We start from the raw sequence: 144179 nt of genomic DNA, 5'->3' as shown, positions 1-144179 counted from the left end.
GATCATGTAGGAGTAGTGTAGAATTTTAATTCAAGTTATTTATTTTTCCAAGTCTTTTATTTGCTTTATTTCCCTTTTGTTATTATCAAGTTCTTCAATCTAAATTGTTATTCAAAGTTTTTCAATCTTGTTTCTCATTCTCTACAACTTCTTCTTCATTTCATGTTTTCAATCAAGGGCGGAACCAGGATATAATATCAGGGGGGGCTAGTTTGAAGTTCACTTCTATGATTTTTTTTCATAAGAGAACCAATCAAATCAAACCATTCCATCCACTCCTTGTGTGAGTTGTGTCAAACGAAACTACGCGAATATCTATTTGAGATCATAATTGACTAACATTGTAAAAAAAAGAGTCATTATTTTCAATATAATACTCAAAATGGACAAAAGAGTGAGTGTCGTCACTACAAATATCATCAATATCGAAGGACTTAAAAGCACCACTTGGATCCAAAGCTGAGCTAAGAGAAAGAAGCTCCATTGCTTCATCCAGGAATATATTCTTTAACTCCAGTAACTGGTAATCTATTACAGCATTAAAAATATCGAAGTGGTAATGATGCTCAACTGTAATGTAATCTTTCTACTGACAAGAAAGACATGTACCCGCCATGTAACGAGCACCCATATCAAGCATAAGAATGTCATATCTTTCGCAAAATGAAATCACATCTCTAAGGAAAGTGTCCCAACTTGATTTTCTTAGTTCTTGAAGAAGTGCTTTTGTACTCGAGACTAAACTGATAGCATTTAAGATGTCTTGAGACTTTTCTTGCAAAGCTTGGAACAATAAATTAGTGATTCCCATTATCTTGTGCAATAAATGCAAGAGAAAGACAAATTCAAAGTTTCTCATTGCAATTAAAGCACCTTTAGCTTCCCCACGCATAGAGTTACTTGACCCATTCTCCATGACATTTTCAAAAACTGTACAAGTTGCACCAAACAACTCTATCAAGCTACTAACCGATTCAAAATGAGAACCCCATCGAGTATCTCCAGCTCATTGCAAGGTGGACACTTGATTAGCTCCTCTTCCACTAATGATTTCACCATTAGCTACCAACTTATCAATCTCAATTTGTCGAGCCTCCTGTAACTCAACTTTACGCTTTGGCGAAACATGAAGATTAACTATAGAAGCCAACTTTGAGAAAAATAACCAAACATCTGACACATCTTTAGAAGCCGCAACTAAGACAAGTTGTAGACGATGTGCAAAGCAATGCACATAGTATGCATATGGACACTCCTTAAGAAACAATGCTTGCAATCCATTCCATTGACCACGCATATTGCTAGCACCATCATACCCCTGACCTCTCATATTTGTAACAAGCAAATTGTGATGAGCAAGAACATTGGATATAACTTCTTTCAAAGTCAATGCACAAGTGTTTTTCACGCCGACAATGCCCGAAAACCTCTCTCTAACAAAACCACCACTATCAACAAATCTTATGACAATCGCCATTTGTTCTTTGTTTGAACTATCTTGTGCTTCATCGACAAGGATACAAAATTTTGCATCACCAACTTCTTCACGAATCCTCTTTCTCACTTTTTCAGCATATATATTCAAAAGTTCCTTTTGAATTTTAGGTGAGGTATATTTGGCATTTCTCCGAGCCCCACCTATTAATTCTGCAACTTTTTCATTCAACATCGCCACAAACTTCAACACTTCCTTGAAATTCCCACTATTATTTGATTCGGTTGACTCGTCATGACCTCTAAAAGAAATCCCTCGTAGCGCAAGCAATTGAATACATTGAACAATAGCTTTGACTAGCAAACGATTATTAGCAAGTTCTTCTTAACATTGTGTTTTAAACATATTATCAATGTGTCGAGAAGAATTCATAAAATTCTCACAAGACAAGGTGGCTGACCTATGTGGTGAACATGGACCTCCTTCATGTTGCAAGAAAGCACATTTCTTTCCATCATTAACCTTCTTCCAGTTTGGAAAACCTTCAATAGAAAATTATGGACGTTTCGGCGAATTTGTTTCAAAAATGAAACAAGAAAAACAATAAGCTTTATCCTTCCTTATTGAGTACTCTAACCAAGGAAATTGTGAGAACCAATTATACTTGACCAGACGACCTTGCTTTCCAAACTTAGTGCTTAGATATTGTTTTTCCTGTAAACGAGGTTGTGTAGGCCTCTTGGAGAGATAATATATTCTAACCACTTCTTGTTGATCAACCGGGTATTCATAAATTGGAACACGTAAATCCGGATCTTGTTCAAATGAAGAAGTCACATCAACTTCTTGAAGCACAACACTTTGGACTTGAGGGGAATGCTCAACTTCATTGATCACGGCTGGTTAGACTTGAAGAGAAGGTTCACTTGCTTCTATCACAACCCTTTGGACTTTAGAAGGACGTTGCTCACTACCATCAACTCTTGAAGTATCAAGATTAGGCATAAGAGTTTCATCACTTTCCGATGTAGCAGCTTTACGCTTAAAAAACGATAATAGAGTTTTTGTTTTCTTTGGCGCTTGGTGTTGCGACATGGTAACCTAAGATAGTAGATCATTATTAATAAAGTGGTTCTATACATTAATACATACACTTCAAAGAAAAGGGATTGACTTACATAAAATCATTTGTTTTTTTCAATTTATTTTTCGAGTTCGAGTTCTAATGTAATAAACAAACACGAAATCATACAAGTATAAATAACTAGATGCTTGGTGTAATGGTGACATGGTGTAGACGTGTAGTAGACAGTAGTGTTATGATGTTGTAAAGTTATCCACAGCCCCACAAATCAATTTTTTTTCTATTCAACAAAGTCATAAGAATATAAATTTAACCCCTACTAATAATAAAACTCGTAATTGAACTAACCTCTAAGCTATTTCGACAATTCTGCAATTCGACAATCAATGAATCAAATGATCAATAGTGTGGAGTTGGTGTGCGAAATTCAACAATTCTGCAATTCGACAATCAGAAAGTTAGTGCGCGCGAGGACGCGAGCTCAATGCCTCAATGGCTCAATGAGAGAGAGGGAAGAAACAAGAAGGGAGCGACCGAGCGAGGGTTTTGATTTTTGAAGTCCAAACTCCGAATTCTGCTTTTGTTTCCGACTTTCCGTAAGTCTAACTTCTCATTTTTTTTTTTTTCTTAGCTTTCAATTTTTACTTAATAAGTTAATATACTAGGGGGCCTCGGGGGGGCTATAACCCCTGTTAGCCCTCACGTTGGTCCGCCCATGTTTTTAATCTTGTTTTCATTTACATGTTTTCAAATCCAAACATTAAGTAAAGTAGAGTGACAGTACAAACAAAGAAACCATCTTTCGCTCTTCATCAAAAACTCTCCATTCTCAAAACACAACTCTCCATGGTGAATCTCTACTTCCCATCAAAATCTAAATAGTCACTTATCAGCCATCATGATGATACCAAAAAAAAAAGAAAAGTACAAAATTTTCCATTTCAGGTGGTGCACTAAACCGAACTAACCTTATGTTCATATGGCATAGATGTTTTCACGGTTTTCATTAACATTCATTGACATTATAATTATAGGTCCTTTTTTTCATTTTTTCATCAACGACGTTAATTTTTATGTTCAGGAACACTCTTTACAAACAAAAACAAAAAAATGTTCATGTACAAGTTTTCATATATGGTTTAAGTTATTGCGAAGTAAAAAAATCACCTTCCTTTTCTATTCCAGCGGTAAAAATCAAGAATCTAATAACTTGTAAGTGCATTGAAAAAGGCTAGACACTAGACAACATGTTCTTGATTCGATTAAATAATGGAGTTGAATACTTATTCCATGAATGACAAAGGTGGGAGATTGTTTGGTGGGGTTGTCGGTTATAGATCGAAAAATTGAGAATTGAGATTCTTCTGTGGATCATATGGTACAAAGATTAAAGCTAAGTTCAGTAGTTGTTAATTAATCAGAAAATCAAATGTCTCAACAAAACCTTCTTTTCTTCTTATTTGATATATGAATATCAATCAAACAACCTAGCTTTCTTTCTAATCCTAATGATAATAATAACCTATTTTTAAAGCGCTAGGTACTGATAATAGTAAAAACAATATTTTACTCCTACTAATGCTAATGAGACTAATAAAAGTAAACTAAATTATTCTTACTATTAAATCAAAGTTTCTACTCTCAATATGGTTTTGCAATATAACTAGAGTAAAGATTTTGTTTCCACTCTTAATTGCTTATATCTTAAATAAATTCCGCATGGCAAACAATGAAAACAGTGCGAGAGTAATAAATTGAAATAGAGTTAATGGTGAAAATTGAATTGAATCTATACTAATTTCAACTAAAATAATTAAATCTAATTGATGAATATGGAAGATAAAATAGAGGGAGTTGAATCCACTTTAATGATTTCCTAATTATGCTAGCATAGAGTTTGTTGCAAAACCCTAATCTTTATGTTTTCACACAAGGTTCAAACATAAAGGTTAGGCCTTTAATGATCCCTAATTATTTATGGTATCTCTAGTTATATAATAATTAGCATGAGAGGAAGTTTAAACCCATTCTCATGGCGGATTACCTATCCTCTAGCCTAGGTTAATTCCACTTATGTCTAAGTAGAGAAAACTAGGCTTGAAGCTCTATAGCAACTACTCTATACTAACATATATCAAGTCCTCATCAAAGCTTCAATCAAACCCCTGTAATAGAGGTTTAACTATGAATCATTAAACTATCATATAATAAAAAAAAATAAGAATAAGACTTAATGTAAAGAATAACTTGTATTAAAATAAGAACTTGAAGTGTTTTAATGGAGGTTTTTTACTAAGAACATAAACCCTAAAACTATATTAAACTATGGAGGAAAAGATGAGTTTGTTTTTCCTTAAACTTCTTTATAAAGCAAAGGTTTATGTCACACCCCAAATTTCTAGAAAATTAAAATATGGAATTATCCAAGATATAATTATCTCAATCTTCACCCTATTCCATCTTCTGAAAACCCAGGATGAAACAAAACCCTAATAACCCATTGCCAAACACGATATAGAAAAATGAGATCAAATTAAAACCGAAAGAACAACTCTTCATTCACAAATAAAAAAATTACTAACAAACTTTATTACATCTGTTTCAAGTCAAAACTTTCCACTTCAGAAAACTTAAACCAGTATGGCTCCAAAAGCGAATCCAAATCAAACGTCGTCATCCACTGCATTTTACCATCTATGTTTCCAAGAACACACCCACGTTGCAAAAGAAAGCAAACATGGGTCAGCAAATTGAATTTACTATTATGAGTAAGACTAACATAAAATATTTAGTACTACATTCAATTTTCTAATAAATAAATAAAATATTACCAACCATTTCAACTTGGAAGACAAGATAGTTTCGTTTTCCAAAACAGCGTATAGTTTCTTCCCAAGTAAGATTTCAATTCTAATATCTAGTAAGTTGATTTAATTAAAATCTTACCTATAACCTCTTACGTGTTAGGATAGGACAACGTCTCTGCATAAGATGTTAATAAGTCCTACCCTCATATAAAACAAAGTTAGGTTTCCCAAACATAAATATTTAAAGCATACATCTACTTCACTCTCACAACAACCATGAGAATACACAATCTGGCATAATATATCACAAATATTGACATTCATGTCACACCACCATATCCATCATATCATGCTAACCACATTCATATTCCTTCATAAGAAATTATATACATCATATCATAATATACAACCAATCATATCCAACAACTCACTCATACATAAAGCCAATATTTTACTTAAAAACTATTCGTCTACTTATGAGAACGAGAAAATATATCACAACTAGGGAGTACATTCATCCCTCGTGGATATCAACTCACACAAACCACGTATACATATCCTTATAAGAAATCATGTACATCATAGTACATAAATATTCATATACAATAACTCACTCATATGTAAAATCAATATTTTGTTTTTCTTATTAATTATCTCATTGGCTCATTTATTAATAGACACTACCTAACCTTTAATCCTTACTCCACGATTTGCACTTCACACATTTGCCAAATCACACATACCCGTGTGTCTCTTTCACACCGAGTACCACTACAAGATATATGTCCCAAGTGGGGATATCGCCTCCAGGAACATATTTCCATCTTGTAAACTCGTAACTTGTGGGTCACAACCATATCTGGGCTTTCAATACACATAAACAAAGCCTCTTTTAGGCATAAAAGTATAACAGGTCATTCATGTACATTCAAGGAATACCCATCATAACACTAACAGGTCATTCATGGCACATTCAATGAATATCTTGGGTCATTCCCGCCACATTCAAGGAATACCCATCACAACACTAACAGGTCATTCATGGCACATTCAATGAATACCTTGGGTAATTCCTACCACATTCAAGGAATACCCATCCAAACACTAACAGGTTATTCATGGCACATTCAAAGAATACCTTGGGTCATTCCCGCCACATTCAATGAATATCCATCATAACACTAGCAGGTCATTTATGGTACATTTAATAAATACCTTGGATCATTCCCGCCACATTCAAGGAATACCCATCATAACACTAACAGGTCATTCATGGCACATTCAATGAATACCTTGAGTTATTCCCGCCACATTTAATGAATACCCAGACCTATATTCTACCTGTACACTCAAAGAATATAGCCAATCCATAAAGCGAATGCCTTAGTTCCTCTCTAAGGCAGCTTTTCACATGACATCATTAGTCATAAACATTTCATTTATTTTCTTTTCATCAAAGAGGCGTGGAGAGATCTAAAGATGTGGGCGACACATTAAATTTTCACTAGACTTTTTGCAACACTTTTTAACACCCAAGAGTTATCATTTATTATAATATTTTCATTATAAAATATACATCTTTGCAATCACACTGTAGAATCATTAATAAATATTTCAAACATAATAGTCATTCAACTCGCCTTATTATCGAATATATAAGCCATATATATCAAAATTCTCAATTATGAGTAAAGCATTAATTAAATGTCTCGTGAATTAAAATACACTCCCAATCGAGGAGCGACACTCTGAAAGAGCACAATCAAGTTCCACATACCGTTTATCACAAAAACTAATATATAATATAGTGGCTGCACTTTTGATCAAACTGCCTACGTATCCAAATCTTTCAAGATTGGAATCAAGCTTTCGTAGTTCTTATTAGCCACATAGTCAAAGGCAAAGAACAATAAGAAATCATGTCATAAGATTGCACTCTTCATTTCCCTTTTAATCCTCAATTATATATACTAAACTCAAACTTTATTGTACCATATCACGTGTTAACATTTAGGGTTTGTGCAACAATTGTACAAATGTGAAATTAAGCAATCAAGACACCTATATGCCTAAGTACAATCATTTGTCTCATTACAAAAGGAAAAGCTAACTAGAGCTCACCAAAAAGAAAACATGGTAGGTTATCTAGCTAACTTGTCAAAGCAATAACTTTTCCTACATTCATCCAAATGATACATCACTTGATTATTTGAAAACTAGAATAGGTATACTTACTTTTTCATGTAGAACTAAAAGTCCCAACCTTAGCCCATCTAGAAGAAAACTTAGGTCAAAAACGGTAAAAATTCTAATCTTCAGCAAACTAGAATTCTGATGCACTATCTTCCAAAGACCATAACTCTTTCAACAGGTGTCCAAACGTGACAAGGCTTTTTTGCGTTGAAAAGAAGACTCTCATAACTTACTCTTTTATGTTTTACGAAAATTATAACTCTCACTCTAACAATATTAAAACTGGACTTGAACACATTGCTCAGAAACTGATTTCTGATGCACTATTTTTTATCAACCAAACTTCTAGACATTATATCTACCTCCACAAAACTTGGAATATGATGAGGCCAATTGAGTTAGAAAGAAGACTCATAAAACGCACATTTTCATGTTTTACAAAAACTCTAACTCTCCCCCCTAACATTATGCAATTTATGATCAAACCCTATGCAAAAAGCTATTTTCTGACAAATAGAATTTCTTACTCATAGAATTGTTGAGGTCATATCTTTTCTGTCACTCATCCAAATTAAGTGAGGTTCACTTAATCGGATAAAAGACTCTCTAAGGTTTCATTAGGTTTTGGTTTCGTACAAATCTACAAAGTATAGTGTCCTATATATTTCCTACAATGCAACATGTCCAGAATATGTACACAAACAGTCATCATATATTGAAGTCAGTTTACATAATTTTAAATATGAATATGAACTCAGGTCAAAGTATGAGGTTATATCTCTATAAGTCTAGATTCTAATGGTTTTGGAATCAACACAAAATAGTAAATAATTTATTTTATAAGATTTTATTACTGCAGACTACTCAGTTTCAGTCCCAGTTTCTGCGTCGGACTTCAACTTCAATTTCAGTATGTAAAACGACAAGATATGAAATTTTACAAAACACGAAAGTTGTAGATATGCGTGTCTAAAGTAAACAGGCATTGGATTCATACCAAAAAAATCAAAAATGAATTTTCTATTCTTAAATTACCAAGAATAGTTCTTAAATTTTGAAAATTAAAACCCTATAACATGAATTTAATGACTTCACATCATTCAAAACAGTTTTAGGCCTATATAATACTACCAATCAATCAATAAACACATGGTTTACTCACTACAATATACAAATACTCCTTAACATGACAACACCTATATATCAAAGCTAAACTTTTAGTGCCAGTAACTCAGTATACCGAAAGTCTTTGATTAAACAAATAATTTCGATCTCAAAGTTCCATTATAGAGAATTAAATACACAACTAATCTAAACCATAGTAATAAATCAATTATATAAAAATAAGGTTTAGACTACTCACTTTTTGTTAACCGAACCGATAGATTACGAAAGCAAAAGAATCTAAAAAATGAAAGTCGACTGTTAGCGCTTTAAGTGATTGTCTTCTTCATCCGCCCTTTTCCTTTTGACTCTCCAACACTCTCAAGCAATATGCTCTTTTTTTGTTTCTCTCTCTTTTTCTTTTGCACGTCTTTTTTTTTTTTTTTTTTTTTTTTTTTTTTTATTTTTTTTTTTTTAATTTTTTTTTTGTATTTCCCCAAATACAAGGAAAGAGGTTCAGTGATTATAACCCCTACCCTTTTCTCTCCTCATGCTTTTCTCTTTCTATCTTTATCTCATCATTTTTTTAAAGCCCACTAGCCCACTTTGTAAATAATAGGCCCATGTCCAAATAAAGATAATAAAACAAAATAAAATACATGTTATAAATATTTTTTTATTTATTTGAAAAATAGGGTTGTTATAGTTTAGGTTGCAATTTCGTGCATGGCTTTGGAGCTGTATTTTGGGCCACGAAATCAAGCCCAAAACCTAAATACTTAAGTCCAAAAGGGTTCTCTCTGCCATAATTTACTGAACACTATTTTAGTCAACTTTTACTACTCCGGTTGGATTAAGGCCTAAACCATTAGAAAGCTCTTTCTGAGTCGGTCGTTTTGACATATAATAGGCTCAATTTTGAAGTATGAGTCCAAAGATACGGCTTGCTAAAGTTCTATTCTTTTTCCGCCCAAGTTGACTTTGACTTCCCAGCTTTGACTAGGCTTTAATATGTTTTTTCTCCTTGAAACTTAGGTTTTAACCATAGAACTTCTCTAGCAAGTAATCTGACTCATTTCTCTTGCAAAAGTGATGTATTTTTTCACATATTTGACTCAAAAATCTTAAATACACAAAAATACGTAAACAATACTAAACTCTTATTATTATAAACATAATTAGCCTAAATGGGATACTATTAAGGGATTTAAATTACAGTTTTAGACGCTTATAAGGTATTAAGGGTGGGTAACAGGTCGGGTCGAGATAGACATTTAAAGCCATTCAGATATTAAGGTTGGGCTAACCCAGCCCTAAAGTCAGTATAAGGTTGGGTCATAAGTCTAAATCTCAAGCCCTTACCCTATATTAAGCTCTCTTTAAGGGCTTTAGGGCCGGGCCTATATATTTTCTTCTTTTTACTACATCAGTTTTAAAACTCATTTATATTACAAAGATATGCAAACTCATATTATCGAGGATTGCTAGCGTCCTGCCCCATTAAAGGGGTAGGACCATCCTACTATCCTACCTCTATTAAAATAGGAAAAAATTACTTGTTCACCTATACTAGAGGTTCCAGTTCTTTTATTGAGAAAATAGTGAGTTAACTCACTTTTCTTCCCCATTCAAAAAACACCTAACCAACAACCCATTGTTCATCCATCAGAATCTGGTCAAGCATATTATTTATATTATGTTTTTAATCTTATTTGTTTAACCAAAAAATTGAATGTCCACTTCCACCATATAATATAACTAATTTGAGATTGATTTCTCTTTGAGAACAATATCAATTAAAGATACCCACCAATTTCATATGTAAATCATCTACAAAAAAAAAGTCAACCTTTAAATTTCATAATCAAACAAGTGAGTGACATTGGTTGTAGCAAGTGGTAGAGAAGAAAAACCAAAAGAAAAATAGGAGTAAAGAAAAATGTACAAAGGAAGAAGTGAAAGAAAAAGATGAGAAGGGTAAGAGGTGGCAGTAGCGGGCGACGATGGTGAGAGGTTGCGGTGGTGCTTGACTGAAGATGTGGTTGGAGACTCAAAATCTACTTGAGTTAAATTAGTTTTGAGTGAGTTAGAAGGTTAGCTCTGTTCATAACACTACCAAGTAACTAGTCAATTTTATTTGTATTTTATTAAGTAGAATGGTCCTACCCGTTTAAAGGGTAGGACGCTAGCAATCCTCTAAAGTTCTACCACTTTGAAATTAGAAAAATAACCAATCTAGAAATAATCCCTAATAAGTCCAACAATTTAAAATGCACATCCACAATCTAATGAACTGATCTTGAAGTACATAGAGACTCATACTTGTATTTCAAAATTACACTTAAAATGCATAATAAATAATTTGGAAGGAGCTTTCACTGACATCAATATGTTCTTTCTTGTACTCAAACCTCACCAAAATTACATTTAACATTGAAAAACATAAAGACAAATAAGAATTTGGAATGAGCTTTCACATACTGATGTCAACCTATTTTTCATTAGGTTAGTGCCTAGTGCTAATTATTCTTCTTGGCGGCTAGGTTAAATGGGGAGTTGTGAGATAGAAACAATTAGGTTTACAAGTTTTTATGATATAAGACAGTTATTAGAAGTACCTATACGATAAGTGATAAATTACAAAGGATAATGTTATTTTAATTAGAAATATTTAACAAGGAGTTGGACATTTATGGTATATGCATTTATAGTGAAACTATAACTAGGGCTTGGTTAGGGCCGGGCTAATAAGGGCTGAATTAGGGTCGGGCCTATGTTTCAGAATCTTAGCCCTGGCCCTGCCTTAGAAGGCATTAGGGACAAGCCGACCCTACCCTAAACTCTGTGAGGGCTTTATAGGGCTTAGGGTCAGATTGGTCAAGGATGGGTTAGGGTCGTTAGGGCCAAATTTCCACCCCTATTAGGTATTGTCCTTTAACCAGTCTATAATTACTTTACTATCTTAATTTGGAGTTATTTTCAGTTCTTATTTTGTAATGGAGTTAATTGTGATATTTATATTATATAACTATTAAAGATCATAATCACTCATGGGCAATTCAATCTTGTACCTACCCCAACTCAAAAGTATGTGCACAACTATATAAACCGAGGAATGGTTGTCGGTAATGCACTTTGTGATAAAACATAAAATTGAATAATTTACCTACGAAATGAACGATGAAACTCAAAACGTAAGTAAACTAAAACTATTTACGTGTCTATATTTATCAAAGTCTTCTACTCTCAATTCTATCGAAATAGAGTGGAGTAACAAATTCGTTCCACTCCTAGTTCTTTAGCATGTGATGTTTTCTAGTTAACTAATCGGTCTTAAGTCTAATGAGAGCTTTACTTTAAAGGTGTTATACTACGATACAATATGAAATTGCTTACGTTGAATTTAAACTACTTAATGCTATGGAAATATGATTGTTTTGAATCTAGATAAAGGATTAGAGGGGAATTGAATCCACCTCGAATCCAACTTAATAACCTAGCATAGATTCTTGTATCTTGATTCTTACGTTCTACTTCGGCAAGAATTTCGAAGTTCTAATCCCTAGTGTTCATGGCATTTCTACCAAATACTAACTAGCATGTGAGGTCGTCCACCCATTCTCATGGCTTAATCACGACCTTCTAGAGTGGAATAGATTCTACAATGCTTCTACACTATACCACTAAGTTTTCATCAAAGCTTCATCAACCCCTCTAATGGAGGTTTTAGCCTTGAATAATTCCGCAATCATTTCCATATGAATCTAAACTAAACATAATATCAAGATTCAAAATTTACTAATCTAAATTAAACAATAATTAAATTATAATTAACAACTAAGAAATGGTAACCAACAATAATTAAAACTAGATCTAATAGATTGAAATAACAAAAATCAAAATGACAAGAATAATAACTATTTTATTTATCTAATGAATGATATTCAATAATTCAAGAAATTAATCTAAAACAAGAAATGAAATTCTAAAACTAAGTTCTAAAAACTCATTAATGGAGGCTAACTAATCTAAATCTAATCTAGGTCTAACTATTTACCATTAACAATGAGTTAAGCTTTGGTTTTTATATGTTCAGATCCAAAAATCGTGCATGGGCTTGGAGCTATATTTTGGGCCAGAGAATCAGGCCCAAAACCCAATTCTTTCAGTCCAAAAAGGCCTCTTCAGCTGCAGTTGGCTTTAACAGACTTTTCATCCACTTCTGCTCCTCTTATTGGATCAAGGCTTAGACCATTGGAAAGCTCTTTCCGATCTGGTCGTTTTGACATAAGGTAGGCCCCATTCGAGGTGGTCGAGTCTAAAAGATACGGTGTTGGGAAGTTCTCACGACTTTTGTGTCTTTGTTTTCGCCCGCGTTGACTTTGACTTTTCAGCTTTGATCGGGCTTTAGAAAGGCTTTGTCTTCTTGAATCTTGGCCTTTAATCACGGAACTCCTTAGTAACCGACCTTTGCTCCTTTATCTCGCTAAAGTGGCACATTTCTACACATAATGGACTTTGAAGCCCGGAATGCATAAAAACACGAATCGGTGTTAACTCTTAATTATTACTCACATAATTGGTCTAAAAGTATGACTATTATTGGGGTTAAAACTACAGTTTGGGGGCTCTTATCAAAACCACCCGAAATAGCATTTTGCTTGTCCTCAAGCAAAGATGAGAAATTAGAATAAGTGACCAAAAATGGAGTTCTATCTACTCGTTTCGCTGAGTGCGATTGCATTGACCATATACAACAAGGCCTTAAACCACTAGGAATTTCCTAGTGGACGAGTTATATCCTCATGAGAGTTTTCCAGTGAAGGTACTCACAAACTTCATCTATACTACAACGACTAAGAAATAAAACTATTGTTTCCTTATTCATGCTCTAAATTAACTATACCTCTCACTAGCAATGCATATAGAGTAATCAAGTCGAAACCTAAGTTAATATATGCATAATAATAAATCCTCTACAATAAACATATATACAATGAGTAATACTATGAAATGCAATAGCAGGTCCGTTTTTGAAACTCGGAATAACGTCCTTAAGTAGGTTCTCACAATAATAGTCAAGATACAACACTCGATTTTTCCACTCAAGTTTCTTTACTCTAGTCTTGTGATGGGCACACTTTACCTTACAATCTCAATGACACACAAGGAAGCCGGAGTCGATCAAACACATCTGCCACTTACTATCACACTAACCTATTCCTAATTGAGCTAGAGGTCTTTATTAGGTGTTTCGGGGATTAGGAGATGGTTTAAGAAGGAAGAAAATGGATATTCAAAAAGGACAAGTCTGAGATAAAAGAGTCTTCATATTATGTAACTAGAGAAAACCTTGTTATTTACTTTTGCTTCTACACTTTGTTTCCATCCTTAGCCATATTTTTTTTTTCTTTGGCTTTTGACTCCTTTTATTCTATTTTTTGGAGTTTTTATTTTATTTTATTTCTATTTTTCTTTTCTTTGGATGGAAACTTCTTTTCTTTATTTTATGAAGCAACTAACTAATTTTTGTTTACTCAGGTTTTTCTCTTGTTCTTTCTTCCTCATTCTATTATCAGACTTATTCTAAATTGGGTAGGTTGATTTTTTTTTTATTATTTTTTTTTGTTTTTGTAACAAGGTAAAGGATTTTTGGTTTATGAAAGGCTAAAGAAAGGCTCAGAGGGGCGACTAGCGGAAAATAATTCATAGATTTGAATTTTTGGCTATATCGATCCAAAGAGGGCCTAAATTCTCGCTTAGGATATGACATAGTGATCAAGTAAGTGGACGTGTGATTTCTCTATCCGGATTTTACTTCTCCCTTGTGTCATTTCTCAAATGTTTCGCTCATATAAGGCTTTAGGCTATATTCTCACAGGATTTGTAGAATAAGTACTCTAGCCTAGATTTGAGAAACTTATCGCTAACAATCATAGATACTCATGTAATATATTTATAGATAGATGCAAAGATTATTACCTACATATTAACCTAAGTTTCTAAAAATTATTCTAATGCAAAAGCTACGGAGACTTCTAGATTATTAAGAGCATAGAGAAGGAAAATAATACCAATATTCCTAAGTGTATATACTAACTTATTTATTTATATTTTTGAATTTTTTAAATTTTGACTAGAAAACAAATGCATATTATACCTATCTATATCCTAACAGATGTCTTAATTACACGTGTTTCTATGCCCCAAAATAAGAATCATGCTTTGTCCTCAAAGCATTTAAATAAAGAGGGTAGGAAAAATATCATTAAAGCGCGTGAAATTCAGGAATATCTGCAAAATAAGGTTAGAACGTACTAATATAGGAAATAAAAAACTGACGCAACTCTATAAGAGTTCCACCCATTATGGGGTTAACAAGAATCAAATTGCTTGGGACATAAGCGGACACTAAATGGAATTAAAACTTACCTTATCTCCGGACATGCATATTATCTACCCAATAGCACCATCGTCTTGTATTTCAATGGGCATGACAAGTCTAAGAACAAATACTAGCAAGAACCATAAGCGGTTCCCAAAGCCTTCGTGTGTGATCAAGAATGGAAAACTAACACCCCCCCCAAACAAATTTTTGAAAACAGGTTTGTAAAAATTTGTTTTAAAACGGGTCTTTTAAAGTCGATTCCCAAGACTTGCTAGATTACTATTTTTATAGCTTTAAACTTTTTACTTTTTATGAATTAGGTTTAATATAAAGTAAAACAATAAGCGATAAAGACATAATTCACACCATAGAGAAACATGACTCAAAACCAAGAAAACATGCAAGAGTGGAAAACGCGTGAATTATGTGAACCGTGGACTTAGGATCCGTACTTACAACCACACACTCCATAGGGAGGGCCGGTTACTGAATGGTGCATTCACCAATATATGAAAATGAAAGGAATTGCACCAAACACAAAAATTGAGTCGGATTTATAGTCGATACCCGAGACTTATCTAAACATATGTATGAATATGCAGTTTATCATATATCAACAACCGAAATAGTTGTGGATCGTTCCATAAATAAATATCATAGAAAACATATCCAAACACAATCAAGCACCAAGATTTCCTCTGACGCAGCCTACCTGGAATGAAATGAAGTCGGATAGACCTATAACATAACCGAGCATGCACCTTATGTTTCATCTTTGAACGAGAGGGTGTCCTAGTGAATAAGTGTGGAAAAGAGAATGGTTGTGGAAGATATGGTAGATTGGGATAAGTTTTAGAGGGAAAGCATGGAAAAAATGAGGATGTGGGTTTAGCACAAAACTCATTCATGGTGTAGTTAGGGACCTGCCTCAAGTCTGAAAATGAAGGTGTCAAGTGGTTTATCCTTGGGAAGTATTTGTTTACTAGGTGGATTTAAAAAATCATGAAACACGGGGAGAAACTAAAGGATCGAAAGTGCAAACTCGAGGTTCCTTTGAAAAGGTGGAGGGTGGGGAATATTGGTGATGGAAGGTGAATGATTCTCAGCTAGAGCTCTCAAGTCCATATCATCAAAAATCTTGATATATGCAAGACATTCCTTAATAGGTGGGTCAAAAGGATCTTTGGGATAGAGATTGAAAAATTCATCTTCCATCATAGCATCAAGGGATGAATGGTTGTTGGCAAAGGGGACTCGAAGTGGTAAAGAAGCGGTGCAAAAAGAGTTTGCAGGAATTCTTTTCGATTTCGCCTACTACCGTGGAGTCATTGTTAAAGTCGGAATTTCCGAAGGAAAGGAATTTGTTAATCTGTTTCTCCGGAAACATGTTTTTGAAGTAATCTTGAGCTAAGCTCTTTATCATGCTAACCTCGCCATTTGTAGATGAATCGGGATACTATGTCCTCGTTTTGAAAACATTTACCTCAACAGAAAGATGGCCAAAGGATAAGGACATCGAACCATCGCGGCAGTTTATGAGCGCGTTGGTAGTAGCCAAGAAAGGACGCCCTAAAATGATAGGTACAGAGTCGTTAGTGACTTCTGTGTCGAGGATAACGAAATCGGCTGGGTAGTAAAAATTTTGAACTTTAACCAGCACGTTTTCAACCACACCCTTAGGATACTTAATAGACCGATCAGCTAATTGCAATGTCATTTTAGTAGGTTGCATCTCCTCTAGACCTATTTGATTATACAAATAAAACGGGAGTAAGTTAACACTTGCCCCCAGGTCTAGTAGCGCGGTCGTCGTGTGAGAATCTCCTAAGGTGCAGACTGAAGTGGGGGACGACCAGGGTCCTTGTACTTAACAATTCCATTATTTTCGGATAAAGTTGGGAACTATTCAGTTAGAAAGGCATCTTTAGGTATGTTGGTCTTACGCCTAGTAGTGCACAACTCCTTAAGAAACTTAGCGTGGTTAGGTAGCTTTTTTATAGCTTTGAGAAAAGGAAGGTTTATCGTTAGATTTTTGAAAACGTTCCTAATCTCCTCAAAGTTAGTATCCTTGGTTAGCATGGCTAATTTCTGAGGGAACGGTGATTTCGCTCTATATTTAGCGTATGGCTCGACTTGATGTGTAACCTTGGCTTTCTATTTCTTAGGTTGTGGTTTAACTGGTACCTCTACAGTGGTAGGTTCTTCAGTTTCTATTTTGGTATCTAGTTCGATATCCGGTGTAGGGAGTACTGATGGGGTAACTATAAGCATAGTTACTTTGTTATCAACCACTCTTCCAGAACGGAGAGTGGTGATGGCATTTAGCTCACCTACGGTTGTAGTTTCCATACTAGTATTACCGTTTACCTCAAAGGCTGTGTTTGCTGTTCTAGGGTTGGGTATCGCTTGGCCGGAAAACGCCTTTTGGTTGGGCTTTCTCTTGGGCTAACTGTTGGTTTAAATTATTAACGGATTGTAGAATGTGTTGGTTAGATTGAGCCATGGTTTGGAAAAGTTGTTGGCTCACTTGTATGAAGGTGTCAAGACAATCCGGTTGTGTGGGTGTAGTAGTCACGGGTGGTGTGACTGGAACTATCTCGCGTTGATTATTTATGGGCGGATTGTGATAGTTATTATTTACCGGAACGATACCTCTATTAGCATTATAATTATTATAACTACATTGACCTTGTATTTGACCTTGTCGAGGTTGCGCTTGGTTGTTATAATTATTATAATTACCCTAATCCTGTCCTTGTTGTGGTGGAGCTTGGTTATAACTGCGGCCTGGCCTAACATATTGATTATTGTACCTGTAGGTGTGACTTGGTTGTTATTTCTCCAACCGAAGTTGGGATTTTGTCTCCAAGGGAGTTAGGTTCACTATTAATGGAACAAGAATGTTCATAGGCTATAGGGACGATTGGAGTCGGGATGCTCGGGACTCCAATAAAACTACATGGATTTGAATTTACATTCATGACGGGGATAGGCTTTTGTTGTACGTGAAATGGCGCTACCTTTTTGTGAGGGATTCAATTAGAGTTTTAAGCTCGGGGATCTGATTTAACCTCAAACATACTATTAGCCTTAACTGTTGAAGAAGAACTAGCGGAGCGGGAGTAATCGTCACTACCCCCAAAATTATTATTAGGCTTAGTCGATCTTCCAAAATTTTATATGCCTCGAGGCTCCTATACTTAGGAAACTACCCCATTCATTATGTCTAGGACTTCTTTATGGTGGTGTAGAAGTCCTTTGAAAAGGCAACTAACTAACGTGTCTTTTGCTAGGTGATGGTGTGGACACTCTATAAGGAGATCGGTGAAACGATTCCAAGCCTCTGAAAATGATTCATGAGGATTATGTCGAAAGAAGTGAATCTTGGAAAACATTTCATCCGTCTTTAGGGATGGGTAAAAATGTTCCATAAACAGCTGAACAAGTTTGGCCCACGAGTCCACAGAATTAGGTGCTTGGGTAGTTAACCAAGACGCCGCCTTATCAGCTAAGGTGAAAGGGAATACCCTCAATTTAATTTGTTCCGCACCAACCGTAGGATGGTGGAATGTTGTAAGGACTTGTTCAATCCTACGCATGTGATGATAAGGTTGAACAAATTAAATATATTTGGGGGGATGCGGAAATCCCCCACTGGGTCTGCTAGAATGATGCAAGATTTAAGGCTATCGCTCAAGGCTTTATAAAAGTCAGAGAGAGGAGTCTCTCTTTCTTCATCCATAATATCAGGTGGTGTGTGTGAAATAGTAGCTAGAGGTGTAGTGGGTGGGAAACTAGCTAGACTTGTTTGTTGACGTTGCCGTGTAATTATGTTAGTTGTTTTTCTTCGACCAGACCTTAATCTCATGCAAGACTAAGTTGAACTTAACTAAACATGCAACACTCCAAACAATTCTGATATACTAGTAGAAACCTCTAACTGGAGATGCGAGGTGTGGAAGAAAGGAATACCTGATTGTGTCCTTGCTTCGCTTATGAATAGCGTCTTGTTTACGCGTGTTCAGTGTATATAACAAGTTAAAACACTGAAAAACTTGAAAAATCAAAATTCGAAACAAATCTATGGAAATCCGGCAAATTTCAGCTTAGTAGTGGGGGTGCGCCTTTGAAGCGATGGTCGCTCCGTGTTCCAGTAACTTAGCGCGGGTCGCGCTCGGTATGGGCGCGGTCGCGCTCCTTGTAATTTTTCGCGGAACTTTTCAATGCTGAAATGAACAACCACAGTATGAATCAAACAAGGGTGGGTGGGTGAAATGGGACTTAAGAATGACTAATTATACTATGAAAACAATGCTAAAGTGAAACTAAGATGGCAGTAGCGCCATTTGATAAAACATAAAATTGAATAATTTACCTACGAAATGAACGATGAAACTTAAAACGTAAGTAAACTAAAACTATTTACGTGTCTATATTTATCAAAGTCTTCTACTCTCAATTCTATCGAAATAGAGTGGAGTAACAAATTCGTTCCACTCCTAGTTCTTTAGCATGTGATGTTTTCTAGTTAACTAATCGGTCTTAAGTCTAATGAGAGCTTTACAAAGGGTGTTATACTACGATACAATATGAAATTGATTACGTTGAATTTAAACTACGAATGCTATGGAAATATGATTGTTTTTGAATCTAGATAAAGGATTAGAGGGGAATTGAATCCACCTCGAATCCAACTTAATAACCTAGCATAGATTCTTGTATCTTGATTCTTACGTTCTTACGGCAAGAATTTCGAGTTCTAATCCCTAGTGTTCATGGCATTTCTACCAAATACTAACTAGCATGTGAGGTCGTCCACCCATTCTCTTGGCGGATCACGACCTTCAAGAGTGGAATAGATTCTACAATGCTTCTACACTATACCACTAAGTTTTCATCAAAGCTTCATCAACCCCTCTAATGGAGGTTTTAGCCTTGAATAATTCCGCAATCATTTCCATATGAATCTAAACTAAACATAATATCAAGATTCGAAATTTACTAATCTAAATTAAACAATAATTAAATTCTAATTAACAACTAAGAAATGGTAACCAACAATAATTAAAACTAGATCTAATAGATTGAAATAACAAAAATCGAAATAACAAGAATAATAACTATTTTATTTATCTAATGAATGATATTCAATGATTCAAGAAATTAATCTAAAACAAGAAATGAAATTCTAAAACTAAGTTCTAAAAACTCATTAATGGAGGCTAACTAATCTAAATCTAATCTAGGTCTAACTATCTACCATTAACAAAGAGTTAAGCTTTGGTTTTTATATGTTCAGATCCAAAAATCGTGCATGGGCTTGGAGCCATGTTTTGGGCCAGAGAATCAGGCCCAAAACCCAATTCTTTCAGTCCAAAAAGGCCTCTTCAGCTGCAGTTGGCTTCAACAGACTTTTCGTCCACTTTTGCTCCTCTGATTGGATCAAGGCTTAGACCATTGGAAAGCTCTTTCCGAGCTGGTCATTTTGACATAAGGTAGGCCCCATTCCGAGGTCTGAGTCCAAAGATACGGTCTTCGGAAGTTCTCACGACTTTTGTGTCAAGTTTACTCGCCCGGTTGACTTTTAACTTTTCAGCTTTGACCGGGCTTTAGAAAGGCTTTGTCTTTTTGAATCTTGGCCTTTAATCACGGAACTCCTTAGTAACCGACCTTTGCTCCTTTATCTCGCTAAAGTGGCACATTTCTGCACATAATGGACTTTGAAGCCTGAAATGCATAAAAACACGTAATCAGTGTTAACTCTTAATTATTACTCACATAATTGGTCTAAAAGTATGACTGTTACAGGGTTAAAACTACAGTTTTGGGCTCTTATCACTTTGTAAGTTGCATATTGTACTAGAGCACAAAAATGTTATACGACGTACCTTACTAAGTAAGATACCTAGTGTATGTTAATCAGCTCCCAAATGTGCGTTTTATTATCCTTACATTACTGCATTACAACCCTTCTTACGCATAATGAAAAGACAACTCATAGTTTTTATATATTGCCTTTTCAAGGTATAGAGCAATTCAGACAACTTATCGTAAAAACTGCATCTTAGCGCCAAAAGGAGCCTTATTTACGCTTATTATGAATACTCAAAGCTGCTATAAAAAAGTGCAGGAAAAGTCAAATTCAAAGGTCAAGGACTTAAAACCAAAGAACTGAAAGTCAAGTCCTTAACTCAGAAAACCAGAGATGGATGACCTTGATACAAAAGAAGACTTGATCTAAACCTAGCTTAATCAAGAAGATATGAAAAAGCAAAAAAGAAAAGCAAAAAGCAACCATGGTGAGGTGTCTTGATTGTAGAAAGAGTGGGCAAATTAGACTTTTGTAAAATAGAGGTATTGAAGGTTTTAGATTGTAGTGAGTATACTTCAAAAAGTTAGATTAAGACTTGAGGTTCATCCTAAATTGTTTAGAGTTTGAGTAAGGGAGATGTGAAGAAGATAGGTAGACTCTTGTAGGATTAGAATATATAGTTCTAAGCTAATGAAAACTTGAAAGCTTTGATTGTTGTATTGAAATGAATTGAAAATATGAAGGGGAAGATTGATTAAAACATTGAAATAAAAGCAAGCAAACAAGATTAAAGATTGAAACAAATAACAAGTAAACAAGATTGAAGATTAAAACAAAGAACAAGTAAACAAATTTGATTGAAATAAAATAAAACAACAAGAAAGTAAAAACATAAATTGAAAAACAAGACAAGAAATTAAACAAACCAAATGGTTTGGATCCTAAGATAATAGATGGTTTCTCTCTCCCTTACTTTTAGCTTATATACCCTTACTTTTGCCTTTTACAGATTGGCCCTTCTCCATTACAAACTAGACACCTCACTTTCACTTTTGCTTTTGCTTTTTGGTTTCTTCATGACCAAGGTAGGTTTAGGGAGAAATTCTTCATAATTTGAGGTAAGGGCCTCCAACTCTGGTATTCTGAATTGAGGGCTTTGGCTGTTGACTTTGAGCGATTGACTTTAACTTTTTTAGCACTTTTCCACAGCAGCTACTAGTCTTCATAATAGGCGTGATTAAGGCTCATTTTGTTGCTAAGATGCAGCTTTTATGATAAGTGGTCTGAAATACTTCTTAACCTAAAAAAATGTAGTAAAAGCTATGAGTTGTCTTTTTGTTAAGCATAAAAAGGATTGTAATACTGTAATATATAGGTAATAAAACATATATTTGAGAGCTAATCACCACCCCTAAATAGCATCTTGCTTGTCCTCAAGCAAGGAAAAAAAATAAGAGCACAAATGAGTGATTTATTATCAGTTATACTAATCTCGTTTCGCAAAGTGCAATTACATTGACCATATGCAACAAGGCCTTAAACCACTAAGAATTCCCTAGTGGAAAAACTTTAAGCCTTGTGAGAGTTTTCGAGTAAAGGTACTCACAAACTTCTTCTATTTAGTACAAAAGGTCTTATTTCATTATTTATTCTCAAAAGTTCATACATCTCATTAGCGGGGAATAAGGACAAGCTCCTTTGAACTTAGAATAACATATATACAGTAATTTAATCATCTAAAGATAAATGCACAAAACATGAGCAATGAAATATAAAAGTAGAGTCATTTCCGAGGCTTTCGAGAGCTTCCTTAAGGTGGGTTCTCACAGGGGTGTGTTGCAATCACAACTCTCTGATAGATTCACTCAAGGTTCGATCCCTCAAGTGCAATGGGCACTTATATTCCTTGCATACTCAAATGATGTCCAAAGAAATTGGGGTCGATTGATCACGCTTGCCACTTACTATTATACCATCCTATTCCTAATCGAGCTAGATGTCTTTTATTAGGAGTTACGGAGCTAGGGTAAAGGTTTACAAAGAAAAAATAATGGAAAAACAAAATCTGACAAGTTGAAAAATTGGGTCTTCAAGATACTTGTAACAAGAGAAGAACCTCATTTTGTTCTTTTGCTTCCAAATTGTGATACATTCTTTTAGCCTTTTGGCTTTGTGACTCCATATAATTTTGAATTTTGGGAATTCTAGCTTTTCTTTTGATTCTTTTTGTTTCTGATATCGTCTCCTTTTGATTTTGAACTTTTGGGAGATTCAATTTTTTGACTCCTTTGAATTTTTTGGAGTTTTGGTTTTGGATGGGTCTTTCTTTTCTTTTCTTTTTGAAGAAAATCATTGATCTATTTTTGTACAAGGTCTTCTCTTCTCTTTTTCCGATATCTATCCAGTTCTCAACTCATCAACTAGGTAAGCTTTTTATTTTGTGTTGTAACGGGTTAGGAATTATTGGTGAAGAATAAAAAAGCTTTTAGAAAGGGTGAAGGCTCAAAAGGGGTAACTAGAGGAAAACTATATTTTTGGGGTTTTAATGTTTATTTGGCTATATCGATCCAAAAAATGCATAAATTCCCTCATATGATATGGTGTAATGATCAAGCAAGTGGACGTGTGGTCTTTCTATCCGAACATCCTTTGTGTCATCACTCAATAATCATTCAGATGAGGCTTTTGGCTAGATTTTCATAGGATATGGAACTTAATTATTCTAACCTTGGCTTTGGAAACTCATTGCTATATACAAACAAATGCTGATACATGTCATTCATGAAAAGATGTAGAAACTATTGTACATATATTAGTCTAAGTACGATGAACAAGTCCTTACTCTATTGCTATAATGAGACTTCTAAACTTTTTATTCATCATAGAAAAAGGAAACAACACTTTTTAATGCTAAACAGAAAAATATTTTTGGTCCTTTTCAAAAAAAATTTAGAAAGGAAGAAATATACTATTATATATACTATATAGAAAATGCCTAGTTTTTGTAAAATGTTACTATACCATATGGAACTATGCTTGTCTTCAAAGTATGATGAGATAAGGAAAGAGATTATCATAGAAACATGAGCAAAAATAGCGATACACCTGTACTCTGTTCTTCATGATGAAAATATGCCACCCCTAAATAAGTGTGGGGCGTGGGTTGTTTGATATAGAATGAGAAATACATGGTTTATTATACTAGGGATATTTATTCTACTATAAAATCTTTTTGGGTTTTTTTATTTTTGAAAACATGCATGAAAGAAAAAATGGAATTTTTTTGGCATGATGTATCTGTTTTACATTCTACTCCTAAACCATATTCCACAAGAAAAAGCAAAATAAAACAATCAGATAATATTAAACATAAAATTAAACTTATACTACGTCATACACGTTAAAAAGAAATAGATCCAACTATACGAACACTAGGAATCCTAGTCAGAATCCGTGCGTGACTCGTCTCGACGTCTAGAAGATCCTTCTCCTTGCTGACGTCACGACCTGGCATGTTTATCACTACGCGGAAGTGCGTCTCTGATGCTCTGCAGTGTTCTAGTGACACTGTGCTGATAATGTCGCTGCTCCTGCTGGAAGGATCGTTGCTCCTCTCTGAGGGTATGCTGTTCCGCTCGGATAGTCTACTATTCCGTTATGATGTTCTACTGAGTTTCCCTGAGCTGGTGGAGATATGAGTGCAGAATCCTCTGGCCTCCATGGAGTAAGTGAATTCCGTCCATGGGTTGAGTGAACTGTCGAGTGGCATCTTCAACGAAGTAATCCACCTTCTCGGTCGGGCGTGCTTGCTTAGCAGCTCTAGCAGCAGGTGGAAGCCATGACTTCTGGATGCAGTGGGCATAGATAGGACATGTGGTAGCGTCCTTGATCTCCACTATGGTGTCTATGGCTTGGAACCCCAAGTGCTGCATGATCTTGGTGACCAGCACTGGTAGAGGGGCAGTTGACTTCTTTGGTTTGCAGAGTTGCTCGAAGATAATGGAGACGATGCAGAAGCTATTCTTCTGCTCTTGAAGATCCATAAAATATGAAGCATCGCCTTACCTATATCCGAATGCTTGGCCGAGCCTAGCAGGTCATATGTTGTCCACTGAGATAGTGCTAGCTGGTTCCTTCGTAGCGAACTCATACAAGCCTTCGGATATAGCTAGCTCCCTTGAGAAGTGTCTCTATCATCACCACGTCGATGGTCTTTCCATCTGGGGACTGTTTCGTCTGAACATAAGCCTCTAGAGGAATCCCCATAACTCCACTCACCACCTCCTTGGTGAGCTCCAGCGAGCGGCCATCCTTAACAATCGTAATGCGGTCATCCTCCCTTCTAAACATGCAGGTATAAAATGAAAGAGTAAGAGAGGGAGAATAAACCACATCTTCCAATAAAACCAAGGGTTCCCATCCTCTTCTTCTAATCTCAGCCTTGAAGTGCACTTCAAACAGATCGGAATAGAAGAGGTTTTGAAAATTTTGCCCCGTCACGATTTTAAAAACTCGAGCCATTTAGAATAAGGATTTTAAAAATTAGGGTTTTTAGTTTGAATGAGGGTTGAAATGGGGAAGACTGTGAAAAAATTGTATGGTGGTATGTTAGGGTGAGGTCGCGACTGCTAGTGGAGTAGGGGCGGGCGTAAGTTAGCTTGTGGTGGCTAGGGTTTGGAAATTTTTGGGGACGAAGAAAGGAAGTGGGTGATCGCGTGGGCTTAAGGGTTTGATGGCATGTGCCTCACATGAGCCCCTTATAAGAATTTGAAATTTTGGCCCAAGCCTAAATGAATTTAGGAAATTCTGATCTTGTCCTCAGTACCTTGCCAACTTCAAGAGCCGATCCGCGCTTAATTACTCATCCGATCTTGACTCGTAAGGTATCAAAATGACCAACATAAAAAATGCAACGTAACGGTATAGGATACACTCATATCCAATGGTTGATGGAAAATATATGATGGAAAAAACATTTCAGGAACTGTAGGGAAATATATACAGATAACCAAAAGAAAATTTTATTTAATTTTTTTGGGTCTTGAATAAGTTTGACTGAAATTTTAAAAAGGTGGGTCGTTTTAAGTCAGATCCCCAAGACTTGAATTTTTTTGAAAACTTGAGTCAATCCCAACTAGATAGCTGGATTACTCTCTTAGACTGAGCATAATGCACTGGGGGATAGCACATGTAGACTTTGTAAACAGAATTATTATGAGGTTGAAGACCGGGGCAAGTTGGTGTTTGACAATTCGAGCACCAGCCTTCTCTCATAGCTCGTCTCTTATGTGCGTATGAACTCTTACCTAAACCAAGAATAATTTTCGGTAGATGTGTCCATATCTTAAGCTGCAGTTCTCTAGGAAGTGCTTGCACACGATCATTGAAACTGATCCATCTAGTCTTGCTAGGTGGATGATTTTTGTTTGCTACAGAAGACATTTTTGAAAAGTTTTTCAGAAATGAGAGAGATTTAGAAGGGAAAAAGATTAAAACAAGAGGGGAAAGATTTTTAATAAAGGAAATTTTTGAAATTTTTGGAAACTTTTGAATCTTTTAACGTCAGATTCTCGAGACAAAATAGAGAGGTAGAGGCAAAAAGATAGAATTAAACAGAGAATAGTATCACTTTTGATTACTCTATTTGTTTAATTCTTGTTTGGAGACGCTTTTTTTTTTAGTTGGTTTTCTCATTCAAAATATATCTCTATCCATATAGAGGTTTTGCCAAGAAGATATACGTTAATCTGGTATCATTTTGGTTACTCCGGCCGTATAATTTTCAATTTTATATCTTCTAGTTTTGAAAGCGATGGAGAGATGTTTTAAGAAACTCATACTCAAAAGTTGTGATTCTAGATGTTACTACTTTAAAACAAATCATAACAGATAATCTTAGGCAATTTTCGTGTCGGCTTTATGGCGAACCCAATCTAGACAGACAGAGCTTCAGCTACGTGAGTTGGGGGATTTATTGTGCATGACGTGGAATGTCTTGACCCGGGCGAATAGCTCGGTGATATAGGCGACCCTTAGTAAGCAAAGCTGATCTCAAAATGCCCCTAGATTGCGTTGTTCTAGGGGTTGGTCTATGTAAAATCCAATGCCCATTTTGAAAAATCACTTAACTATTGATGTATCAAGAATCTATCATTAACAGCTCAAAGAAAACAAACATTTTTGAAAAAAAAAAGTGTAAAATAAATAAAAGAAAAATTATATACTCTCTCCACATATTCACACTTACTCCAACAACAAGTAAAAAATCTTTTACAAAGAATATGCGAGATATACTATGGACTAAGGCTCTGACACTTACAACCACACCCTCCAAGTGGAGAGGTCCGATTACCTTATTGATGTATCCCCTTAAAGCAAAAGATGGAATAGAATGGGAAAGGAATACATCGGAGCAAGAGGAGTCAATCCTCATAGATGGGATGATTAAGAAAGAGTATTTAGTGCTCCAGCTTCGTTCACGTCACTTATTGCTTCAAAGGCTGTGTTTGTTGGTTTAGGATTAGGAATAGCTTGACCTGGGAGCACACCTTTCTTGGTTTTATCTTGGGCTAACAAGTTCAGAGATTGTTGCATGGATGCTAGGATTTGGGTTTGTTGTTGCATAACAAATAACATTATTTCAATGGGCTTATCTGTTTGGACACTAGTTGATGGTGTAATGGGAACTAGGTCTCTTTGGTTGTTGATAGGTGGGTTTTGATAGTTCTGGTTAAACTAGGATGGAACCAATGCTCTGTTCTGATTGTTATAGGTACCTTGTCCTTTTCCTTGTCTGAAGGTATTTGTTGGTATATTGAAACCTGGTGGTATTTGGTTTTGTGGAATGTTGGGCCATGCGAAGTTTGGATGTTGTATCCATGGTGCATTTGGTACATTGAAAGCACATACTTCTTCTGGCTGAAGTGATGACAGGTTTGTGATCAAGGGACAGGTGGCATCTATATGATTTAAGCTTAGACATAAATTGCATGGTAAGGTGTTTACGTTCATAACAGGATGAGGGTTTTGGTCTTCTTGTTTGGTTGTGAGGGCATCTATCTTTCTTGTGAGGGTTTCTATTAGGGTTTTGATTTCTGGATCTGATTTCACCTAAAAAATACCACTAGCCTTAGATGTACTAGGTTGGGCTATTCTAGAATTGTTTAAGTCGCCCCAATGGGTACTCTTTTTAGTTTTGTTTTCAAGAACGGTTAAGGCTTCAGTTGCACCTCTATCCAAAAAATTACCATTACTCATGATGTCGAGGGTTACTTTGTGTTCTGGGGAGAAGGCCTTTGAAGAACATTAAACAAGAGTGGATTTTTCTAGTTTATGGTGAGGACATGAATGGAGTAGGTCAGAGAATCTATCTCATGCTTTGGAAAATGTCTCACTTGGACTCTGTCTGAAGAACTGTATTTTGCATCTTATCTCTTCTATTTTCTTCTGCGGAAATTACTTCTTCATGAAGGAGAACACAACCTTTTCCCATGTATCGAAAGAGTCGGCCTTCTGTGAAAGAAGCCAAGTGTAACTCTTGCCAGCTAGAGTGAAAGGAAACACTCGTAGCTTAACTTGATTGTCGGTGACGCCTAGATGATGAACGGTATTACATACTTCATGTATCTGGCAAAGATGCTCGTATGGTAACTCGTGTTCCAACCCGTGGATCGGAATATGGGTAGAATATTGAACACATTTGGTGGAATCCTAAAATCTCTCGTAAGCGGTGTGAGTCGCATACAAGATGGAGGCCCATCTTGCAACGGTGTGTAGAAGTTGGAGAGAGGCTTTTCAGCTTGCACTACTTCGTCAGCCATCTTAAGAGATGGAGGACTAGAAATAGGAGGTTGTTTAGGGCGACGAGCTCTCCTACGTGAGTAAATTTTATTCTTGCTAATACTAGAAGTGCCTGAATGCAGTATCATACACTTTTAGCAATACCCCAAAACTATCCTAACATGCACAAATGGTGCAATGTATGCTCAAGCAATCGAAATTCGTTTTTGCAGGTATGGAGTTTTGGAAAGTTTGCATTTGGTCTATATTTTACTATGCCTTGTTCAGAGGAACAATTGGGCACGAGACTAGTATGGCTCTACTACACGTCTCAGAAGAGTAGGTAGTTACTTCACCAAGTGGTGTGCTACAAAGAATATCACTCATGATGAATATGGGGGAAAGGAGTGAGGAAGGTAGTTGGTCCACCAAAATATGGTGATTACTCTAAATCCTTGTGGCTATATTTTTGTCCTTTTCTAGTGGAGCTTGACTACTTTGGGCTCTAGTTGATTGATTTTAATTAATTTTTTGGTCTAGGGCTTTCAAGAATCAAGCAACGTCCAATTTGCCTACATTGGGTAATAACTTCCCAATGGTTGTTATGGCTCTGGTTCAGCCTTATGCGCGAATGTAAATTACAATGCGGAAATTAAATTTCAAACAGTCATGTAAGCATACTTGAACACACAAGTATCCTCTTACTTGGGCTTCGAGGAAGTTTAGAATTTACCTCTCAAGTCGTGCTTACACGCTGCTTGAAGAGAAGGCGACATCGGTTGGCGCGTGATCTGAGAATAAGGCCCAACCTTTCGAGCTTTACTTTGTTTTAAGTTACAATAAAAGCCCACTTAAAAAGCCCACAAGTTGGGTTTCTAACAATTTATACAACTTTGCCTACAAGGGCTCAAACTTAAAACTAAACTAAGATTTATACTAATCTAGTTAACTAGTTTTAAATTAATCACCTAGATTAACTTAAAGTCAAATGGACTTAGAGTGTTGATTACCAAGTTGATCCAAAGTATGTAAGCTATGATCCACAACTTGCCTCACACACTTGAACTTTCCAAGGTAATTAAAACTCTAATCCCTTGGTAAGTATAAAACTTAAACCATGTTTAACTCATATTCATCAGAAGAAATCAATCAAAAACCAATTTTTTTCTTTTTTTTCATTTTTCATGTTATTACTAACTATTACAAACAAGTTCCACTGTTTTCTCCTACTCTATTACAAAATCCAGGCTCGGAGTACAACTGTTCATCACAAAATCAACATGAGGTGCCTGGACTGCAACAAAATTGAACACCTTTCACTTGAGGTGCCTGGGCAGTCGCCCCTGCCACGTCCACGCGGTCGCCCGCCGGCGCCAGTGAACGGTCGTAGGTTTTTTTGTGACTTCAACTCATTTCCAGCTTCATTGTCCCACAACCTGATTTGTAAAAAAGTATCTCAGTATAGAGAAACAATAAAATAAAATGACAAAAAATTGAAAAAAAATAGAAATGGAGAGATGAGAATGATGCTCCCTTCTTAGATTCTCAACCAATCACTCTCACTCCTTCAATCCATGAGGGCAGTGCCATTTGAAGGTTTTAGATTGGAGTTAGTATACTTCAAAAAGTTAGATTAAGATTTGAGGTTCATCCTAAATTGTTTAGAGTTTGAGTAAAGGAGATGTGAAGAAGAAGAAAGGTATACTCTTGTAGGATTAGAATGGTTCTAAGCAAGTGAAAACTTGAAAGCTTTGATTGTTGTATTGAAATGAATTGAAAACATGAAGGGGAAGATTGATTAAAATATTGAAATAAAAGCCAGCAAACAAAATTGAAGATTGAAACAAAGAACAAGTAAACAAGATTGAAGATTAAAACAAAGAACAAGTAAACAAGATTGAAGATTAAAACAAAGAACAAGTAAACAAATTTGATTAAAATAAAATAAAACAACAAGAAAGTAAAAATATGAATTGAAAAATAAGACAAGAAATTAAACAAACCAAATGGTTTGGATCCTAAGACAATGGATGGTTTCTCTCTCCCTTGCTTTTAGCTTATATACCCCTACTTTTGCCTTTTACAGATTGGCCCTTCTCCATTACAAACTAGACACCTCACACTTTCACTTTTGCTTTTGCTTTTTGGTTTCTTCATGACCAAGGTTGGTTTAGGAAGAAAGTCTTCATAATTTAAGATAAGGGCCTCCATCTCTGGTCTTCTAAATTGAGGGCTTTAACCGGTTGACTTTGACTTTTTTAGCACTTTTCCACAACAGCTACTGGTCTTCATAATAAGCGTGATTAAGGCTCCTTTTGGTGCTAAGATGCAGCTTTTATGATAAGTGATCTAAAATACTCCTTAACCTGAGAAAGGCAATAAAAGTTATGAGTTGTCTTTTCGTTAAACGTAAAAGGGACTATAATGCAGCAATATACAGGTAATAAAATGCACATTTGGGAGCTGATCAGGTATAAGAACCAAAAAGTAGGAGGAGAGAAAACACCTAGACTTATTCTAGTGTCATGTAGGAGTAGTGTAGGATTTATTTTTCAAGTCATTTTACATTCAAGTTGTTTTACTTTTTGTTCTTCAATTCAATCCTTTTATTTCAAGTTTATGTTTCAATCAAAGTTATTTCTTTCAAGTTTATGTTTTTATCATTCAGTCAACAAGTTCATTTCAAGTTTTCTTTCATCAATCAATGTGTTTCCTTTGAGTTTTCTTTCAATAAAAGTTGTTAACAAAAACAAGTTCTAAAAGCTAAGAGTACTACTTTTTCTCCTTCACAACTTCCATTCAATCCAAGTTCTAAACAATTTATGGTGAACCTCAATCAAATAATCTTTGAAATACTTACTCATACTACTTCAAATGGCACTACCGTCATGGATTGAAGGAACATGGATTCTTGGTTGAGCATCTAAGGAGGGAAGCACCATTCTATCCCTTTCATTTCTTTTCTTTTTTAATTTTCGTTGATATATGATAACAGTTATTTTACGTATTCTAACTATCTATGCGTAAACACAAATAATCAATTTACGTAAAATACGTGTTTATATCAATATTCCTACTCTCAATAATGAAGTAATATAAGAGAGTCAGGATTCGTTCCACTCTTAAACCTTCAAGACTTAAATAGAATTCAACTACTCGACACAAGGAACAATGGTGAGAGTAATAGGTGATGTGAAATTTCTAATATCATTATACTATCATTTCTATATGAAATTGAATACAACATAATCTAAAGATTTTAACTTTATGAAATTTAACTAAACAATAATCCAACCCAACATCAATAACTACGAAATGACTAACAACCAAGAAATGAAATTCGATCTAAGCAATAGATAAATGACAAAATTGAATTTGATCAATAATAAACTACTTAATTTATCTAATGAAGCAATAATAATATTTTAATACTTTAAATTAAAACAAGGGAAATGAAAACTAATTAAAATGGAGATTTAATTCTAGATCTAAAACCCTAAACTCCATTAACATTAGCTTCCTAACCTAACTTATTTTCTAACCTTACTATCTACATTTAACAAAGAGCTAAGCTTTTTTCTTTATACTTTCAGATCCAAAAATCGTGCATGGGCTTGGAGCCATGTTTTGGGCCAGAGAATCAGGCCCAAAACCCAATTCTTTCAGTCCAAAAAGGCCTCTTCAGCTACAGTTGACTTCGACAGATTTTTTGTCCACTTGTGCTCCTCTGATTAGGCCAAGGCTTGGACCATTGGAAAGCTCTTTCCGAGCCGGTCGTTTTGACGTAAGGTAGGCCCAATTCCGAGGTCTGAGTCCAAAGATATGGTCTTCGGAAGTTCTGTTGACTTTTGTGCATTTGTTTACGCCCGCGTGGACTTTGACTTTTCATCTTTTGACCGGGCTTTACAGAGGCTTTGTCTTCTTGAAAATTGGCCTTTAATCACAGAACTCCTTAGCAACCGACCTTTGCTCCTTTATCTCGCTAAAGTGGCACATTTCTCGCACATAATGGACTTTGAAGCCCGAAATGCATAAAACACGTGAATCAAGATTAACTCTTACTTATTATTCACATAATTGGTCTAAAAAAGTACGATTGTTAAGGGGTTAAAACTACAGTTTTGGGCTCTTATCAAACCACCCCAAACAACATTTTGCTTGTCCTCAAGCAAATATGAGAAATTAGAATAAGTGACAAAAATGGAGTTCTAACTACTCGTTTTCATCGAGTCGCGATTGCATTGACCATATGCAACAAGGCCTTAAACCACTAGGAATTCCCTAGTGGACGAAGTTATAGCCTCGTGAGAGTTTTTCGAGTGAAGGTACTCACAAACTTCATCTATACTACAACGACTAAGAAATAAAACTATTGTTTCCTCATTCATGTCTCAACTATCTATACATCTCACTAGCAATTGAATAAGAATAACCAAGTCAAAACCTAAACTAATATATGCATAATAATCAATCATCTATGATACAAATATATATACTATGAGTAATACTATGAAATGCCTAGCAGGTTCGTTTGAAAACTTCGAATAGCATCCTTAAGTAGGTCCTCACATAAATGTCAAGACAAAAACCACTCTGATTTTTCCGCTCAAGTTTCGCTACTCCAGTGTGTAGTGGGCACACTTTACCTTACAATCTCAATGACAAACAAGGAAAGCGAGTCGATCAAACACATCTGCCACTTTACTATCACACTAACCTATTCTTAATTAAGCTAGAGGTCTTTATTAGGTGTTGCGGGGATTAGGAGATGGTTTAAAAAGGAAGGAAATGGATATTCAAAAGGACAAGTCTGAGATAATAGAGTCTTCATATTATGTAACTTAGAGAAAACCTTGTTATTTTCTTTTGTTTCTATACTTTGTTTCCATCCTTAGCCATATTTTTCTTTTTCTTTTCTTTGGCTTTTGACTCCCTTTTATTCTATTTTTGGAGTTTTTATTTATTTCTATTTTTTTTTTCTTTTCCATGGATGAAAACTTCTTTTCTTTTTTCTTAAGCAACCAACTAATTTTTGTTTACACAGGTTTTTCTCTTCTTCTTTCTTCACTCATTCTATTCTCAGACTTATTCTAGATTGGGTAAGTTGAATTTTTTATTTTGTTTTGTTTTTGTAACAGGGTAAAGGAATTGTGGTTTATGGAAGGCTAAAGAAAGGCTCGAGGGGACTAATTAGGAAAATAATTCATAGGTTTGAATTTCTGGCTATATCGATCCAAAGAGGGCCTAAATTCTCGCTTAGGATATGGCATAGTGATCAAGTAAGTCGACGTGTGATTTCTCTATCCGGATTTTACTTCTCCCTTGTGTCATTTCTCAAATGTTTAAGCTTCATATAAGGCTTTTAGGCTATATTCTCACAGGATTTGTAGAATAAGTACTCTAGCCTAGATTTGAGAAACTTATCGCTAACAATCATAGATACTCATGTAATATATTTATAGATAGATGCAAAGATTATTACCTACATATTAACCTAAGTTTCTAACAATTATTCGATACAAAAGCTACATTGAGACTTCTAGATTGTTAAGAGCATAGAGAAAGAAAACAATACCAATATTCCTAAGTGTATAGCATAAACTTATTTATTTATATTTTTGAAATTTTTAACCTGAAAACAAATGCATATTATATATATCTATATCCTAACAGATGCCTTAATTACACGTGTTTCTATGCCCCCCAACAAGAAGCATACTTTGTCCTCAAAGCATTTAAATAAAGAGGGTAGAAAAATACCATGGAAACGCGTGAAATTCTGGAACATCTGCAAAACAAGGTTAGAACATACTAATATAGGAAATAAAAAAACTAACGCAACTCTATAAGAGTTCCACCCATTATGGGGTTAACAGAATTAAATTGCTTGGGACATAAGCAGACACTAACTGAAACTAAAAACTTACCTCCACTCCAGCGTTTACTCGTCATCCTCCTCTTCTATAAAGAAGTAAGGTTCCTTCGCATCCTACCATGCCATTATAATTTGTCAAGCTTGCCGCCATTTATCATCTACGGATGCTAACCTGTTAAGCGCCACTTGGTCGGATGGGGTGTAAAGTGCAACCTGATGAGGTTGTATCCTCCACCCTTGCCAAGTCATTGCACGGAAAGATCGGATAATACAATTGGTGGGTCTCACAATTTCGAACCCAACCCAATCCATGAAACGGGCACAAAAATAGGGAAGAAACATAGCATAATACGACAAACTAAAACAGGCATAAGAAGATACTTATGCCTCATGCTGTGGGCTCGTGCTAAACTACACATCAAGGTTCTGGGAAGGTCATGGCACATACGTCCCATGGCTAAAGCAAGGAAGACGCTGCAAGTGGCATCATTCATAGAAGAAAAAAAATGTCATTCCCCTAAAATGTTTAGCATGATCCAAAACATAACAGTTCCTATGTTCATGGACAGGCTACCAAGGGCGACGTTATATTCGCCTTGGTCCTCGATACGGAAAATGCCTGCCCCATAAGCCTCATGCAAAAAGTCATAAGTGTAGACATGCATATTATCTACCCAATAGCATCATGGGTCTTGTATTTCAGCGGGCATGGCAAGTCCAAGAACAAATGCTAGCAAGAACCATAAACGGTTCCAAACTACGTGTGTGATCACCTCAAAACCAAGCACCATAAGTAGTGCTTTGAAACAAATCTTCGAAAGACTGTTCCGGTATTATTGTAGGAGATGTCATCTCAAAACTACGCTCTGGAACAGCTGCAAATCACCCGGGAACAACCCGCAGAAAACTGGAATTTTCCGTGTTCACAGAAAGCAGGGCGCGGGTGCGCTCCAATTGGGCGCGGGTCGCGCTCTGATGATTTTGGAATTCCAATGTTTGAACGCGAGTCGCGCTCACCTTGGGTGCGAGTGCGCTCTGTACAAAAATTCTGACAAATGTGTAAGGCGCGAGTGCGCTCCTCTGGGGCACAAGTGCGCTCCGAGGTGCTGATTTGTGAAAATGGTGAAGAACAACGGGAAACGTGGGAGTGAAAGGTGAGAGATGGAAGTTAGGTGTAGTGTGGGTTGTGAGTGTAGAATGAATGAAGTTTTTATAGGTTTTGAATTGTTAAAACGAATCGGTAGGTTGCCAAAAAGCTTTAAGGCAATTTCCGGAAACAATAAAATTTCCGAACCCGAAAAACGTAAAACAACTCATATTCTTGATTCTATAACAACCCTAATATCTTTTTATCTTTGGATTTAGACTAGTAACTTCTAAACTTTCTTAGATTTCATCCTACCACCACATCTAATCATAGGTATGCCAATTACGACAATATTCTCAACCTTCACTCCAAAACAAACTCTAAAATGGAGGATCTTCTACAAATCATGATAAAATAAATAATACCACCCCCAAACAATTCGGGAATATGGGATTAACAATAAAATCCATGCACAATTTGAAAAGAACAACATTATATTAAAATTGAATTTCAAATAACATTTAACTACCAAATTGAAAGTTAACTACGGAATTTAACAACGTAACATCTTATCTACTAAAAATAATAAAAAACAACATCAAAACAACAAACAATGAGAAATCTAGCTACTCTTAAAGGGAGCGAGGTGGGGGATAAGAATAGGAAGTTTAGTGATTAAGCATGGAAAAACCAAACACCCCACCCCCAAACAAATTTTTGAAAACAGGTTTGTAAAAATTTGTTTTAAAACGTGGGTCTTTTAAAGTCAGATTCCCTAGACTTAAAGTGATATATATGTATTTACATGCAGTTTCCCATATATCAATAATCTAAACAATTGTGGATCTTTCCATAAATAGTTAACATGGAATGCACCACCAAACAGAATCAAGCTCCAAAACTTTTCTCTGACGCTAACTTAGTCGAATAAGAAGGTGTCCAAGTGAATGATCGTGAGTAAATGAATGGTTTTGGAAAATACTTGGAATGTGGATAAGTGTTAGAAGAAAAGGGTGGGAAGAATGATTGGATTTTATGAGGGATTAACTCAGGTGGATGGTGGTAGGGTGGTGCTCTAGGTAGTGCTTGAGAAGGTGGATCATCACAGCTCTTAGAAACTCGTCCGAATTCCTCATCTAGGTTGTTCGTGATCCATATAATTATGGTATTCATCTCCATCTTTGAGGAATTCATCTATCTCGTCTATTATGAGGTTTAGTCCATCTCTTCTATGGTCAGAAGGTAGGGTTGAAAATTCTTTCTCTAGTTCAGTTATGTTCAAAGAGTCAAAATTGTGATCTTTGTCTTCTTCCATAAGAGGGATATGTACTAGTTTAGGGACGACATCGTCGGAAGCACTAATATGATATACAAAACTCTCAATAGACTTAATTTCACCTTCTACAGGAAAATTTAGTTGTTCATGCGGTGTTTTATCCCTATACCTAATATGAGGGGGGACATATTTGTTAACTGTTGCTTTATCTTTTATCACTTTCCAACTAGGTTTCCATATTGGAACCTCTACAGGTGTAGGGTCTTCAATTTCTATGACAGTATTTGGTATGGTATCATTTATAGTTTGCGAGTGATCTTTAGGCATAGTCACTTGGTTATCAACTACTCTCTCTGAACGAAGGGTAGTGACTGCCTGTAGGTCCCCTTGGTTTATATTACCATTACACTGAATACTTTTTATTTTGAAGGCGGTGTTTGTTAACTTAGGATTAGGTAATCGCTTGACTTGGAAACGCCCGGTTTGGTTATTATTTTGGTTAGAAGACATGTCAATAACCTTTTGGCACAAAGACCGCATCATTTGCATCGTTTGTTTCATCATATTAGAGTTTTGATCATCTTTGATCTTTCATCAAGTTGGAGTTTTGTTGCATAATTTGATTTTGTTTCTCCAACAAGGTCACTACTACTTTGTCCGTAGATGGTTGTATTGGAATTAAAGCTTGTTGGCGTTCATATCTTGATGTTGATAGTTCGGGTTCCGGGTACTAAACCTCTATTCCGGTCACCTAAGTTCCCTTGTCCTTGATGTTGAGTTAACTGGTTAAAGTGTGATGGTTGTGGTGGTGTTTGTGCATGCATAGACAAAGAGGACAATAGAAGTCGGAATGCTCAAGACTACAAATGCACATTACAACGAAAGTAGAGTTAATGTTCATGACCGAGTGGGTTGTTGTTGAACAGAGATGGCATCTACCTTTTTAGTGAGGGCATCGATAAGAGTTTTAAGCTCGGGATCATGTTTAACCTTAAGAGAAGAAGGAGAGGAGCGGGAGGAATTGCTTCCTCCCCAATTGTTGTTCTTCTTAGATTGATCTTCTAAGAATTTATAAGCCTCTAAGGTTCCTTTACTAAGAAAACTACCCCCAGTCATGATATCTAGAACCTCCTTATGATAATGTGAAAGCCCCTTGAAGAAAGCACGAACAAGCGTATCTTTCGCAAGATTATGATGCGGGCATTCAATGAGAAGATCGATGAAACGATTCCGGGCCCTCGAAAAGGATTCATGAGGATTATAGTGGAAGAAATGAATCTGTGAAGCATTTCATCCGTCTTCGATGGTGGGTAAAAACTGTTCCATGAACAATTGAACAAGTTGAGCCCATGAGTCCACAGAGTTTGGCGTTTGGGTAGTTAACCAAGACGCCGCCTTGTCGGCTAGGGTGAAAGGAAACACCCTTAGTTTAATTTGTTCGCACCAACCGTAGGATGATGGAATGTTGTTATGACTTGTTCAATCCTACGCGATAAAGCCGATAAGGTTTTTCATGGTCTAAACCATGAAAACGGGTAACAAATTAAAATATTTGGGGATTCGAAATCCCCACTAGGTCCCAAGCAAGAATGATGCACCGACTTAGGGCCATCGTTTAGGGCTTTATAAAAATCAGAGAGAGGAGTCTCTTGTTCTTTAGCCATTGATGCAAGTGTAGTGTGTGAAATTCTAGATAGGCGTGTTGTATTTATTTCTACGAAAAACAAACCTGATTATACTAGAATTAAAACTCCTCTGACAGAAGAGGCGAGGAGTGGAAGAAGGAGTACCTGAATGCCTCCTTGCTACGCGTTTGAATAGCGTCTTGTATACTCGATCTCAGTGTATTTAACAAGTTAGAAACACTGACTAACTTGAAGAAATAAAAATTTGTATTTACCTATAAAAATTGGGCTGTTCACGCTGAATTTTCCTTCGAGGGCGCCGGTGCCCTCTGTTTTGTTGAATGTCCAGTGTTTTGGGCGCGGTCGCGCTCGGTTTGGGCGCGGGTCGCGCTCCAGGGTTTTCAAGTTTTAGGCCTTTTATCTTACTCCAAAAAATTTGAAATTTTTACAGTAATTTTCTAAGATGTCTATCAAGTAGCCTGTAAAATTTCAGATCAATCGGAGCTATGAAAGTCCCTCTACTACCCTGCAAAGTTTACAAAACAGTTTTCGGACACAATACAAACAACCGAATGGTTAACCCATCAAAGCAAAGCCAAAAATTTCCAAATTTTTACTGGGGACTCCTGACAGATCCTTCTTGTTCCTGTAAAAAATTTATAGCAATTGGAGTTCTACAACCTCTCCTTATTGGCTGGTGTTCCAGATAATAAGTGTTTGCAAAACCGCAGAAACACACTGGAAACACTCTACTATTTAGGAGGTCAAAACAAATCAAAAACTCATCAAATTTTTACTACAAACTCCTGACTTAGGATAGATACTCCTGTAAAAATTATAGAATTTTTAGAACTCCCTAAGTAACCTTACTCGTCTGTTTTTCAAGAACATACGGTGTGAAAACGGAAATGCAGCACTGTAAAGATCGTATTTTTTTCACAAGGTAAACCAACTTTCAAAAATCTGAAAATATTCCAGTAAATCAACAACACATTAAATAGTATGTATGAAAATTTTCAGAATTTTCGAAAATTTAGAAATACCTTCACCGCAGTGTTTTTCTCTGTGAATCCAGCCCCTATGAAGCGAAACAAGCGGTTCGAAAATTCAAGAAATAAGAATGAAAAATTAAAAGGGTGGGTGGGTAGAGAATGGGGTATTGCCCCTTGGATTCAAGCAATTGAATTCTTGTCATGAACGAGATTAAGATGGCAGCGGCGCCATTTGATAACAATGATTTTACGCATTCTAACTATCTATGCGTAAACACAAATAATCAATTTACGTAAATACGTGTTTATATCAATATTCCTACTCTCAATAACGAAGTAATATAAGAGAGTCAGGATTCGTTCCACTCTTAAACCTTCAAGACTTAAATAGAATTCAACTACTCGACACAAGGAACAATGGTGAGAGTAATGGGTGATGTGAAATTTCTAATATCATTATACTATCATTTCTATATGAAATTGAATACAACATAATCTAAAGATTCTAACTTTATGAAATTTAACTAAACAATAATCCAACCCAACATCAATAACTACGAAATGACTAACAACCAAGAAATGAAATTAGATCTAAGCAATAGATAAATGACAAAATCGAATTTGATCAATAATAAACTACTTAATTTATCTAATGAAGCAATAACAATATTTTAATACTTTAAATTAAAACAAGGGAAATGAAAACTAATTAAAATGGAGATTTAATTCTAGATCTAAAAATTATTCTAACCCTAAACTCCATTAACATTAGCTTCCTAACCTAACTATCTACATTTAACAAAGAGCTAAACTTTTGTTTTTATACTTTCAGATCCAAAAATCGTGCATGGGCTTGGAGCCATGTTTTGGGCCAGAGAATCAGGCCCAAAACCCAATTCTTTCAGTCCAAAAAGGCCTCTTCAGCTACAGTTGACTTCCACAGACTTTTTGTCCACTTTTGCTCCTCTGATTGGGCCAAGGCTTGGACCATTGGAAAGCTCTTTTCGAGCCGGTCGTTTTGACGTAAAGTAGGTCCAATTCCGAGGTCTGAGTCCAAAGATATGGTCTTCGGAAGTTCTATTGACTTTGTGCACTGTTTCTGCCCGCGTGAACTTTGACTTTTCATCTTTTGACCGGGCTTTACAGAGGCTTTGTCTTCTTGAAAATTGGCCTTTAATCACAGAACTCCTTAGCAACCGACCTTCGCGGCTCCTTTATCTCGCTAAAAGTGGCACATTTACGCACATAATGGACTTTGAAGCCCGAAATGCATAAAACAATGAATCGATTAACTCTTACTTATTATTCACATAATTGGTCTAAAAGTACGATTGTTAAGGGGTTAAAACTACAGTTTTGAGCTCTTATCAATATATTTCATTATTTTTCAATACTGATCTGTTTTATTTCAATACTGATCTGTTTTCAATACTGGTCGAGGTTCAACTGCTGGAAAGGAGCTGAAGCTACTGTCGGAAGACGAACCGACTTGGTCGAAATAGACCAGGCGACCGCTCATGCGACCACACGTGCACCGGTGTGCAACTGCCCAGCCACCTTAGGACAATCGCCTTTCGTTTTTTCACAGTTCGTTCTTTTTTTATGCATGGTTGTAACTAGAGACCCAGATTTTGTAATAGAGTAGTATAAATCAGTGGACTTTGTTGTAATAGATAGAGATAAAAAGAAAATAAAAATAAAAAAAATGAAGCAGCTAAGAGAATGGTGGCTTTGAGGTGGGAGAAGCAGCTAAGAGAGCAGCGACATGGAAGATGGAGAAGCATGAGGAAGCTTGCAGGGCTAACCAGTATTGTTTCATTCCGTTTAGTTTCGACACTTTCAGTTTCTTGGAACAACAATATGTTGAGCTCCTCAAGCGTCTTCAGAAAGTTATGGACAGTAACGTTATGACAGCTGGTTCTAACGAGTTTGTTTTTAGAAGGATAAGATTTGTTATTCAGAAAGGACTTGCGGTGCAACTTGTTGCACGCTTGTCCTTATTATGTATAAAATTCGTTATCATTATGAATAAAATTTCCACTTAAAAATTTAAAAAAAAAATGAAAAATAATAAAAAAAAAAATAGTTTTTTGCTGGTTATGTGGATTAGCATGAGTGGAGCACTTGGCTGAAGTTGTGAAACTTGCCAAGAGTTAGAGTTTTCATTGTCTTGGGAAGTTCAAGTGTGCGAGGTGAGACGTGAATCATACGCTCGTGCACTTTGAATCAACATGATAATCAACACTCTAATTACGATTAACTCTAGTTAATCTATAGGTAATCTAGCTAATCTAGTTAATCTATTAGTCTTAGTGTTAGTGTTAGTTTACTTTTATGTTTTGGGCCCTTGAAGGCAAAGTTGTTTAATTATTAAAAACCCAGATTGTGGGCTTTTTAAGTAGACCTTTTTTTGTAACCTAAAACAGGAAACGCTCGAATGGTTAAACCTGATTCTCAGATCATGCACCGACCAATGTCGCCTTCTCCTCAAACAATGTGTAAGCAGGGCTTGAGAGGTAAATTCTAAACCTCCTCGAAGCCCATGTAAGAGGATACCTTATGTGTTCAAGCATGCGTACGTGATTGTTTGAATTTTAATTTCCGCACTAAAATTTCAATTCACACATAAGGTTGAACCCGAGCCACATAACAACCATTGGGAAGTCATTCCCCAATGTAGATAAATCAGACGTTGTTTGATTCTTTAAGCACTAAACCAAATAAACAAATTAAAATCAATCAACTAGAGCCTAAAGTAGTCACACTCCTCTAGAATAGGACAAAAATATAGCCATGAGGATTTAGAGTAATTAGTTACCAGATTCCGATGGATCAACTACCTTCTTCACTCCCCTCCCCCAGATTCACCGTGAGTGAGATTCTTGGTAGCACACCACTTGGTGAAGTGATTGCTTACTCTTATGAGCCGTGTAGTAGATCCATCCTAGTCTCACACCAAATAGTTCCTTTGAATAGGGCATAGTAAATTATAGACCCAGCAAAGATTTTCAAAACTCCAAACTTGCAAAAATGAATTTTGCCTGCTTAAGCATACACTGCATCGTTTGCGCATGTTAGGATAGTTTTGTGATCTTGCTAAAAGTGCATGATACTGCATTCAGGCACTACAACGTTTAGCGAGAATAAAACTCACTCACGTAGGAGAGCACGCGTAATAGACAATCTCCAATTTCTCGTCCTCCACCTGCTAAGATGGTTGACGAAGTCATGCAAGCTGAAGAGCTTCTCTATAACTTCCACACACCATTGCAAAATAGACCTCCATCTTGTATACGACTCACACCACTCATAAGCGATTTTCGCATTCCACCACACGTGTTCAATCTTCTACCCATATTCCATGGGTTTGAACACAAGTTACCGTACGAATATCTACGCCGGATACATAAATATGGAATACTTTCCACCATCCGAGCGTCACCGACGTTCAAGTAAAACTACGAGTGTTTCCTTTCACTCTAGTTGGTAAGAGTCACGCTTGGTTCTTTCTCAGAATCCCTATTCTTTCGATACATGGGAAAAAGGTTGTGTTCTTCTTCATAAAGAAGTACTTTCCACCGAAGAAAATAGAAGAGATAAGAAATAAGATACTGTTCTTCAGACAGAGTCCGAGTGAGACATTTTCCGAAGCATGAAATAGATTCTCTGACCTACTTCATTCATGTTCTCACCATAAACTAGAAAAATCCATTCTTGTCTAATGTTTCTTCAAAGGTCTTCTCCAAGAACACAAAGTAACCCTCGACATCATGAGTAATGGTAATTTTTTGGATGGAGGTGCAACCGAAGCTTTAACCTTTCTTGAAAACCAAGCTAAAAAGAGTACCCATTGGGGCGATATAAACAATTCCATAACAGCCCAACCTAGTACATCTAACGCTAGTAGTATTTTTAAGGTGAAATCTGATCTAAAAATCAAAACTTTAATCGAAACCCTCACAAGAAAGATAGATGCCCTCACAACCAAACAAAAAGATCAAACTCCTCATCCTGTCATTAACATAAATATCTCACCATACAATTTCTATTTAAGCTTAAATCATATAGATGCCACCTGTCCCTTGATCACAAACCTGTCATCACTTCAACCAAAAGAAGTATGCTCTTTTAATATACCAAATGCACCATAGAGACAACATCCAAACTTCACATGGACTAATAATCCACAAACCCAACCACCTCCAAGTTTCAATAAACCACCAAATACATTCAACAATGACAAGGTACCTATAACAATCGGAACAGAGCATTAGTTCTATCCCATTTTAATCAGAACTACTAAAACCCACATATCAACAACCAAAAAGACCTAGTTCCAGTTACACTATCAACTAGTGTCCAAACAGACAAGCCTACCGAGATAATGCTATCTATCATACAACAATAAACTTAAATCCTAGCATCCATGCAACAATCTTTGAACTTGTTAGCCCAAGGCAAAACCCAAAAAGGTGTGTTCCTAGGACAAGTTATCCCAAACCCTAAACCAACAAACACAGCCTTTGAAGCAACAAGTGATGTGAACGTAATTGGAGCGCTAAAAATTCTTTCGTGATCATCCTATCTATGAGGATTAAATCCTCTTTTCCCCAATGTATTCCTTCCCCATTCCATTCAACCTTTTTATTTAAAGGGAATACATCAATAAGGTAACCGGACCCTCCATTTTTGTGACTACACCATAATGCGCTACTACACCATAACGGGCTATTTTTAACGCTAATTTTAAGCTTTTGCAAATAGGGCGTCGGTAAAGTGTTGGAAATATTTGCAACGGTTTTTGCCGTTGCAAACCAAATTTTCAACGGTTATTAACCGTTGCAAAGTGAAAATTACTAACGGTTAAAAGCGTTGCAAAGCAAATTTTCCAACGGTTATTAACCGTTGCAGAGTGACAATTACTAACGGTTAAAAAGCGTTGCGTAATTTGATTTGTAACGATTATTGATTGATGCTTTAATATTTATTTTTTGCTTTGCAACGGTTTACAACCGTTACTAATATGTTGATATGATAAAAAAATTATTTTAATTTTTTTTCCTGCCTTTAACCTCGCACCTCCTCGATTTCATATAGAAGCAAATAAAATTACAAATGCTTTTTCATACCATTTGACAAATAAATAAACACAAGCAAACGCTTGAAAAAAAATATTATATTCATTTAACCATATATATAATTTCAAAAGAGTTTTGAGGGTTACAAATTCAAATTTAATAAGGGTTACAAATTTCTATAACGATTTTCCAAGCAATCCCGAATCTTCAAAATGCAATAAGAAGCATTGAAGCATTAGTGACAATGGCTTCACTCAATATAAATCCTAGTGCGGCTCCACAAAGCCAATCTAATTCCAAAAAAATCACAAAACAAATAATGAACTCAGAAAAACAATCATATTAATTAAATTCATGCAATAAATTAAATACTTGACACCCCAAGATAAAGCATTTGTTGTCTACTCCCATATCTCAACGACAGAAACAATGATTACATAAAATCGGTGCATAAAAAAAATACCTTATAGTAACTTGACGAGTTGAAAATTGAGAAAATAGATAGTGGAGTTTAAATTTTTACCTTGATGAGGAGCTTGAGGTAAGTATGACTCATCAGATTGGGAAGCAATTATTTTGGCCTTCTTCCAAAAGCGCTCCCACATGTCGGTAATATCAGTTGATCCAATAGATGTGTTCTGATGGAGACCAGCAATCCTTCTCTAGAAAAAGGAAATTCATCTTAGATAATGTTTGTGACTTGTGAGAAAAAGAAAAAAAAAAGTTGTTAGTACCTTAATTAGTTCGGCAATCATGATGTACTAGCGCGCATTTAAAGTCCTGTAAATTACATTAGTAAAACTCCTCACTCGATCACCACTAACAGGTAAGAGTATAATAGTCATATTAGACAGAGGTAGAGTTTCCTAAGAGTCTCATGGACAATCCTAGTGAATCCTTAAACAAACAACATAAACGAAGGGACGAGAGGAGCCTCGAGTGACACTAACCGCTAGGTCTAGGAAATCAGCCAAGTGCCAACATAGCCGACTCTAATCGAAGCACTAATTAAGGTGGTGAATTGAACGCGTCTTGAGAGGATTGGAGCTTCTCGATAAGAAAGTTACTTCCAACGATCGATCAATGAAAATACTTAAAGGGCTTAATGCGGTGCACATAAAACACATACACGTCGCATTACATACGGCATTAAGCCGGGCAATCGCGATTCATAGGAACTCGTTATTAATTAGAGTAGAACTCACATTCTAGGAGATCTTTTTCTAGTGGATTATGACCTGATTGGCTTAGTTATAAGATAGAGTACGTAAAAGACCACAAAGAAGTATGTTTACCACCTAAATTCTATATCTTGGCGGTAGTAGTTTTTTCACCGATAGGCATTTATGGTTCTCGGTAGTTTCTATCATGCTACTAACACCACTAGTGCAAGAGAATAGGCATTTACAAAATCAAAAGTTATATATAGTTATATATTCAAGAAAGGTGGTTGGCCTATCTTTTTGGGATCTTTGTGATTCTATGAAACTAGTTATATATTCAAGAATGATAAACAACAAAAACTTCGAAAGTGCACAAAACCGAAAAATAAAACAGATTAAGATACTAGCAGTTCTAATGAGTGGCAATACTCATATATTCTACCTTCTTGTAATTATGTCATCAATCTTCAGGATCATCCTCACGACTCAAGGTTGCCAATGTGATAGCTACCGGTGCTCACAAGGGGTGAACCACATTTTCCTCCAAGATATTTGTAATCCGCCCTTTCCTCACATTGATCCCCGATTGATCTCACCCCTGTGCATGTCGGTTCCGAGCTCTGTCCACGATAGCTATTGGGTTCAAACCCTGCATTCTCAGCAAGAGTATATGGAATAACTTCAAGAGCCTCCGCCAAATGACCGCGACACAATAACTTTCCATCCCATGCAAGACCTTAGCCAAGCACCAAGTCGCCTCGACATTTCGATTTCAGTAAGCACCACCACCAAAGAATTAGAAACTTCTTGGTCACCAAACATCGGATCACACACAAAGCATCATGTAGACTCCTCAAACCTCATCCGAACCAACCGATTCGACCCATTTAACAAGCATCGTCGTTGTCCTTCCCATATCCTTAATACCGGTAATCTTCACAATCTTCCCCATCACCAAGAGAAACCTCTTCCACACAATCAAGACACGACCCATCTTCTCCTCGCGAAAATGTTCAATATTCGCAATAGGCAAGCAATTCAGAGTCTTGGTAATAAACTCAATAGCATCCCTCTCCACATCCTTAACCACCAAAATCTTAGCCTTAGAAAGATAATGCAAAGATAGATCCAGAATCGCGATCCCTCAAAATACTCTTCCGAATCAACAAAACATTACACCCGTCGCCTTTAATCTTCTTAATCATCCCCAAAATATAATTCCTCTCCTCCATCAAAATCCTATCCATTTGTGTATAATCCGAAACCACAATACTGATTTCAATATCGGTCTTGGGTGGCGAAATCTGAAAATCGAATCACAAAGAATCTTAGCATTCTCAACACGAAGTCGGCCCACCAAGCAGAATGACTAACCTTCTTATCAAAACCAACCCTTTAACCAACTCAGATCGTCAACAAAGTCCCACCAAGTTTCTTAACAATCTTAACATCTCTCAAATCAACTAAATCAACTTTCACATTATCCACCACGATAAAACAAAGATCAACAAACTAACGAGCAAGTAAAGTTGAATCTCGACTAACAACTTTACTATTCAAACTAGTACTAGCACTCTTAACTAACGAATCGCGATCCGATAGCTCAACCGGTATGACCATAGCAGTTAAAATATCAACAGTTGAGGTTGAGGTTAGACTTACATTGGGAAGTTGAGGTTAGATTCAAATGATAAACAAAATAAATGGTCACATTCTCCTTTTATGTTGGGCTGCAATTCACTTTTTTGCTATTTTGGCAGATCGAATTTTTTGGGAACCAAGTTTGTGATATATGATAGCCAGCCTCCTCATGCTGGAGCCACGGTAGCCAAAAGTCGCTCTAATAGGCTGGTGGGTTTGAAACAAGTCTCTCCTAGAGTACCTGCTGGTAACTATCCAAGAGCTCGACATGCATATGAGTTAAACGCGTCTTAGGTTCAGAGTGAGAATTTGTGCAAGTAGATGTATATGGATTCACATGAGAGCTTACTCGTGGTCTATAAATGTGTTAAGTCCTGTATGACTGTTGTTAATATATGTAATTTCCTTTATGCTTATGTCTTGAATAACAACTAATCCCAATAGTTTAATTATTATGTGGAGCAAGTAGGGGCCCTAGAAGAATGCAGTGTACCATGAATGCGATCCCCCGCCTCGCAATTGAAGCAGAAGGAATGGCTCCCACACAGACGGAATTTCTACCCAACAACCTGGATTCATTACCATCAATCCCATTTTTCAGATCTAAATCAACTCGTGTAGATCCTAGCTAACTTTTTCTTGTATATCGAGACATAACTAACTTTTTTGAGTCTAACTATGGCCGTATAATTGGGTAACACTTGTTCATTTTCGTAATCAGGTAAGAGTATGAACAATTATGCCGATTTTTAAGAGCTAAAACATAAAATGAAGATGGAGCTCGTGTACTCTTTGACGGTCATAATGAGTATGTTACTATCTAAGTCTTCTTTGCAAATTGGAAGAAAGTGAATTGAACTTTACAAATCAACATCACCGACTTAATATTGGTATAGCCGGGTCCCGGAAGCATTGTTGAAAAGGGGTATGCAAAACTCATTAGTACACAAAAATTAATAATGCACCAACTAATTGTACCTTTCCACCCTTTAAAAGCTCAACAAAGGAGAACAACACGATCTTTGCTTATGGTGCTTCGATATCCGACTTATATAAAAGCAAAGTTTCACTTGTATCAATAAACCCCGGGAACAAAATGGAATATACATTTGGGTTAGTCCGAGAGCATTGAATTTGAATAATGATCTCTACTTAATCAGAACTGCCTCTTCTAAGTGTAATACTAACTACGATCTAAGTTTCGGGATATACCTCCAATGCCAGACATCCCAGAAGAAGTCCAAGGGCTTCTAGAATACCAATTAGCACAAAAGAAGATTTGGGAAGGGATAGCATTTCCTTCGTCCACGAGTCCAAAGACAATATCTTGCGAACAAGATGGAAAAGTATATACCAACATACCGCATATAAGAAGTAAAACATTAGTGAAAGGGCGGTGCAACATTTATCTTAACCAACATTCCAATTCCCACCTTGATACAAATACACTTTGTACAATCTAGTCACGCCTATGAAACCAAATACACTCAAACTTAATTTTCACAACCAAAGAAAAATACCCAAGTCCCAAAATACACTCAAACTTAATTTTCACAATCTGTCATCATACGGCCCCGTTTTGATCGATGCCAAAATCTTAGCAACCATAGCTTTCTTCAAGATCCATCGCCATAATAACCAACAAGATTCTTGGCACATTTCTCAAATTTGAAATTCTAGAAGTAGAAATCAAACCCCCAAAAGTGCAATCAAAGCAACAAAGATCATAGATGAATTCAGCCCTAACCCTCTTCAACTCAAAACTATTTTTACCCTAAAAACATAATAGGAAGATGGGCACTACCGATGGGGTTAGATTTTTCTGTTACTATTTAGGAGAGAAATCGAGAATTTGAGAGAGGGAATGAAGTGCAAATGACTCTGACAAGTGAGTGAGAGCTTGAACAATAAAATGAACAAATAAACTAACGAAAAGGTCTTACCTTGAGAACTGAAAAGTTAGGAAGAAAAGGACGGAGCTTGAGCAAATTTGAACAAATCCACTATTTTTCAAGATCTGAAAAAGTGCAAGTAAAGCAAGGATAAGGTGCGGTCGAACTTTCATCTCTTTCAATCCATACCGATGAGCATAATCATACCACGACTTCCTCCAAAATTAACCATAAAACAGTTTATTGAATGGCCAACATAGAGTAAAACCAAGAAACCCCATTTCTCATATACTAAACCCCTAACCCTAGGTTTAGAAATTATAAAATAGAACTAAAAAGGGGTGGTAAAATTGCATATTGTGGCTTCCAAACCCCGCTCTCTTTCTCCATTTCATCGCGTGCTCTATAATCTATATGGTGGTTCCGGTACACAAGTGTGTTTTCTTTTCAAGAATGGTCTAATGGAACTGTAGAATGAAGGCTTCTCTTTGTTGAAAAGGAAATAAATATAAGAAACCCTAACCTAACCCGGTCGTGGAGAGAGAAAGAGAGAGTTTTTATATTTTGACATACCGGCGACGATTCTTTTTGTTTCTCTATTTTTGAAATTTCGAAGTTGTTTTGGTTTTTTGGATTTGTAACACTTCTCCAACGCTTTTTAAGCGTTAGCAATTAATTCCGGAAATTCACTCAAATAAACCAACGCTTTACAACATTGCCAACGCTTATTTAGCGTTGGCAATTTACTAACGGTAAATAAGCGTTGCAAAGCAAAAAAGGTGCGTGTTGCAAATATCCTATTATGGTGTAGTGGCGGTTGTAAGTACCAGAGCCTTAGTCCACGTATACCTTGCATATACTTTGTAAAACATTTTTTACTCGTCGTTTGAGTAACTGTGAACCTATGGAGCGAGTATACAATTTTTCTTTTCTTTATTTTACATTTCTTTTTCAAAACAATTGTTTTCTCTATTCTATTAATGCTAGGTTCTCGATACATCAGTAGTTATATGATTTTTTCCAAAAACAAAATGGGTTGGGCAATGGATTTTACATAGACCAACCTCTAGAATAACGCAATCTAGGGGCAATTTGAGATCAGTTTTGTTTATTAAGGGTCGCCTATATCACCGCGTTATTAGTACGGGTCAGGACATTCCATGTTTTGTACAGTAAATCCTCCAACTCGCGTAGCTGAAACTCTATCTGTCTAGAATGGATTCCCCTCATAACCGACACGAAAGTTGCCTAAGATTACCTGTTATGGTTTGTTTTAAAAAATTAGCGTTTAGAATCACGGCTTTTGAGTACGAGTATCTTAAAACATCTCTACATAGTTTTCAAAACTAGAAGATATAAAAATGAAAATTATTCGCCCCAGAGTAACCCAAATGATACCAGATTCATGTATAATTTTATCTTCTTTACAAAACCTCTATATGGTTAGAGATATCTTTTGATTGAGAAAACCAACTAAAAAGCCAAAAGCCAAAAGCAAAAAACAACCATGGTGAGATGTCTTGATTGTAGAGGGAGAGGGCAAATCAGACTTTTGTAAAAGTAGGGGTATAATAACGAAAAAGTATGAGAGAATATACCTAGACTTATTCTAGTGTCATGTAGGAATAGTGTAGGATTTATTTTTCAATTCATTTTACATTCAAGTTGTTTTACTTTTTGTTCATCAATTCAATCCTTTTATTTCAAGTTTATGTTTCAATCAAAGTTATTTCTTTCAAGTTTATGTTTCTATCATTCAATTAACAAGTCCATTTCAAGTTTTCTTTCATCAATCAATGTGTTTCTTTTGAGTTTTCTTTCAATACAAGTTTTGTCAACAAAAACAAGTTCTAAAAGCTAAGAGTACTATATTTTCTCCTTCACAACTCTCATTCAATCCAAGTTCTAAACAATTTATGGGGAACCTCAATCAAATAATCTTTGAAATACTTACTCATACTACTTCATATGTGTAAATCATCTATTCTATAAATGAAAATTGTAACAAATACTTACCGAAAGATCACCTGCATTTGTACGTACAAGGCCGCCTCCACATACAAATGTTGTTTAAAATTTAATTGAGATACATACTATCATGTATAAGATATTATTGGATTAATACACTTAGCTTGAAACCGACATAAGTGGAGATGATTGAAATTTTTGCATATGCGTACGGCGGATTAGCAGTTACTAAATCAAACATTTTTTCAAACTTTTGTTTACCGTACTATAGCAGAGCCAAAAATATCCACCTGTTAATTATATCGACATGGAAAGTATTGTGCCAATTTAGTAGATACTGTGATATATTACATCTTTTTGTACTATCTAGGCTCAGCTCGTCTACTTTTGTTCTATTTAGTATTAACGGAACTACGTTACAACCCACATACAAGAATACAACTTTAACTCTTTGAAGTTCCTTCAATAAGACTACTCAAACCATATCCATAGTCATAACCAAGAAGAAGAGGTGTTTCGTTAACACTTTGATTACGAGATTTATATTTTAGATATTAAACATTTAAAAGAACATTACAAAAGCAAGAGAATAGCTTAGTAAAGTCATTTTAATTATTTCCTATCAATAGAAGGGGATAAAGTTGATAATGATTCTTCAACGGAACATCAAAGTTATAATTTCAAACAAATCAATTTTTTCAACTTTATTTATAAAGCTAACTCTCATTATAAGGATCAACCTTTTATCCAACAATTAATGTATACTTAGAGTGTTAAATAAGCATTGGTCTGCTTAGAAGTTACCTTATTTGTTCGTTGATGATGGTTAAAAAATGGGTATCTCGATCTAGTCTAGGTTATACATAGTTCTCACCATCTCAATACTAGTGGTGCTTGATTTTAATCCATATAATTTAATACCATTATGATTATGAAGTGTTCTTGCCAGTTGTCACACGTACATTGATGGGGAACAAGGTTTAGAGTTAGAAGAAAAGATACGGAAATCCTTGATAAAATAATAAAACGAAAGAGATTGAAGAGTTTAGATGAATAAGAAATTAAGATCGAAGAAGATGAAGAAATAATTGGAGAATGATAATATTAGGTTTGAGTTAATTTGGATAATTTGATTGCTGATTAATAATTGGATTGTTCTCAAAAGATTGACTTTCTACAGTGATCCAGTCCCAGGAGGAGGAGGTGGCGAAGGCTGAACAACGACTATTCTAGCGAATTATGGTTTTTTTAGCAGAGGCTCTGTCTCCACTGAACCTCCAAACCCATAGCATGTAATCATATAAAAAGTCTCGTTCCGCAAACGGATCTGAACCTAGGCGTTCTCTTCCTATTCTCTAATCCAATTTCTCTCTTCCATCTACATCTGCAGTACCCAGATCCCCCTCATCTGCATTTCTATTCCCATCTACCTAATTCTAAACAAACTACATTGGCCTCCTTATATAGATTAGCCAAACTTGATAACCAAGAAACCTAGACTTGTAAACTTAATAAAACTTAGTATAGGAAACTACTAAATCAACTTACTAATACTACTAAAGGAAATATTCTAAAAGTGGACCTTCTCATCCTACATCATTATCCCTTTTTTTCAAACAACTCGACCTCGGGTTGATAATAGGAAAAACTAATCCTGCTTGCTCAAAAACATATTCACTATGATTTTTCCAATGTTTATTTCTGCTTCTTGGATGACATTTTCTTAGTATTTTGCTTAACATAAACACATGTCCAAAAGAAGCTTGAAACACAATTGAACTTTCAACAATGACGACACTTCATATGATATTTTTATTGCTTCTTCCAATAATATGTAACCATTGGTAAAGATAACATTGTAAAAGGATCTTCATAAGTTGGAAAGACAAAAGTTGGTGTGCACTCCCCTTCTCTAGAGAACACTATCTACTGAAAAATCTCACATTTTTGTCCAGGACGTAGACTTTGAAAGTTAGGATCTTCATATATAATGTGTGGAGGATTCTTTGTAACCTATAATGAAGAACCAACATATGAAACAACATCTTCTTCTTTCATAGTTTCAACTTCTTGGAGAGTATATGTGGGTGTTGGTGGAGGTGGGGTTGGAAGAAAATCTTTCGGTGTGGATTTAGGGTCGATGATCTCATGGTTTGCAGAAGTGCTAGGGTTTGCATAAGTGGTAGTGGAGGTCACGGTAGCGGTTTTAGGATATGTGAAAGAAATGGTGCTAGGGTTTGTATTAGGGAATGCTTGCTTCTTTGAACATATTCATGAATCTCATCTCAAACACCTCAAACTTTAATCTAACTTTGCATCAAAAGAATCAATTTTATGAGTTTGAGTTTCTACTACCTGTTTTAGATCATCAAACTCTTTCCTAGTAACGAAATATTGATTGTTTGAAGCCATTGATGAAGATCTTTGATTTTCAAAAATCTATAAAGAAAGAACATGCTGGACGAAAATATGAATAACGAGGAATAACGAACTTTCTCTACAAAACTCAAAACGTTTCACTTTTTTTTTTGTTAGAAACTAGATTTTAGTAGCTTTCCAATGGTATATGACACGACGACTAACTCCAAGTATCTTGTTCGATCTGGGTGAATTTTTTAAGATGACATTTTTTCTTGTTTGTGTTTGGTGTTTTGCAAAAGCATTTTTTTTAATGGTGAATGGTGGATCGATTTCTAAATAAGATATATAGAAATTGAGGCTCTTGATACCAATTAATGGGGAACAAGGGTTTAGATTTAGAAGAAAGGATACGGAAATCCTTAATAGAAGAATCGAACGAATGAGATTGAAGAGTTTAGACAAATAAGAAATTAAGATAAAATTAAGAATATGAAGAAATAATTGGAGAAAGATAATATTAGGTTTGAGATCATTTTGATAATTTGATTCATTAATAATTGGATAATACTTAACAAACTATATTGCCTCCTTATATAGATTAGCCAAACTTGATAACCAAGAAACCGAGACTTCTAAACCTAATAAAACCTTGTATAGGAAACTACTAAATCAACTTACTAATACTACTAAAGGAAATATCCTAAAAATGGACCTTCTCATCCTACATCATACATTTACTTCCACAGTTCCACTCTTTCGATTTAATTAATTTTTCATCAAACTGGTCAAAACATACATCCATCAAAGCAATGTCTGAACTTGGATGTTGTACTTGGATTTGATGTTAGATGTTGTCTTTGCCCATACATAAACTATACATATACAATTAGTCATACACACATTCACTACAACATAAATGGCATTTCCCATCACTTAAAAAGTGATGTCAAAAGTATAAGACATCACTTTTGAGAGTGATGTGAATGGTGGCGACGTGAAAAGTCATGGTTTTCCACATCACTTTTTAAACGATGTCGACAAGTGATGTTACTTCACATCACTTTTTAATTGATGTCCACAAGTGATGTTATAATTTTGCATCACTTTTTAATCGATGTCCACAAGTGATTTTATAACGTTTAATATCACTTTTTAAGTGAAATCAATAAGGCCAATTAACATCACTTAGGAAGTGACGTGTCATTCAGATTCCAAATTACTTGTAAAGTGATGTGAAATAACTCTATAAATCACTTTAAAAGTGATGTCCCATTTATAAAAATAATAATAAAATAAAAAAACAAAATTGCCAATATCATCCCAATATAATACCATTTTTCTAGTTATTTATCATCAAATAAAGATGAAATGTATCTTAAAATCACATTCATCACACAAATATCATCTTCAATTACAAATATTACACTATATACAAAAAATTGTAACGAGCCAACATATACCAACAAAATCTAATCTGCAGTACCGAAATGAGCCAAAGAGAACCACAATCACCCAATTCAACCAAGAACCTATCACAGCCTGGCTTGATGCAATCAATTTAATCCAAGAACCTATCACGGCCTGGTTTGATGCAATCAATTTAATCCAAGAACCTATCACAGCCTAACAAATCACTATGTTTTCTTTTTTTTTTTTTGCAGTGTGAACGCAGCCTATTTGTGTTTTCTCATACACTAAAGCACTTGTGACATGGATTCTAGTTGGCGCCATCCTATAAAATAAAAATTTCAAGTCGATTATATGCTAAATGAGTGATAATACCATATATCATATAAGTAGAGAAGCTCCGTTCCCATCTACCTAGGGGAAAAAAATGAAAACTCATGGCACCAAATTAATGCACTCCTTTAAGAAAATCCTCTATTCACAAGTCTTCCATCATTCAAGTTTTCCAATCCAAAAGTAGAAAAGAAACAAAATAAAGGAATCTCTCTAACTCCTTTTAGACTATATTCTGCAATTAATTTTTGAGTGGACAATTCAATTGGGATTACAGAATATCATTGATCAGATTGTACCAACTAATTCAAACTAGGTCGTAGTCTGAAAAATGTGAAAGATTAGATGTTTATTATTATTGAATTTGTTTGGTTCTTCAAGTACTGGAGCACAAGGTGGCAAAGAGATTCTATATTGGCGACACCATCTTATGCAGTCATAATGATGCTGGAAGACCTTCAGGGGCAAGTACATTTCATTTTGCTAAAATGTCTTCCGTCATCACACTATTAATTATTGGCACGGAAGATATAAGGAGTAGCTTATTCACCTTGAGGATGATGAGATTGAATAGTATCTCGGCTGCAACCGAGGAGCTATAGCAGCAAACAAAACTCCAAGAGGAGGCTTTGCTGATGGAAACTCAGCCATGACCTCAAGGAGACTTCTCTGACTTGCAACTATCCACTATGCATATTCATCTTGCACAAAGAACGGTAAGTTAGCTTCAATGTGTAAAAAGTAAACTATCTTACCAATTGGTTGTCAAGTTTCAAAATGCAAACCTTCCCAGTAGGAGATGCAAGATTTTTTAATCGATCAGCTTCACTTGGATTGGATGCATGGGCAGCTAGAGCTAAGCGAGCAGGCTGAACAAAAAATGATTGTTATTACAAGTAAAGAATCTCTACAATAAAACTTTCAGGAACAAATATGAAAAAGGTAGCTTGAAAATGAAAATTGAAAGAAAAATAACCTTTTTAGGAGAATTTAAAATATCAGCATATCGGATCAGTGTCGTTCTCAAAGTGCAAGGAGATGGGAAGGGAGGAGCCAAGGAGCTTCCAGCATGTGCTGTTTTATCTTCATTACCAACATGGATTGAAAAGTAAGTATCTGGCGAGTAGCCTAGCAACCTTTCTGCCTCCTCCACATACTCAATACTATTTTCAGCATAAACACCAACATGGTCTTCTGTTTCATACCTAAGAATATAGGGCGGAAACATTATCCAATTCAGCACCCTTAATCGAAAACATAAAATACAACAAAGTAACTGATAAAAGGGATGCAGTTACAGGGCAGCACATTCACATCTAAGAGATTTATTTGTTGGTGAGGCCAAGCTGAGCATCACAAAGGACGGAAAGCTCACACGCCTTCTTCGACAGACCACCTCAGCAAAGACACAAGGACAAAGAATGAGATCAAACAAAATCTACCATAGATAAACATGAATGGGGACAGAAGATGTGTTCAAAAGCAAGGTGCCTCCATACAGACTAATATGATCCAAGAAAGAGAAAGTAATGTGCAGACCTTGATAACATTGACAATGATCTCTTATTCAGTTGCCTGTTCAACAAATGCTGGGGCTTCACGATGGATTGGCAGAAAGTGATCAGTTTCTATTTAGTAGAAAACAAATAAATGACAAAACATGAATTAATTAAACTAGAACACCTTCCATATAATTGAAAAGAAAACAGTCATCAAATTGCTTACTAATGTCTCCTCTGTGATCAATAGGTTCCCCCTTAACATTTATGTTTCGTCCACGTGTCGCCCTTCCAACGGGGACCTAGAAGTCATTGACAAGATTAAATATGAAAAGGCGGAATACCACAATCAGAAAAAATAAGGAAATTGTTTTAAAAAGATGTGCAATCTTAATGCGACATTCCATACTCGCCAAACACAACCAAACAACACACTCCATTGCCATATGGACAAATGAACAAAGATAGCTCAATCATACAAAAGAGAAATATACTTCCGATTTAATTGTTTTAGACAAATAAGAAGAGTAAAGGGAGGACAGATGACACTCACACAAAATATATTCCGTTTGGATAGGCTCACAATATACTATATTAGAAATACTAAGATATCTATTCCATGTGAAATAAACTCGGACCAATCTAAGATATATCAAATATCATTATGAATCACTAGCTAGACATAAAATAAATTATTAGGAATACCCAAGAAGAAATTTTTGGGCACCTTTCAGTCCTTCCCAGAATACCAGATTCAAAATACAGTTCAAGCACATAAAGAGAAACACATATAACAAAACAAAAGTCCACAACTGAGAGCCTCTAGCATGAAAAGCTTTTTCAGGCTTTTAAACTACACATTACCCATTTCATTAGCCAAAAACCTTCCAACCAATCAATGTATTATGATCCAAATAAAAGGTGTAATAAAAAAAATCATATAGTTATTATTACGCACAACAATTAAAAAAGAACTAAGAACATTTGTTACTTTTGTCGTCACCATTGCAACGAGCGAACCTAACAAAATATCCTCATTGTCCTCCAAACTCTATAAAGCGTATACTTAGTCACTGGTCAAATATATTTCAAACATTGAAAAGTATAATAACAAATTTACAGTGAACTCATTAGAAGTTGACATGATCTCAACAGATAATAAATAAATAGTTATAAGGGTTAAACAACAACAAACAACTATCTAACATGAAATAGCCCACTCTATTTTGATTGACCAAACCCCATTTTCAAAGAAGTAAAAACCCTAATTATTAGTTACCTTGGCTAAAGCAAGTTTTCTTCCACAGATCAAACAATTTCGTGTTGAAATATTGAATAAAGGTTTACACTTTTCGGTACCACAACAAGTAACCTTCAAAATCCCTAGGAGATCGAGCAAAAAAAATCTTATTATTTGCGAATTGAGCAAGATGGAGAAGAGGAAGAAATGGTTGGAAGAAGAAACGAGGAGGAAGATGAACACTTACATTGACAACAACATCAGTAGCGGCGGCAGCAACGATAATGAACACCAATTTTCCTCTTTGTTTACTCTTCTTTCATTTTGCGCAAAATGAAAACAATCCCGTTGAACATTTCGTCGGTTTTTTGTTTTCTTTTAATTAGTCCCAATTTTGCTATTTACTTCTTTTAACATTGGTAACACTTGTATAACCGTTAGTTAATATCTGATAGAGGTCACAAAATAATTCGGGTTATTTACTAACGGAACTCTAATTGTCATTAATTTACTAACGGCTGAGTATGCGTTACAAACGAAAAATTCCAATTGTTAGAAAATTCTTATTGTGGTGTAGGGTTGGATTGAAATAGAAGACTGAAGAGGATAACCAGTTTTCTCGGTTTGTTTTTGGTTGGGCTATTTTTGGTGCAAGAAAAGAGTCTAGAGGTTTTTTATTTTTTGTTTAAGGGTGGCTAGTCTAGAAAACCAAGCACGCGCCCTGTTTCATTTCTATTTAACATTTTAACCTTAACCTAATTTTTTCTACAAGTTTTTTTCTAACTAATTAACTTGATTAAGAGGAGCTATATTAATAATAACATGTCTGGAAGTCACATTATAAGTGATTTCGAAAACTTGGCAAAGTCACTTTTAAAATGATATTGAATACATAGATATTACATCACTTTATAAGTGACACAGCGAGTGACAACACTTTTAAAGTGATGTTGAATACATGGATATTACATCACTTTATAAGTGACACAATGAGTGACATAAAAAAGTGTTACTACATCACTATCACGACATCACTTATTAAAATGATGTTGTGCAACTCTACTATATCAGCTTTTGAAATAAGTGATGTTAAAACAAAATTGTGATAATTATTATATTATATGCTAAGAAAAGTGATGTCATAGCTTTCATATGACATCACTTTACTGAAAGTGACGTAAAATTAGTGATGTCATATGTCATATTTATTGTAGTTATATTGTTTGTTGTACATATATGAAAACTTCTCCTATAAATTTTAACTAAAACAGATCAATGAATTGGGAGATCTTTCCACCACTACGATCCTCGGATAAGAACGCAAATTCTGAATAAAACAACATTGCAATACCAAGAAATGGAAGTAAAGTTTTGACTGGATTTTCCTTCTTTTGTACCTTGTCAAGCTGGACAATTCCCAAATTTGAAACAAGCACAACCATATAAATCCAATCAAATAACTCTTAAAATTTTGTATATTTCTGTGAGGCAACAATGTGTGAAACGAAAATCAACTTGACTGGTGGCCACTAATGCTGACCAGGCTGTTCTCGTTTGGTCCTAAAAAGATCATCAAACCGCGTTGAAACTTCAAAGGAACCCACTTTCCCTCATTTTAAAGTAAAGTTGATCGGAATACACTCAATATTATTCGCTTATTTTAATGTCAATCCTTGAAGAATATTTTAAAGATGTTTTGTGAAGTGGTCCACAAGTTTGTGTCTCTAAACCAAGTATAGAAACCATCAAATATATAAATCAATGTGATCTGCTTCAGAAAACCAAGCAAATTCTAAAAAGATTCTTTTTGCAGAAAGATGCATTTTGTTTGACACTGTTACTCTAATATCGTTAAAAACATCTACGTACTTCACTGCTTGACTCCAGTTTGTCTACTGATTATCTTATATATATATATAGTTTTTTTTTCGATAATGGGTTATCTTAGACAGTTGTCCCAAATATATAAGAAGTGATTTCGTTAGAGAAACACTTTTGAACTTGTTGATATTGTATATTGCTTCCAAGTCTCCTGTCCCATTCTAGTTAGGTAGATCTGGTATGCTATAATAGTTGTATTCGATCAATTTGTTACGAAAAGTTTTGAAGTACTTCACTGTTTTGTTTTCCCATGTATTCCTGTCATACACATATGTCGTCCTAGCTACCACTTAACTTTGTTGTGAAATATTTTTCCGCAACCCCAGTTCGTAGCAGCTGATCGCGTTGGTAGATGACTAGATGGGCACCAAGTATTTCGAGCTGGAAAATAACATGAAGAAATATGCTGCTTATGAAAAAAGATATGGCACCAAAAGAGAGGGAATGTGACCTTGTACTGTGGGGTTAATTTCTGACCTCGCACAACTGCACAACACATCCAGACATGTGAGCATTGGGTCTTCGAGGCTTTTATCGAACTGATCGAACATTATTACAGTCATGATCACTCACCCACGCAAGACGCAACCAAGGAATATAATGCATGCGCCATGGTTCCACATATAAGGACCCTGCAGACATAATGATACGATGGGAACAGTGTGATAACAGAACTGTGCAGTGTATATTCTAACTCTGATCGAACATTCCATTCAATCAAGAGTTCAGGACTAATTATTTGATGGGTCCGCCACTTGAATTTGTCACGTATATAGATCAACCAGTGTGAAAGTTTTGGCCGATTGACGCTGACACACTCGAATAAGCGGGTTGCTAGCTACCATTATTTTTTTGGAATTCATAAGAAACTTTCATTGAAATTCGACACTGGTGATGCTTTTCCCATCATTATTACTTTTTGATTCATAAAATTTTTGGCTTTCTTCCAAAATTTGTTTCAATACATCATACGTGAATATTACACATATAGACAAAACACGCACCATAACTTGTAATTATGTACAGTAATTGTGATTGGTTTGCGCGAAACGACACGCTAATTTTATTTTCTTTAATATTCAGTCTGGTGGAAAGTGTCGTTTGTGGTGTTTTCAGAGCATATCTCCAATGCTGGGCGACTTTGTTGAACAATTAAACGCCTAGCTTATTGCTGAAATTAAAAAAGCTTCCCAACGTAAGGTGACTCCGGCCTCAACGTACCCGCGAAAGCCCCCTAGTTGAAAGCCACAGTCGTAATTTCTTGTACCGGATGTTTACGTAGCTAATGTGGCTTATAATTTACCACATCTTCAAAGCTTCTGTTTAACACTTTATCCAGTTGGCTTCATCCAAATATAAATTTTAATTAATTTGATTACTTGAAATTTTATTTTCATTACTTCAATCAATTCCTAAATCTGGCTATGCCGATATCATTAATCAGTTTCAAACTATTTCACTTGCAATCTTACTTTTTAAAATCATTCCATAAGCTGTATTTTGGCAGATTGTTTATCTATCATTTAATTTCTAGCTGACAAAAGAAATCTCAAAGAAGCAGCCCTGCACTTTCGTTGAAGGAGGTAATATTACTAGCTGCAATGGCCTAACTTCATCTGATGATGTGTCTTTTCACTGTACGTGGTTTATTGAGATGCTTTTGTTGCTGAACTTGTAGCCCATATTTTCTTTTGAAGGCCGCCAGTACTAGGTTAATGATTCTATCACTTATTCACTCTAGCACCCTTTTTACTTGGAAATTCCTTTACACGATATAAAAGATATAATTATATTAAGAAGACAAGACTTATTTGGAAAAACCCATATCACTACAAAGGAAGTGTACACACACATATATATAGGGGTGAACTCATTTCTGTAGCTAGAGGGAATAAAAGTATTCTTCTCTTAGAACGAAACAAAGATCTCAGTTATAGAACCGAACTAGTCGACGTACAAAAGGAGGAGGCATCATGATGGATTTTGTGACGTTCATGACACATTATCGTTATTCCCTCGAAATCTGTATACAAACATCCGACATTTTGTTGCCTCCTGGTTGTTGACGTAGTCATATATTCCATCTCTATATATATATTCTATTCGAGTGCGAATTTGTTGCGCACGGTCAATCAGGTGTTTGTTAACCCTCCAATTTATTGTCCACGAGTCCAAGTCAAAAGCAGAGAAAGATAACCCACGTGTCCGATTAAAAAAGTGAAAGTGAGGCAATAGAAAATTCAAGAGATAATTATCTTTTTGACCTTCTCTCTTTTATTCATTTTTTTTAACAAAAAAAAATTGAAAAAATAAGTCACGTCCTGGTATTGGCACCCATAAAATAGGACTAGCAACCCTTTCGAATAATATATCATTCCAAAAGAGTGTTAAATCATATAATAGATGATATATGTCATATATCATCTAAAATAGAGGCTAATAGATGATATATGTCATATAGCATCTAAAAGAGGTGCTAGTCCATGAGAGGCAGAGCAGAAAGAAATTTTTTTATGAGAGAACGAAAAAAAATGAAGAAGAGAGAAAAGGTTAGAAGGGTAATTATCTCTTGAATTTTCTATTACCTAACTTTCAATTTTTTTAATCCGTGGGTTAACTTTCTCTATTTTTGACTTTGACACGTGGAGTAATAAATCGGAGGGTTAACAAACCCTGATTTACACGTGGAGCAATAAATTGGAGGGTTAACAAACACCCCGATTGACTGTGTGCAACAAATTCGCACTCTTAACAAACACCCTGATTGACTGTGTGCAACAAATTCGCACTCTATTCTACTCACTCTGAAGTCTGAACCTTATGCAGAATATATACATTTTGCCATTTTGGTGCTTTTTTGACCTGTTGACGATGTGTCAATGTCTGTCTTTATTGGATCGCAAGAATAAAGAACATAATAAAGGTACAATCTGGGCCTGGAGCGGAGCCCGTGGACTATTTAAGGCCCAAAACTTACACTATTCTCACGTGCAACACCACACGTCGATAAGAAGTATAAAATGCCACGAGGTAGTTGAAGAATTGTTCATTTATTTTTATTTTTTTCGAATTCGAGAGCATGTCGAATTCGAGAGTGACAATTACACAACGAGAACAATGGATGGTGGAATCAAAAGTCTCGGAAATTTACCAACTGTTTTCATCTTTCCCTCATCACGCCCAAACCTTAATGTAATTCATTTGATTTATTTTCATTTTCTTTTGTTAGTGATTATTATTATTATAAGGTTTGTAATAGTTTGTTTATTGTACAGGTTGGATGTTCAAAGGGATGAACACATGGAGTATTTGAATAAAGGTCTGAAACAATTAGGACCTAGCTTCTGTGTCTTAGATGCCAAGTATGTTGTCTCTTTTTCTTTATTACTAATTAATAATCAGTTTAATCATATTAGGAATCTTATTACAGTGTGAGTTAGTGGTAGGCTTTAGATCGAGAAGAAGCCCCTGGAAATAATAGGCCAACTCGTTCGTACTTATAGGTGCTTAAACTGTGATGAAAAACATATTGATCTTATGCTTCCCAGCTGTGCAGTTAAATCGCTATTCGGTCTGCTCGGTGGAGGAGCGAGTAGGTCTAGTCAGTCTCGGGCAATTTTTCATAACACTATATTCTTTTATAAATACATGTTAAATGTAATTAACATTGAAATACTAACATAATATAGCCAATTAATAACTATTACCCTTATCAGCTAATTGCACATTATTTATGTGTACTTGTTGGATTGATCATTTGATAATGAGCTACTAATCACTTGTTTTTTCTTATTTGCACAGCACTTGAAAGAATGTGTTGTCAAAACTAGTGTTGTAAACTCATAATGCTATTGAATCGAAAAGATTATTTATCATTGTAATTTCTTCAAAGATCTATTCATTTACTTCATTCAAATTCTCAAAATTTCGGAATGCTGTTGTGATATTGGTCAAAATTTCATAAAAAGACTGAAATTAGTTGAAATTTCAATGAAAGTGGTATAATTTTTGGAAATATGGACCTGACCCAGGTTTGACTATGTTGGGCTGGGCTGGGCTGGGTGGGGTTGGTCCATATAACCCTCGTAAAAAAGAAAAAAAAAATGGGGTCTGAATTCCAAACCGAACCATAAAGGAGAAGAAGGGAATGGAGACTGAATGGGAATCAGAAAGAAATAGAAATTGAAGGGGAATTAGAAGTAGAATAAGAAGGAGAAGAAGTAGAAGAAGAAAGAGAAATTTCTGACTTGGCTGGCAAGTTTTTATGATTTTCAGAGTTTTTCTCTTCTTTCTTCTCTTTGTTTATTTCTTCTTTACTCAAGTTTCACGGCATGTTACTATTTTTTATCTTTTTTTTTACTACCTGTTAGTGAAATCCACTAGCCCGATTTCCACACGACTAATCGCCCGATCCCGATCCCTAATTAATCAGTAACTCGGCCGATTACTCAGCGATTTTTGGACCCCGATTAGTCATGGGGAGTAATATGTTGGTCGGATCGGCTAGGTACCGAGTAGAGAGTACTCATTGATTACTCAGTGAGTACTTGGCGATTTAATAGCACAGCTTCCCAGCCCCTTAAGACGGTGGCGCGACCAAACCGACTGACTCCAAATGTGAAGGCACCCATTCAAAGGGTGCAATCCTGAGATTGACACATCGCCTTGATATTACCAAATGCGCGTCTCATGTACCTTTGCAACTCATTGTTAACTTTCTCCTCTTCCCACATAAAACTTTGAATGTTCTGAAAATATGTAATGAATAGGTATTTTTCTCAGTATAAAGATAGTGGTATATGAAGTTCTAAGATAAGAATAAAGGAGAGAGGTCAAGATCACAAATCTTTAGTACTATAAAGTACCTGAACCCATTCAAAATAGCTCACTGTCCTCACCAGCATTTGACAAATCTACAGCAGAAAAAAATGGAAGTTAGGAAGTGTACAATAACATATGGATTTGTGTGTTTGCATTGGATTTGACCAATCTGAAAATATTTGCCTGTGGGTGCGGGGCTATTGGAACTGCCCCTTTATTTCTTCACACAGTAAAAGTATCGACCTACAAATAAAATATTTAACAAATGGGTGACAATCAACCTTCAATGGAATCAGCAAGTATCACACCAATTTTTGTCGTTGCACGGTCTTAATATCATCAAATTGGGGTCATTCACTTTCACCTTCACCGCCCCAATTCACCCTTTCACCATGATTGCATAGGAAGAAAATTATGCATAAAGCTAAATAATTTCATAACTGAAATAATGGTTTAATAAGGGGAGCTTTAAGAACAAAAGATAGCAAAATGTTATACCTGAAATGCTGGTTTTGGTTTGAAGGGAGTTCCCGATTAAAGAGCACAGTGGAGACAAAAAACAGAAAATGGTAGAACGTCTAATTGGAAAGCACCGATTAGATGCACATTAGATTGGAAGCTTAGATGCACATTAGATTAGAAGCTTAAATTCAAACTCAATAGACTGGAATAACTATTTGTATGAAGAAGGAAGAGACCGAAATAGTTATAACTGAAATCAATAAACTAAAGCAAATAAAAAACTAAAGGAATCGAACCGAAATTCAGCCCACTTGAAGAATCTAATCAAAATCAAACCAACATATACAACAATTGGAATTTAAACAGAAATAGAAAAAATAAAAAAATAATCGAATTGGTACAGTCGAAAATTTTCCGCTAATCATTGTAAGGAGAATGGAGTATATTTTTTCCATTCATTGTAAATAGAATGAAATAAAATTTTCCAGTCGGTCGAATTTAAGGAAAACATACTCAAAATAAATAGTCGACCAAAGAAAAACTTACTGAATCCGTTCAAAGAAATGGAGAAAAAGAGGAAACAATTATATTGACCAATTATCAATTATTTGTACATGGATGGGGGCATTGGCAACCTGAAACAATTGTAAAGTACCATTTGTCATGGCTACTCAAGTTTTTTTCTAGCAAGAAGGTTGCATTACAAATCATATAAACACCGACGTAAACTTAGTGAAACTCACCTCTAATTTTACAATATTTTTGTATGAATATATACTTTCTTAAGAAAACCAATAAGAAAGACATTTTATGGAATCAAAACTTAGACCAGTTGAAGAATCTAACCAAGGTTAAAATCAAAATTAAAATAATGCAACCTATTAACAATGATTCTTCAATCTATTAAAATCTAGGTGTGGGGCCAACTAGAATGCCATGATTATTGCTTATTGCAAACTGGGGTCTTCTCTCCAAGTCCTAAATCTGTATCACTTGATGCTATGTGGAGGAAGTGGGGCCAAAACCAAATAGTACAACGTTTATTAAAATAATGGCAACCTATTTAAACCAAAATGGAGAAAAAAAAAATGAAAATTAAGGAATTGGGTAGATACTTCGCGTGTTCAATGATGTTTAATGGGAGGCAAATATCACCCAGAGAGAAGATGGGTATGAAACCTTGACAGGAATGATGTTGCGGTAGGCGAAATTAGAATTGAAACACAACCGAGCAAGAAGGGTGGGAGTGATTAAAAGTTAAAACTTAAAAGGGAATTGGATGAGCCGCTACATTTGCTTTGTGGAGAGTTAATTTTTCCAAAAAATAAAAAAAAAAGTCGCGTTACGGTGGATCAAACCGGCGACTTGTTGAGCGTGAAAGTCTAAAAATCAAGTGGGAGCCGTTTCCGTCAGTGTCCCAATTCTAACAATTAAAATCAACGCACAACAGCCGTCAGATTTTCCTCAAATAGATCTCGACCATCCTTTGTTTGCTATTTTGTCCTGTAGTGTGAAAAAAAAACCCTATCTTATTATATAGATAGTCATGTGTCTATTATACTGTATGTATCTATGTCACGTTGATACAACTAATGAAAAAAAAAATACTTACTATTCTTTAGTTACACATTTAATTCTTGGGCTCTTAGGCCTGACAAATAATTATCTATGAAAGTGGCATATTGTATTACCGTGGAGTTGATATAGTATATTCTTAGTCTTTTAGGATATAGAAGAAACCTTAGTTTGAAATCATATGCATTATGTGGCTGTTTTAAGAATATGACTAGCATGTAGGCCCATGCATACGCACCGGTTCTTTTGAAATTTGCTCAAGAATATACAAATTTCTTGACAATTGTTTGAATTAGGAAAAAAAGATCCCGTTTTAATTGAAACCCCATTTTAATTTTCTAACAATCATTAAAATTGAGCTTTAAAAACCCGTTTTGAATTAGGGAAAAGACCATTTTAATAAGAGAAAAATTCCCATTTTAATTAGAAAAAATACTGTTTTAATAGGGAGAGGAATTCCAATTTTAATAGGAGATGATGTGGAATCTTAATAGAACTCGAAAAATACATTTTGTGGGAGCTAAAGAGAGTCCCGTTTTAGGTTTTTAAAAGGAGAAGTGTTTCCCGTTTTAAGTTAGATTATTAAGTTGATGACGTGGAATTTTAAGAGCTAGAAAAATACCCCTTGTGGGAGCTTTAATATTAATATATTGAAGTGTCTATGTTACTTAGGTTAGGTATGTATGAACTATTTTTTTGTTTTTGGTTATTGATTTTGCTTGGAGATTATTGATGTTGAACAGTTGCTGATTTTCTTCTCTTTTGCTTACGAACCCACCTGGGTCTAGTCGCCCCTGGCTTTGTTATTGGATCCTTCACTCAATGGCTTTGTTGGGAGAGTCTGTTGATTGTGATCTGGAGAATGGTGCTGTTGACTTTCTAAGTTGTTGTCAGGTATGAATTTTCCTTTATCTCCTTTCTGGAATTAAAACCTTATAAGCAAATTTTTTTGAAAAATTATGAATGCAGATGGAGTTTGCATTCCATCTGTTACTTTTATGTGGAGACAGATTTGAGGAAAGATCGGCTTCCATTTAGTTCCTTGTTCGGGGTCTCCTTTCCTTTCTAGCTTAGATCTTTCCAAAAACAAGCTTTAATTAAAAAAGTTTTAGATATTCCTTATCACTATTATTATAATTATTATTACTAATAATATTATTTTGAGTATATCTCGCTCTTAAAATCTCTTTGGAAAAACATATTTTCTGAAAAATAGGGTCCAAACTTCCCCTACATTGTTTTCATATTGTTTTCTTGCTTTTTTTATGTCTCTTGTTGGATCTGATGATGTTGCATTCTTAATTCACTTAACGACCTCTTAGTGTTAGCAAAATATATTACTTTCAGAAAAGGATCTTGTAACAGTCAATTGAGATTGGGTTTTCTTAGTTATCCAAGAGAGGGTTATACGTAACAAGTCAGGAGGCTGTTCTCCTGTTCTGTAAGTGGAGGTGTAGCTCGATAGAAAGAAACGAAAAGAAAGGATTTTACGATATCTAAGTTATACATAGACGAGAATCCTAGGAGTATATCGAAATTAGTTTGGGCCCTAAAGTTAAGTCTTAACTAGTCAACTCCTCCCATTTAAGCACAATTGTCTCAAAAATGGAACATGATGAACATTGAAAGTACTTTTTAAAGGAAGACAGGCCCTTAATTTTATGATGGATGCTGTTAATCTTCCATGATCTCCCTGTAGCAACTTAACCCTTTTTCCATCATGACTAAAGGGGAAGCAAACTCAAAATTAGGTTCACACTAAGAGAGGAGGTACCAGTATCCCACATGGTGAACACATACTTGAATATGCTGTGAGATACCAGGCTCTTTAGAAAAGGGAAAAAGCCACCTAAATGCTAAAAGAAAGGGGAAAGGTGAAGAACGAATATTATTAGGATAAACTGAAGTCCACAGAGAAGTGGAAGAGAGGGGGTTGTCATTAGTGACTATAGAACAGTCACGTTGGCCTAGAATAAAGATAAAGGAAGGAAAATTGTATGAGTCAACGAATGTCTAGCTTGGTTATCCAATTGAGTTCCCTTGGAGTCACAAATTGGAAAACTACTCAGCAAAGGAACTTTCAGTTTGGAGAGAAGGCCTTAATGATATTCCTTGTTTGTAATGAGCTTGTCCCCGAACTTTTTTCATATATCCTAGGTTACATCAGGGGCGTGTTCCACAACAGGTTGCTCGAGAGGGGCAATAGGAAAGAAAAGAAACATTCGATATCTCCCACCTAATTATAATGTCTAGGACATCCATGGGGACTGCTACATGATCCAATGTGGAACACAGTATAGAATATTGTGGAGACTTCTTCCTGAAACTTAGAGATACTGTCCTACCTTGGTACGCTGGCCTTTAATTCAAATGGAATTAAAATTTATTTGCATTTAGATGTGGATGCATTTATATTAGTTTCTTGGTAGGCTTAAACGAAGAAGTGGGTTGTAGGTGTGAGATTTATTCATCATTGTGGCACCTTCACATTTATTTCCTTGGGTTTTCTTTTTTCCCATCTCTACACACAAAAAGGGAAAGAAATTAGATTGGTTTTTGCATCGTGCTGACAAAATCACAAATCAAATGGATGTAGATGAAGATTGACCATAGATGTTGTGTATAGCAGGAAAGTGAAAATCCCAATCTTTTTTAAGGAATTCCTCTACTGTCATAAAAGGTGAAAAGTATGGTAGTAACTATTTCTTGTTGCAAATAATGTTAAGATTTGAATATACCACAATCTCAAACCTGAAAGGAGGGTTTTTCAGTACACAAAAACCAGATCATTAGAAGAGGAGAAAGATGTTGTAATACTCTTTGTCAGGAAGGGTAGAGCATGAGACAATCTCCAAGAGAAATGAAAGTGAGAAGCAACATGTTCCCCATGGGAAAGGAATGTGGTAGAATTTGCTCTTAGAATTCTATTTTATTGGAGAGAGATGGTACCTTGAAAAGTATATTTGACAGTGCCAACATTGCTCAGACGTCACCTAGTGTAGGCTTTTGTGGAATTGATCCTTCCCTCCTTTGTTTTGCTCAAAAGTTCTGTATGAATTTGGTATTTGTTCATCAGGTGAATTACAGTGGATGCTGTACGAACAGGCGAAGTATGAATGGTCCTTTCTTTGATCCTCAAATTAACATAGAAATTGGAATTCGCTAAAAGATGTGGGCCAACATATGATTCTCTACAGAACATCCCGATAGAATTCATCAATTGAGGACTTGACACTTGAAATCTAAGCAAAAAGTATATTAATAAATTACAAACTACTGGCTCCTCATTCCTTGACAAATGTGTTCGATCTCCAGTATTGTATTGACTGCCATTTTTTTTTGTTTTTTTTTTGTTTATAGATATATGCAGCCCCGCTCTTAAATGGGCTGGTACGAAAACGAACTTAGAGAAAAATAATGGATCTCACATAATTCACTCAAAAATCATAGATAGTGGGACCACACTCTCTCTCTCCTATTAACACACTTTCCCTTTATTTCTCTTATTGCTCTTTTTTGTCTATTTTCTTAGCAGGGAAGTCTACAGAAGAATTATTCAATTATTCTGTTACAATTTTTGAGTCAAATTGTGTATGATGATTAAATGGGTAATGGGTGAAATCGTTGGCCATAAAGGGAAGCTTTACTTCTGGATATCTAGCAACCCCAAGAAGTGAATTCAATGACAGTCACTCATTAATGGCCGGATTATGCTTTAGCTTCGAAATATTTTTCTCTCTAACTAGCCAATTGTTATATTACTCGCTCAATGTTCATTGTCTCTTCGTTTATCTCTAATTCAAATCAAACTGCAACTAAGAATTCGATTGGTTACAACAAATAACTTGACCTCAACAAGTTGTCACTGCTTTCAAAAGTGGCAAAGAACAACACAACCCAGATTTGTTGTACTCGAAAAAAACTCCAGTTGATCAATTAAATGACCCCAAATCAGCAAGGGGTGGGGAGGGGGAAGGCGTTGTTTTGTAAAAAATCAAAATGAAACGGCCCTAAAATAGAATATATGCTCATCAATTTGATTACAGCACGATGACACGATCCCAAGGGCTTCGATTGTCTTCTTCGTCTGTATCACAAAGAGTTTAATCTTCAGTTGCCCTCTTTCCTGGTTGAAAAGCAAATGAAAGAGAGTGAGTGAGAGTGATATGAGAGGAGAGAGAAAAATAAGAGAGTTTATTCTCGTGAGTCTATTCCATTTTTTCTAAGTCCGTTTATGTAGCAGCCCGTTTAAGAGCCTGGCTATATATATATGTGAGATTGTTTCCTTCCTTTTTGTTGTTGCTAATGTACTTTCACTAAAATCACACAGGATTCACATGGTGGATATGGCGGTGGGCCTGGACAGGCAAGTACCTAATCTACTTGTATACTACATGATGACACCTCTCTCTCTCTCTCTGCTGTCGTCGTCGTTGTAGGCTATTATATTAGGAACTTGTTGTCTCTTCTCCTTTTGTATATTACCTTTTATCAAATCAGTTAATTATGTAATCTATATTTTTTTCTTTGTTCACATGATGAGAATCTTTCTTAAGTTGATTCCCATCGTCATAGGCCTTTTATAATGTTTAATTGATTACCGTTTCCCACTCATATCTATTGGTTATGACTGTCTCTTACTTTGTTATTTGTTTAAGTACCTTGGATATACACACGAGTAGGTTCTCTTTACCATACTTTTTATACCATAGTTTATACCACACTCCCTATAAGATGAGTTAAGTGCTAATAATTTGTGGATATGATCTACTATTACTAACCATTGATAACATCTCAACAAAAATTCGTCTCATTTAGAAATCTCTAACCTAGTTAAAAATTGTTCTCAATTTTGATTTTTTTTAAACGGCTCAGATTTTTCGATTTTGCAATCATCTTTTGACATAGTTAAACATTATCAAATGAGTTGAAATTTTGTAGAGGTGATTTTCATGGTTAGTTGAACACATCTACAAAAAATTAGGGTATAATTCACGCTGTACGTAAAGTTGTGGGGCATGGTATAAAAAGTGTGGCAAACGGAACCTGCTCGTATATATATATATATATATATATATATAGTGTTTTTCCATTGTAACTTTATAAGCTGTTGGGTTCTATGTGTTCTCTATATCTATTTTAATGTGTGTCTTTCTTCTGTTTCTATTCTTATCCGTGATGCATTTTGTCTTTAGATGCCTCATTTGGCAACAACTTATGCTGCAGTCAATTCACTTCTTACCTTGGGTGGCGAGAGGGCTTTGTCATCAATTAATAGGTGGTCAGTTTATATCCGGTTGAGTTTTAAAAATTAGTTTTACGCACTTCATTTAGCATATGATGATGCTCTATATTTCAGAGAAAAGCTGCATAAGTTCTTACTTCATATGAAGGATCAATCAGGGGGTTTCAGGTATGATATTTGTTCTCCACTTCATGATAGGTGTCGTTCTTCACTCCTTCCAAACACCTCCTACAGGAGTTTTGCTTTATGTTGCAACAAATTTGCTGTATCTAGTAGTTTTTTAAACAAGGAATTAAAAGCACGCTTAGCTTGGGATTAATCTGTAATTTGATGAGAGCTGAGATAATTGGAGAAGGGGATCAATTTCATCTTTTTCATTTCAACTGTTGTATGTAAATTTGTTTCACATAATGAACCTAATTTCTTGTGCCAGCTCCGAATTTGGATCCCAATAGGAGACCTATCTCTTCAAGCTTATTATGGTTTGTGAAATTACTGAAATACACAAGAAAGATTCATAAATAAAAGTGTCAAATCAAAGGACCTAAGCCTTCATCAAGGTATCCTGCTAGGGTGCACATAGAACATTGATGTTGTATACAACATATTTACTATTGAGCAAAGTCTGTGTTTGTTGGATTTATAAACTTTACGTTATTTTTTCTGCGTCTAATGCAAAATCAGTTAACATTTATTGGTGATGAGAAACAAAGCAATAAAATGAGTTAACTTATTCCCTTACAGAAAATCATTCACAGTACAAATACACCAGCTCTCTCTCTCCACCACACACACCACCCCTCAAATTCTCTTACAACTCTTATTTGGTCTATGTCCTTTGAATCTGCGATATTCTTTTTTCCTACCTCATGTAAAGGTGGTGTGCAACTGAAAACTTGTACATTTTTTCAGTCAATTGTATGCTAGAACACAAGTGTTTACCTGTTTTTTCTTTTGTTTTTCCTTTAGGATGCACAATGCAGGTGAAATGGATGTTCGGGCTTGCTACACAGCCATTTCTGTGAGTCGCTAAGCCTCTTATTTGCTATGGACATTCTTTTCTTAGTGGAATTTAAGATATTGCTCATTAGCTACCTACTAGTCGACTTTTGTTTTTGAAGATTAGACAAGATACAGCAGAAGTGTTGAACAGAAGGTTGGTAGAGATTTATTTAGTTATCAAAATCTCAAAAAAGGAAAAGATAAAAGCTTATGAGGGAACCATTGCGAAGTTAATATGTTAAGACCAAAATGTGGAACTTTAAGGGTGTTTAGATTGGTGGTAATCTATTGATCAAGTGAGCGGAGCGAATGATCTGGCCAGAAGGGGGGTTATGCGGACAAAAACTAAGTTGGTTGGTTTCTGTCTGTCTGTCCTCACCTATCTCTCTCTCCCTCTCAACCAAACCCTAACTCTCTCTCTTCCCACCCACAAATTCATCTCTCCCTCTCTTCTCCACCCTCCGCTCACGCCCCCACTGCTTAGCAGTTATCTAGTATTACTTTGATATAAAGCTAAACATATGCTAAAGCCATTCTCTTTAATGCTAACAGTTCGATAGAAAGCTAATTATGTGGCTGAAGCTATACTCTTTCGTACTCACCCTCATTTCCCACACTTTATGATTAACTTATTTGTTTCATCAGTAGAAATCCTTGATAGTGTCTTTCTAACCAATCTGGCAATCCCTTATTTTATAATTAATTTACTTGTTTCGTTAATAGAAATACTTAAAAGTGTATTGCCAACTAAATATAAAATTGAAGTCCGCAACCCCCGAGATCTCGTTCTTTTAGGACTTTAAGCTCATATAGTGCCACTGTCATCAAACATTTGTTGGCCCTTGGAGTTGATGTTGATTAAATTGTTTCTTTTTCATTTTTTTTGTCACAGTTAAAAGTTAATTATATTGATTTCACCAACAAAGTAGCTACATCAGTATGCAAATGAAGTCACTAACAACATGAATTTGGGCCTGTTTCTAACACCCAAAGCAGAAATTACAAAATAAAAACAATAGTAAAGAAACAGAAAATCTACCCTGTGAATCTACTAAACCAGCTGACACTAGCTGCCGTTCTCCTCTGGTCAAGGCCTTTCCATGTCATCTTCGTCCTCCCATTCCTCCTTTGAACAGCTGAACCTTAAATGGTTGTCTTCCTGCCGTTCCTTCAAGCTCTTTTGCTCGATACCACTGCTTCTAATGGCTCCTGCATCTCCCTTCTTCTCTGTGGCCACCACCACCTCCTGTACATATTCCAGTCATCACCAGTTCCTCCTCTTCCCAGTCATCAACGCCATCAGAATCCACTCACCTCCCCCACCGCTCTTAAGGCTTTTTACTTAATGTTCAATTGTTGCTTGATTGCTAATGAGTTAATCGACTCTATGATGAAGACGGGGGGTGGTGATATGCTTCTCAAGATAGAGTCCAGGAAAGCTTTTGATCATTGATCGGGATTTGGTAGTGTATGGAGGCGATGGATTAGAGTTAGCACTTCGATGGCTCGCTTTGCAACTGTAATCAATGGGGTGCCACATGGTTTCTTGCGAAGTGCTAGGGGATCTCTCACCTTTCTTGTTTATTTTGGTCACCAAAGTCTTTAGTAGGATGACTACCTCCTTAATTGATGAATGTGTACTTGATAGTTTTAAAGCTTTAAATCTGGAAGGGGCGATTTCTATTTAACACTTTCAATTTGTTATGATACCATCTTTCTCATGAGCGCAATGGTGGAACAAGCTTGCCTTCAAGAATCTTATACTTTGTTTGATTTGATTTTAGACCTCAAAATTAACTTGTCCAAGTCTAAGATCTTTGTTGTGGGTGTGGTAAACAACTTGGGGGAGATTGCTAGTGTGTTGGGATGTGGCCTTGATTCTTTTCCTACTACTTCCATGGGTTTGCCCTTACGAGCCAAAAGCAAATCGGGATGTATTTGGAGCAAGCTAATAAAACAAGTTGCAGCTTGTTTGATGGGTTTGAAAGCCAAGTGTTTACCTATATGGAGAGGGTTGACTGTAATTAAATCTACTCTTTCCAGCATTCCAAATTGTTATCTCTCACCAGTCTACAATAGTTTAAAGTTGGAGTAATTCTTTTGGGGGTGGTGAAACATCTAGAAAAGTTGTTTTGACGATTCGTATGGGTTAATGAGGGCTATAAGTTGAAAATCCGCTTTGTTAGGTGGGATATCACGCGCTTTCCGAAAGAAGAAGGCGGTTTAGGTTAGAAATATGTGTTACTCATATATCTGCCTTTGTTCGGTAAGCGGCTTTTGAGGTGTGGAGAAGTAGAGGATCATTTTTGGTGGAAGGTGGTGGTGGCGGAAAAGTATGGAGAGGGAGTGAGGAAGTGGTTGATTGAAGAACCTAGAAACCCCCTTTGCATCACTCTTTGGAAGATGGGAGACTTTTGGTAAAGGGGTTTCTTATGTTCCCATTAGTGACGAATCCATATCCTTTGGGGAAGACATATAGGTAGGGGAAACCTCACTTAAAGAACAATTTGGTCTCATTTATTTGCATATAACAAAAATGCACTCATTTTTTACTACCTGGAGGTGCAAATGGCGTGGATTGGAATGTGCAACTCAATAATTGGAAGGTGAGAAGATATGAAGGCATTATACAAGCAATTTATCAAGTGGCTAGTAGCTTTGCGAGGTTGATAAAAGACATTGTTGGGGGGTGATAAAGATGCTTTTATGGTGAAATAAGTCTTTGGCCAAAGAATACGCTCCAAGGGTGTTAGAAGAAAATGAGAGGATTACTAACTTTCCTTATGAGTGTATTTCGAAGAACGCTATCTCATTTAGAGTTGTTTTCTTTTGTTGGGGGCCTACGTGGGTAGGATCCAAATTATTTGATAATCCATGAGCGTAGTGAACTTTTGAGGTCGCTTTTCTAAAGTTACCCAAAACACCACTTGTTTTGTGTCACCCTCTCCTTTGTCTGACCGTACCCCCAAATAACCCTTCTTTTGTGTCTGACCGTACCCCCTTTTCCCCATTTTCTCATTTTCCCCTATCTTCGCCTCCAATCTCCCAATTTCTCCTCCATCAAACCTATTCTCACAATCTATCTTGAAGAAACGCCCAAAAATCTTTTAAACGACACATACTATATTTTCTTAAGATATTTCTCTCTCTCGGATTCGCTCTCGGATTATTATATTTCTCTCTTTCGGATTCGCTCACGGATTATTAAGAAGCTTCACGAATCAGGACTTAGGCATCAATCAATTGAGGCTCAAAATTCTTTATTCAGAAGTCATCAATCTTGATTGGTCGATTTTGCTGTGGGTAAGTAATTATTTTATCTTCTTGGATGTAATTAGTGGAACTTTCCTTTTATTCTTTAGTGTCATATTTATTAAGCATTTTGTACTTGGTGTTGAACGTGGAGTTAGACTTGGTTTTTGTCCTTTGGAACTTTATGGAAACAAGTCCTTTTTTTCATGAACTTCTCTACTGATATATAGGACTTGTAACCGGTAGTATATTGGGTTAGAAGGTTGACCAGGGGTTCCTGTTCTCAGATGGTTCAAGGCAGAGCAGTGAATTAACTAGAAACTGGGTTGTCTCATCTCTGATACTGGAACTCTGGAAGTGACTCTTAGTATATTTTATAATTATTTTTGTTAATTTGTTGAACCATTGAACAAAAGAAAAAAACCATATAAGTTGTGGAATTTGTTTGCCATAATTTGGACTCATTCATCCAAATTAAAAAAAGGCGTTGACTTCTTGTTATCTAAGTAATAATCTCGTATATAAAGACGTCCATGTGCTTGGTATCTGGTTGTATTTCCGCAATTTTAATTCAAATCTATTCTGTTCTAGGTCAATTTGTAAAACACAGACTAAGTGGGGTATTGTGTTGGGGTTGTTGAGTTATGTTGAGCTTTCAATTTTCATTGGTTTCGTCGTTGGATTTGTGTTTGTTGAAATGTGTTTGGTTGGGTGTTTATTTGTGTACTTTTTCGTGCAGAAACCGACTATTTTACTACGCTCACGCCCCACTGCAATGCAGTATACTAGTTTGAATTGGAGAGGCTTGGACTTCATTATTGTATGCTCATTTTGCCAAGCGGCGAAAGAAAATGTGGATCACCTTTTCCTCACTTCTCACTTGCCCCTTCATCTCTGTAATTTGGATAACGTTCTTTTAATCTCTTAATATTGATTGGGTACCACCACAAAATATAAAGGATGCATTGGGGAATAATGTCATCTTCGGTCCACTTTCCAACAAAGCTAAATGGCTCGCTAATCATCTTCCAAACGCCTTACGCCTTGGTATGGACGCTATGGAAGTAAAGAAACTTGAGGGTCTCCAAACATATGGAAAAGAGGGGCATAGGCTGGTAAAAGAAGTCAGAGAGTGTCAAAACCCCAATTAGGCAATTACAAAAGCTCGCTCATCTCATTAGCCCATCCCAATTACACATGAAATCAACAAAAATTACACTCATAAAGAGTGGACTAGCACGTCCCCAATCAAATAGGTATTCCTTGATTTCCCCTACCAACTTATGCAACTCCCTTTCCTTTTGCTAAAAAATCCCCATATTCCTTTCTTTCCATAGTGTCCATACAATGGCATTTGGTAGATGACCCGCTAGCCATTTGGTTTTATTAGAGAGTGGACCCATGAAAATACTCTTGCCCAAGGCCTCCTTGATATTTGATGGCAGCACCCAAGCAGTATTTAAAGATGAATAGTACCCAAATTCCGGAAGTGATGGGACATTTGGGAAGCTGATCCACATCTTCTTTCACCATCTTGCAATATACTTGCAATACACGCACACATGGGGAATATTCATACCTCTCCTACTCAAATTGTTAGTGGTTTGAATCCTACCCAAGTAAGCACCCCAACAAAAGAAAGCAATAACACAGGATACATGTGGATTATAAACATTAGGGGTGTCCACGGTTTGGTTCTGATCGGTTCCTAGTTGGCCGAACAGAAATTGTTGTTTTTAAAAAAAAAATAAGAACTGAAACTAAACGGTGAGGAAACCGGATCACAACTGAACTGGTTTTATGGTTCGGTCCGGATCGGTTTGTTGGTTTGGGCTTTTGTTTTGAGAAGTACATTTCTCATTGAATACAGGTCCAAAGTTAAACTTAAGAGCAGAAAATGAAGGAAACATCTCTAAAATTGGATTCTTATTAATTGTATAAGTTAAAATTTCAAAACTCTTGATCTAATTGTACGATGCACTCATGAAACTGGAATACAACAAAACAAAGAAGAAAAAGCTGGATCAAAAGAACGTCAAATCAATAGCCAAAAATAGATTTGCAACATGTTGAAATTGAGAGAGAGAGAGAGTCCTTTTCTTGTTGTTTAGGAGTGGTTGGTAAGTTGGTTCAATTGTTTAGAGAAATGGAGGAGGATTTTATTATTTTTTATATGTACATAGAAAAATCTATTTTGGTTCAGTTTCGGTTTAGTGAGGGGTCAAAATGTAAACTGGACTGATTGAATCGGTTTTCATAATCAAGAACAGCAAACCAAACTGGCCTTGCTGAAAACCAAAAAAAAACTGGTTGGTTTGGATCGGTTTCGGTTTTGTGAACAGCCTTAATCCATGTGCGTCAATTTTTAGTACATTCGTGGCGTATCACGTATCATAGTGTCAGCATCACCCATGTCCGAAGGAACGGGTTATGTCTTCGTTGACTTTATCACACACACACCATAGTAATTCAGGAAGTGATTCAGACGAGGTCAGGTGATCTTTGCTTTCGAAATGAGACTTCACCTCAGTTAGTGAACAATGGCACTTACCTGAGTGATGCCTTGCCCTCCAATTAGTCTCAGCGATGGCTTTATATAATGAACTAATTTCTTGAGGTCTTATTTGAACTTCCCAATTTGAAATTGCTAGCTAATGAGTTTCCCTTAACCCTTAAGGTAAAACCAGATATTGAATGCTTCAATGCATTACAAAGTGCTTTAGACTAGTAGAGTTGTAATGCAGAATATGATTAGACCCTAAGTGGACACCTGCCAATTGCAACTTTTGGTTTCTGATTGACTTTCCAATCAAGATCTGGAAGGTAGATCTGATATGGTGTATGTCTTTACACTTTCTTGTGACTAAATGTAGAATGAACTAGGTGCTCTACAAGAGCAAACAAAATTGTTTATCTGAATTACTTGTAGTTCTTCCAGGAGAAACATGTGCAATTTAACTTTACATTAGTGCAAGTTTGAGATTGAGTGGACTATTGGGATTGTAATTTCGTATTCTTTACTTTGTGCATTGGTTGTTTAGTACATGAACTGTTAGTATGCTACCTTACTATTCCTTTCTTTGTTATATTTAATATGCTGCTAGTGTAAATTTTCTTTTTCTCTTACCTTTTTCCCTACTAGGTTGCAAGCATTTTAAACATCTTGGATGATGAGCTGGTGCAGAATGTCGGAAATTTCATCTTAAGGTTGGTGAAGAATAGTTTTTGCTCGCAGTAAATTTGTTTTAACACAGATTTTATATTTTTATAGCTAATATTTCCTTGGAATGTGATCTTTCTTGCTTGATTGTGTTAGATTTTTTCCTTGGTTGGGGCAATTTGTTGATTTACACCAGTCATCTAGACAGGTTTAGCTGGATTTTGCCCCTGTATTATTCCTTCCAACTCAGGAAGGAAAATGAAAAGTAAACAGCGCAAATTTGTGTATCAGTTCAATGATAATGATGTGGCACAGACGAACGTTTTTGTGCAATATAGATATCAAGCCTTGGGGAGTTGGGCCCGAAGGACTAGGGATCAGTTCCCACCTTCATCAGTTGAATAGGGAGTTTAAACTTAGGTTGTTGCCAATCTCGGTTATTTTTTCTTGAGATTTAAGATAAATTATGGAAATGGAATATGTACTATTTCTTTGGATATTCACATGTCTGGATATTGCCCTGGAATTCTTTCTGAAACTCTTTTGTTGGTCTTAGAAATACTTACATGATATTACTCTAATTTCCAGATGTCAAACATATGAAGGTGGAATTGCTGGTGAGCCTGGTTCTGAAGCTCACGGTGGGTATGTTTCATCTCTTTTCAGAAATCTTAACTTAGAACTTAGAACCTATCATTGATTTTTATTTTGGTCAGGAACTCTTTTGGTAACAAATATTTATTTCTTCTTACCTTCTTTTATAATATTTTCTTCATCATTGTAATTTAGTAGTTCTTTTGATAGGTACACATTTTGTGGTCTGGCTACAATGATTCTTATCGATGAGGCTGATCGGTTGGACTTGCCTAGTCTTCTTGTAAGACAGTTGCTTATGTGCATGTTCTATCATTTAAAGCTGCTTCTATGTTTAAGGTTGCTAAAATTGATTATCCATCTTGTAATTCACTTCACGAATACATCATGGGTCTTGACCAGTTGACAGTGAACTTTATATTGCTCAAAACTTTAAAATAATTTACTTATGCACTTGCGTGCGATACGAATACGAACATGCCGCCGAAGAATCACGAACTAGTTGCTTGTGGGCCACTACGGTCGCGGCGACTGGCCTTGAAACCCACAAAATTGAGTAGGGAGATGACAAAGTTATTGCTTGTAATTACCCTGCAAATAATTATCAAACTAGAACACACACGAGAGAAAACCTTTCTCACACACACAAATTATATTAGTCAATCAACCCAGTATGGCCAAAGGCATTCAACTCAATATATAGGCTAAAGGAACTATGAGTTTAGAAGCTAGCCTTCTAATTCAAATGTAGAAACTAAAATACCTAATACTTGGAAGTAAAATTAAGCCTAAAAATAACCTATGCTGAAATCACCAACTTAGCAACCACACAATATTCTAAAAATCCCTAATTATACATAAACCAATATGGACTAAAACCAAGGGTTTAGAACCCTAGATTGATCATGTACATTGTGGCTGTGTTTGGTTCATGCCATCCCCTAGTCCATGAGAAGAAATCTGTCACTTTCTCTCGCTCTCTCATAGAAGAAATCCTTGTATTATGTCCTACGCAACTTTTATTAAACGTGGATATGGTTAAGGTGTTTTTAGCTGGAACTAACTATTAAGTACTAACTTTAAAGATCATCACCAAATAATGGCTTATACAAGAGTTAAAAAATCATATTTCACAGGATTCATGAAAGGGTTCCCAAGGCAATAGCTGTAGGTAACAGGTCTATCCTTAGGTGTGTAATATCCGGCATATGAAAGCCTTAAATGAGTTAGTTTGAGACAGATGCATGAAGTTGGATGTATTGCAATATTTAATTATGGGTAGTTTCGTCTTCTACCAATGCTCTATAAGTATATTGCAATTTAAGTCAATGGTAATGAGATTTGATCAAGGGTTGTTAGTTCATGGATGCAGTAGGTCATTCTTAAACTTTTTCAGTTTCTTATATATATATATATATATATATATATATATGGGGACTCTACGTCGACATACAGAAATGGCATACACAATCCTACCTACCTACATAATGAACTAAAAGCTGATTTACTGGGGGATGTGATCTCCACAACATTTTAACACTCTTTTGCAAGACTAGATACATCCAATTGAGCTTATTTTTGGTGGAGATGCTTTCCATGGTAGGGAGGTCATCTCTACCAAAAATCAGCCTTTAGTGCAATTTGCAAGTTTGCTTTTGGATTGCGTGTGTCATTTCCATATGTCGACATAGCATATATGCAAGCCTGTTCTAAATGAGATCAGTTATTTATTGATGCTGGTGGGGCTCGAATCTCGGGACTCTGGTATCATCACCCAATACCAATTTTTCTGGTTGGCACCTGCAAGTATCTTACTTTCTTAGGATTAGCGCTATAGTAATTCTTTAACACCTTTTAAAATTTCAACTTAATGCTTGGTACAATTTTAGAGGGATGAACTTTTCGAACAAGTTAACCGTCCAAAATAAGTAAATTTTGTGATCGCACTACACATTTATGTTTTTGCTGTTCACTATGCGGCTGTGATGGTAGGCCCCTGTCTGCCTAAAGACAAAATTCCTTGATTCTTGTCATTTTATTTGATCGTCTAATGTTTTGTGATATGCTTAGGACTGGGTGGTATTTCGTCAAGGAGTAGAGTGTGGATTTCAGGGGAGAGCAAATAAACTTGTCGATGGTTGCTATTCCTTTTGGCAGGTAATATCTTTAGCATGTGTGGCTCACTTTATGAACCTATTCTTGTCTGATAATAAATTAAATCATTAGGGAGGTGTTTTCGCATTAATACAAAGGTTACCTTCAGTTGCTGGTCAACATTTGAAATTGAATGTTGGAGAAGGAGAGACAAGGGGAAGCACACAAAATGTGGGATCATTTAACGTGTCTGACCTTGAGGAGGGTTCAGGTTAGTGCATTTTGGTTTATTGGACAAAAAAATTTAACACTGCGATTTCTGCACCTGTTTATTGTTTTTTAATGAGGTTAGCTATCGATGTGTGCAGAAAAAGGTGGAATGTACAAAGTTTTGTGAGCTATCCTACTAAAACAAGGACAAAACAAAAAAGAAATTATACGAGATAACAACACCATCCAGTCATCCACAAATCCAGGATAGTAAAATGCTGAGCGAATGCAAAAAAAAAAACAAATGGCAACTTCTTCAATTTCTTCAAATGCTTACACCGAACTAAAAGCAATTCTTTAATATTAAGAATCGTCTGCAGAATGTTTTGATGTCTCACCTAGAAATGTCTCCGATAACTCTCAAACATAAAGCCCTAAAGCATTTCGAATGGAATGCTCCACAACTTTCTATTAGTATATGGAGGAGCGTATAGATTGGAGTATTGGACCGCAAAACAAAAGATCCTTCACTGACAATGGGTGGATGCTGGCCCATTTTCAGTCGTGTTATAAATGAGTCTTTGGCGTTCAAACTGTTCATTGTCCCTTTTTTGTGTTTCATTTGGATTTTCTCGAGATCCCATTTTGGCAGTTCTTATCAATGATGGTTTTCTTTACTGCAGGTTCATTAAATACTTATGATAAAAACTATTCAGATATTGGTTTCTCTTATATAAAACGACCTGCAGAATCAGGACCTCTATTCCATAGTATTGCCCTGCAACAATATATCCTTTTGTGCTCACAGGTATATCCTTTTGTGCTCAAATGTATCAATTGCTTGATATTAAGTTGTGGCTTAGCACACGAGAGGTACAGAAAATCTGTCACTAAAATCACAATGCAGAATTAGGGGAGAGAATTTCAAAAATGTAATTTGTGCATAATTTACGGGCTTTTTTCATTTTTGTATTATTGCGGGTACCAGTGAGTAGCTTTCCCTTTCCCTTTCCCTTTCAAGTTGTTAGAAAGAATTTAGATCCTCTGGACGTGATGGTCTAGGACAGCTAATTACTTGGTTGGCAACAGTGTTCTGTCTAGCGTGGTACATGTGAAGGACAGAATATATCGCACTGGACTTGATATTATAGTAATGGCTAATTAATTGATTGGAAATAGTGTTAGGTCTAAATTATTACTGGCCAAGGTCAAATTAAAGTCAAGCAACCCATCATCTCTGTATGTATTTAGTTTACTGAAACAACGCATATTAGCTTATCCTGGTACTATCGTTTCAAAATATGATCCTTGGAACAGCGGTGCTGCTGTAAGCCAATTTGTTCTTCCTGGAAAATATGGTAGCGTATCTTTTGCAACAAGTCCAAAAACGTGAACCCACCACCCACTTGCTATAGTGGATCTTGTTTCTATATGCAATAGTGGCAGCGTCTTTACCATGACTGGTTTGGATATGGCAATTTATTCCATCAACAGGTTCTGGGTTCTGCAATGTCTAGTCTATAGACCTATTGGTTTGGCCTGAGCTTTTGGAATTCCATATGGCTAGTTTTTATAAAACTGTACGAGCTTCTTGACATCTAGAAAGGTAATAGCATTAGTATGGCTGTATGGAAAAAATAAGGACTAGTCTGGTTTGAGTTGACCGTGACTGTCAAAGTGTCAGTGCTAGACATATAAGACGTGTCGCTAATTCATATTCTGTGTCATGGGTAGGAATGATTTAAAATTGTGAATGCAGGTACAGGAGGGAGGCTTCAAGGACAAGCCAGGGAAGTCCAGAGACTACTATCATACATGTTATTGTCTTAGTGGTCTCTCAGTGTGTCAGCATTGTTGGTCAAAGGATGCTGATTCTTCACCTTTTCCAAAAGCAGTTTTCGGTCCATATTCTAATCTTTTGGAGCCTATTCACCCTCTGTACAATATCATGTTAGACCGCTACTACAAGGCTCATGATTTCTTCTCGGAATGTTAAGGATCTTTAGTTTTTTCAAACGGCCATGTCCACTGCAAGGTTGTAGTAGCTGAAACATGGAGTTTGCTCAGTACGACAATTTTCATAGAGTTGCAAGGACTTGAGAGTAGAATGAGACGATTAATCTGCGATTTTACGTGGTATTGACCCTAGTTTGGGTTGCATTTGCAGGCTAATCCATCCATCTAGAATGATGGTGGTCCCGTCGCAGATTGCAACTGATAGCTAATCAAGCAATTCTCCCAGGCCTCACATGGTGATCTGTAATTCTTTGTCCGTTTCAGTGTCGTGGAAAGCTGAATGGATAATAATTAAAGCACAGTAGTTCTTAGTCCAATGGTTCCCAATGATTCTACTTCCACACTGTACTACCGATGGAATCTGCTACCACAAATCACTTGTGAGCTCTTGGCGAGCATTGCTCGTGTGTAATTTATTTTGTCTTTTCTTTCTCAATCATCATTACTGATGCCAAATATGTACGCATTGTAAACTGACTGAATATTTGTATCCTTTTTAATAGTTACCCACACTGAAGGCTGGAAATGATTGACAATTTCTAACCCATCCATCTATGTGTGCGCTTTCATTTTTTTCGTTTTTTATTTCTTTTTAGCTTTTTCGGTACTCTGTTAATGCCGATGCTTGTTTTAGATGATTTCAAGAATCAGGATATTAGCAGCATTTCGTCATTTGGAATTCTTTACTTGTTTCCGCCCCTTAATCTAATGAAGTCCTTTTACCTCTGGGAGGGGTTAGGGCATGTTTTGGCCAGTTTACTACAGTCAATTGTGCAACTTTTTATCCGCAATTAGACTTCAGAGACTTTCAGTAGCTTTCAATTGCAAAATCAAATTGGTGCGAGTGATTTTGATGCTAAATGAACTTGGCTTCGAAAATTTAAAACTCCCAGACTCACTGCCAAATGGATGTGGGCGCGACGTTTTAATTTGAAACATAGTCAAGTTGTTTTTTGAAGCACCCAACATGCCAACGCTAAATAAACTTGGCATTCGCAAGATTATTAAAAAAACACCCTCTGATCTCTCAAGCAAGGAAGTTTCTCTGCCAACCATATGTAATACAAAACGTGGCCTTCTGTAGCTTACTGAAGAGTTTGATTTAGGGTAGATTACTGAAAGAGTTCGATTTGGTGCAACTTGCTGAAGAGTTTGAGTTTTTGTGGTATGTCGCTCACTATAGTTTTCAAGCTCAAGTATGGGATCAAGTAAAGTTAGCATAGAAATAGGGCGTGATAGCAGGAGCAAAGCCAGATCCTTGCTCAGAGGTTGGAATACGACATCATATTACTTTGAAGGGAGAACTATTAGAATATACTAGCTTTTGAATCCGTCCTACGAACAGGTGTCATTATATTAAATTATTATAAAAAATATTAGCAACTATGGATAGCTATGAGATATGAAAATTATATTAATCAGTCATTCAAATTTCTTGCACTACTCTTTATAAAAATGAAGCATAAAACCTTGATAAAACTCATCGACTTCTTTTTGTTGTTAGGTTTAATAATAGAAGTTTGATTGAAGTTTTGTGAGAATGCCCAATGTGACGAAGATAATATTGAAGCTACTTGAATAATATGACATTCTTAATCATAATAAAAAAATTATGATAAACACTACTTAAAATGTAAAACTATATTTGTCGAGATATTTATTCCCCCTACATATAACACAAACCTGTTTTAGGGTTATTAGTTCAAGGCAGTTGCATCAAGTTTCTGATTTTCCATTAATTATTCTTTGAGGTTAGTTCAATGTAGTACATTGCATTCAGTTTCCAATTTCTCATTAATTATTCTTTGAGGTTAGTTCAATGCAATTGCATCAAGTTTCCGATTTTCCGTTAATTATTATTTGAGGTTAGTTCAGTGCAATTGCATCCACTTTATAATTTCTCGTTAGTTATTCATTAAGGTTAATTTAGTACAGTTGCATCCAGTTTTCGATGTTTCGTTAATTAGTCTTTGAGATTAGTTCAATGCATTTACATCCAGGTTCCAATCTCCCGTTAATTACTCTTTGAGATTAGTTTAATACATCTACATCCAATTTATGATTTTCTGTTATTTATATTTTGAGGTTAGTTGAATGTAGTTGCATCCAATTTCCAATTCCCGTTATTTATTTTTTGAGGTTAGTTCAATGCAGTTGCATTTAGTTTCCGATTTCTCGTTAATTATTATTTGCGGTTAGTTCAATACATTTGCATCCAATTTTCAATTTCATGTTAGCACATCAATCTTTGGCGTGTTAGGTTCACACATTAAAATAAACACGTGACTAGCACCGAGCAGTTCAAGAAGACTTTGGCTCGGCTGAGGCTGTGGGCACAAGCTCCCGAGGCAGTACTAACACAATTTTAACACCCTCAAACTGAAAACTATGAGTATTCTTCCAACCATCATGAGCAACCCGCCGATCAAATTGCCAGGGGCAACCCAATAACAAATGGCAAGCATCCATGGTAACAACATCACACCACACCTTATCAGTATACTTAGAACCAATAAAAAAAGGAACCAAACACCACTTAGTCATTGTTACCTCTGTGCCTTTCTTCAGCCAAGAGAGAGAGTAAGGCGTCGGATGTTTCTCAGTTGCCAAGTTAAGCTTACGAACAACTTTAGAAGAGACAACATTATCACATCTACCTGAATCAATAACCAGCTTGCAGACCTTTCCAAGAATGGTACAAGTCGACTGGAAAATATGATTGCAGAGCCAACCATCACCCTCAGTCTCCTTAGGAGTAAAACACAGTCGGCGCACCACCAGAAGTTCACCCCTGTCACCAGTGACTAGTTCTTCCGGAATGTCATCCGAGCCCACATAAAAAATGGAAGCCCCAAGAAACCCACCCACGGGATCGTCATCAATATCCTCATTCTCAGCAAACAAAATCTTACCAGGAGTAGGCGGTTTTGGACATTTGTTAGCATAGTGACCAATCTCACCACAACAAAAACACTTAACCAAATTAGTGCCACGACCAAGAGCTTCTGGACTCTGCGGCTTAGTGATAGGAACATTAGGAGTGCGGGGAACAGGACCACTAACCCTGTGGTTCTGTTGTTTTTCTAGAATTAAGGCACGTTGATGAGCCTCAAAGACCGAAAAAACATCAAACAGGTTCAAGGCATCCTGCAGGTTAGAACGAAACCCCCCAATATAACTGGCCACCAACTGATCATCAGACTCTGTCAGTTCGACACGAGATAATAACTGATAAATGGTAAATTCACAGATTTGGCACCTTGACGCAAATTCTGAAAGTGTTGTAATAATTCACGCGTATAATTGAATGGTAAAAAAATTGGCACAGAGATATTTTTTAAGTTTACCCCAATCCACGATTTTAGACTTACCTTATGCGCGGACGAAGTCGCCTTCATTTTGTTGCCACCAAGCCATAGCGCGACCACAAAAATGAGTTGCCACAAGCGCCACCTGTTTGTCGTCTGGCACTTCTTTGAACTCTATAACTTCTTCCACAGTCCCGAGCCAATTAATCAGTTCGTCTGGTTGTAGGCTACCATGAAACTCGGGCAGATCAATTTCCAAACCAGATTCCCAGCGTATGTTCCCTCTGTGTTGTGGAACACGTGGGAAATTGTCAATCTCCTCCAAATCGGCAAAGGAGTTATTATCCTCTGCCTCCAGATCGTCCTCCATCAGCTGTGGTTCACGGTCTTGTGGTTGGTCGGGTTGCCGATTGAGGGCCTCGACCTGGCAGGTTAGCACTGCTACCTGCCTTGAAAGTTCGGCCATTCGATCACGAGCATACACATTGTCTAGATTAGCTTCTCTCTGAGGTCTACCACGTCCTCTTCCTGCTTGACGAGGCATATTGCAGATCGTAACTGAATCTAATACCAACTAATGTAATATTAAGTGTGTTAGCTCACAAACAATCAACTAATCATTCTTTAACCAAGAAACGACGGAATTATTTAAATAAAATCAATGAATGCCCTATCACATTTCTCCTAAGCCTTTAAATAGGCGTCCTAACCCTAAAATAAACAAGCGGTGAATTCACCGAACCAATCCTACCAAAAATAAACAAAACAAGCGACTGTTCGCATAAAGCCCACAGAAAAGCCCAGAGCGCGTGCACGTTTGTAAGAAGGGCAACACTAAGAGCGTGCGCCCTCGTTCTACTGTAACATCCTCTAGCCTTGAGCGCGTGCACGCTTGCATCAAGCTTAATACTAAGCGCGTGTGCCCTCATACTACTTGTAGCAACCTCTCATACTTTCACGACCACCATCATATTCATCAAGGTATTTCTCAGCACGAATCTGCACTGCATCACCTGGTCTGCCGTTCCACTGGTAGACCAATCACTTGGATCCAACATGGTATCCAATTAAAGAACATGTTCTCTATACTAATATTGGGAACCCATTTAATGACTAAGAAAACAAAACCGAATGGTTGCTTCTATATATGATTTATAGTTTTGGTTGATATCATCTTCTGCATGTTTATTATACTATCTATATTTGTTGATTCCAGTTCTGCTCATTTAATCCTTCCTTCAATATTAGTGTTCTTGATCTCGCATTTACTCTACTTCTTTGCCTAATGACTAAGATTTGATACAGCCCGATCTGCGGGATAAATATGCGCTCTAGGTTATCGAAAAAATGCTAAGAGTTTCCGGTAACAACTACCTAAAAGTAACGAAACCTATAAAGAAGAATAATGAGTTAGGAGAATAGGTGAGCATAGCATACGCTATCTCCACAAACCCTGGATGCATTAACTATACATTCTTCATTCTCTTATATGATTCTTATTCTATGAACAGTGTCATATATTAATGTTTGCCATGCGTGTCTCAAATGAGCCTTAAGTGTGAGTATCTTTGTTTCCAAAATCTGAGTTTCTTTGTTTCTCATGTGGGCGTCTTTTCCCAGTACTGAAAATTTTGGAAAATTTGGTGTAACTATTGTGAGCCCCAAATCATAGCAGATGGGGTAGCCATTTTAGAAAGCTGTCGTTAGCTTAGTAGCTACGAGATTTGTCAAGTTTCGCTCTTCCCACTTGGTCTAGCAAGCCCCAGAAGAGAGCTTTCCAGAATGCCTATCAATCTTTCAGGAACTCTGAAAACTTGACTGCAATGTGTGAAGTATGTCGTACTGCAGATACCTGTGAGTTGAATAGGAGGATGAAGGCCATTACCTTTTTAATTAATGAAATAGATCGTGGAAAATGTTTGTACGTATTATCTATGATGGTCCAATATTGTTAATTTTCAAAATCGAATTTACATAATAAGTAGAATGACTCAGAACCTTAAGACTTTGAATCTGTCTACACAATAAACAAAATTGATAGGAAAACATTGCAATATGATCACCATTAGATAGACAATTCTTTGTTCAACAAAAAAAAAAAAAAAAACAATCCTGAAGACTTGCAACAAAAGTTTCTAACCTCATATAGGAACAACGCCATTCAACCTTAAGCAAACTTAATATAGTTTCCCACGTCGAATGAGGTTAAACTTCCTATGATATTTTAGCATGCTCTAGTCCTCCTTGTATAAGATCCCATAGGATTCCATGATTTGTAAGAATATTGCCTTAAATAAATTTCCATCAATGTTCCTCAACTATTCTCACCAGTGGTAAAACCGTTAAAAAGAAAACTGCTAAACTAAGACGAAAGTATATGACTGCTTCTATCAAGTAAACCTCAAACTACATCAACACCAAATCAAACCAAAGTAGACACTGCATAGCTGCTCATGTGATTAAATATTTGAACTTTAACTTGAAGAATATGACATCTTAGATGAAAAAAAAAAAAAAAAAAAAAAAATCAATAGAAAAAACTTACCATATTAATAATAGGAAGAGGAGACTAATTTTAGATCTCATAACTCCATCAGGAAGACCCTGTAATATAAATGGAGGGCATGGAGATCAGACTTTCAATCAATACTTAGAAAAGGAAATATTTAATGGCAATTGCTTACTTCTTAAGGTCTCTAGTATCTCTTTGCCTAAGTTGTAACATTGAGGACTTATCACTTTCACTTGTCACTGTTGATCTGATGTAACAAAAACAATGACTGAGCAACAGTGGAGTCACTAGAAAAGAAAAAGGACAACATAATAACAGTTTCCAATGCTAAATTCCTTACTGCATGCATTCTTCATTAACAAACACCTCAATGAAAGTGTTGGACGACGTTGCTACTGCTCTAGACCCAGGTTTCTTCTAAATCTAGTCAAATAATTTCGATAAATTGGTATGTGCGAACTTTGGGAAATGACAAATAGACACAAAGCGAAGTGACTATGGATTCTACCTTAATGGTATTCCACGTGGTAGGAATTGCAATATTTTCTTTGTTCCTCTTAGACCGCATTCCTAAAGTGAGCCAAGATGTCGCATCCATATTTGACAATTCTGGCTGATTATTACGGATGACATTTGCGTCTGTATCCTTGTACACGGAAAGTGGAGTATGATGAACCTTGCAAAAATGAACTTAAACTCAGTAAATGCTTTACAACCAAGTGGGTTGTATCCTAGATAAAATATATGCCCATTGGGCACTAGGATGAGCATGCAGAAATTGACAAACAAAGACATACAAAAATTATAAAAAAGATTTGGCAATTCTATTGAGAACTCTCAACTTACATTAGAACAGGTATCAACTTTAACATCCACTGTTGTACCACTGCTCTTGTATTGCGTGCTAATATCACTGACAAAAATTTTATCCCTCATTTAACCAGCAGCAGTGACTAACAGTCACCAAAGAAATACTTTGTACTTGGTAAAATGACTAACTAATATAGAACCTCTAAAGATTTATGAGGATAATGAAAGTCATTGATTAGATTAAGAAACTTAAACAATAGAGTTCCTAAATTTTATTCCTTTCATCATTAAGAAACTTACAAATTGAAGAATGAGTTTGGAGTAGAGATAATTTGGTGGGGTTCTTTCCTGGAGTTGAATCCGGTAAGTGAGGGGATATACTTAGAGAGCTTGAAAAGGGACTGCTAAAAAGAACAGAGAAAATTGAAAATGCTTAACTTCTAAATAGTGAATTGAACGCCATGTGAATGATCTAATATGTACTATGTGAACAACCTCGAGTGCACATACTCTACAACAGATAAGACGAACTTGTATGTAGGTTTTACCTGATGGAAAAAAAATCTATTTTCTTGGGAAATCTGCATGCTGCCCTAGCACCCACCATTGATGGGACCTGCTCAAAATGCACCTGATTAGATACTTGAGAGAAAAACAAACCTGATGATATATAAACTGAGGTTCAACATCATTTCCATGGAACAATGCAAAACCAATTAGAAATGTAGGGAATTGGTTTAGAATCCAAAGCTACAACATGCAATTGATAAACTGAACTTTCATAGTAACAAGGTTCACATTGAATGACAAAAGAAATAAAACTTAACTTCTTAACTTTGACTCTAACTACTGCTCAAAGGCATTCAATATCCACCTGTTTAATTTAGCTTTGAGGTTAAAGTGTACATTAATTTCTACTGAAGTTCACTCATCTTACCTACATAGTTGAAAAAAGTTTGTCGAAGCAGAACCAAATATATAAGGAAAATAAAGACATGTATCAATGCATATTTGAAAACAATGGGTGTCTTTTACATGCTACTAATTCACAGAGGATATGAAGGGAAGGGTGGGTGGGCTTAAAACAATGAAAGCGGTAAACACAAAAATTAACTATGTTTAGTTAATTAACTAATGATTAATTAAACAAAATACGTAAAAGCTTGGAAAGTGTTCGTCAAAGATTGAAACTTCAACCCCCAAATTGGGTTGAGATGCGAGAGCATGAAATAGTACCTTAGATTATTTTTTGCTCGGTAAAGGTATATATATTAAAAATAAAATAAAAAAGGATGAGATATCGTTATGCGTACAAACATGAACGGTGAAAAGAACCAAAGGGGAAAGAAACCAGAGAAAAATAAACAAAAACGAAAAACCTAAAAACCTCTATGGAAGTCTTCGTAGCATAATGGACTCCCATCTACAAACATAACTCTCAAAAGGTATCGTCCGGAACTCATTATAAATGGGCAGCCAAAAGCAAAGTAGCACCTTGATGGTCAACACCACCTTCTCCCTAGGCATCAGATTTCCTTTTAATATTCTTCGTCAAATCATTGAAGAACACTTCTCACAGTACACCAATTCTTCACAGAAGACCCTCTACTATAACTACTACTTCCAATTCCAATTTTTCTCCTTCTCAACAAAATCTCAAAATACAATTTCTTTATTATTATTAGAGTAAAGAAGTTGTGGCCGAGAAATTTTGGTTGTGAAGAATAGAGGCGAGAATTTCTGTTGACATGGGAAAGAATAAGATGCGATGGGAGATGAGAGAAAGAGTTGATTAGCTTTTTGGTTTTTTTTTAGGGTAAAAATTGGGACTTTTGTTTGTTTTTCTTTTCTTTTTATTTGGAATTGATTTTTATTGGTATTTAATAGGGCGAACAATGGAAAATGGGGAAATTGGGCATGGATTTACTTTTTTTTTTCTTTCTGCCGAATCATTGTTTTTGGTTAAAAAAGTTGGGGTTATCAAGGAAATGGAAATTGTGTTACTTTCTTTGTTCTGGGTTCAACAATATTGCTTCAGTTTCAAAAACTATATCACCAGGCAAATGGATACTATCATCATTAACTCAGGTGTCTCTTAAATCAACAAAATTATAAATTTGTGTTCTAAAATTTCTGTAAATCAATCAAAGATTCGAGATGTCCATAAAAGCAAACAAAACAAGCAAATGGGTATTCTAAAAAACAATCATCAATCCAAAATTCCAATAAGAAATCACTTGAGCAAATACACCAATATCACCAAAGGGGTATTATCATTATGCAAACAAAAAAACGATTTCTTATTGGAATTCCTGAGGTTGCGAAGAACATACCGCAATTCCAAATTCAAATGGGACTATTGGCCTGCCATAGTTAGGTCCATATACACGACCTTCTTTCTCAACTCCTCAAGAAAGGGAATTCCTGAGGTTGCGAAGAACATACCGCAATTCCAAATTCAAGATGTGCCTACAAATTTCCTACTTGATGAGTGAGTACAGTGGACTTAATCTTCTTATTCATCTGAAAGAGATACCCAGTCTCGAGCAAAGGAAATAGATAAGATGAACTGACCTGAAGTATCTCCATCTTCATATTTGTCTGTCGTAGTTGAGTCGACCGAAGGTGCAATTGTCTCTCAGTTCATCAGTTCATCAACCTTCAAAGAAGACGTCAAAATTACAAAAACTATGGTTGTGTCGGTTGCGTGTGCGTGTGCGTGTGAGTTAAATAAGAAATCAAAGAATTGAATCTACAATAGGAACCTATCAATATTCAATAGAAATGATAAGTATATGTCAATCTTAAGTCATATATACTCCTTATATTTAGTGTTAGAACATACAATTTGAATCCTTTTGTCAACAAAATGAACAATAAATGGCGTTCATCAAAGTAGTGAAGTAGGCAAAAAATGAGATAAGTATATTTAAACCAAAAAAAAGCTTACCTTGATCAATGGTATTGACGCTTTCACCAATTACGCTGATAATTCTTTGTTCACCACACCTCTTGAATTTAGTCCACGATAAAGGTTTTCCTTCTTTCTCCATGAAACAGCTAGGGAGGATTGCATCTCTGCCAAGGGTGCATATCAGTGACATGCTACACAAATTCCATCATTGTTTAAACATGTCTAAATTACTCCAACAAATTATTAGAAGAATCTTATCCTTTTTTTGCTATAAATCATTAAGCTCAGCAATGGAGATTGTGTATACAATCTAATCATTGAGCTAGAGAGTGTGTTCATGGTTTCCATGTGACGATCAAATCATTCATATCAAGCCAACAATCAAAATAAAAGATTTAAGCACAACTAATCCAAAACAATAAAATAAAAAGCAAACCTTGATGATTGCTATCTTAGTACTAAATGTCAAAACCAAACAAAACCTATTGTTTATGAGAGTGTACCAGGGTGGAGAGGCGAGGAGAAGATCGATTGAGTGACTGGAAAGAGAATGGTTTTGGGATCAATTTTGATAAAGAGTTTTTTCTTTTTCTTTTTTTTCTTTTGGTTATAACTTATAAGGTTTCCAACATAGGTAGGTTTCTTATTTGGACTTTGGGCTTTTCTTAAATCTAATTGAAGTTTAAGAAATCAACTGGCCTGGAAAATAAAATTAGAGAGAATACCATATTGAGATTCAGTCCTTTCTGATGGTGTTGTTCCCCCCTAGAAAAGATCATAGAGGAAGAATTTGATTCAGCCAGTCACTTTAATTGTCGGTAGCTACATTCATATCTATCTTGTTGATTATTCCAACTGGATCAAGATCCATATAAAATTCATTGAAATCAACGTTGTTATTAATTTTTCAGTTAGATAAAATCTAAAAAACTAACGTGGACACTTGAGAGAGCTCAAAAGGGGGCACCTATAAAGATTAGGAATCCTTCGTGGCTTTTCTAATTGAGATATTGAACCCATATGATCCATATCCTTCTTGTGTGTCCAATCAAAGACTGAATTGGCGATATCTGCAATAAGAACAAAACATATTGTTCTCCATTAAGCCTACAATTACATGCATCAATTCACATTTAAAATTATTTGTGACTTTTACTTTTCACAGTAGCAACACCCTATGCCAGTTAGAGGACACACCTCTTATTGAAGAATACGCGTTCAATTTATAATTCTCCGAAGAACACCCTTCTGCCATCTTCAATATCAAGTGTGATTCTAAGATTAAAAGAAGTATGGGTGATAGGTTACTACGTTGAGCTTACTTAACTTGTCAACTATGTCTTGATTAATTGTACTCAGTTATATCTTCACTTCAAGAACCCAGATCACATTATTCCTTTTAGATTATCGTCGTTAGAAAGCTATTAGAGCAAGACAATAGAACTTGAATACATGAAGCTCCAACAATTTATTGATTGGAAAATATGAATAACCCTAAGGATACAACATCAGCAACTTTGTTGTCATTCCACTGAGAAAAAATGTAAGAAATAATCCCAGGGATACAACATCAACAACTTTGTTGTAGTCCCAAACTAATACTTTATGGCTATATAAAATGGACATTCAACAGGTCCCATGCAGACTTTGTTTTGCTAAATGAAATCCAAATTGCTAAAAGAGATGATGTCTATGAATTATAAAGAGTAATGGAAATTAGTTAAAAGTACCTAATTTGATGGAGGTAGCAAAGTCGAGTTAAGGTGGAATCAATCCCCCCTAATTTCTTTATCTAGTATTCAATTTAGTATTTCATAGTCGTATAAATTCTTATCTTGTTATTTTAATTTGCATCATAGTATAAATTCGTAAAACTCTCATTGACTTTGGATAGATTGATAATCTTAGAAAACATGAATTCTAAAGAACTAGGAGTGGAACGAATCTTCTATTCCAACTCTATTTCGATAGATCCGAGAATAGAATATCTTTGATAAACACACACGAGTTCAGTTTTAGTTTTACTTGCGTTTGAGTTTCATCGTAATATTATTCGTAGGTAAAACTATTCATTTTACAAATATCACTTAAGATATGGCGTAGTGATCAAGCAAGTGGACGTGTAATTTCTCTATTAGGAATTTACTTCTCCCTTGTGTCATTTCTCAAATATTTCACTCATATAAGGCTTTAGGCTATATTCTCACAAGATTTGTAGAATAAATACTCTAGCCTAGATTTCAGAAACTTACTGTCAATACAAACATAGATACTCATGCAATATATTTATAGGAAGATGCAAAGATTATTACCTACATATTAACCTAAGTTTCTAAAAACTATTATAATGCTACAGCTAACGTGAAACTTCTAGATTATTAAGAGCATCGAGAAAGAAACAACACCAATATTCCTAAGTGCATAACATAAACTTTTTATTTATATTTTTGAATTTTTGATTTTTTTACTAGAAAACAAGTACATATAGTACATATCTATATCCTAACAGATGCCTTAAATTACGCGTGTTTCTATACCACCCCCAAATAAAAAGCTTGCTTTGTCCTCAAAGTATTGAAATAAAAAGGGTAGAAAAATACCATGGAAACGCGTGAAATTTTTTTAACAACTGCAAACAAAGTTAAAACAAACTAATATGGATAAATAAAAATAGACGCAACTCTATATGAGTTCCACCCGTTATGGGGTAACAAAAAAAGTAAATTGCTTGGGACATAAGAAAACCTGAACAAAAAATAAAAACTTACCTCTTATCTAGCATTTAAGCGTCATCATCCTTGTCTACATAGAAACGAGGTTCTTTTGCGTCCTGCCACGCCATGATAACTTGCCAAGCCTCTCTCCATGTACCATCAACCCGTGCTAACCTGTTAAGTGTTACTCGGTCTGATCGGGTGTAAGGAGCAACCCATTGAGGTTGTACCCTCCATCTCGGCCAAGTCATAACACGAAATGAACGAACAACGCAATTGGTGGGTCTCATAATTTCAACCCCAACCCAATCCGTGTAGTGGGTATAGAAATCAGGGAAAAAACAGCACATGATACGACAAACCAAAACAGGCATAAGAAGGTAATTATGCCTCATACTATGGCCTCTAGCTAGACTAGCCACTAAAACCTTGGGAATGTCATATAGGAAATGTCCCTTAGCTAAAGCGAGGAAAACGTCACCAGCAGTACTATGCACAGAAGTATACTGCCAATCTCTTAAAATATTCATCATAATGAAGAACATGGTAAGGCCTACGTTGAGGGACAGGCTACCAATGGCTAAGTTATACTGCCCTCAGTCCATTACATGAAAAACCCGTCCCCCATAAGTCTCGTGGAAGTACTCATAGTTATAATGATATGCATTATTAGTCAGGTATCCCCATGAGTTTGTAGGAACAGGCATAGGCAGTCCCACAACAAAAGCAACTAAGAACTTGCTGAAATCCATAGTCGTATTATTAACTATGAAAGAGAACATTTGTTCTCCATCTGGTCGACAAAAGAACCTTGAATTATTATAGAAATATTCAGTAAGTTGAGGGGAATACGAGTCATTAGGACTTACCAGTAAATGTGTCCATTTTGATTGCACGATTCTATCAAGGAACCATCCTCCATAGATGTTACTTCAGAACAAATCTTCAAAAGACTGCTCCGGTATGATATGAGGCGGTGTCATCATAACAAATACACTCTAGAAGTGCTGCGAACAACCTTGGAAAAACTCACAAAAAATCAGAAATTTTAGTGGATACGAAGGTCAGGGTGCAGGGTGCGCTCCTGTCTTGGTCGAGGTCCAGGCACTACAGTGCAGGGTGCGCTCAGAATTAGTCTGTATAGGGCACGTGGTGCGCTCTGTATAACTTGAGTGCTCTGTAGTGGAAAACTAAGAGAAAAATGAGGAGTGAAAGGTGAGAGTGCAAGGTGAGAGGTGTGGGTTGTGAGGGTAGAGTGAATCAAGTATTTAGAGGGGTTTAGTTTCTAAAACGAATATCCATAAGTTGCCAAAATTTTTAAGGCAATTGCCGGAAACAAAATATTCTAAAACCAAAACAGAAACAAGTTAGGTGCATATTCCAAATATAAACCAATAGCTTTTTGGTTGAATTCAAAATAGCAACTTTCTAATTCTATTCATTGAAATTTCATCGCTACAACAATATATAATCTTAGCCACACCAATATTGGCAACATTCCCAACATCATATGTTCACAGTTTGCAAAATTTAAGTTCTAAAACGGTAGGTAAGATAAAAGCAATGCAAAACATAATAATACCACCCCCAGACAATTCGGGAAGGTAAGATTCATGGAAAAATCATCGCATGCTTGGACAAAAACCAAATTAGATTAAAAATTCAACTAACGATCAAATAGTCGTAAACAAATACATAATTCAAATCTTACTAATAAACTAAACAACTTGAAATAAAATTCTACGAAAACAAGGAAACTTCCTAAATCCAAAACAACTACACTACTCGCCATGAGAGGAAAATAGTCCAACGCCGTCAGTCCTGCGTCGACGACGCTCAAGCCTGTCAGAGTTGCCAGAAATAGGACTCTGATAAGGTTGCAAACGTCTTAGAACTTCGTCTTGGAACCATCGTTGTCCCTCCAGAAATTCCGTTATCTCTACCCAACGCTCATCCCCGCGTTGGACGTTTGTCTCCACAGTCTTCTGCAGGTTCACATTTTCATCATGAATGGCAACATGCCTATTCCGCAAGTTTTCACAAATATGGTTCAAGGAATGCAAACCACGATGCAGCACTGACATGCATTCCATATCCGTACTACACTTCTCCAAGGCATTGGCATCAAAACATGTCGTGTCCTCCTCCTCATCCGAATTAACATTTTCCACAACCCTATCTCCAAGCAATCTCCACATTTTCTGAATACATTCTGTATAAGGAATTGCATTTGCATGCAACTTCAACATAATCCGCTCAGTTTTCTGTTTCTCACCAAAAGACATCATAATCTTAGTAATCAGAATAGGAAAGGGTGCGGTACTTACTGCAACTCCTCTAATCATAGTTAACAAGAAGTCGATGATACAAAAATCATACCTCTGTTGCTGTAATACCCGAATGCGTCGCGGCAGCACAGTTCGCATCGATGTCATGAACTTCTCTTTCCCAATGACATTCTTACCAACCCACTGAGCTATAGCCAGTTGGTTGGTTCTCAGAGACGACTGTCAGACGCAATGCAATTTTGCATTGTACTGTCCCTCCAAAACAGTCTCTCTCATCAACGCCTCGACACCCCTCCCCATACTGGGATTCTTGTTCTTGCAAGGTGGCTACAAGGTGGCGTTTTGGCATAATGCCCAGAATGTGAGTCAACATTGAAGCACACACCTCTTTCTTCGCACCATTTACCTTCACAAAAATCTTCCTCCCCTCGATTTCCCGCTTCTTGTAAAAATTCAAAACCAAATCCTCATGGTAAAAATCATTCTCCGTATACCACAACCATTGCCAATTCCTACGTTTCATCTCGTCATCGTAAAATGGTGCAAAATGTTCTATTTTGAAAACTTGTTCCAGGAGGATTAGGATTTTGCATTTTTGGGCCATTGATATTTGAAATCGAAAATGGGTTTAGGGTAAGGTGGAGGAGAGGTGTTGCAACAAGAAATCAAACTTTGGTTTGAGTGGTCGGTTGATTTGGGCAATTTTTTTTTTTTTTTTTTTTTTTGGTTCTAAAACTGTTGGAGAGAGAGGTGAAGAAGATGAACTGGATAGGGCAAATTTTGGTGTGGGTGGGTTGATTTGAGTGGAGAACATCGGTGGTGGTTAAATTCGGTGGTGGTGGTTTTTTTTTTTTTTTTCTTTAAGGTTTGGTTCGTTAATGGAGCTTGGAGGCGGATTGGAGAAGACAACTCACAATCTGATTTTTAGGGTAGGAGACGCACGTGCCGCGCACATGTGTCCAAGCTATTTGGTCCCAAGCCCAACTAATTTCGGAAAATGCCCATTGTGTCCCTATGCGCGCAAACTTAAAACTTAAATTATGGACTTGTTACTGGTCCGATTTTTGTGAATGAGATATGAAAATGATCAGGAGAGAATTTCCAATCCAATGATCCATAAAATACTCTATTCTAACTGTGGTTGACATATAAAAAGGTGGAAAATGCCTCAAAGTGCGTGAATGATGTAAGTTATGTGAACAAATGAAATCTAAATTCATAAATAATGTTAACCCGAATCAAAATACGATTAAACGGCATAAGCAACAAAAATGGAAAGTTGAGCAATCAAGGATGGAAAGACCAACACCCTACCCCTAAACAAATTTGATAGAATAGAGTTTAGAAAATTTGTTTTAAACATGGGTCTTTTAAAGTCAGATTTCCGAGACTTCCTAGATTACTACTTTTATGCTTTTGATATTTTTTACTTTTTATGAATACGGATTAATATAAGAAAAACAATAAGCAGTAAAGACGTAAATCACTCCATAGATAAACATGACTCAAAAACTGAGAAAACATGCGAGAGTGGAAATCGTGAATTACGTTAAACGTGGACTTAGGATTTGATACTTACAGCCACACACTCCAATAGGAGGGCCCGATTACCTGAATGGTGCACTTACCAATGTATGGAAGTGATAGGAAGTACACCAAACAACAAAGGTCAGTCCTCATAGACAGGGTCCAGTAAAAGGACTTCCTCCACATCAGGGAACATTAACTTATGAAAATATTTTAACCGTTGGTCATTGACTTGAAAGGTATTATTGTCCTTGGGATTTACCAAGGTGATTGCCCTGTAAGGTGTGACTTCAGTAACCAGAAAAGGACCAGACCAACGGGTTTTTAATTTCCTGGGAAAAATATGCAAACGAGAGTTGTAAAGCAAGACCTTTTGACCAACCACAAACTCTTTGCACAAGATTTGCTTATCATGAACACGTTTCATGTTAGCTTATAATCCTTCGCGAGATCATAAGAATCGCTACGGATTTCTTCAAGCTCATTTAATTACAACTTGTGTTTGACACCCGCCTCATCAAAATTGAAGTTATGTCTTTTTATAGCCCACATAACACGGTGCTCCAATTCAACGGGCAAATGACAAGTGATAACCCGAAAAAACAGTAGAATCCTAAATATTAATGCTACAATAACACTAATACGCAATCCTACCGTTCTTACGTTTAAATCAATATTTCTTACTCTCAAAACAAAATCATGCAATACAACGAGTAAGGATTCGTTCCACTCTTAAACCTTCAAGACTTAAATAGAATTCAATTTATCAAACACAAGGAACAGTGAGAGTGATGTGTTATATGAAATATCTATTCTATGATTATACTACGGATTCAATTTATACTAACAAGATATGATAATTCAACTACAGAAATACTAACTGGACTCTATGATAAGGAATTAGGGGGATTGATTCGCCTTTAACTCTACTTAATCTACTAACAAAGAATCGAAGTCGCGACTCCAAATTGAAATGTTCAATTTGGTAAATCTAATCCCTAACTATTCATGGCAATCTCTACCAAGTAATAACTAGCATGTGAAGCATTAAACCCATTCTCATGGTGAACTAATTACTTCTAGAATTGAATAGATTATCGTGATCTAATTCTAAGCTAACAAAATCAAGTTTTCACCGAGGCTTCCTCAACCCCTCTAATGGAGGGTTAGCCTAGAGTCATTAAACTATCATTTCTCATGGAATCTAAACAAGACATAATATAAAGATTTGAACTTTACTTGTTTAAACTCAATTCGAAACTACTCATGCAAAAATTGAATTAAACTAATAATGACAAATAAGTAAATCTAAGGATTTAAGCTAATAAATAAATGAAAATGAAACTAGATTATGGAGAACTAATTAACTTTATTTATCTAATGAATAGCAATAACAATAATTTAATACTAAATTTAAGGCAAGAATAAAAACTAATTAATTAATGTAAAACTAGATCTAGAACTAAGGTTTAATGGCTACTTTTCTTATCCTAACCTAATTTATTTTCTAAACTAACTATCTACCATTAACAAAGAGCTAAGCTTTTGTTTTTATACATTCAGATCCAAAAATCGTGCATGGGCTTGGAGCTATGTTTTGGGCCAGAGAGTCAGGCCCAAAACCCAATTCTTTCAGTCCAAAAAGGCCTATTCAGCTGCAGTTGGCTTCAACAGACTTTCCGTCCACTTTTGCTCCTCTGATTGGGTCAAGGCTTAGACCATTGGAAAGCCCTTTCCGAGCCGGTCGTTTTGACATAAGGTAGGCCCCATTCCGAGGTCTGAGTCCAAAGATATGTCCTCGGAAGTTCTCACGACTTTGTGTCTTTGTTTTCCCCGCGTTGACTTTTCAGCTTTTGACCGGGCTTTTAGAAAGGCTTTGTCTTCTCGAAACTTGGCCTTTAATCACGGAACTCCTTAGTAACAGACCTTTGCTCCTTTATCTCGCTAAAGTGGCACATTTTCGCACATAATGGACTTTGAAGCACGGAATGCATAAAAAACGAATCGTGTCGATTAACTCTTACTTATTATTCACATAATTGGTCTAAAAAAGTACGATTGTTAAGGGGTTAAAACTACAATTTTGGGCTCTTATCAAACCACCCCAAACAGTATTTTGCTTGTCCTCAAGCAAATATGAGAAATTAGAATAAGTGACCAAAAATGGAGTTCTAACTACTCTCATTTCATTTGAGTCGCGATTGCATTGACCATATGCAACAAGGCCTTAAACCACTAGGAATTCCCTAGTGGACAAGTTATAGCCTCGTGAGAGTTTTCCAGTGAAGGTACTCACAAACTTCATCTATACTACAATGACTAAGAAATAAAACTATTGTTTCCTCATTCATGTCTCAACTATCTATACATCTCACTAGCAATTGAATAAGAATAACCAAGTCAAAAACCTAAACTAATATATGCATAATAATCAATCATCTATGATACAAATATATATACTATGAGTAATACTATGAAATGCAATAGCAGGTCCGTTTCTGAAAACTCGGAATAACATCCTTAAGTAGGTCCTCACATAAAAGTCAAGACAAAAATCACTCTGATTTTTCCGCTCAAGTTTCGCTACTCCAATTATGCGGTGGGCACACTTTACCTTACAACCTCAATGACACACTAGGAAGCGGAGTCGATCAAACACATCTGCCACTTACTATCACACTAACCTATTCCTAATTGAGCTAGAGGTCTTTATTAGGTGTTGCGGGGATTAAGAGATGGTTTAAGAAGGAAGGAAATGGATATTCAAAAGGACAAGTCTGAGATAATAGAGTCTTCATATTATGTAACTTAGAAAACCTTGTTATTTTCTTTTGCTTCTATACTTTGTTTCCATCCTTAGCCATATTTTTTTTTTTTCTTTTCTTTGGCTTTTGACTCCCTTTTATTCTATTTTTGGAGTTTTGATTTATTTCTATTTTTCTTTTTCTTTGGATGGAAACTTCTTTTCTTTATTTCCTGAAGCAACTAACTAATTTTTGTTTACACAGGTTTTTCTCTTTTTCTTTCTTCCTCATTCTATTCTCAGACTTATTCTAAAATGGGTAGGTTGATTGATTTTTTTTTTTTTTTTTTTTATATATATTTTTTTATTTTGTTTTTTTAACATGGTAAAGGAATTGTGGTTTATGGAAGGGCTAATGAAAGGCTCTAGTGGGGCGACTAGCGGAAAATAATTCATAGGTTTGAATTTCTGGCTATATCGATCCAAAGAGGCCTAAATTCTCGCTTAGGATATGGTATAGTGATCAAGCAAGTGGACGTGTGATTTCTCTATCCGGATTTTACTTCTCCCTTGTGTCATTTCTCAATTGTTTTCATTTCATATAAGGCTTTAGGCTATATTCTCACAGGATTTGTAGAATAAGTACTCTAGCCTAGATTTCAGAAACTTACTGCTAACAATCATAGATACTCATGTAATATATTTATAGATAGATGCAAAGATTATTACCTACATATTAACCTAAGTTTCTAATAATTATTCTAATGCAAAAGCTACGTGAGACTTCTAGATTGTTAAGAGCATAGAGAAAGAAAACAATACCAATATTCCTAAGTGTATAGCATAAACTTATTTATTTATATTTTTGAAATTTTTAACTTTTACTAGAAAACAAGTGCATATTATACATATCTATATCCTAACAGATGCCTTAATTACACGTGTTTCTATGCCCACCCCCAAACAAGAAACATGCTTTGTCCTCAAAGTATTTAAATAGAGAGGGTAGGAAAAATACCATGGAAACGCGTGAAATTCTGGAACATCTGCAAAACAAGGTTATAACATACTAATATAGAAAAGAAAACGGACGCCTTAACTCTATAAAGAGTTCCATCCATTATGGGGTTAACAAGAAATAAGTTGCTTGGGACATAAGCAGACACTAACTGAAACTAAAAACATACCTCTACTTCAGCGTTTAACTCGTCATCCTCCTTTTCTATAAAGAAGTGAGGTTCCTTCACGTCCTGCCATGCCATGATAATTTGCCATGCTTCACGCCATTTATTCATCTATGATTGCTAACCTATTAAGAGCCACTTGGTCGGATGGGGTGTAAGGTGCAACCTGATGAGGTTGTATCCTCCACCCTTGCCAAGTCATTGCACGAAAATATCCGATAATATAATTGGTGGGTCTCACAATGTCGACCCCAACCTAACCCGTGAAACGGGCACAAAAAATAGGAAAGAAACATAGCATAATACGGGAAATTAGAACAGGCATAAGAAGGTACTTATGCCTCATGCTATGGGCTCGAGCTAAACTAGACATCAAAGTTCTGGGAAGGTCATGGCACATACGTCCCGTGGCTAAAGCAAGGAAGACGCTGCAAGTGGCATCATTCACAGAAGAAAAATGCCATTCCCCTAAAATGTTTAGCATGATTCAAAACATAACAGTTCCTATGTTCATGGACAGGCTACCAAGGGGCGACGTTATATTCCTCTTGGTCGAGGATACGGAAAATGCCTGCCCCATACGACTCATGCAAAACTCATAAGTGTAGACATACATATTATCTACCCAATAGCACCATGGGTCTTGTATTTCAGCCGGGCATAGCAAGTCCAAGAACAAATGCTAGCAAGAACCATAAGCGGTTCCCGCCTACGTGTGTGATCACTTTGCGAAACCAAGCACCATAAGTAGTGCTTTGAAACAAATCCTTTGAAAGACTGTTCCAGTATTATTATAGGAGATGTCATCTCGAACTACGCTCTGGAACAGCTGCGAATGAACTGGGAACAACCCGCGAAAAACTGGAATTTTTCTGGTCGACGGAAGTCAGGCTGAAGCGCCATCAACTAGAAGCGAGAAGTCGCTGTGTATTTGGAATTCCGGTGTTTGGCCGAAGTCGCTGACTTTGAAGCGTGGGCGCTCGAACAAAATTTCGACAAAAGTGTAGGAGCGGCGTGCTCGAGGTGTTGATTAAGTGAAAAATGTGACGTAAACGTGGGAAACGTGGGAGTGAAAGGTGAGAAATGGAAGTTAGGTGTAGTGTGGGTTGTGAGTGTAGAATGAATGAAGTTTTTATAGGTTTTGAATTGCTAAAGCGAATCGGTAAGTTGCCAAAAGCTTTAAGGCAATTTCGGAAACAATAAAATTTCGAACCCAAAACGGAAACAACTCATATTCTTGATTCTATAACAACCCTAATATCTTTATCTTTGGATTTAGACTAGTAACTTCTAAACTCTCTTAGATTTCATCATACCACCACATCTAATCATAGGTATGCCAATTATGACAATATTCTCAACCTTCACTCCAAAACAAACTCTAAAATGGAGGATCTTCTACAAATCATGATAGAATAAATAATACCACCCCCAAACAATTCGGGAAGGTGGGATTAACAATAAAAATTATGCACAATTTGAAAAGAACAACATTATATTAAAATTGAAATTCAAACAACATTTAACTACCAAATTCAAAGTTAACTACGGAATTTAACAACGTAACATCCTATCTACTAAAAATAATAAAAAACAACATCAAAACAACAAACAAGAAGAAATCTAGCTACTCTTCAAGGCGAGGTGGGGGTAAGAATAGGAATTTGAGTGATCAAGAATGGAAAAACCAAACACCCACCCCCAAACAAATTTTTGAAAATAGGTTTGTAAAAATTTGTTTTAAAAACGGGGTCTTTTAAAGTCGATTCGAGACTTAATGTGGGGTCATTTTACGCCGATTCTCTATTTCCTAGGCGTGCACACCCCCAAACAAGCATGAAACTGGGGTGGCACAAAGTGGATGATCGTGGTCAACTATAAAACAAATAGTCGGAAGAGTTGGGGGTCTAGCCATAAAAACATGATACTAAATGCACTCCCAAAACGAATAATATTGTATAATTGGAAGCAAACATGTAAGCAAAGGAATGAAAACTTATGCATCCTATCAAAGAACATATGCAAACCATCATGTTGTAATTGTTTTAAATAGTTGGAATGACCAAAAAGATGAATTAGCGATACTTTAGGTGAGAAGGGAATGAAGTGTGGATCCCGATGTCTTTCATTAAGCTTAGATGAAAAAAATAAGACAAACTAGGTTTTCACTTACACTTTCGGTCGAGAGTTTGTCTCTCAATTATCGGAATGGTGTACTCATGGGATTGTGTGCTAGGCAAACACTCTTCACTGTGAGGGTTGAAAAAATTATAGATGGTCTCTGAGGCAATTGGCTCAAGGGCAAAATCGAGGTTCCTTTTAAATGGTGGGTGAATGGATGACTTAGTTATGGTAGATGGTTGGATTATAGGAGGTGGTAACTCAGGTGGATGGTGGTTGGTTAGTGGTTCATCGGGTGGTGGATCCTCACATGCTCTTAAGAACTCTACATCTGGCTTAGCTGAATCCACAAGGTTGTGGTTCATGGCTTTATCTTTAAGATTTTCCTCTATTTCTTCCATTGTTATTTCCTCAGCTGCCAAACTGAATTGAGATTCACATTGCTCTAAAGATGTAACTTTCTCGTTTTCTTGAACATTAACTTGTTCATGCCTTAGATTTGAATTGTTAATCTCCATGTCCTCACCTTCTTCCTTTAAAACACTACAAGTATCCTCAATGGCCTCATTCGAATGTGTCGAGACATCATCCAGCCGAGTGCGGTTTGCAAACTCAAAGGCCTGGACATGCTCAACAGGAGGGTCCATATTACGAGAATGCCAATAGTTATCAAATTCTTCCTTCGTCACATCTTTATAAATATCTTCTAAAGTGTAATCATTATATTCATCATCAGGTGGATCAGTGGGAAGTTCCTCGGAGACATCGCTCAAGTTTGAGTGGTCATCTGAAACTAGTCCTAAAGAGTCGTCTACAAGAATTTCCTCATCCGGTGGGGTGTGGAGTTAATATCATGGTTAATGGGAGGGTTTTAGGAAGGCAATGGTTCATGAAATGTAGGGTAGGTGTGAACTAGGTTATTTGGGTTAGTTATGGGAATAGTGTCGATCTCGGGATGGTAGAAATGTTCCGGGCGCAGTGAACCTAGTATCTTTAGGTTAGGTTGATTTCTGAAGTATTATTTTGGTTTGGGCCATCATTTCATCGAATGTTGTTAGCTGAGGTGAAGCTTGGTGGTGTGGGTCTGGTTGGTATGGTGTTTGATAGTCATAGTTATTGGCATTTGAGTGACTCTGGTTGATGTCGTACTGTGATGGGTTAGGTTGAGGCTGAATGGCTGGTTGATTGTTATTGGTGAAATTACATGAATAGTTTGGATGACTAGGAAACTTTTGATTGTATGAGTCACTATAAAAATTTGAAAATTGAGGCTCATAATTATTACTATATCCTATAGTAGGCTCAGGCTCTTGATATGATGGGCATTGAGAAGCCCAATGGTCAGTACTACCACAACATGAACATGGTGAAGGGTTCCCATAATGATTACAAGATTGCTCTTGATATGATGGGCATTGAGAAGCCCAATGGTCAGGACTACCACAACATGAACATGGTGAAGGGTTCTCATAATAATTACAAGATTGCTCTTGATATGATGGGCATTGAGAAGCCCAATGGTCAGGACTACCACAACATGAACATGGTGAAGGGTTTGCATAATTATCATATGATTGTTGGTCTACATATTGATATGCCATATTGGTTTTCAAATATATTATAGGGCAATTAATATGCAACCACAACTCTAAGCATACATTTCTAGATAGGCGAAAGTGGTATTTCGTTTTAAGAAAAAACAAGCCTGATTATACTAGAATTAAAACTCCTCCTCACGTGAAGAAACAAGGAGTGAAAGAAGGAGCACCTGAATGCCTCCTTGCTTCGCTTACGAATAACGTCTTGTATACGCGATTTCAGTGTATTTAACAAGTTAGAAACACTAAATAACTTTAAGGAATAGAAATGTGAACTTTCCTGTAAAAATCGGGCTGTTCACAATGAATTTTCCTTGTAGGGCGCGGGTTAAGCGCGGGTTGGGCGCGGTCGCGCTCAAGGTAAGTTGAAATTACAGTGTTTTGGCGCGGGTCGCGCTTCGGTTTGGCGCGGGTCGCGCTCCAGGGTTTTCAAGTTTTAGGCCTTTTATCGTACTCCAAAAAATCTGAAATTTTTACAGTAATTTTCTAAGACGTCTATCAAGTAGCCTGTAAAATTTTAGATCAATCGGAGCTGTGAAAGTCCCTCTACAGCCCTTCAAAGTTTGCAAAACGGTTTTCGGACACAATACAAACAACCGAATGGTTAACTCAGAAAACAAATCCAAAAATTGCCAAATTTTTACCGGAGACTCCTAACAGATCCTACTTGTTCCTGTAAAAATTTGAGAGCAATTGGAGTTCTACAACCTCTCCTTATCGGCTGGTGTTCCAGATATTAAGTGTTTGCAACACTGCAGAAACACACTGGAAACACTCAACTATTTAGGAGGTCAAAACAAATAAAAAACTCGTCAAATTTTTACTAAAAACTTTTGACTTAGGATAGATACTCCTGCAAAAATTATAGAATTTTTAGAGCTCCCTAAGTAACCTTATTCGTCTGTTTTTTAAGAACATACGGTGTGAAAACTGAAATGCAGCACTGTAAAGATCGTATTTTTTTCACAAGGTAAACCAACTTTGAAAAATCTGAAAATATTCCAGTAAATCAACAACACATTAAATATTATGTCTGAAAATTTTCAGAATTTTCCAAAATTTAGAAATACCTTCACCGCAGTGTTTGTCTCTGTGAATCCGCAGCCCCTATGCCTAAAACAGTGAACAGTTCCGAAAATTCAAGAAATAATAATGAAAAATTAAAAGGGTGGGTGGGTAGAGAATGGGGGATTGCCCCTTGGATTCAAGCAATTGAATTCTTGTCTTGAACGAGATTAAGATGGCAGCGGCGCCATTTGATAAATGTAAAATGAATAGTTTACCTACGAAATGAACGATGAATTCAATCCGTAAGTAAACTAAAATTGTTCTTTTAATCTCAATTATCAAAGCTTCTACTCTCGATGCGAATTGCACTAAGTGGAGTAGGAAGTTCGTTCCATTCCTAGTTCCCTAGCATGGATTGTTTTCTAAGTCTAAGAAATCAGTCTTAAGTCTAATGAGAGCTTTACGAAATGTTATGCTAACAAGACGCGTTAATTTAAATAACGAGATATAATAAATAACAAGATAAAATATAAACTAAAGTTAATCTACGAAAGCTACGGAAATACGATTGTTTAAATCTAGATAAATAAATTAGAGGGGAATTGAATCCACCTCGAATCCAACTTAACGACCTAGCGTAGAATGTTGTATCTCAATTCTCACGTTCTTACCGCGAGAATTTCGAGTTCTAATCCCTAGTGTTTATGGCATTCCTACAGGATACTAACTAGCATGTGAGGTCGTCTACCCATTCTCATGGCGAAACACGACCTTCTAGAGTGGAATAGATTCTACAACCAATTCTATACTAACCACTAAGTTTTCATCAAGGCTTCATCAACCCCCTCTAATGGAGGTTTTAGCCTTTAGTCATTATGCAATCATTTCCATTTAGATTAAAACTAAACATAATATAAAGCATTGAAATTTACTGAATTAAACAATAATGAAATCTAATTTAATGACTAAAATGAAATAAACACAAGAATTGAAATTAGATCTAGAAATGGAAATGACAAAAATCGAAATTAACTAATAGCTATTTATTTATTAATACTAATGAAGAACTATGATTCTAATAGTTTAATCTAAACAAGAATTGGATTTGAAATTAAACTTAATTAAAACAATCAAATCTAGATCTAGAAGCTATTCTAATGGCTACTTTCTATTCTAAGCTATGTACCCTAATTCTCTACTAAAAAATCTACCATTAACAAAGAGCTAAGCTTTTGTTTTTATACATTCAGATCCAAAAATCGTGCATGGGCTTGGAGCTATGTTTTGGGCCAGAGAATCAGGCCCAAAACCCAATTCTTTCAGTCCAAAAAGGCCTATTCAGCTGCAGTTGGCTTCAACAGACTTTCCGTCCACTTTTGCTCCTCTGATTGGGTCAAGGCTTAGACCATTGGAAAACTCTTTCCGAGCCGGTCGTTTTGACATAAGGTAGGCCCCATTCCGAGGTCTGAGTCCAAAGATATGTCCTTCCGAAGTTTCACGACTTTGTGTCTTTGTTTCGCCCGGTCGACTTTTCAGCTTTTGACCGGGCTTTTAGAAAGGCTTTGTCTTCTCGAAACTTGGCCTTTAATCACGGAACTCCTTAGTAACAGACCTTTGCTCCTTTATCTCGCTAAAGTGGCACATTTCTGCACATAATGGACTTTGAAGCCTGAAATGCATAAAAACACGTAATCAGTATTAACTCTTACTTATTATTCACATAATTGGTCTAAAAGTACGATTGTTAAGGGGTTAAAACTACAATTTTGGGCTCTTATCAACAAGGTTTCCCAAATACAAGTCTGAAGGGAGACATACCTATAGGAGTTTTAAAAATAGTCCTATACGCCCATAAGGCATCAATTAGACGCTTAGACCAATCTTTCATATCAGGATTTACAGTTGTTTCTAATATTTTTTTGATTTCTCTATTTTAAACTTCTACTTGGCAACTATTTTGTGGATGATAAGGAGTTGCCACTTTATGTGTGACTCCATACTTTTTAACTAGAGACGCAACAACTTTATTGCAAAAATGTGTTTCACTATCACTAATGATGGCTTTAGGAATGCCAAACTGACAGAAAATGTATTTCTTAACAAAAAACACAACTGTCTTATGGTCACTGCTACGACAAGCCATGGCCTCTATCCATTTAGACACGTAGTCCATGATAACTAGAATATAAATGAAACCGTGGAAAACGAGAAAAGGACCCATGAAATCAATGCCCCATACATAAAACATTTCTACTACCATGATGGGATTTAATGGCATCATATTACGCTTAGTGATTCGCCCAAGTTGTTGGCAACGAACACACGTCTTGTAATGCACTTGGGCATCTTTAAAAAGGGTAGGCCAATAAAACCCACATTGAAAATTTTTAGCAGCTGTTTTCATACCACTAAAATGGCCACCACACTCTTTGTCATGGCAGAATGATAGAACCTCATTATATTCCCACTGAGGAATACAACGACGAATAATCTGATCTGCACAATACTTAAAAAGGTAGGGCTCATCCCAGTAGTATAGCTTAACTCTGGCCAAGAACTTTTTACGTTCATTTCTTGACTAAACGTCAGGAATAATATCAGAAGCTAAATAATTCACAATGTTAGCATACCATGGTGTAGAAAAAATAGCATAAAGATGCTCATCAGGAAAAAAGTCAGGTATGGACTCAGAATCACTATCATCGTCATTTGTTAGTCTAGATAAGTGGTCGACAACTACATTTTTGACCCCTCTTTTATCCTTAATTTCTTAGGTGAACTCCTGCAGGAGAAGAATCCATCAGATCAATCTCTGTTTAGCATCATTCTTCGCGAGAATGTACCTAAGGGCTGCATGGTCTGTGTAAACTAAAGTCTTAGTACCAACCAAATAAGGACGAAACTTATCTAAAGCATAAACGAGAGCTAAGAATTCTTTTTCCATAGTTGTATAATTCCTTTGAGAATCGTTTAAAGTTTTACTAGCATAATAAATGATAGTGGACTTATTAGTTAAAAGCCTAGCTATTTTTGAAAAATCCTTGATGAAACGCCTATAAAAATTGACATGGCCTAGAAAGGCTCTAATGTCACGGATAGTCCGTGGTATAGGTAGGGACGCTATCTTATCTAGTTTGGCCTTATCTACTTTGATGCCATCACTAGATACAATGTGACCTAGCACTATTCCCTTTTTCACCATGAAATGACATTTTTCTCAATTTAAAACCAGACTCTTCTCTTCACACCGTGTCAAAACCTTAGACAGGTTAGACATGCAATCAGTGAAAAATCATCCATGAAAACTTCCATGAAGCACTTTACCATGTCATTAAATATATGAAGCATACACCGCTGGAAGGTACCAGGAGCATTACAAAGGCCAAAAGGCATTCGTTTATAGGCATACGTTCCAAAAGGACATGTGAAGGTAGTCTTTTCTTGGTCATCAATATGGATAATAATTTGAAAATAGCCAGAGTAGTCATCTAAAAAACAATAATAAGCGTGACCAGCTAGACGTTCGAGCATCTGATCGATAAAGGGTAAAGGAAAATGATCCTTTCGTGTCATGGCATTTAAATGTCTATAATCAATACAGATCCTCCATTTTATAAGGACTCGTGTGGAAACATATTCACCTTTAGTATTATATACCATGGTAACCCCCGATTTCTTAGGAACTACATGAATGAGACTTACCCATCCGCTATTGGAAATGGGATATATGGTACCCGCATTGAGTAACTGTAAGACTTCTTCCCTAACCACCTTTTTCATGGCAGGGTTCAAGCGACGCTGAGGTTCGCGAGAAGTCTTCGCATTATCCTCCAAATGGATACGATGAGTGCAAACCTTAGGGTCAATCCCCTTACTATTGTCTAAGGACCAACCAATCGCTTAACGATGTTCCCTAATTACCCTAATCAACCATGCCTCTTCATCCGCAGACAACAGAGAAGATATAATTACCGGATGACTACCATCCGGATCAAGTTGAATATACTTCAACTCAGAAGAAAGAGGTTTAAGGATAGGGGTGGGAGGTATGTCGATAAAGGTTTCTGGTGGTTCCTCATCGTGAGTAGTGAAGACTTGTTTAGGTAGCAGGTCTTCAAACTCAGTAGATGGAACAACAGAAGGGTCTACGATAGGAGTAGATTCAAAAATGGTGTTGACTTCCTCTAAGTAGTAGTCATCGGCAAAATTTGAACTTCCAAAGGAAAGGAATTTATGCATCTGGTTTTCTGGAAATGTGTTATTAAAATAGTCTTAAGCTAAGCTCTCGATCATTCTAACCTCCCCATCTATATACAAATCTGGTAACTATTTCATCATTTTAAAAATGTTTACCTCAACATAAAGGTGGCCAAAAGACATGGACATCAAACCATCACGACAATTTATAAGTGCATTGGCAGTTGCCAAGAAATGACGCCCTAAGATGATCGGAACAAAGTCGTTAGCAACTTTTGTATCGAGGATAACAAAATCAGCAGGATATTAGAAATTCTGAACGTTAACAAGCACATTTTCAACCACACCCTTAGGATACTTAATAGACTGATCAGCTAATTGCAATGTCATTTTAGTAGATTGCATCTCCTGTAGACCTATTTGTTTATATAAATAATAAGGGAGTAAGTTAACACTTGCCCCTAGGTCTAATAGCGCGATTGTCGTGTGGGAATCTCCTAAGGTGCATTATATAGTAGGACAACCAGGGTCCTTGTACTTAACGATTCCATTATGTACGGTTAAAGTTAGAAACTATTCAGTTAAAAAGGCGTCTTTAAGAATATTTGTCTTACGCCTAGTAGTGCATAATTCTTTGAGAAACTTAGCATGGTGAGGTAACTTTTTAATCGCTTCAAGAAAGTGTAGGTTTATAGTTAGTTTTTTGAAAACTTCCCTAATCTCATTGAAATTCGTATCCTTAGTTACATGGCTAATCTTTAGGAAAATGGTGGTTTCTCTCAATATTTAGCATATGGATGAACAGGATGTTTAACCTTGGCTTTTTGTTTCTTAGGTTGTGGTTTAACTGGTACCTCTACTGGGGTAGGATCTTCAGTTATTACTTTGGTATCTAGTAAAATATCAGGTGTAGGGACTACTGGTGGGGTAACTATAGGTATAGTCACGGCATTATCAACCACTCTGCCAGAATGGAGAGTGGTGATGGCATTTAGCTCACCTACATTTCCATTTTCATTACTAGTATTATTGTTTACCTCAAAGGTTGTGTTTGTTGTTTTAGGATTATGTATCACTTGACCTGGAAACACACCTTTTGGTTGTACTTTCTCTTGTGTTAACTATTGTAAGGAAAATTGGATGGACTGTAAAATCTATTGTTGGTTTTGCATAAAAGCGTTGAAACGATCCGATTATGGAGGAGTATTTGTTACAAGTTGTGTGACACGAACTATGCCACGTTGATTATTTATAGGTGTGTTGTGATAGTTATTATTTACTGAAACGATACCTCTATTAGCATTATAATTATTATTGTTATAATTATTGTAATTCCCTTGTCCTTGTCCTTGTCGTGGTAGAGCTTGGTTGTAATTGTTTGCTGGCCTAACATTTTGATTATTATATCCTGGAGGTGTAACTTGTTCATTATTTCTCCAACTGAAGTGGGGATTTTGTCTCCAAGGGGCGTTAGGAATAGGATAGCTATTAATGGAGCAAACATTATCTTGTTGTTCATAGGCGAGAGGACAATAGGAGTCGGGATGCTCTGGACTCAAACAGAAATTACATGGAATAGAGTTGACATTCATGACAGGGTAGGCTTTTGTTGAATAGAAATAACTTCTACCTTTTTAGTGAGGGATTCAATTAGAGTTTTAAGCTCAAGATCGGATTTAACCTCAAACATACTGGTAGCCTTAACTGTTGAAAAAGAACTAGTAGAGAGGGGGATATCGTCACTACCCCCCAGTTATTATGACGCTTTGTTTGATCATATAAACCTATAAACCTATCGTCACTACCCTCTAACGGGAGATGCGAGGAGTGGAAGAAAGAAGTACTTGAATGCCTCCTTGCTTCTCTTATGAATAGCGTCTTGTATACGCAAGTTCAGTGTATTTAACAAGTTAGAAACATTGAATAACTTGAAGAAATGGAAGTTTGTACTAACCTGTGGAAATTGGGCTGTTCAGAAGAGGGCGCGTGGCGCGCTCAGAAATTGCCTAGGTAGGGCGTGGGTTGTGCTCTTGCCTGACTCAAAGTCTAAGCACTTTAGCGCAAGGTGCACTCTGAATTTTCCTTGGAAGGGCGCAGGGTGCGCTCTTGCCTGACTCGATGTCCAGGCACTTCAGCGTGCGGTGTGCTCGGAAAGTAGGTCAATGAGGCGCGGTGCGTGCTCAGTGTATTTCTGCGAGAAAAATTCAGTTCTGAAGCAAACAACCATAGTTAGAACCAAACAAGGGTGGGTGGGTGTAATGGGATTTTGGTAGGATTAACACTACTAAAGGAAATGAAACTAAACACAACTAAGATGGCAGCGACACCATTTGATAACTGTAAAAATGATAGTTTTACATACGAATAAGTAATTAAACTCAAATGTAAGTAAAACTAAGACTATTTTGTGTTTAATATCAAAGTTATATACTCTCATTATCAAAGCAATATATTTGGAGTAGAAAATTCGTTCAACTCCTAGTTCGTTTAGATATAAAAGTTTCCTAGTTCGTGTAAGCTAACAAAATCGTGGGAGTAATGGATTTGAAATTTAACTACGATGGTGAATTAACTAATCAAGATATTATAAATCAACTACAGCAATTCAATACTAAATTGACAATATGAGAATGAATTAGGGGAATTTGATTCCACCTTGATTCGACTTGATAAACTAGCATAGAATACATTGTAATCCTAATCTTTACGTTTTCACGTAAAGGTTGGGTATTTCTAATCCCTAATTATTCATGGTAATCTCTACCAACTAATAACTAGCATGTGAAGTAATCAAACCCATTCTCATGGTGAACTAATTACTTTCTAGAGTAGAGTAGAACATTACGACTATATCCATGCTAATAAAAAATCAAGTCATCATTAAGACTTCCTCAAACCCCTCTAATGGAGGTTTTAGCCTTGAATCATTATACTATCATTTCTAAAACAAGAACAATAAGAACAAGTCATTACTGAATAAGTAATTAAACTTTATAAATCTAATGGAACAATAGTTTAATGATTCGAATTGAATTAATATTGAATTAAAACTAATTTAGAACTTGAGTTTATGACTAAACTAACTATGAAATTAAGACAAAACAAAAACTTGAAATATAAACTAAGTAATTGATTCTCAAAACTAAATTTACTATTCTAAAACCAATTTATTAATAATTAACTAGATAACTTAAGAGCTAAGCCTTAGTCTCTTTATATAGAAAAGGCTAGATCCACAATTTCGTGCATAGGTTGAGGAGCCATGTTTTGGGCAGGAAAATCGAGCCCAAAACCTCATTACTTCAGTTCATATAGGGGTTTTCAGCTGGAAATGAATCCAATAGCCTTTTCATCCACTCTTGCTCTTATGATTGGGTCAATGCTCAGACCATTAAAAAGCTCGTTCCGAGCCGGTCGTTTTGACATATGGTAGGCCCAATTCCAAGGTCTGAGTCCAAATATACGGCCTTCGGAAGTTCTACTAACTTTTATGCACTATTTCTGCCTGCGTTAAGTTTGACTTTTCAACTTTGACCGGGCTTTAAAAAAGTTTTTTCTCCTTGAATCTTAGCCTTTATTCATAGAACTTTTTAGCAACCAACCATTGCTCCATTAACTCTCAAAAGAGACGCATTTCTTCACATATTCGACTCAAATGCCTGAAATATATAAGAACACGATAACAGTACTAACTCTTACTTATTAATCACATAATTGGTCAAAAAACAATATTGTTAAGGGGTTAAAACTACAGTTTTGGGCTCCTATCAGCTATCAACATGACACCAGAGGATATATTGAGAAGGATGGGTAAGGAAGATCATATGAGATATCCACAGTTCACTCCCCAAGAATTGCCAGACAAACATTATTGTCAGTTTCAGAATATCAAGAACCATGAAACAAATAAATGTTTGCAATTATTGAGGGAGATCGATAGATTAATGAAAGATGGAAAGCTACGATAATTTAAGGCTGATGCTCGACCAGAAGTCACAACCACGATACATGAGAAACCATTGGGAGTTATTAACATGGTCATACCTCAGAAGAAGATCATCCGAGAAAGATCAGGAAATTTTCGACAATCAAGGAGGTTCTAGAGGTTAATATTGAACTCATCCCAGTAAATACAAATCTGTTATCGACCAGCATCGTCCCAGGAGCAATAATGTTTGTTCCATAGAATTTATCGAAGGTTATGTTGCCTCATGACAATACGTTGCTGATCACTTTGCGCATTTCAGGGTATGATGTACAAAAGATCTTGGTGGACTGTGGGAGTTTGGTGAATATTTTATTCTGGAAAGCATTCACTACCATCAGTCTCGATGATACTTATTTGAAAGCACCACAGTTCAGCTTGTATGGGTTTAACAGAAGCTCCATAAAGCCAGCTGGAGAGATCAAACTGCTAGTACGAACTGGACCGCAAACGGTAATGACAAAATTTGTTGTTATCAAACATCATTCGGATCACAATGCAATTCTTGGTAGAAAAGTGGATTCACAACATGCGTGCAGTTCCAAATACTTTCTATCAAGTAATTAGGTTCCCAACTGCTTATGGTTTACATGAGATCAAAGGAGACCAATCCGAATCAGAAAAGTGCAATTTTGTCATTGTGAAGGATATGATGAAAGAAAACAAACAAGACACTGAGGGCGTCTTGGAAAGCTATAGTTTGCAGTTAAAGGAAACTTTACCTGGTGATACTGATGTGCAGTAGATATAGGAGCAGCATCAAGTTGGTTGATGAGAGTACCATAATGTTTTCTCTTTTTAGCAAGGAAGTCTTCCAGGGTTTCGATTTCGTGCCTAAAAATGCTAGAGGTAGCAGCATCGGCCATGAATTGACACACCAAAGCAGCTCTCATCTGAGATCAGACAAATAATTGTATTTAGAAACTTATAGAATCTTTCATAATACTCTAAGGAGGGAGGAAAGAATACATAACTTTTCCATTGAATCACTAACAATGTTGAAGCGATCCAAATCGGACAGTTTACTTATCACTAAACGATCTTTGAGAAGAATAGCAGTAGTGGAAAGACTTCGACTAAGCCCTGGTATCGGCTTTTCAGCAAATATAGAGGCGTGTAGAGGAATTTTCTGATCATTTTCAAGAAAGAATCGAGCTCAAAAGAAGCATTCCCAGCCATAGGAGGGCGCGATATGGGAATGCACGAGGTATGAGGAGGTGGGATAGTCTTCTCCAACTCGAACTCGGAGGTTTTCTTTCTTTTTCTTCCAATCAAGTTAGAGTCAGAATGAGCTTCCTTATCTTGAGAAGGAGCTTTAGAGGATTCACCTCCAGTAGCTGGATGAAAAGCAGTCAGAAACCCTTGCAGATTGGTGATTTTCCCGATTCTAGAAGTTATATTTGTGTACAGTAGCGAATGGTGATCAAACACATCTTGCAAAAGAGCATAATTATAGAAATCTGGAACTTCTTGTTTGATTTTGGGGAAAAGATCTTCAATCATTATCTACATAATCAAAATAACATTGAGGCACATTCAGAGGTAGTTCCAAATTAAATGTATTTCGAAAAGCACGAGAAGAGCAAGGTTGTAAGGAACCTTGAGCCTTAGTCGTTGGTCTAGGGTCTTGACCTCGGGTTTGATCCAGTCTGAGTACACTACTCATGAGTAGGGGGCAAGATAGTTGTGTGCATCATGCAACGTATGGCCAGCTAGATTCCCATAGATATCGACACCAGATTTGACATCAACTTCTTCTTTTGAACCTTCCAAATATTCCATTATTCTAGCCGAATTTCCCTTAGTCCTTGAAGTGGCAAGCCTTAACACTAAGATTTCCAAAACATGTGGATTGATCAGAATGGGAGTCGGTATCGACTAAGCGAGATTTTATAAAAATGCAATAAAAGACAACATACCTCCAAGGTTGAAAACATGATGCACCAAGGGAGGAACAACTTTGGTCTCAGTTGATTCCCATTGGCCAGAGACGATGATCGGATAGAGATGCCACTGTCTATCACTATCTCGGTTTACCCTTATGATCCTTTTAATTTCAGTATTATTTCATTTTTTGGGATAGTGGTAGCCAGTATACTTTTTTGGACCACTTACTCCTTTTAAAGTGCCTTCAACAAATTAAGGTATAATGGTTAAGGATGGTGATTAATCTAATTCATTTCGACTCCTGGGTTTTGGGGGTCAGATGGGCATTGTAGAAATTACATATATACATCAATCTCAAAAAATTGCCCATGCCTTGGCCAGGAGAGAGGTTTAGATGATTCAGCATTTCGCGGTCAAGGTTAGTAAGGGGAAAACGTAATCATGCGGCTAGTTGTCCGACAGTTACAATAATGCATCGAGGGTTACCACTTTGGCATTTGGTCCTTCTTCGCGACCCAGCATAGTGTCGGAGATTGACATTATCGGGTATCAAATAGACAGCTCGAACCAAGGCTAAGTTGGGTCTTTTAGGGAAATAAGGACTTAACCCATGGTTCCATATACTGGTATCTTCGGGGATGTCACGTTCAGATTCCGAGGCCACCTTCTCGAACGGATGACAAGGTAACACAGTAGCAAGAAAAGTTATTTCCCATGGTTGTTCGTCAGGTATGCATCTATCAGATGTCGAGGCCGAGGCAGAGGTACTAAATCTTACCACAGACTCAGTATCTTCACTAAACATCTCGGGATCACTAGAAACAATAAATTTTTCATTAAAAGTATATCCCCTATCAGTACTAATATCACTATATTCAGTACAATCATAGATTATATTATATATAATACACGTACCAAAATGTCGAGGTGGTGGTAACGGAGTTCTAAGGGGTGGAATCCGATGCCTTGTCATAAGACTTTGGTTTTGAAGCCAGAAGTGCATATAGGTAATTTGTCTAAAATGACCAAAGGTTTTTCTCCTAGCCATACTGAAACAAGTAAAAACATGCAATTCAAAAACCTTTTTTCAAGCTATCACAGTATCGAAAAGTGTAAATAGTGCGTAGCATTAGATTATGAAATAAAAACCCTAAATCTAGCTTTTCTAACTAAGAAGATGAACACACATGGTAAAAGTAGTAAGGAAGATGAACAAATACGATAAAAATAAGAGTTTAAAAGGTAATATAAGTGGTTTTTTGTTGTTTCTAACCTGTTTTGTTGAGTTTGCAGAGAGTGAGGAGATCTGAGACTCGTGAAAAGACGGGAGCGAGAATCCAAATAGAAGCTTACGAGTATTTTAATGGCAGTGTTGTGTTTTCGTTTATGTGATTTTCTAAAAAAGAGAATAAGGTAAAAAGAGAGATGGGGACAACAAGGCTTTTATACTCGTGAGTCTAGGTGTCTTTTCGTATTCCAAAAGCAACCGTTTTGTTTTTCCTCAAAAATATGATTTTTAAAAAACATGTTTTGACACCAGTTTCTCTTCGAAACATTCAAATTTCAAAGTGGGAAAGTTGAAAGTTTCGAGAGGGGCGATGTCGTGGGCAAATATCGTAGCTAATATTTCAGCCCTTTTGTTTCTTTGAATATTGAGATATCGACATAAGGGTCGATATCTCTCTATAATGGGCAAATAGCGTAACTGATATTTTAGCCCTTTTGTTTCTTTGAATATCGAGATGTCGACATAAATGTTGGAGGTATGAGCTGGAAGAAAGTGAGGAAGAAGAAGAATGGAAAGGCTATATAATGACTTATCTAGGAGAAAGAGATCTTTATCTTCTCGCCCACACAAAATTGTAAAACCAGAGCAAAACAAAGATTGTAAAGAAAACCATTGTTATTCTGCTTTATCCGAGAGCTTAAACACTGACTTTTTTGTTTTTTTGATAAAGAAACACCTTAGACTTTGGTGTGCGTGGTGTGTTAGCCTATTTTACGACAACCGAGGTGGCATGCCAGCTGGTCCAAAGTAGGATAAGAGAGCAGAGGCGTGAAGCACCAGATCGTGTCCGCGGCACCCTAAGAGGGGACAGGCCGTATAGGGGCATGTGAGAAAAATGCATTCATAGTCAAAGAAGAGGCAACTTAATGGAAAAGAAACAGGGGACAACAGCAAGGCCGCAGAACCCTAAGAAGACAGGTGTGCCAAGGTGGACCAGAGGATGGGAGGGAGATCAACGGATAGGGAGGAAGGAGGGATGATATAAAAAGGAACAGTAGAGAAGAAAAGAAGAAGAGGAGGGAAAAAGAAAGAGAGAAAAAAGGAGAGAGAGAGAGAGTGGGGCTCGAGTAGATCCACGATTTGGGAAGAAGGGGAAGTTGCGAAACATGGCCCCAGCTAAGAGAGGAAGAGGAAGAGGTAGAGGAAGAGGGAGAGGACGAGGCAGAGGAAGGCTGATGAGGGAGGAGGCCGTTCAGAACGAAATGGCGAGTGTGGAAACATAGAGGTAGGGGAAGAGGAAGTCAAAGATGCGGTGGCTTAAGCGACTAGGTTGCTTCAGGAGGAGGTAGGTAGACTTAGGAAAGAAAATGAGGAGTTGAGGAGAGAAAGAGAAGACACTCAAGGAGGAGCGGAAACCGCAGTACCTGCGGGTAGTGAAGTGGAAGTGCAAAGCGAGGAACTTCCTCAGGAAGCCAGGGTGGACCACGCAGGAGGCATTACCATGGAAATGGTGCAGGCGATGATTGAAAGAGACAGAGATGCCAATCGAGCGGTGGAAAAGGAGAAACATGGTGCAGGCAAGAAGGTGGTGGACAACCTGAATTAGAATCCACTTGCTGACTCAGTCTGGAATTTGGAGGTACCCAAAAGGTTCACGCAGCCGCGGTTTGAGAGGTACGATGGGAAAGGAGATCCAGTGGACCATTTGCATCACTTCTAGCAGTAGATGCCGCTGTGGCAAGAGGCAAAGTATCATGTCCTCTGTTGTATGATGTTCCCTGCCTGTCTGAAAGGGGGAGCATCCTGACTGGTACTATTGGTTGGCGTCGCGGAGTATACAAAGGTTCGAAGAGTTGGAGCAAGCTTTTGTGAATCATTTCATCCATCAGAAGAAGATGGTGGTAGACATAGCGGATCTCTTTAATGTCAAGCAGAAGTCCGCAGAGACACTCAGAGACTTCTTGTGCAGATTCAAGGAAGAAACCGTGAGGGGGGAGAGTTTGGACGAGCGCACCGCGGTCATAGCATTCTAACATGGAATGAAGCAGGGAACCAGGGTGCATGAATCAGTATCAAAGATTGAAGTTACCACTTTGCATGCTTTGTACTTGAAGGTAGAAAGGTACATCCGATACGAGGACATTTTGCGGAGAAATAGTAAGGAACCCAAGAAACCCGACAAGTTAGTGCACGCCGTGGTCGCGGAGGATAGGAGAGACAGAGACAGGGTCGCAGCACGGGACGGAGGAACCTACAGGGGGGAGACACAGAGAGCAGAGAGGGGCAGGGACCAAGCCCGAAGGGAGTACAGGGAGAGAAAACCTTACTGCGAGATAGACTTGACTCCACTGAACAAGCCGTTGGAGGAAATCTTGCCCTTAATCAAGGGATAACAGCATTACGAAGAACCGCGGAGCTCGCCTAAAGAGATAGAGGGAAAGTCGTTTTGTGAGTACCATCAGGTTAGGAATCATGCTACCAATGAATGCTTTGCTTTACAATGGTTAGTAGAGAGAATGATTGGGAGAGGGCAGCTAAAGGATCATGTCAAAGAAGTTCAGCCGATCGAAAGGATTCCTGCCGCGGCTAGAATCCTGTGCACGATAAATGTTATATTCAGCGGAGAAACACTGGGGAGGAACGCCTACAGGGATAAGGTGAGGAGGACAGCCAGTCTGCAGCAGATAAACGAAGTTGTGAGCAATCCGTGGCCAGTTCCAGGAAGTAGCAGAGGAAAGGACAGGATAAAGTTTAGTCCAAAGAATCTGGAGTCGATGAGGTCACCGTACGAAGATGCGTTGGGGATTACCATAGCAATGGGGAATTACATGGTGAAGAGGGTGCTGATAGACTGCGGAAGTTTAGTGGATTTGCTGTTTCAGAGTGCGATGGAAGAAATGGGAATAGAAAAGGAGCAGATGAAGCCTCAATAGACTAACTTGTTCCGGTTCAACGGTAGCATGACTGAGCCATTGGGGGCTAGTACTGCCGGTGACCGCGGGGCCGGTGACTATTTTCACAATGTTTATGGTAGTGGACACTAACTCACAATACGACGCGATCCTGGGAAGAAAATGGATTCATGAGATGAAGGCAATTCCCTCAACTTATTACCAGGTGATCCGCTTCTCGACGAATGGGGGAATGTATGAGATAAGGGGTGATTAGGTCGCGGCTTAGAACCTCCACCAAGTGACAATGAAGGGTCGTGTGTGCGCACCCAATAAGGGGACGCTAGAGATAGGGGACAGTCTAGCATAGCAATTACAGATCGCGACCAAAGAAAAGAGGCCACTTGTCGGGGGCAAGACAATGGATGAGATTGAGGTTGTGAGCATCGAAGTGGCCGAGGAGGAGAGGTTTGTGAATGTGGGGGCAAGTTTGTCAGAGGGTTGGAAGGCGAAATTGATTGACTTGTTGGCTGAGAACAGCGATGTATTTGCATGGACAATTGAAGATTTGGTGGGGGTTGGACCCGGAGTTTGCGTGTCACAGATTACATATGCAGGAAGGGGCCCGCCCAGTCCAGCAGAAAATGAGGAGCATGAAACCATAGTATGCGCAAGGAATTTGGGAGGAGGTAAAGAAACTGAAGGATGCGGGTATCATCCGCGAATGCATTGAATGGCTATCGAATGTGGTTGCAGTGCCTAAAAAGAACGGGAAAGTAATAATGTGTGTGGATTTCACAGACATCAACAAGGAGTGTCCAAAAGATTGTTACCTGATGCCGCGGATAGATGAGTTGGTGGACCGAACCGTAGAGTATAAGTTCTTTTCATTCATAGACGTGTCGATGGGCTACAATCAGGTGGTGATGTACAACCCGGACCAAGAAAAGACAGCGTTCATAGTGGAAGGGGGAACGTACTGTTACACCAGGGTACCTTTTGGTCTGAGGAAGGGGGGGTTAACATTTCAGAGAGTAGGAGAGAAGATGTTCGAGGCTAAAATCAGAAAGAAGATGGAAATCTACATAGATGACATGGTAGAGAAGAGTATGACTGAAGAGGAGCATTTGAAGGGGCTGAGAGAGACATTCACCATATTGCGAAGACACAAGCTGATGTTGAACCCAGAGAAGTGCACATTTGGGGTAACATCCAAAAAATTCCTGGGGTATATAGTCACATATCGCGGCATAGAAGCAAACCCAGATCAGATTAGGGCTTTACTAGAAATGTCGTCCCCGCAGAATGTGAAGGAAGTTCAGAGGCTGGCTGGTAGGGTCGCAGCGCTTACTAGATTTATATCCAAGTCATCGGACAAGTGTCGGCCCTTGTACCTATTGTTAAGAAGGACGAGTGACTTCCAGTGGACCGATGCATGTGAAAGGGCATTCCAGGAGTTGAATGAATATTTGGGCAAGGCCCCGATCCTGTCACGGCCAGGACAGGGGGAGAAACTATACTTATATCTAGTGTGCGATTAGTTCAGTGTTGATAAGGATGGTGGGAAAGATAGAGAGGCCGGTGTACTTCTAAAGCAAAACAATGTTGGATGCCGAAACAAGGTACAGTAGGATTGAAAAGTATGCCCTGGCGCTGGTCTTCTCAGCACTGAAGTTGAAATCATACTTCAATGCTCATTCTGTGGTAGTAGTGACTAACTTGCCACTCAAGCAAGCATTGAGGGCCGAGAAGTCAGGAAGAATGTTGAAGTGGGTCATGCTGCTCAGCTCTTATGAGATCGAGTACCAATCTAGAACTGCAGAGAAGGCCCAAGCGATGGCGAAATTCCTGGCCGAGTTTCCGGCCGAGGACCCCACCTAGGGAGAAGAGATGGTTATGGAACAGGAGACGGACCAAAATCATGACCCCTTGGATCCGTGGGACATGCGGAATGGTTGGAGGGTATTCGTAGATGGATCAGCTACAGATACTGGGAACAGAATTGGGGTGGTGCTGATCACCCCCGAGAACACTCGCCTAGAGTTGTTAATGAAACTGGTTTGTGGCTTCGAACAACGAGTCTGAGTATGAGGCAGTGATAGCAGGGATAGATTTGGGTGTGCGCGAATTGACAGTGTATTCGGATTCTAATTTGGTAATATGTCAAGTCAATGGAGGATTTGCGGCGCGATGCCCTCGGATGGCCAAATATCTAGAGGTGGTACAAAAAAGGCAGGAAAGTTCGAGAAGATCAGCTTTGCTCATATAGGCAGGGGGGAGAATAGACACGCCCGACTTGGCGTGACGCTGACGGTACTCCCTTCGGGTCGAGTCTTTGAGCAAAACCAAGTACCGCGAAGGACAAGGATGTGTGCCTAACTACGGAACAAGAACATGGATGGATGGAACCCATCAAGAGTTACCTATCGGGGATAGATATAGGGGACAAAGGTGAGAGAAAGAGAATGGAACAGAGGTCAAGGAGATACATTCTGACAGACGGAGAATTATATCGGCGGAGCGTCAGCGGACCACTTTTGAGATGCCTGGGGCCGCAGAAAGCACAAGAGGTGTTAGGAGAGGTTCACGAAGGGGATTGTGGAAGCCACTCGGTAGGAAGGACGACGGCCCACCGGTTGGTATCTCAAGGGTACTTCTGGCCCCACATGAAGAGAGATGCGACTGAGCATTCCAAGAGGTGCCGAAAATGTCAAACCTTTTCGCCGCTGATGCATTCACCTGCAGAACCATTAAACAAGGTATTTAGTCCGCGGCCATTCGCTATGTGGGCATTAGATGTCGTCGGGCCCCTGCCTATGGCCAGTGGTAAGAGGTTTATGCTGGCCGCGACGGACTATTTTACGAAGTGGGTTGAGGGTGTGGCCCTACAGCAGGTGAAAGAGGAATAGGTGAGAAAGTTTTTGTGGGAGAATATAATATGCCGGTTTGGGCTACCACACACCATCATTGCGGACAACGGTACTCAGTTCACAGGGGGAAAAGTGAAAGCCTTCCTCCAAGCCTACAAAGTGAAGCAAGGGTTTTCAGCCCCGTACAATCCCGAGGGGAATGGTCAGGTAGAGTCTTCCAACAAGGTTATCATGGATAATTTAAAGAAAAAGCTGGAGGAGAGCAAGGGGTGATGGGCAGATGAGTTAAATCATATACTGTGGGCGTATCGCATAACGCCGCGGACATCTACAGGAGAATCCCATTTTGCAATGGCCTACGGAGTGGAGGCAGTGATCCCGGTGGAAATGATGGCTCTGACGACTAGAACCAAGGCGGTGGAGGCAGGGGTGAATTAGAAAATAATGGGCGAGGAACTGAACCTAACAGAGGAGAGGAGAGATACTGCGCGCATCCGATTGGAAGAGTATCACCGCAAATTGCAGAGACAGTATAACAAACGGGGTGAGGCCACGGACATTTCATGTTGGAGATCGGGTGCTTCGTAGGGTGACCCCAGCCACCAAGGAGGAGATAGACGGGAAGTTGGGACCCAACTGGGAGGGACCCTACACTATGGTGGAGGCAGAGATGTCCGGGACCTACAGGCTACAGACACCCCAAGGGGAGAACATCAAGGGGCCGTGGAACATCCGGATGCTAGAGGAATTCCATGAGTAACTTTTGCTACGGGTGCTTTTAATTAAAGAAAATTGTATTTGCTTCATTCAAGCCTTGTAATGTTATTTTGAGTTAGCTACTATGTTAATGAAAGCAATAGCCAACTTTTCCCATCTGATAAATGTGTGGTCGCTCATGTGTGTGTTAGGTCAAGAGCAGCGGGTAATGGTTTCCCCATCAATGGTGGCTCCTTAGTCGACTTGGGGGCAAGTTGAGTGGCCCGGGCACACTCACCTGCCCTCAACATCTCCATGGCCAACTTGGGGACACGCTGAGTGGCCCGGGCATACTTAGCGGCCCTCAACATCTCCACGGCCAACTTGGGGGCATGTTGAGTGGCCTGGGCTTACTCAGCGGCCCTCAACATCTCCTTAGTCAACTTGGGGGCAAGCTGAGTGGCCCGGGCATGCTCAACTACCCTCAACATCTCCACGGCCAACTTGGGGGCACGCTGAGTGGCCCGGGCTTACTCAGCGTCCCTTAATATCTCCTTAGTCAACTTGGGGGGATGATGAGTGGCCCGGGCTTACTCAGCGGCCCTCAACATCTCCTTAGTCAACTTGGGGGCAAGCTGAGTGGCCCAGTCATGCTCAGCTGCCCTCAACATCTCCACGGTCAACTTGGGGGCATGCTGAGGGGCCCATGCATACTCAACAGCCCTCAATCTCTCCTCGATCAACTTGGGGGCACGTTGAGTGTCCCGAGCATACTCAACGGCCCTCAATCTCCCCAAGAACAACTTAGGGGCACGCTGAGTGGCCCGGGCATGCTCAGTGGCCCTCAACGTCTCCACGGTTAACTTGGAAGCACGCTGAGTGGCCCGAGCATACTCAACCGCCCCAACGCCTTAGAGGTAGCGTTGAATGAAGGGGTAGGGCGGGCAAATGATGGTATGATGCAACAGAGTCGGCAAGTACGGAAGTAAAGTCGCATGATGAGCAAAAAGAAATATATCTATCACATAGTTAACTTGAAACGAAGGGTTTGGCTAGAAATGAGTTCACCCCCGGCCTGCTGGGACTACCCAGAAATCCAAGCCCACGAGTTACAACCGAAACAAAAGTTGAATTCGTAGAAATACATGACCAGAAAAGATAAAAAGCAAAAGCTAAACATAGACAAGCATCATTTAGGGTCCTCCGAGGCCTCCACCGGCAGGAGATCCTCCTCCACCGCCTCAATAGCTTCATCCACATCTATAGGGGAGGATGACACACTGGTCTGGATGGCGACCTCCGGGGCCAGAGCAGGAGAAGGTACCGCGGAATCGGAAGGGGCAGTGGCCGATGGTTGGTTGAGGAGAAGACGTCCAACTGCGGTGAGGGCTTCTAGCTGCTGCCTCAGCTCCCTGGCTATCTTTTTAGAAGCCAAGCCTTTGAAATGTTCCGCTGCATCCTTCAGTGATTGTTCAAGATCTCTTTTAGCCGCGACCCTATCCGACTCCCTCTGTCGCTCCAGTTGGGAAGTGACGCCAGCCACATAATCTTGATGTGCTTCTTCTGTGCATTGGAGCTCCTTGTGGTGCTTGATGGCTGTAAGACGGGCCTCATCTCTCTCTGCCTCCATTTTAGCATACTTGGCCTTCCATCCTTCTGGCCTGTGGATTTCCGCCTTCACCGTTTCGAGGGCATCCAGGGTGTTGGTGAGACCGCGGATAACATAGCCCACATCAAGGCTCAGCTGGAAAAGGAACAAAATTAGGAAGAGTTAAGTAGTAAAGGAGAAAAAGGGAAAAGGGGGGGAGACATACCCTCTCCCATCCAGTGTAGATTGCAGCCCTGTGGGAGGCAAAAGAGCCGGAGTCCCCATAAGCTTGGTCCCACGGGAGATGGGAGTTGAAGAATAGGGAGGTGGCTACCGTAGGATTGTCCAGCGCGGAGTCCCTGGTTGTGATGTCAGGGTCCCTAGCCTTGAATTGAGGGTGCCAGAGTTCAACTGGCCCCGTAGGTAGGGGACCGAGGGGGACGACCTCTTTCCCAGGATGGCGTAAGGTGGCTACCGGCCACGGTGAAGTTGACCGAGAGGTAGTGGACTTGGAGGTGGAGGCGGTGGTCTTGGCCTTCTTGGCGGGAGGACCCATGGCCGCGGTGTTGGAGGGGGCCTCACCCTCAGAATCACTCTCCCAAAGCTTAAGTTTGGAGACGTCCATGTCGGCAGTAGGAGCAAAGTCGTCCTCCCAGTCAGGTATGGAAGAATAGGATCTGGGAGCAGGGTCCGGAATGGGCTATGGAGAACCAACAGGGGCCTTCCGAGTCTGGGAAGCCGCGACCTTACGTGCAAGAGCTTGACTATGGGAGATTTTTGTGGTAAACCCAAAAAACCGATGGACCGAGCACTTTTGTCGCCGGCTTTTTGGGGGAGAGGGTTTGGGTTTCCTCTTTTTGGGCGGCAGAAGAAGGTACAAAGGACCGCGGTACTTTCCGATATCTTTGAGGGAAGGGTCTAGGAGGAGCGGGCTGCCCTTGTCAGGGTCAATGCTGAGGATGTCGCACTAACTTTCTCCTAGGTTGCGGAGTCTGTCGAAAATTTCAGAGGAAACGCCGGTGTATACTTGGGAGTGTGAGTCCGGGGCCCAACCTGAAACATAGAAGAATCAATTGGTTAAGAAGGGCATCACCTCAATGGCAAGCACAGCAGCTAACTAGACTCACCACGATCAATGAAATGGGAGTGTCTAAGAGACAACTTTGGAGGGAGATCCGCGGAGAGGAAATTCCCAGACACATATAGAGGGTAGTCGTGCCACACCTTGTCAGATGTGGTGACACGGATAACAAAGGACTTTTTCTGAGGGCGCACGTAGAACGATTGATATCCTACACTCCCCAGCTTGGTACTCTTCTTTATGAAATAATGATCCGTGATATCGTGCAAGCCCTTCCGCGGCGATTTGATCCACCATAGCCACTAAACAACCTGGCCGCGGCGGAACAAGGTGAGGAAAATGGGTGACTCCTGGTACGTGTTCTAACACCACGTCTCTCGAGATGCCATATGCGGCTTGGACGGCGGCAAAGTTAGGCCTCCGATCATGAGAAGGCTAGGGAGGAAGGGTTGAGGGTCTCCTTGAGGTAAAAAGGGTAGCAGAGGAGCGAGTAGGACCCGAAGAAGGGGACTCTGACCGGTCCGCGGTGGATCCAGACGGTTCAGATTGGGCGGTGGAGTCAGCAGATCTGGAGGTCGAAGCCCTAGATCCGGCAGATCTGGTAGCGGAGGAGCCACCAGAATAGGAGTCCGACATGGCGATGACAGGTGGGTAATGGAAAGTTAGGTTGGGGGTCGCAAAAAACACACGATAGCAAAGGAGTTGAACGGAGTAGGGGAGAATAAACGCGTTTAGCAAAATAAAAGGCACCTATAAACGAAAAAAGAAAAGAGGAAAGTACGAACCTATTGAAAGAGAAGCTAAACACAACGGTGATCGACAGTGGAGTGAGAGCAAGAAAGAGGGAAGGCTCGCCAGAAGGAAAGGAAGAAAGGAAATGGAGAGCGTGGGGGCTAGAGAAAATGAGGAACATGTGTGAGGAACTGGAGAGGTTTTGTTAAGTGGAGAGGAAAGGTTGGAAGTGAGGAAGACAAAAGGAGAGCAAAGAGAGTTTTATTTTGGGTGGGATTTGAAGAGGTAGGGGTAGAAGTGTAAAAAGCATGGAAAAGGGCCACACAGGAAGAGACGCGTGGTCGCACGGAGCTCAATGAAACAAGGGCGGTGGCGCGTGCGAGGAGAGGCACGTGCTACGAGACACGTGTTCGATGTCCCAAGGTTCAAAACGAGCATGGGAGCAGGGATGTCAGATGAAATGATGCTTCAGGAGTGAGCGACAGGCCCTAGGATGGGACAACACGTCAAGGGGATAGCTGGCGAGTCTCGGCCCGCGGATCCGAGGGTCGAGAGGGGGCATCTGTGTTAGCCTATTTACGACAACCGAGGTGGAATGCCCGCTGGCCCGAAGTAGGATAAGAGAGCAGAGGCGTGAAGCACCAGATCGTGTCCATGACACCCTAAGAGGGGATAGGCCGTACAGGGGCATGTGAGAAAAGTGTGGTCGTAGTCAAAGAAGAGGCAACTTAATGGAAAAGAAACGGGGGTACAGCAGCAAGGCCGCGGAACCCTAAGAAGACAGGTGTGCCAAGGTGGACCAGAGGATGGGAGGGAGATCAACGGATAGGGAGGAAGGAGGGATGATATATAAAGGAACAGTAGAGAAGAAAAGAAGAAGAGGAGGGAAAAAGAAAGAGAGAAAAAGGGAGAGAGAGAGAGGGGGGCTCGAAGACATTGGGTCTTAGAGGTTGTAACTTGTGTTCATACACGTGGGGTTTTATCCTTAAAAGCTATCGGTACAGTTTGAGAGAGATCCACTCTTATACTGTTCTACATCTTCTTCTTTATCAATGTAAAACTATCATTTCGCATGCACATCCAACATCCTTGGAAATATCTGGAACAATATTGTTCATCTTGTTTTTTTCTTTGGTCCTAATACGAAGTGTGGTACTATGGTATACATTTTTAAATTATAAAGTAGAGGACATCCCTCTCAAACCCTGCAACTTTATTTCTGAAATGAGTACACACCATCAATACCTATGTCCACGTTGACCTGTGGATGACCAGGACTCTTCCTAGGTAAGGGTGGAATTCGAGCTGAGTGGCTCGGGCTCGGCTTGGATCTCTGCTTGAGCTGGCTCGTTTAACTATATGAGCCGAGCTCGAGCTCAAATTAAAGCTCGTGTAACAAATGAGCTTGATGAAGCTTTGCTCGTTTCGCTCAAATAACATATTTATAGTGTAAAATAACCGAGCCACTCGTTTAACTATATGAGCCCAGCTCAATTTAAAGCTCGTGTAATTAAAGAGCCGAGCTTGAGCATGGTAGAGCTCGGCTCGTTTAGCTCGAATTTCACCCTTATTTATCCTAGGTATAGGTTTAATAGGGCAAATGCTAATGATAAGGGCCAAAAGAAATTCCGAGAAAATGGTAATAACTGGATTACAGCTTGATTTGTATGCATTATAGTCTGTGAAGTAAATAATGGTACTAAATCATAGTATCATACTGAACAATAAATCATAACCATCACACGTGTAAAACTTAAGACTCCTAGATGTTTGATTTTCAAATTCATTACTGCTCATTAACGCGGGGATCCTAAGAGTTACAATCTTGCACAAAAAATTCCAAGATTCATACATGATACTTCAGTACGTTTACAATAGTGCAGACTCTTCAATACAACAATGAAAGACATGATGAATTCTTTTGAATGGAAGAAACCGGATCATTATTTGCACCGACCACAACAATTTCACTATTTTTTTTATGTCCTCCAACAGTACGTTCAACTCTGCTCCAAGGTGCAGACGATCTGAATTCTTGAAAAACGAATCAAATGTCATCAACTTGATACTTGGAATGTTTTAGCTTGATATTTGGGATGTTAGTACTCATGAAGATATATAAGAGTACCTTAACTTGTGGGTCTTCATGCATATTGGCTCAGCTCATAGGTTGGTATCGCTGTATGGCCTCGCGCTTTGGTTCATTTCGCTATTCATAGAGGAGAAACTATGGGCCGGAAATGAATCTTGAGTCGAGCTGAGTCGTTCTAACATTTGCTGATGCTGTTGCATCAGTGCTACTTGATGCATATCTGGAGCTCCTTCAAACACCCTCCACACCTTCACCGATTTGTCCAGGCTGCCGCTATAAACTTTCCAACGCCGATTACTGACTGTAGACTCTCCATCACTTTCAACAGCTAAACACTTAACTGGCCCAGTGTGACCAGTCAACTCCGATAAACACGTGTGGGCCCCTCTGTCCCTCCTCCAAACACATATGGTCTTATCGGCAGAGCCACTAAATACTAGATTACCAGCCGCTGCTAAGCAAAGAACGGCCAGTTTATGACCTCTTAGGACTCCTCCATGAGAAAGATTTTTGTCGCGCTCCCAAAAGTTAACTAGTCCGTCTGAAGATCCTCCATATAGAACCGAGGCTATTGTGTTAACTGCCAATGAAGTAACTGCAGATTCTTGCTTCAGTAACGTCTGCACTAAAGCGTGTTTGGGTCCTTTCGTCTGGAGTTCTCTCTTCCAAACTTTAATCGATCCATCAGCTGAGCCTGTAAACACCATACCGAACCCGGAAACAACAGAGTTAACGGCATCATTATGAGCATTGACGGACTCCAGGCATTTCGAATCGGAAAGCCTCCATACCTTCATCGTTTTATCCCAAGACCCCGAGTATAAAAGCCCTTCATCTTCGTTCAAGCTCAAACAAGAGATGGCATCAAAATGCTTGATCCATAGTCCATTGCGGTTGCGCCTCACCTCTACGTAATTGCTTGGATTTATAGAACACCTGATTAAATCCTTCAGTTTAGGAAGTGTTCCTGCTCGCTTATGAATGTTGGCACTCTTGGTGGACACCCTCCAAACTCGGATTTTCCCATCTTGATGCCCAGTGAATATCTTCGGACCAGAAATAACAATGGCTTTAACCAAACCACTAGCGGATTTGAATGCAGAAAACTCTTTCAAATCTTTCCACACTCGGATATTCTTGCTATCTGATCCTGTGTACAGAAGATCACCAGATGCGGCTAAAGAGTAAACATGGCCTTCTTCACGTACTAATGAACCAATCAAAGCATTCGTAGGAACATTACTCTCTTCCATAGACGTCATAGACCAATTTGAAAAAGGAGTTGAAGGGTTCCATGGTGACATACGGCATGGAGAATTTTCAGCACTCTGTTGGTCATAATACCCAGCAGGACTTGCTGAAGAAACACTGCTCTTCCGAGGTGGGAAGTCATCTTCTTCCGGAGTGGACGAAATGCCTGGATCCGAATATAAGAGATTACCGAATTTCGTCCGAGGAATGCTGCTCGCCTGGATGTCGGCGAACAACATTTTCCCCCCTGTTGATCCTCCTCTGATCATACTGAACAAAATGCAAAATCAGGAAGAATTATAATGAACGAAACCGAAAAAACTTGTATTAAACAGCAAATTTTTTAGTGACTGAAATGGAGAATTTTTTAAGAGAGGGTTAGAGAATGTATGGAAGTAATTAAAAGGTGGAAGAAATTAGAGGTTGTTTATGAATACATATAAATAGTATAGAACGAGGTGGAAAGTGTGATATTAGTTAGCAATGGAGAGATGAGAGACGTTGGGGGAAAGTGTCAATTTTGTTAGTAAATTTCTGTTAAACTTTTAAAAGTATGATTTAGCTGTGAAGTTTCTATATATTCAAGAGGGAATGTAACACTTTTAGGTATCATTTGGCATTGCTGTAATTCTCTGCGCATTTTCTTTAATTTCATAGAACCTAGCTAGTTGTTCAAACAGATTGAATCAATCTCCATATGTAAGTTTAAACATGTAAATCTCTAGGCTTTCTCTTAAACGGACATCATGTTCGTGGGCAGCTTATATATATATAGTGTCTTGACGAGCTTATATAGTGTCTTGAACAAGTTTTTAATTTACGCATATTAATAACTTGTGTTATTTGATGCTAGGAGAGTGTAAGGGAGTGATATCGCCCCTTAGGAATATCAGGCGCGTACTCAGCACGGTGGAACTATCACATCGACCTGTGGAACCAGATCGCACCCATAAGCTAAGAGAACGTTCCAGCACAGTTCGCACCAGTACGCGAACCAGGCTATAACGTGACTCAGCTTGCCTTCTAGAAGTAATCATGAGCAAAGGAGCACATGTACGGATCACGCCACCGACTCATCGACCCCTTTGCCGCAAGCTACTTGCCCGGACTACTAATCTCCATCATCACAATGACCTATAAAGGCGGGTCTCGCGACGCCTCCTTGATCCACCCCACGTTGGTGATGCACTTTATACGTGGTGGCGAGGATTCATTCTGAACATCTATAAATACCCCTCCCATGAACTACGCCAGACCTGACTCTTCTCTCCCTCACAAATCGAGAGCAAGATACGTAGGCAGTTTGCTCCTAAGCCAAACTCGGTCCCCCTAATATCCCTTTTCAGTTCCTATCCAACTGTATATGTAAAGGAAAGCTGAATCACGCCTTTACATTGGCGCCGTCTGTGGTCTCGATTTCTTGAGAAACCACCTAACAAATCCAAATTCTAAAAACCAAATATCTCAAGCCCACGAAGAATGGCAAGCCTCGAAGCTCAAGTTCAAGGCCTCGCGAACCAGTTAGGCTTAACCAATGAGAGCATTTCCTTGCTCAGGCAAGAAAATGCTGCTCTTTGTGCACAAGTTGACGCTCAACAATAGCCAACTGGTAACGTCGCTGAGAACGGCATCAACGAAGTTAATCAACCGATTAATGAGTTGTCGCAACGGATCGACCAGAGCGCAGTACGCAAAGACGCATCCCAGATCGTTCAGAAAATGCTCAAGACAGACCGTGCTTCCCCGTTCACCACAGAGGTACTCAGTAAACCCTCTCCTCAAGATTTTGTCCAACCACGTTTCCCAATGTATGATGGCAGCACATGCCCCAGCCAACATGTAGCCCGCTACATTCAACGCCTGGCCCTTTATAGCTCCCCGGAGTTTGACCATCTTCATTGTCGACTCTTTCCCGCCAGCCTCAAAGATGGCCCACTCGATTGGTTCTTTTCACTTTCGAGTCGGATTCGATCAAAACCGACCGTTTGCCGATCCGTTTACCCATATCGCGCGCAATGACGTAAAAAGCAGATCTGGATTCACTCTTCCAGCTATCATTTGGAGAGAATGAAACCATTCGCCAGTTCCTAGGTCAGTTCAAAGCCGAACTGTTATGCATGGAAAATAGCCTCAAAGAGTCTTTTGCCACACTGGCATTCTCTAACGCCTGTCAGGTGCTTAACATAGACCTCTCCAGGTCGCTGATGAGGTCGCGCCCAGAAACCCTATCAGAGTTATACGCACGGGTCGACAAGTATATCAAACAGCAAGAAGGTTTGCGACATCATGGTCTATCAGACGACTAAGAAGTTGTGGAAATCTCTGATGACCATCCACCTGCCAAAAAACGGCCCAGGTCGCAAGCACCCAAATCAGGCAACCGCTTGGATAACAACAGAGAGTTCGCTGTCCTAACACGCTCTCCCAGCTACATACTGGAAAAGATCAAGCGAGCCTCATACTTCCAGCCTAGCGTACGACAACCCGCAGACCGACCTGACATGCCCTATTGTGCATTCCACAAAGCAAAATGTAACGAGACCGACGCTTGCTGGGGGCTCAAACATTATCTCCAAGATCTCATTGAAGTCGGACATATAAAGCAGTACACCAACATTGCTGACGGCGACTTGCACCACAAGCTTATGGCCCGACAAGTGCATAGCAGATCTCCACCCCGCAGGGAATGCCAAAGCGTCCAAACTCGCTCCCGCAGCAGAGGACGCCCCATCGACCGTTCCCAGCACGATCGTCGCCCACACTCATCAGATCGTACCAACGACAGAACTATACATATGATCACTTTCCCAGATGACTCTATTACTTCTTCTAGAGAAAAACGAAGGCGTGTCGGTGCTCTTCAAGAAGTCTACCATTTTTCTTCACAAGCAGCACACGCCCCGCGACATTCGGGTCGCCACTCAGGGGATATCACCTTCACAGAGGCCGACCTCACCAAGGTCTGCCTCCCTCACAACGATGCGCTTGTCGTCCACGTCAGGATCAGCGACTGGACAGTTAAACGCGTCCTAATAGACCCTGGCAGCTCATGCGACATTTTGTTCTACCATACAATCCAAGAGATGAACCTACCCAAGTCAGTATTCATAGATCCTATCGCTCCTCTTTATAGGTTCAATGGCTCCAGAGCCGACCCAATCGGTGACATTATACTCCCAGTTTCAGTGAGATCAAGAGAGGATAAAGTCAGCTTCAACACGCGTTTCAGCGTCTTGGACATTAAGTCATCATACAACGCCATCCTAGGACGGCGTTGGATTCATCAAATGCAGGCAGTACCGTCTATACTGCATAAAGTACTCTGTTTTCTAGGCCCCAGGGGAATGATGGAGCTTCGTAGCAACCAGCTCGAAGCCTATCATTGTAATCAAATCCACTCAGCAAACAAGACCGCTGAGGCCCCAATCAGCATAAGAAACGAGCCCACCAGCTACACTATGGCTAAAGACCTGGTCACCGAAGTCAGAGGTAAAGGCATATCCATCTGAACAGACTCCGAAAGTTGCCAAGGCAGACACTCACTCACTCGTCAAGACACCAGAGATCGCTCCCGTAACCAGTGTTCCACCTGTGCAGACCACAGAGGTCGCCCCACCAAATCCACCACGCCAAAAGCGGCCGCGGTGTAATCCGACTTCATTTGTCATAACCACAGAAGTCAGCCCAGACTCTGTGGTCATAACCACAGAAAACGCTCCAACTCCTGCAGCAACTCCAATTACTCATCAGAGCAACAACGCATCCACATAGCTCAACCCCCCAGAGGATGCTCTCCCAACACAAACTATGGCACCAGCTGAAGAGAGGCAGCAAGTGAATCTAGGAACGGAAGACGACCCTAAGTTCGTCTATATAGGGGTTAACCTTAACCCCACACTCAAAACCCAGCTTGTAAACTTTTTGTCCATGAATAAAGATGTTTTCGCTTGGTCGTATATTGACGTGCCAGGAATAGATCCTAACGTTGCTTGCCATAGGTTGAACGTCAACCCTAGTGCCAAACCAGTTCGACAGCGACCTAGGAGACTATCACTACGGTTCTAAAAAGCAATCAACGATAAGGTCGATAAACTCAAGCAAGTCGGGTTCGTCTGGAAGGTCGACTACCTAGATTGGATCGCTAACATAGTGGCGGTTCCAAAAAAGAATGGCACGGTCTGCCTCTGTGTCGACTTCACTAATGTCAACCAAGAAACACCCAAAGACAGCTTCCCGTTACCAAGGATCGACCGACTTGTGGACCAGACCTGCAGCCACGAGCTCCTCTCCTTCATGGATGCTTACAATGGGTACAACCAAATACCACTTGCCGAGGAAGATCAAGAGAAAACATCCTTCATTACCGAACAAGGGGTTTATTGCTACAACGTTCTCCCATTCGGCCTCAAGAACGCTGGAGCGACGTATCAACGAATGGTAACTGACATGTTCCAAGACATGTTAGGAGACACCATGGAAGTATATATTGATGACATGGTCGTCAAGAGCAAAAAAGCAGGTGACCACCTCACTCACCTCGAGCAAGCGTTCTCCAGGTTACACCGAACTCGCATGAAGCTGAACCCAGAAAAATGCCTTTTCGGAGCGTCCTACGGCAAATTTTTGGGCTATCAGGTCTCACAGCATGGGATCGAAGCTAACCCATATCAAATTCGCTCATTCTTGGATATGCCCGACCCGCAGACAAAGAAGCAGATACAGAAGTTATCAGGCATGGTTGCTGCACTCAACTGATTCATATCTAGGGCATCAGACAAGTGCCGACCGTTCCTGCAACTCCTAAACAAAGGCGAGCACTTCTTATGGAACGATCAGTGTCACCAGGCCTTTTCCACTCTCAAAGAGTATCTCACAACACCTCCCGTCTTAGCCAAACCAACAGACGGTGAAACGCTGGGGCTGTATCTAGCAATATCAGACTTTGGAAATTAGTTCGGTTTTGTTCAAGGAAGACAACAACTCCGAAAAACCAATCTACTTTACGAGTAAGACCCTAACTCCAGCCGAAAAGAACTACTCTTACATCGAAAGAGCAGTTTTAGCACTGTTATACTCTGCAAGGAAATTCAGGCCATATTTCCAGGCACACCCAATCAAAGTACTCACCGACCTCCCGTTAAAGAAGATACTTCACAAGGAAAATAAGACAACTCGCATGGCGGTTTGGGCCAAAGAGCTCGGCGAACATCACATCGAGTTCATCCCATGCACCTCGCAGAAGGGACAAGTCGTGGCTGACTTCCTTGCCGACTACCCGGTGGACGATCTACATTGGGAGCCAGAGACAGACATCCTACCCCCCAAGCACAGCGACAAGACTGTTTGGTCCCTCTTTGTAGATGGTTCCAACAACCTCGGAGGAAGTGGCATTGGCATCGTATTAGTATCGCCCCCCGGAGAAATAATGGAGAAATCAGTTCGCATCGACTTTGCGACCTCCAATAATGAAGCGGAGTACGAGGCAGTAATTATGGGGCTTAGAATGGTGCTACAGCTGGGTGTACAAAAACTTCAAGTCTTTAGTGACTCGCAACTGGTCGTTCGCCAGATTGCTAAAGAGTACACTACCCACGAAGATAACCTTTCTAAATACCTTAAAGTTGTTAATCAGTTACTTCTATCTTTCAAAAGGGCCACCATGCACCAATTTTTGCGCGACGAGAACCGCCACGCAGACAGTCTAGCCTACTTGACTACTCAAACACCAAGCGGCGCCCCGAGACAACTCCTCATTAAAGTAGTTGATCGACCTGCCTACCAAGTAGAGCACGTCTTAGAAATCGGCGACCTCTGCCCACTCTTTGAAGATCAGATGAGCCAAACGTGGATGCAGCCCATCATAGAGTACATTCAGAAAGGCACACTTCCGGCAGAACAGAGCAAAGCCAGACAGATGCCATATCAAACACGTCGCTATTGTGTTTTGAATAACAAGTTGTTTCGAAAATCCGCTGGAGGACCTCACTTGAGATGCTTAAGTCCAACTCAGGGTCAATTAATTTTTGTTGAGATTCATGAAGGAGAATGCGGCAATCACGCTGGAGGTTGTTCTTTGGCCCACAAAGCGATCTCTCAAGGATACTTTTGGCCTCGCATGCAGATCGACGCCAAAGTATATGTGCTCAAATGCCTCAAATGCCAAACCTTTGGCCACAACATCATCTAACCCACTCGCGAACTGATCAACATTGCAAGTCCCTGGCTATTCCACATGTGGGGCATGGACATCATGGGACCATTCATCCCACAGAAGAGCACTGGGTTCCGCTTCGTTTTAGCTGCAACCGATTACTCCACCAAGTGGATCGAAGCAGTTCCTTTGGCACATGTCAAGGAGTCACACGTCAGAAATTTTATTTGGACTCACATTGTCACCAGATTTGGTCTGCCACACACCTTGGTGATGGACAATGGTTCCCAGTTCAAAGGCAAAACGGTCAAAGAATTTTTGGCCAAGTGGAAGATAGTTTACGTATTCTCCACTCCACAGTACGCTCAAAGCAATGGTCAAGCAGAGGCCAGTAATAAAGCCATTTTAGAAAACTTAAAGAAAAAGATTGAAAAGAACAAGAGCCAATGGCCAAACTAGCTAGAGAACATTCTGTGGGCTCATCGCGACCACCGCTTCCAAAGACAGCGAAGTCACCATTCTCCTTGTGTTATGGCACCAATTTGTTATTCCAACCGAACTGACAATCACAACAACTCGATCCGAGCTTGTCGAGTCAGGACATAATGACTCGGTCCTAGCCCGAGAGGTTGATTTGTTGGAGGAGCGCCGCGATCTGGAAGCTATCAAAGTGGCATCATATTAACATATTCTAAAGAGGTCCTACAACAAACAAGTACATCCTAGATCCTTCCAGCCTGGTGATCTAGTTCTGGAAAAGACGCAGGATGACTCCAAACTAGCCGCAACATGGGAAGAACTGTACGTAGTAGACCGAGTTGTTGGCAATGGGGCCTACTGGATCAAGACACAAGAAGGGAAAGCACTTCCACGACCTTGAAACACTTATTTGTTAAAGAGATTTTATCAATAAAAATTCAGTCTCGTACACAACCATGTTATTAATCTTCGATAATTCAGATAGTTTAGTTACATTCGTATTGTCAACCACTCCATTCAAATACTTCTAGGATCAACTCTCGAGCATACTAAGGGGCTACAAACTCTCGGCCAGCCATGCCGCCCGGTTTAAAATGCTCTTCGCGGCAAAAGACTCGAGGAGCTTTACAGCTCATAGCTTCTCCAAATCTCACCAAGTTGAGGACCCATACTCCTGGGATCAACTTCGTGAGAATGCTCTCAGTGAGTAGAATGCCCTCAGGGGCTACAAACGCTCTAAGCGAGCCATATGCCCCCGGCGGCTTAAAAACGCTCTTCGCGAGCAGCACGCTCTCAGGAGCTTACAAGCTCATAGCCTCTCCAAATCTCACCAAGTTGAGGACCTATACTCCTGGGATCAACTTCGAGAGAACGCTCTCAGTGAGCAGAACTCCCTTAGGGGCTACAAACGCTCTCAGCGACCCATAAGCCCCCGACAGCTTAAAAACGCTCTGCGCGAGCAGCACACTCTCAGGAGCTTACAGGCTCATAGCCTCTCCAAATCTCGCCAAGTTGAGGACCCATACTCCTGGGATCAACTTCGTGAGAACAGCTCCGATGGCGAGCGCCCTCGGGGCTACAAAGCGCTCTCGGCCGAGCCATACGCCCGCAGCTTTAAAACGCTCTTCCACAAAGCGTAAGCGTTCTCCGGAGCTTACAGGCTCATAGCCTCTCCAAATCTCACCAAGTTGAGGACCCATACCCCTGGGATCAACTTTGGGAGAACGCTCTTAGTAAGCAATACGCCCTCAGGGGCTACACACGCTCTCAGAAAGCAGTTCGGCTTTAGAGGCTAAATGCGATCATCACGAACAGAAAGCTCTCAGAAGCTTACCGGCCCTTCACCTCTCTAAATCTCGCTAACTCGAGAACCTATACTTAGAGGTTCATTGCAGTGAGATTGCTCACTCAAGCACTCTTAACAAGCATATTGCTTTCTTAAACTAAGTCTCAAGCCTCATATCCACAATATGCTACAAGCATCATAAACGGAACAGTAGCGAAAAGAGATCAAGCATAAGCAAAAACACGAATTCCATGCATATTCGTTAAAAGTACTACGAGCCCAAAGCCCAAACACTTGTTCACGCTTCCACCGATCTGCTGGGTTTACCCAGGAAATCCAGATCGGCAGCTGTTACATTTGTTAAAAGGCATTGAGCTGCCACTTTTGTGGAAACCAGCTCGTCCAAGGTCTAACCAAAAAGGCGAACTGCTCAGGCAGACCTGAGAAACCAGCTCTATTGTTAACTCTCTTCTAGAGAGGCGAACTCGCAACACAAACAAATAAAATAAGTACCTCCAATGCTTACAAAGAAAAGTTAGGGCAATCAGCGTCCTGCATCTGTCACAACATGCTTATCCCTTGGCGCGGCACTGGTCGAAGGGAGATGACTCGTATCACGGGCAACAACAAGCGCGGCGGTGTCTTTAGCTTCCTGGTCATGCTTCTCCAGTAGCTCCACGTACAAATCCGCCAGGACAGAGTGATCCTCACAAGTTCGATCATACTCTTTTTGCGCTTTACGAGCCACCATCTGACACTGCTTGGCATACTCAGTCACAGACGCCAGCTGCCTCTGCAGATCCGTCATAGAGTTTACCAGTACAGTCTTCTCCTTCAGCGTCTCATGATGCTTGTTCCTTAGGGACGCCAACTTCTTCTTATCGGCCTCCCAAGCAGAACGCATTATAACTAGCTCGGCCACGCCACCATCACCACTACTAGGTCGCTGAATAGTACGTTTCAATCTATCATATCCTACCAAGAACTGCACGAAGGACGTTAACGTTCAATCGTCCTCATTCAAATCACAATAAAATGTATAAATAAAAAGCTTACCAAACAACAAGCTGCGTCGGTGGTCTTCAGGGTCGTCTCCAAGCTTTCACTCTCCAACTCGGCTTTGTCACCATCGAGCACTATCCTTTCCAGGAGGCAGCTCGCTATAGAGGCCGAGTGGAAGTTACAATCAGAACAATTCACCATGTGCTTCTTCCCAGTACGACCAACATAGTAGAAGTCGCTCCCCACATCACCACGACGCGGGGACGAGCTGCCAGACGCAGCATGGCGATCTTGCTCCCGATCGTCACCCCCTCCGCGACTCGGAGACCTGAAGACGACCCCCTGTGTCGCCCACCTCCCCTACAACCGCGACGCTTGCCTTTTCTAGCGTTAGAATCATCAGCTTTACGCTTACCATGGTTCCCCAGTGGGTGAGGTCGGAATGCCATCTCCTCCTTCACGAGGGGTGAAGTCTCCCTAACACCCTCACTACCGCCAGCACTCTGGGCATTACGTCTGGCCATTGTCAGTCCTACAGAGCACATTTAAGCATCAGCGAGCTACCACACAAACAAAGTTTCCTAAGAGAAACCACGAATCAAGCAAAGCACAGACGTACCTGAGATGATCAGTAGAAACGCGAAACCTCGCACTATCTAGGAAAGCAGAGCAAACTCCAAGAAAAAGAAAGGCAAATACTTTTCAATTTCTCGAAGCAGTTCTATTTATGCCTACGAAACGTCTCTTCCCAAGACAAGTCATAATGGCATTGAGACACCAAACGGCAGGCCACCTGGCACCCATCATTTCATATCTCCCAACCACCCATATTCTTACACGTGCCACGCACACACTATAGCTCAGGCAACTCCAAAGTAAAGAACACCCCTTGCATCCTCATAGACATGTGCGACCTGCACCGTTCAAATAGGATACCAAGCAAGACAAACCAGCAAAGTCACAGATCATCGACACCGTACCCTCCGTACGACAAGTCGCAACAGCATACACATACTTACAAAGTGCAAACATTCATATCATACACAATACTACGTATAGAAAGCAAAGCAGCATGTTTCACATTCACAAAAGGAGCGAACTGACGACATCAGGGAAACCCCAGTTCGCAGACTAACCGAGCTGCTGAGAATACTCAGGAAATCCAGCACAGTTAGCCACTAGTTATCATGATCAATGGCAAAGAAGAAAAATGAGCTGCCCAGGTCAACCCAGGAAACCAGCTCTATTGTTTATGGCCAAAGGCCAATTACAACCACAAATACCAACAACCTTTTTAAACAACATCATCAAAATTTTCTGCAAGAACGACATTCAACACTGGGGCAGAGCTCGGATCACCAGCAGACGCCACAACTGCCTCAGTAGCGACTACATTTAGCTCGCCAGAACCCTAAAGCTGATCACTCACCATACCAGTAAGGGGGGAAAGCACGACTGCAGGAACAGCGCTAGCATCTTCGAGTGGTCCGCCCCCGCATTCTCCCGAAGTTCTGCGCTCCCGCTCCTCCTGCAGGTCGTCCAATTTTTTCTCTAGTTCCTCCACCTCAGCACGGATGGTGAGATAGGCCTCTTTCACTTGCAGTGTGGAAGTCTTACATCGTTCAGCATAAGTGTTCGCTGTGACTAGCTGGCCCCTCAACGCCTCCACCTCATACTTCACCCCG

General features: G+C 38.1%; 4 protein-coding genes and 2 pseudogenes across 6 annotated transcripts; 3 read left to right on the top strand and 3 right to left on the bottom strand.

Annotated features, from left to right (window-relative positions):
• Positions 1 to 1006: 1006 nt before the first annotated feature.
• Positions 1007 to 1669, bottom strand: LOC147497466 (uncharacterized). The gene has a single exon (XM_086562900.1). The coding sequence runs from the start codon at positions 1667 to 1669 to the stop codon at positions 1007 to 1009; it is 663 nt and encodes a 220-aa protein (XP_086419026.1).
• A 44384-nt stretch (positions 1670 to 46053) lies between these two features.
• On the bottom strand, positions 46054 to 47342 carry LOC147497465 (T-complex protein 1 subunit delta pseudogene; annotated as a pseudogene).
• LOC147497464 (tubby-like F-box protein 6) lies at positions 47302 to 48033 on the top strand (annotated as a pseudogene).
• A 14922-nt stretch (positions 48034 to 62955) lies between these two features.
• Positions 62956 to 84900, top strand: ERA1 (Prenyltransferase family protein). 2 transcript variants are annotated; one of them, XM_086559966.1, is made up of 14 exons: positions 62956 to 63112; positions 63196 to 63282; positions 67567 to 67672; positions 71109 to 71144; positions 71974 to 72056; positions 72138 to 72191; positions 72993 to 73044; positions 79420 to 79484; positions 80026 to 80082; positions 80242 to 80314; positions 82102 to 82188; positions 82258 to 82396; positions 83019 to 83143; positions 84095 to 84900. In XM_086559966.1, the coding sequence occupies exons 1-14, from the start codon at positions 63000 to 63002 to the stop codon at positions 84329 to 84331; spliced, it is 1314 nt and encodes a 437-aa protein (XP_086416092.1). In that variant the 5' UTR covers positions 62956 to 62999; the 3' UTR covers positions 84332 to 84900. The 2 variants fall into 2 exon arrangements, with proteins under 2 accessions (XP_086416092.1, XP_086416093.1); XM_086559967.1 differs by lacking the exons at positions 83019 to 83143; positions 84095 to 84900 and adding an exon at positions 82494 to 82669.
• Positions 84901 to 122891: 37991 nt separating this feature from the next.
• On the top strand, positions 122892 to 123308 carry LOC147497462 (uncharacterized). Its single transcript, XM_086562899.1, has one exon. The coding sequence runs from the start codon at positions 122892 to 122894 to the stop codon at positions 123306 to 123308; it is 417 nt and encodes a 138-aa protein (XP_086419025.1).
• Positions 123309 to 131980: 8672 nt separating this feature from the next.
• Positions 131981 to 134077, bottom strand: LOC147497461 (protein JINGUBANG-like). 2 transcript variants are annotated; one of them, XM_086563703.1, is made up of 2 exons: positions 132362 to 134077; positions 131981 to 132267 (listed from the first exon to the last, which is right to left on the bottom strand). In XM_086563703.1, the coding sequence occupies exon 1, from the start codon at positions 133843 to 133845 to the stop codon at positions 132397 to 132399; it is 1449 nt and encodes a 482-aa protein (XP_086419829.1). In that variant the 5' UTR covers positions 133846 to 134077; the 3' UTR covers positions 131981 to 132267; positions 132362 to 132396. The 2 variants fall into 2 exon arrangements, with proteins under 2 accessions (XP_086419829.1, XP_086419830.1); XM_086563704.1 differs by having other exon boundaries at positions 131981 to 132260.
• Between the last annotated feature and the right edge of the window lie 10102 nt (positions 134078 to 144179).

This window comes from Coptis chinensis, chromosome 5, assembly GCF_015680905.1.
Source record: "Coptis chinensis isolate HL-2020 chromosome 5, ASM1568090v1, whole genome shotgun sequence".
Classification (NCBI taxonomy): Eukaryota; Viridiplantae; Streptophyta; class Magnoliopsida; order Ranunculales; family Ranunculaceae; genus Coptis; species Coptis chinensis.
Note: the sequence above shows the minus strand (reverse complement) of the source record. Positions and strands in the feature narration are given on the sequence as shown.

What these genes read in the sequence shown, in the direction of transcription:
- LOC147497466 (XM_086562900.1), bottom strand. Translation starts at nt 1,669, where the DNA reads ATGTTGAATGAAAAAGTTGCAGAATTAATAGGTGGGGCTCGGAGAAAT.
- ERA1 (XM_086559966.1), top strand. Translation starts at nt 63,000, where the DNA reads ATGTCGAATTCGAGAGTGACAATTACACAACGAGAACAATGGATGGTG. An exon ending in GCTTTGTCATCAATTAATAG is followed by an intron (nt 72,057 to 72,137) that starts GTGGTCAGTTTA and finishes TCTATATTTCAG; the next exon opens with AGAAAAGCTGCATAAGTTCT. An exon ending in GTTGCTATTCCTTTTGGCAG is followed by an intron (nt 82,189 to 82,257) that starts GTAATATCTTTA and finishes TTAAATCATTAG; the next exon opens with GGAGGTGTTTTCGCATTAAT.
- LOC147497462 (XM_086562899.1), top strand. Translation starts at nt 122,892, where the DNA reads ATGATTGGGAGAGGGCAGCTAAAGGATCATGTCAAAGAAGTTCAGCCG.
- LOC147497461 (XM_086563703.1), bottom strand. Translation starts at nt 133,845, where the DNA reads ATGATCAGAGGAGGATCAACAGGGGGGAAAATGTTGTTCGCCGACATC.